A 144,179-nucleotide genomic window follows, 5' to 3' on the forward strand; every position below is an offset into this window, starting at 1 on the left:
ACAAGGGAGTTAATTCAAAAACTAAGGTAGATAGTGTTATGGTTATTAGTCACTGCACTTCTCCTACTTGCCATCTGTTTATATTTAAAGTTTCAAGTAAATCCCTTCAGTACATGTAGAGTTATGCTCCGGACAAAAGTTTACTTTGAAATTAAATAAAGGGAGATAATTCAAACACTAAGGTAGATAGAGTTATGGTTCTTAGTCACTGCACTTCTCCTACTTGCCATCTGTTTATATTTCCAGTTTGAAGTAAATCCCTTCAGTATATTAAGAGTTATGCTCCGGACAAAAAATTACTTTGAAATAAAATAAAGGGAGATAATTCAAAAACTAAGGTAGATAGAGTAATGGTTCTTAGTCACTGCACTTCTCCTACTTGCCATATGTTTATATTTCAAGTTTCAAGTAAATCCTTTCAGTAGATTTAAAGTTATGCTCCGGACAAAAAAATACTTTAAAATTATATAAAAGGGGAGATAACTCAAAAACTAAGATTGAGTTATGGTTCTTGGTCACTGCACTTCTCCTAGTTGCCATCTGTTTATATTCTACGTTTAAAGTAAATCCATTGAATAGATTTGGAGTTATGCTCTGGACAAAGTTTCGGACGGACGCACAGACGGACAGACAGGACCAATTACTATATCCCCTCCGAATTTTTTTCCGCGGGGATAAAAATAGAATGATTTCTTTTTGGTCTAAATTGGCCCATCCATTGTGTTTCAAATTTTCATATCACATTTTAAATATCTTATTCAATATACATGCACTGAAAATGCTCAATTTGACTGGATATAGTGTATCCGAAACATTTTTGTTATATGCGGAATGATGAATATTTGTCAATCTCATGATTTTCCGAATTGCACCTGCAGGCTCATAGAAAATTTGAATAAAAAACTTTCAGATCTGTTTATTTATGAATGGTGCTCAGATATACAGGACTCAGCATTAACCTTAAAACCAACTTGCCCTCCTAGGCAAGTACTTAGATAATCTATTTGCCCTGAACGTAAAGCCACTTGCCCAAACATGAAATAGCACAACTACTGTAAACCTCATATTTTTTAATTAAGATCAAAATGATACACCATTTAACAAAATGATTACAGCAATTAAAGTCTTGATTAAAATCTAAATTTAATGCTCTTTGTTCTTTTTTGCACTTGCCTGTGCGGACAACTAGATTATAAAATAACTTGCCCGGACCCAACTTTTACTTGCCAGGGGCAATAGGACAACTGTTAATGTTGAGCCCTGAATACATAATACAAGTAAATGCAGTAATTATACATTGTTTAAAGACACATTTGGGTTAAAATCCTACCTTGTTCAAACTCCATATAAGTTTGTAAAACGCATGATACAAATTCGTATAGGAAATAACAGATTACCTGTCGAAACTGGAAGTTGGCATTGCATAGAATCGACCAAAGACTGTATTATTTATGTAACTCCTATAATCATATTGGCAATGAATTCCATTATTTACTTGAATGCAAAACCATTACAGACCTAAAACAAAGTTTTATTGATAACATATACAAGACCAAAAACTATTAAATTTAAAACGTTTATGTCCAACGATTATCGTAATAACAGTATTTACAGGAAACTGCATGCTCGTTAAGGATACATTTCAACAGTTTTAATGTATATTTCCTGTATAGTTTTCAATACATTAAAATAGTATCTGTTTTCCATATGCTCAAATGTTTAAATAGTGTTCGTGTGTGTAGCTTTATTTGTAAATATTCTCTCCATTTAAATGAAAAAGTCTGCTATATACTAGTAATATGTTTCCCCTTCATCTATCTATCTACCAATGTATTTGTGTGTAACTTTTGCTCATACTGTCATTTTATGCATGAACTGAGCTGGAAATAAATAAACTTGTAAACGAGTAGCATATATATATATATATCGCTTAAAACACTCGGCCATCCGTGCTTACATGATAATTGGTTGTATTTTACCTTTATGTTAGCAATCAACATAATGTCACAAATCATTTCGATAACAATAGAACTCTCCAAATTATATCGTTAAGAGTTTGTTTATGATTTTCAGGGTTTTAAATCGTCAAAAGATGCAAACAATGGATATTTTAGCGCATGGTGAATGTTCAGTATTAGTGTTTCCTTGCACAAAAGGTAGAACGAAAATTTGCAAAACTGAAACATTTTTTTCAATTTTGTGAATTTTTAAAACATGAAAAGGTCCCTCTAATGACAGTTAAGAGATCTGCGAATTCTTCTTTTAAATTCAACAATTTATTTTATAAGTATATTGTTATCTGCCTTTGTATAAGGTAAAAATAACACCGTAACATTTTTTATCACAAAACTGAAATGTTTATTTCAGCAGCTGGTTTGTAATTAAATCAATGTGATAATGCTTAGTTACAATCATACAAATGCTTGCTTGGAAAGTGTAGTCTACAATTGCTTACTGTAACATTTGATTCGCAATTCATTTATCTGCAAGTCATTTCATTTTCATTTCCGGGACACTGTAGAAAAACATGCATGTCCTTAAACAATATAAAAAGACTCTTGGTGAACTTTCATTTCCTGTCTACAAAATTAAAGCAAAACATATATTGTATGATACTTTGTGCTATAATATATAAATGTTGTGCTGGGATTGGAACTGGAAATCTGTACATTTCATAATGAATTTTACAATACTTTCAGCTTTTGATAAAACTTCTTTTGCATATGTTTCAGAACACAAGTGCCCTGTTAATATGTATATTCTTTAATCATTATAAGAAATAAATATTTGACTAGATCTATTCGTATTGCAATTTTAACAAGGGTCAAAACTGTCACAAAACCAGGCTTTCAATTTGAAAAAAAAAATCTGATAAAGGGAACCAACTCAAACTGAACTGATTGTTCATTGTTTCAAAATAAATCTATTTTAGTCGTGGTGACCTTGACCTTGGAGATATTGACGTAATTCTTTCGTGCAACACGCAGTCCAATGATGGTGAACATATGTGCCAAATGATTTTAAAATCTCACAATGAATGACAAAGTTATGACCCGGACAAGCTCATTTATGGCCATTTTTGACCTTTGAACTCAAAGTGTGACCTTGACCTTGGAGATACCGACGCAATTCTTTTGCGCGACACACCGTCTGATGATGGTGAACAAATGTGCCAAATAATTTTAAAATCTTACAATGAACGACAAAGTTATGGCCCAGACAAGCTTGTTCCGTCCGCCTGCCGACATTCGCCAATCTAATAACCAGTATTTTCCTTTGGAAAACCTGGTTAAAAATTCAGAGTGCACTTCATGTTTTAGCCATATATAATACTTATAGCCCCTTACAGCTGTGTTTATCAGATTAGATAACAATTGCGTCTTATTGGACATTATATTTTTATCAATGACTCTGAATAATAGTATGTTATATCCGGATACTATTCGGATCGCCCTATACAATCTTATTCGCATAATCTTTTAGCAAAAGCCATTGATAAACCATTAGTTATTGTAACCATAAATGCAATATAATCGCATTCATTTATTATATCATTAAACTGTCAAAATCTACAATAAATGACTGGTAAAGTACCAGCGTTTTCGCAACATTACAATATGCAACATCAGATGAGGGCTACAATCAGCATATGCATGTATTCCATGCCACTTGTATCAAATACTTTGAAAGCTTTGAGCAAGTCCTAAATGTTGTTGTTTCAGCCAAAATGTTTTTATCGCAACTCTTTAACACTAACCTGATACTTTCTTTCTGATAGCCTGATACTTTGATATAATAAGCACTCTACAGTACATTTATACTAGAGCAGAGAAAGCTTTTAAAAAGCCATTAGTCATATGCAGGTGTTGAATAACACAAATTATGCTTTCTGCATGGCTTTATTGGTATATAAAACTAGTAAATTGTAAATGTTCTAATTGACGACAAACATTTAACAAACAAAAGTGCAAAATAACAAGTGAAGTATTTACATATGCATAATGTAAAATAAATAAACAATAAAATAATGTTATCAAAGGGCCATGCACACAAACCTATGATCAAGCAAAATATATTAAGCTGTATTAGAGTGAGCCTTTCATTGGTTTTAAATGGCCTTTATTATAGAAAAAAATAAGCCTGTACCAATTTGTTTAACAACAAGAGATGTGTTTGTCAGAAACACAATGCCCCCCTACTGCGCCGCTTTGAAGCCATATATTTGACATTTGACCTTGAAGGATGACCTTGACCTTTCACCACTCAAAATGGTCAACTCCATGAGATAAACATGCATGCCAAATATCAAGTTGCTATCTTCACTATTGCAAAAGTTATAGACAATTTTTAAGTTTTCAGACAGACGCACAGACTGACGGACAGTTCAACTGTTATATGCCACCCTACTGGGGGAATAAAAAATACAGTCGAGTTTAAAAATGTTGTAAAATAATTCCATGTAAAGAAAGGCTGAGAGTTCAGTTGTGTGTATTTGATTGTTGACATAAATAAACCAGACCCCCCAAGCCCCAATCGCAGGATTTGGTTGAATACAGATGAAATAGGCAAGGGTTAAAATAATTTGTGTCAGAATATTATATATACCGGTATTGAATAAAAACAAAATATAAAGAGGATAATAATAACTGTACTTCAACTTATCAAGTGTTTGTTGGTTCTGCATTAAAAATAGAAATAAAGGTATTATCCTTCAAAATCATTCCTTTTTTATTATAAAATTTACCTTCTAAAATGGCGAGATAAAAATGAACAAGAAACAAGCAACACAACATATCCTGGTTTTCAAAGTTGAATACAGTAATTAAAATAATTATGGAATGGCAATCCAGATCTGAATATAAGCTACATGTACTAACAAAACAAATAACACAAAACCTTCATCCAATCTCAAGTTACTGAGGGGAAAACATTTTTTTATTTTAAGGAGCATTGCCATTGACCTTGATTAGATTGGTCCCAATTGCTTTTCAAAGCTAGGTGTGCATGTAAGCTACCATCATACACAATTTCAGACCAGACAGACCCCAACTGCAATTCCACAGTAGGTATATAAGTAAGCTGCAAACACTCAAAATTTCAGTCCAATATGCAATTGAGGTTCAACTGTTTTCTATTTTTATTAACCTTTACATTTACCCAGCATGAACCAAATATGATCACAAGCAATGTCTCCACGCCAGCTTGATATACACAAAGTTTTATATATAAAGATCAGTAAATGCAAAAAAAAAATTATTTACTGTAAACCACCTGCCTTCCATAACCCAGTCTAATGATGAAAAGGACAGATAAACATTGGAATCTCTTGAAATAAGTTACAAATGAAATACAGTGATTTTAAGAATTATCCTCAAGATACCTGAAATAACATACAGGTTAACTATTCAATTATTATTATTTTGATTATTTAGCAAGATGAAGTGTCAGTATATCATAACTGTTCAGTAAAGACTGATTCTAAAGTGTTGGACTGTAAATGGAGAAAAGAGCTTTTTTTATGAAATTCTAAAGTTTATTTTACCAACACCTGAACATTAAATATTTCTGTAATGTATTTTTAAAAGACATACCACAAAAATGACAAAAATTAAAGCTTAAGAAGAAGTTCTGATTAATACAGTTAATACTGGGCATCCAATGTTAGTGAACATTGCCTCACAAATCCCCATTTTTCAGCATGGAGTCGCAGCTAAATAATTGACTGAGAGGAGTTGAAACGGCCTCACAACTAAAGCCCCTTCAGTTTCGAAAGTGGTTCAGCCAGAAAGGGTGGCTTGATTTGTTGATTGGGGAGTTAACATGGCCCCACAACTGAAGTCTCTTCACTTTCAAAAGTGGTTCAGCCAGAAGGGGGTGTCTTAATTTGTGGATGGGAGGAGTTAACATAGCCTCACAGCCGAAGTCCCTTCAGTTTCAAGAGTGGTTCAGCCAGAAGGGGTGGCTTATTTGTGGATGGGAGGAGTTAACATTGCCTCAGAGCCGAAGTCCCTTCAGTTTCAAAAGTGGCTTAGCAAGGAGGGGTGGCTTGATTCTTGGCTGGGAGGGGTATAGGTCAGGCTCACTCAGGCTACACGGGAAGCGACGTAGGTAGATATCTGGGTGCATCTTCTGGAACTGAAAACAATAGGAAAAAACGTTGATCAACAGTGCATTTTGTTCTTATGAAAAATCATGATATTTAATTTTTTATACAAAGATGTGTTAACACTACAAAGCATTTATTAGTGTAAACAGGCGAATGCTTGTCTTGTGCACTGCTGTGTAGCTAGCAATTTCAAATAATGTTTAAAAATATTTTGCTTGCTTGTAACTTTATATACGTACATTTTAAATTCATATGGAAGTTTTTATAGAAAAGTCACAGAAAAAACGGCAGCACAGCATTGAAGAACTACTGTTATATTTTTCACCAAAGTTCCCAGGCAAGCAAGAACATTTCCAGCTTTTTAAAAGGCCCAAGCCAAACCACTTTGTGACAAAACTGAAACATCCACTTTTTGAATTCAAAAAGAGTATGATTTGTGGCTATCATATGATGAAAATAGTATTAAAGTGGATGTTTCAAACTTGATAATTTATATTTGTTAAACACATAATGTTTTCTATCATCTTTTGTTGCCCCCAATAAGATATTGAAATGGCCCACTGATTTTGTGGAAATGTGTTAATTAGCTCCCCATTGTTAACACAAAACGCTGCATCACAGTGAGTATATACAACAGACAAAAACAACAACAATTCACATCAACCTATTGACCTCTTTCTGTTTTACTCCTTAAATTTTCTGTTCAGGGGAAATAGAAACATTGTTTTTAAAATCTATAGAAATCCCAAAGTACTGTACCTGTTTGAGTCGTTTCTTCTTCTCCTTGCTACTCATGCTGTTGTCCTGTATGATCTCCTCCAGTAACGTGGCCAGGGCCTGCTGGGAGGCAGTCAGACGCTGGTTCTCGTACTCATCCAGTGACACCTTCTGGCAGTAGTGCAGTGTTGCTGGGTCCTCACTCGCGTACCGGATCTGAGGGGCACACAGGCACGGTTGTGAAATTTGAACATGTGAGCTGCTCTGTGATAAATGTGTTGAGTGTTGTCTCCGATTAGCCATAGCAGTCTGAACAGGTTTATCGGGGAAAACACTTTCTGCTTTTATTGTATTTTCATTTAAAGGAAAAATCTTCTTTACAAAGGCAAAAAGTGTCGTCCCTAATTAGCTTGTGCTGACTGCACTGGTTAATCTGGGACAACACTTTATATCCATGCATTAAACGCCCTTAAAATGTGACTTCTACAGAATAAACAAAGTTTTACTAAAGCCATATAAGAAAAACTGCCAGAATCATTTTCGAAATCAGCCCAGATATTATTAGAACAAATGTTTTGACCAAGATTCATGAATATTGCACTAAAAATACGACTTCTAGAGTGTTAACAAGGTTTTACTATGTCCATATAAGGAAAACTGCCCCGCCCCTTAGCAACCATGTTTTATGACAGACCATAACCATTTTCTAACTCAGCTGAGATATTATTCTGACAAATGTTTCGACCAAGTTTCATGAGGATTGGAAAAAAAAGAGACTTCTTCAGTGTTAACAAGGTTTTAATGTTGCCACATATAAGGAAAACTTACCAGCCCCCTGGCAGCAATGATTTAAAACAGACAAGAACCATGTTCGAACTCAGCTGAGATATCATTGGGAAATATGTTCTGTCCAAGTGTCATGAAGGTTGGAAATGGTAAATGTTGATGACGCATGACCGACAATAAGTGATCAAAAAAGCCCATTATGAGCTAAAAAGAGTTGTCATTAGAAGGCGATAAAGGATTAGTGGTCGTCTTTTTTTGCAAAATAGACATTAAATTGCAACATCACACCTGTCTACAACGATCACTTTGGTCGTTGCACTTTACTGACTGTTCTCTGTTTGGACTGTGTATATTACCAAAAGAAACTGTCATGGTTGAGCGTATTAACCCTATACCAATTAGATACAGATTTTGACGCATTTGTGGTTCCTTAGAAAGTTACATTTAATCTAAGTCCTTTCTTACTAGATTCAAGTTTTTAAGGCTTCATTCCCAATCCTTATATACTGATGAGCAGCAAACAGCATAAAACCTCAACAGACTGCCATTTACTCACAGACTGTTCTGGTTTAATGCTGTTTGCACATAGCCATTTTCACTTTGCTTCTGAGTGGGAAAGGGTAATGAACTATGCTTAACTAGGTATGTGTCCATAAAACACATATGCCTCCACATACAACTCCACATACAACTTTTGTCTGGAAACTCCAGTTGCATGAAATATATCCAAACCAACATATAAAGGTGCCCAAGTTCACATGTGTACAAAGTTTCAGCGTTCTAGCATCAATTCTTTTTGACTTTGGAAGGCCATAAGTTAAACAAGAGATGTGTTTGTCAGAAAAACAATGCTCCCTATTGCACCGATTTGAAATAAAATGTCAATATATCATTTGGCAGGTTTAGAAATTATCTCCCTTATAAAGCTTATTACTTCCCTTGGATTGTATGTATTTTTTACTTTTGACCTTGAAGGATGACCTTGACCTTCACCACTCATAATGTGCAGCTTTATGAGATACACATGCATGCCAAATATCAAGTTGTTATCTTCAATATTCAAAAAGTTATGACAAAACTTTAATAATGAAGGATAAAGTTTTAGGAAAGAACAAGAGATGTGTTTGTCAGAAACACAATGCCCCCTTTTGCGCAGCTTTGAAGCCATATATTTGACCTTTGACCTTGAAGGATGACCTTGACCTTTCACCATTCAAAATGTGCAGCTCCATGAGATACACATGCATGCCAAATATCAAGTTGCTATCTTCAATAATGCAAAAGTTATTGCAAAACTTTTACCAAGGTTTAAGTTTTGGGATACACACAATGAATGAATGACAGACAGACAGGCCAAAAACAATATACCCCCGATGTTTCGATCCGGGGGCATAAAAATACAAATATATTTGACCTTGAAGGATGACCTTGACTTTTCAACATTCAAAATGTGCAGCTCCATGAGATGCACATGCATGCCAAATATGAAGTTGCTATCTTCAATATTGCAAAAGTTATCAAACTTCAACTAAGGTTTAAGTTTTGGGATAGAATGACAAGCCAAAAACAATATACCCCCTCTTCTTCGAAGAAGGTGCCATAAAAATGTAACAATTTTTTAAATGCGCAACACAAGTGAAAAATGTATTTTTTAAATAAGAAGAGGCCATAATTCCAATTGTGTAGAAAATCTGTGAACCAAAATATGGAGATGCACACTTTTACATGGTGGTTGGTATGAATCCTTAGTTTTAGACCTCTAGCAGCAATACTTGTTACTTACACACTACACAAGTTGAAAAATGTCATTTTAAGTCTACAAAATGGGCCACACCTCTGGTTATGTTGCACAAACCAAAATATGCAGGTGGACAAGTTCATAAGCTGTTTAATATTAGCAGAGTTCCTCCTTTAGCATGAATACTCATTTAGCAATCTGTTACACAAAAACAGGGTACAGATGGACAGGTTTGACCTAAATGTACATGGCCCTACCCCCCTAATAAAATGGGGGCATAATTGTAAAATATATATTAAATAACAAGAAAGCCATGATGGCCCTGAATCGCTCACCTGACTAACCAAATACAATCCCAACCCAGATTTCATCAAGATAAACATTCTGACCAATTTCATAAAGATAAGATGAAAAGTGTGACCTCTATTGTCTACACAAGGTTTTTCTATTATTTGACCAAGTGACCTAATTTTTGACCCCAGGTGACCCAAATACAATGACAACCCAGATTTTATCAAGATAAACATTCTGATTAAATTTTATAAAGATTGGATGAAAACTGTGACCTATATTGTCTACACAAGGTTTTTCTATTATTTGACCTAGATTTTGACCTAGTTTTTGACCCCAGATGACCCAAATACAATTCCAACCCAGATTTTATCAAGATAAACATTCTGACCAAATTTCATAAAGATTGAATGAAAAAAACTGTGACCTCTACTGTCTACACAAGGTTTTTCTATTATTTGACCTAGTATTTGACCTAGTGACCTAGTTTTTGACCCTAGATGACCCAAATACAATCCCAACACAGATTTTATCAAGATAAACATTCTGACCAAATTTCAGAAAGATTGGATGAAAACTGTGACCTCTACTGTCTACACAAGGTTTTTCTATTATTTGACCTATTGTGACCTAGTTTTTTACCTAGTGACCTAGTTTTTGACCCTAGATGACCCAAATACAATCCCAACCCAGATTTCATCATGATAAACATTCTGACCAAATTTCATAAAGATTGGATGAAAACTGTGCCCTCTACTGTCTACACAAACAAATTGTTGACGGATGCAAGAACGCACGCACATAGGGACAGGTGAGCTAAAAACAAAACGAGAGCTGTCCCCATAGGATGACTCATGCCCCCTATAAACGCTTGATAGAAGTTATGAGCTTTTTTCGAAACCTAAACGCAGATTTTGAAACCTTTACGCTGACCCTTAGTTCAAGGTCAAGGTCACAGGGGTAAAAATTTGTGTGTGTGTGGAAAGGACTTGTCCATATACATACGCGTGCCAAATATGAAATAGCTATCTGAAGCGACATAGAAGCTATGAGCATTTTTCGAAACCTAAATGCAAAGTGTGACGGACAGTCCGATCACTTGGTATATTCCCTCCTTCGGGGGCATGAAAATAGTGATTAGGTTATAAAAATACTTACAAACACATATATATGATGTGACCAATGTGCATTCAGTTAAATGTAATTATTTCTTATGATAAGACATGAGAAGAAATGAAAAAAATATTGTAAAAACAAGAGATGTGTTTGTAAGAAACACAATTCCCCCTACTGCGCCACTTTGAAGCCATATATTTGACCATTGACCTTGAAGGATGACCTAGACCTTTCACCACTCAATTTGTGCAGCTCCATGAGATACACATGCATGCCAAATATCAAGTTGCTATCTTCAAAATAGCAAAAGTTATGTGCAATGTTAAAGTTTTCGGAAGGACAGACAGACTAATGGACGGACGGACAGACAGACAGTTCAAAAACTATTTACCACCCTTCAGAGGCATAATAAATGTTAAATGTTTTTTTTCCCAATAATGCAACAAATGTAAGCTGATCATTATTGAGCTACAAACCTTAACCAATGACACGGGTTAGCAACCACAATTCACGACACAAATTCATAAATACCACAACCAAGTTTCTACAGCTACATTTACGGTGTTTCTACAGCTACATTCACGGTGTTTCTAGAGGGAAATTTAGGACAGTCACAGGCTACAAGGTTTTCAAACATTACAAACGCAAGAATTCAATTGCTATATTCAACAAATTGAAAATATGATTGAAGACGTTGTAAATATAGTTCTTCTAATAGATTTATATTTTGCCAGTTTGTATCAAAACATGAAATTATTTATTTTTCACTCTTAAAGATGTACATATTAAGTCTTTTATTTTTATTCAGATGCACACATAGATGGTTTAGCATGAAACTAGTGTGTCAAAAAATTAAATATGAAGGAGATACAACAGTAAGAAAATCAATCCTTGATATATGTGCGTACTCAATTATGCCAGATTTGTTTACCCTTTCCCACTTAGAAACGTTTTTTGACGCATTTGTAGTCCCTTAGTTAATTTCATTAAAGACAATAGATTCAAGTTTTTAATGCTTTTCAAACCTTTGATACTGATGAGCAGCAAACAAAACAAAACCTGAACAGACTGCGAGTTACTCGCAGGCTGTTCTGGTTTTATGCTGTTTGCACATAGCCATTTGCACTTTGCTTCTAAGTGGGAAAGGATTAAACAAACACTTTGAATGTTTTGTGATCATTTTTAAAGCCAGTGTCCTAGCCCAAGGGACATGAGCACAACATTCAGGGAATGGGGGCAATCAGTGAACTATCTTCAGACACACCTAGCACAGATAGGAAATTCACTATTCTGTATGATGTTTATATAACAAATGTGGCTTCTGAATTTGCTGATTACCCTGACCAATATTTGATCATTAGATTTAAGACCATAATGTAATATGTCGAAAAATTAAAACAAAACTCTCTAGTTAAAAATACAATGGTTTAAACTTAAATAATGCCCATTTTGACTCATACACTTTGATTAGTGACGTATATTCATGTCAAGTACTAGTTACACTGTCGAATTATTAACTGTATTTAATCCCTTATTGAAAGAAAAGAATTCTGATGAAATGTAACAATATTAAAATGTTTTTCCAGCAAACACACTTCTGGAAGTAATTCTGAAGAGTTTCACCGTCTTGCTTTAAAGGGAGACAATCTCAACATGCACAACAGGACAACAGCCACCATGGTTATATACCTTGCTACATTTACATTTAAACACCTCCGCAACCACCTGTAAAAATGGAGCACACACAATCTGATAACAAAGGGTAGATATTCCCTAGAATAACATGAGCTATCTCAATGCCCCTTTGAAAGTGTAATGTATATTTTCTGTAAATCACCTGATGTACATGTAGCTAAAGCGTCTTTGATAACCGTGCATGCTGTCAAAACACACTTCTTGACATTATAAGCTGCATACAAAAAAAAGAACATAAGAATTTTATTTATTGGAAATCTCAGTTGAATATTTAAAAAGTACTAAATAAAACATATTTTTTTATTACACAACTTTATTGGTCAAATATGAACATGATTACATAAATATCAAAATTTAATGTTAAGCATTGAAACTCATTTTCAAACAAATAACCAAGCAAGAAAGTGTTAGTAAAAGTACATCTATGGACATGAGACTTACACAGCTTTTGTTAACATTCAAACAAAATTATAACATCTCGGATAGCTATGTGTAAATAAAAGACAAACAATGACAGCATTAGTAATAAGAAGCTCTAAATCTTATCTGGCACAAAAACTTAAAGCACTAAAAGCGGTTAACACTAACTATAATAAAATTAAGCACATGATGAGTTAATCTTTTACACTATTGAAAAAGGGGCTATTTATTTAATGGTGGGGCATGGGATATGAGAGGAGAAGTATTTTACTAGAACATATTCATACAGAAAGACTATTAAACTGAATATATATTGTACACATGGAAAGTATGAATGAAATCAGCATGGCAACTAGCACCCTCACAATACCTTTTTTCATACAGCCGTTTTTTTAAACAATCAAGGAACTAAAAATAATGCTATCGTAATGATTTTATCAAAATGTTCAGAATTTAACAAAAACAGGCATATGTCTTTTTAAGGGAACTGTCTAGTATAAACTTTTTGGCACAAACAGAAGTGTTGGTGGAGTGTAACCCTAAGAGAGTATTGTGAGAGTGCCTTAGAAAGGAGAATACAGCGGTGCAATGTGTCATGCATTCAATACAAGCATATTTGTTGCTGTTCACCTACTCGAATATAAATATTTGAGTCGTGTCGAAGACGGGTGACCTAGGAAGGCATAAAGATAATCTAAATAACAGGGGAAAAGTCAAATATATCACAATTAGATTTGAATTAAGGACATTTATTCAACACTAGTATATTATTTCCGCCTTAACAACTGTTTAAGTTAATTAACAATTGTGAAATTTCTCTTCTACTATTGCTAGTAAAAATTAACATACCTATTTTAACATTTTTTCTAAATGTTCTTATCTTAAGTTTCACACGCAAGAATGTTTAAAGGATAAAACATATGGTACAAAGCAACGAAAACCAAAACAGCAATACAAGTTTGTAGCAAAAAAAACTCATGCACTAATTACAAAAAAAGTAACAAGCACACTTTCTTATATTTTAAAACAGAAGTTTGAAATTATAAAACATAAAACATCTATTAACTTTTGGCTTTTTCCTGGTTTATCTAAGGTCCCATTAAATGTATACATTCCTAAAGCAAAATATTTATACAAAATCCGAATTTGATTCCCCACCACCAATTTCCCCAAAACATATTTAAATTTTATATTTAAAGAAGTATATAATTAATATGTATATGCTTTTGTTCTAATTTGAATTAATATAAAGAGTTATGAAATAAGTATTTCCCAAATCAGTGAACTTTTCGCAAGGGAAATATTCCCAATTTTTAAATTGCAATTTCTCCAAAATTGGCAGGAAAAAGCCTGAGCTTACGTAATACAACAAGTTCCCTTATTTGATTTCAAATATAGATGCAAATTATGTGTCAGTACCAAGCACTATTTGCATGTATATTGCATGTATATTTTAAATAAAATTGAGGAAATTTGTTGCAAGAACAATGAATTTAACAATAAATGTTCATTTTCCCTTTTGAAAGGGCTAACTAGTTGTTGTTTTTTTTTCTCAAATATTCTGCCATTCCACACACTTTCCTGAAAGCGCCTACACATTGAACAAGATCATATACATTATTTAAGAAAGCAAGTAGTTTTTTTCTTAACAAAACAAAGCACCACAGTCCAAACTAAATATGCCCCCAACTTTTTCTGAAATCATGCAAACCCCAAAAGGATGTTAAACTTTACACGACGCCAAGCCAACTCCCGTTACCTTTGTTCGCTGGAGTTTTGTAATGCGAGCTTCCACCCCAGTTTTGAGGTCGATGGGCACCGCAAACACGTCAACGTAGTGGTCCATGAGGAATGCGACGAGTTGAATCACAAGCTGGTCATCCATCTCGCCCTCATCATGGCAACACAGCACGGCGCGGGAAAACGTCTCCAGTAACTGCAAGTGATAACATACCTGTTCAATGCTGATATTTAAATCTCTACAGCAGAACATGGTAAATCGTCTCGAGTTATTTTGGCAAAACAACTCCAGTAATTGCAAGTGAAAACATGCATTATAAATGCTGATAGCAATAGGGCTTCGGAAGGGAATGGTAAACCTTGATAAATCATCTATAGTGATTTTGGTACAATAGGCTTTCTAAAATTGATATTAATTTTGATTATGTCATGGTATTTTTGTCCCAAAGTTACAATAATGCATTCATGGATTTACAAAGGCACAAACAACAAGATCATCGGTACTCATTTCGTCCATTATGAAGTTTTTAGTAAGCAAATATTGCAGACATTTTGTAAGATTTATTTTTGAAATGGACATTTTATGCTTAATATTATAAATAAATGCAATAGTCTTACAAATAATCTCAATGGCTGCGTCTTGTCCAATACAAGCTTATCATTGGTAGCCATCTTGTTGATGAGTCGCAGCAGCAGATGCAGACGCCGCCTGTTTGCTGGTGGTAGCAGCAGACACACTAGCTGTAGTGCCTTCACGATACGCTCTGTGCAGTCGTCCATCGTCAGGCCTACAACAACACAAATATTTAGTTAACAAACTTTAGCATAAGAACGAATATTTTGTTAGGAACAGAATAATTTACATTATGTATATAACTTAATTAAAGAACAAAATAATGTACTCTATACAAATATGCATGTAATTATCATGTACGTTTAAATTGTATAAATCATAAAAAAATTATGTTTTGTTATTTAAGAAAACCCGTTACTAACGAATTATAAAATCATATGGTAATAAAGCATGTTAAAAGCGATTGCGTGCTTGGCTCTTGCAGGGATGCACATTTAATGCCCAAAACAAAATGGTGCAGTTTGCATATCAACAAATCAATACGTAAAGAAATAAATCTGAATCTTAGAAATCAATACGTAAAGAAATAAATCTGAATCTTAGAAATCAATACGTAAAGAAATAAATCTGAATCTTAGAAATCAATATGTAAAGAAATAAATCTGAATCTTAGAAATCAATATGTAAAGAAATAAATCTGAATCTTAGAAATCAATACGTAAAGAAATAAATCTGAATCTTAGAAATCAATACGTAAAGAAATAAATCTGAATCTTAGAAATCAATATGTAAAGAAATAAATCTGAATCTTAGAAATCAATACGTAAAGAAATAAATCTGAATCTTAGAAATCAATATGTAAAGAAATAAATCTGAATCTTAGAAATCAATACGTAAAGAAATAAATCTGAATCTTAGAAATCAATACGTAAAGAAATAAATCTGAATCTTAGAAATCAATATGTAAAGAAATAAATCTGAATCTTAGAAATCAATACGTAAAGAAATAAATCTGAATCTTAGAAATCAATACGTAAAGAAATAAATCTGAATCTTAGACTTAACATTAAGATTATGTAAGTTGCACTCCATGAAGGTACATGTAGTTCATATCTAAACTTGGCAAGAAGTAAATGATGATGATTCGATTCTTGTATTTAAGTGTACATTCATCAATAGTATAAATGCAAACTAAGGCAGTGGACTAGATCCGTGTTTAATAGATAAATGCACAAAACATTACCATACAAAAAAAACACTAGTAATTCTCCAAATATTTCATATGCAAATCAGACATTAAGTTAACCCTTTCCTTCCAAGAAGCAAAGTGAGAATGGCTAAATGCAAACAGCATAAAACCAGAACTTCCTGCTAGCAACTCAGGCTTTTCAGGTTGTATGCTGTTTGCTGCTCATCAGTATCTTTGTGTTGGAAATAAAGCCTACAAAACTTGAATCTAGTAATAAAGGTCTTTCATTTATATTAACTACAAGCGCCTCAAAATGTGTATCTGAGCAGGAAAGGGTTTATGTTTTAAGCAGTAAGCAGTACATACTATCATCACTCTCCCTTATCCGGCCCTGGCATTGTTTCTGCAGCTCGTTCTCAATTGGGGGAGCTGCCCCAACGAGATCTGACAGGCTTAAGCTCCGCCCATTCCCGACCTCTTTGCCCCCAGGCCCTCCCTTAGAGCTCCCATCTGAGACCGATGATAAGTTTTTAATCCCAGGGTCAGGACGTTCTACAACAGACTTCCTATGGGGTGCATGCAATGATGCCGTCGAGAGAGATTTTTTCCGTTTAAAAAACGATGGTCGTTTGGATGCGTCTATGACTGGCTCGTGGGTTTTGGGGTATTTGGATTCTGGGTAAAGGGCATCAAAGCTAGGTGGGCGATTATGGATGGGCGGTTTACTGCGATACTTCTCAGATCGGTCCACATATCCCGCTGTGCAAGACTCAGTACGGTTTACGGCTGGCAGGCGAGAAACAGGCGTGTCATAGGATGAACTGTCAGAGGAAGATCTTGAGTAAACACCCACTGTACATCCATAAGAACTGTCATCATTTAAACCATAACCTGTACTACACCGTCTTGCGGAATTCTTATCTTTCTTAGATTTCCTATCTCGTATTGACGGCCCTCTGTTGAACAAGTTGTGCATCGAGTGACGCAAAGAAGTCTTTCGAAAAAACGAAGAACCGGTGCTGGATGGAGATATATCTGATTCAAAATGAGTCTCAACCGGAGTGTGATGGGACTGGTTTCTGCTGTCCTCATGGTTATAGTCTGTTGCAATCCCATCGCCATAAAAAACCCGTGTCACAGTTTGATTGTCAGGCCCAAAAGCTGTCTCAAACCTCGTCAAAGGAAGACCATCTCCATTAGGACTTGTCCGACTGTTTTCGTGAACTGGATGAATGGGCGAAAGATCAAGAATGTTCGTTGCACTGGAATAGCCTTCAGAAGCATCTTGGCACTCTGTCAATGGTTTATAACGTCTCGTTAAAGTCATGAGCAAATTTTCAACAGATTTGAAGGAGATTAGCGTCTTGGGTGTGGAGTTAAAGTATTCATTGTTAGTCGGATAAGCTGAAGAAGAGCCTTTGAAATATGGCTCAACACCAGGGTGAGATTTTCCGTGATTGGTTGCTTTTACTGCACAAAGGCACACGCAGCAAATGTCAATGTCGTTATATAAAGGCGAACAGAAATAAGTCAACGTTGTTACAGCCAGGTGAATATTACGTTGTTAGAAAAATGGCGTGTCAGGATGTCCAAGATGTCAACAGGTGATGAAATGAAAGAAAACGTACAACAAATGTTAGTTAAAATTTGTGATTTAAACTCAAAAGCAATATTGGAAAGATTTATATATACATGCCGGGTTATAAAAGCAATTATAGAAAGATTAATAAATAAACATGGGTTTTTAAACATGCATGCTGTAACAATGTAAGTAAAGAACAATGTTAATAATGTGAATAGGACATATGCAAATAAAATCAGTTTTAAATTATTTTGAAAACACATATAAATTTTCATTAGATAAAATGGTGCATGGCTTAATATACACATGTTCAAAATGTCTTAATTCATTTACATATCCGCACAAAAACAGTATCACTTAGATCAACATAAACAAACAAAAAAAATTTATTGTGACAGGAAACAATAAAATGCATACCAAAAATACTTTTAAAAACAACAAAACAAAGCACTGATTAGCCTTGAGAACGGACAGTCAAAAACTTTAATTAATAATAAAAATAAGACCAAATATGAAGAACTCACCAAACACATTTGTTATCACTTCGTACATATTGTATGTCATTAAGGGTTCCTTTAGGCCGCAAAAATAGTCCTTCACTACACGAAAAACATCTTTCTCAAAACCGGGATAGTTCGGAAGATTTTCGTCTGTCTTGTCTGGCCCTAAACAGGATAGATAAGCCATGAAAAATTATCTTGACAATTGTCATCATTTGTTACTGCTGGCCATGAGTAATTACACACGCATCTTAATTTATCACTTTATATTATGCCTTGTCCTTGCAAACTAAAAGACGGTGTAACACAGGGAACCTTCATTTCTTTTCAATGTTAACAATCATAAAATTGTCTAAATAGCACAAATTTTAGAAGTGTTATTATTTAAAAATTCATTTTATTTAAATTTGATAATTGAAAATATCTGATCAATACTTACAGTAGGCCAAACATTTCATTGCTGATAATGCCCAGTGTGGTAGTTGATCTGAAAGAAAAACATTTGACCTCATTATCATTTTAATGATGTCATGAAATTGGACTGCATACAAAGATTAAATCAAAATGAGTTGACAAAAACATGAAAAATATTTATACAAATTATCACTTACTACTGGATCTATGCTAAGATCAATTAAGCATGCAGAGAAAAGTGTGAATGTGATAAATATTGAGCAATTATATGTGTAATACAGTATGAACTTTTCTTCAGAATTAAAAATGCACAAAGCTTTATATGCATATTTTAGACAATCTCAAAGCTTTCAGAATATTTTTTGGAAGTAAATTTTATGTACCAGTACCTTTCGGGTCTATATTGGTGACGACACCACTCTTGTTGATGTAGAGACAGTTGTGCATGATGTTGCGACCGCTGACATATCGCGGCTCAATGATGTCATCAAGGCCTTGAACACCAAGAATCTTCTCAAGGCTATACAAATGAATGACATTATCTATTATTAAGAAGCAATATTAATCTAATATTTCTGAGATGTCATGAAAATTCTCCTGCCCATGATCCCATTCACATGGGCTATTGATTTAACTTCTCTGTTATTGAAATTTTACTTAGACACAATTTTTTTAAGTTCATCTTCCCCTGAATAAACAGATGTAGAGATAATTTTTTTATGAAATATAAAAATATGAATAACAATGTCCTTTGAATTTGATGGACTTGAAAAAATAACTTTGCAAATGCTTTATTCTTTATTTTTAAATGAGCACTTATTTAACTGTTTCAAGGATTATTGATTCAATTTAAACAATAAATTTCAGCGTTTTCACATCCAAAAGATTACACATTAGTCAGTTGGTTTGGTAATAACCATAACAAATACAACACCTTTCAAATGTAAGCAATTTCCACTGCTCTTCAATTTCTTGCGCTGTAAGCGGCTTGGTCACAAAATGACACTCTGGCAATGTCGTCTTGTTATCATGCAATGATGGCAATGAGGACATGCGGTCGAAATCAAGCTTGACTGGTTCCGCATGACTGGTTTTCTCCTCTGTATGACGACGCAGGTTAGCAAGTTTAAGGTTGTTTCGCAGAGCGATGGGTGTGCGGATCGATTTTGACGGTGATGCAAGGGTGAGTCTGGAAAAAATGTACGGACTTCAGCTAAAAGCGTCAAATACAGACATAAAATGAAAATGTCTATTAATAAGAGCGCCAATAAGGTCATTGACACAAGTTATTTGTGAAGAAAAACTGTTTTAAACATGGTATATCCATGAATTGGCTCTGAAGAGATAGTTTCACAACTAAAATTTTGCATGTTTAGTCAGATTGAGATTGAGAAAAGGATGTTTCATTTATTTTCAGATTTCGCTGCCATGAAATTTTACAGATATGTAAAATCAGGCATATTTGTTGGATCTTAAATATGTAAAGTTCTAATTTTTTTCAAAAAACTTGAAAAGTTCTATAAGTGTTCAACAATTTAGGTTGGTTTCACAGCATACATTTTGTTCTGCTAAAAGGTCTAATCACTTAATATACATGTAAAATCGCTACCCAACAGTCATTATTCTAATGCCAAACCTGAAGAGCCTGCTGCTGTCTGTAAACTCGCCCCGGTTGTGTTTGGGTCCCCGTACATCCTCAAACAGCCGAGATTTGTGGAGCTTCTTCAGCAGTTGTACGGCCTGAGCTCTGACATGAAGGGAGACATTGATCATTAATAAGGCATAGTTTTACTTCTGGAGGGATGGGGCCGGGGTCCTTCCTGGAGAAATATTTATAAAGAACAGCAGCTTTATATTGAAAATACTTAACTTATGAATATCTAGCTGATTAAAAAAAAAATCATTATTAAGAAAGAAAACAGTGTTTGTTTTTAGCATATAACTACTTGCTTACTGAAATTAACATTAAAAAGAGCTTGTCACAGTAGTGCCAAATCCCCGCCAAAATGGGTTTGCTTGTATGACAACATTTGTTTTAGAGAGTAGAATAATATTTGTAAAAACAAATAAAGGGAGATCATTCATTATGCTCCAGACACAAATTTACTTTGAAATTAAATAAAGGATTATAATTCAAACACTTAGGTAGATAGAGTTATGGTTCTTAGTCACTGCACTTACGGACAAAATTTACTTTGAAGTTATATAAAAGAGGAGATAATTCAAAAACTAAGGTAGACAGAGTTATGGTTCTTAGTCACTGCACTTTTCCTACTTGCCATCTGTTTATATTTCAAGTTTCAAGTAAATCCCTTCAGTAGATTTAGAGTTATGCTTCGGACAAAAATTTACTTTAAAATTATATAAAAGGGGAGATAATTCAAAAACTAAGGTAGATAGAGTTATTGTTCTTGGTCACTGCTCCGGACAAAGTTTCAGCCGGCGGACAGACAGACAGGACCAATTACTATATCAGTATATCCCCTCCGAAATTTTTTTCGGCGGGGATAACAAAATATTTTTTTAATCTAAGGGCAAATATGTACTTTTTGCTGGAGTAAAGAGGAAAAATTTGACCCTAAATATATACAAAAATATGCCCTGATTATGCAACTCTGTTTATTCATTAATGAAGATTATCATTTTTACGCATTAATGAAGATTATCATTTTTACGACTTCTATTGAGAGAAGCAGTTTACATTTTAATTTAATATGGTTACAGGTACAACTTCAAGACATGATTTGAACGCAACATAGACATGCACTGAACACAAATGTGAATACTTTATATTTATACTTTACGGCTGTTAAAAAGTATATAAATTATATTTCAGTGAACCAACAAGTATTTTCTCTTTCTTTTTACCATTTTGTGATATTGATTTGTCATTGTTCCCATTTCACAATTCTAAGTACATACTTTGTGCACTTAAGAACACCATCTTAAATTTAAAGAATCATAATATTTTTTATATTAATTTTCACAAAATTAATGCTTAGAATTGCTTTAAACAGATTTCATGTAAGTGCAGTACAATCAATGAAAATGTGCATGCTTCTGAAAATAACTTTAGTAGCCCTGCTAATTATTTAAATAAATGATAAGTATCATATGCCGAGTATTCACTGACGCACTCAAAGAATTTGAATTAGCATTTGACCCACAAGCCATACCATGCCAAATTATTGAAATTGTTGACATCAGCCCAATACAAATTAGGATCTAAACTTAATAAAACATTTATATTTTCGGTAATTGAATATAAGGTCAAATATTTTATTATGTAGTAGTCAGTCAAATGTCATTAAACATTTGGCGTAGGTGTTGATGAAATAAATTTGAACCATTAAATCAAATGTGTACTGATGTGTAAAATGTAATAGTTCAACATTTGTCTTTTTCACAAGAACACAGTGTAACTATTGAATTCTCGTAATTTTGACAATCTATTATAGCACATTAATTTTAATTACTTATAGTAATAATCTATGGAAATAAAATAATTTAAATTCATCCCAAAATAGAATTGAATAAAGATCATAAATCTTTAAGTACATAATAATTTTTGGTAAATCATGGCATACTAGTATTTAATACATAATTCATAATTTTTTATATGGACTTTTATTACACATATTATCTATATTGCTGAATAGAAGAAAAGAAAAGAATCAATCAATGCTACGGCTAAAATGTAAAAACCAATGACAACATTTTGGTCATGTTTCATTGAACAAAGAAAATATAAAACAGAAGTGCTGGATCTCATGTCACATCTGACCATTTCACACATAAATAATTCAGCCAATTTTGCTACCCGTGAAACTTGTCAGCTTAAATCCCACAGTAGGAGACCACTGTCACAAATCCTAGTGTCTGACACCATCTGGTGTTAAAAATATAATAAAACACCATATGATTTGTGTGAAAACTGATTTAAAGCCCAACACTTTTCAAGTTAGACCAGGGTTTTTTTTCCTTCTTTGGGACCCGCCGAAAATCGGCCCTTTCCCTCAGATTTTTTTCCCCTCAGCTGGTAAATTTTCCCCTAGATTTCATTTTCCCATAAAAAAAAAATTTTCCCCCAAAATTCAACGTTTCGCGCGATTTTTTCCCCTCAAAAAAGACCAGGCCCTTCCCCCAAAATCAGATAAAAAAACCTGTAGACCAAGTACGATCTTTATCAGCTGAGAGTACTATAATAGTGTTTCTCCTGGCAGATATTGATGACTTAATAGAAATGTCTATCATCGCAATCATTAATCTTAAAATTACGCTATCATCTGCTTTCTATACAAATCTTGGATCTTCAGACAAAATTTGTAGAACAAACCACCCTTGAATCATGAATTATGATACAGAAAAAGACAAGAGAGTTAGACTATACATTGAAAATGAGGTATATTTTAAGTTACATACAATAATGATCAATAGTCTAACAGAGATGATTGATTTTATTATTTTCTATAAAAAATTACACTGACTTGAAGTCATCTGTATTATTACCTGTACAGATCTGAACTGAACAGCATGATTTAAACCATGATAACATTTTTAACAGAAAAGAATCTTTAGTAGGTCAATATAACCTTCAGTACATCCCCGTAGGGAATACACAATGAAGCGTTTGAACCCATATGTAAGGCAATTATCTAACGAACTTGTCAACCATAAAGGTATCACCTCAGTTTTTATGATGGTATTGTAATGTTATCAGACTAATCTTGTAATTGCATCAAGCATTTCTACATTCTAGTACAATTTACTCTCTAACAAGAGCTACTTAGTATACTTAATCCCTATATATCATGCAATTTTGCACACATTGATATAATTATTAAGATTTTAATGCTTTTAGATGTGTAAAGTATAAAATATTACTCAATTATTAGCAAGATATTTTTTTAAACTTTTATTAGCTATTAGCAACTTATTTTATTGAGAATATTTTACTCTAACCAAAGAAGCTTAAAAGGGGTCTTCTGAATCTTAAATAAAAACAATCATAGTGCATGTATGCTGCACTTGTTAACAAGGCCATTGTTGAATATAAATGTATGTATGGATAACAATGCAACAATGAACATAATTAAAGTAATCAACGCAGAAAAGAATTTCTTAAATAGAAATGTACCTTGTTTGTTTAACAAATGATGGGAAAGCAATGTACAATATCAAATTAATACAATTATTGAATGCATTTTAAAATGCTAATTTTGCCATAGAAAAACACACACACTTTACTTATATCATTATGATATTCTAATGTTTGTGAAAATATCGAAATATGATTTCAGAAACAACTTAATATATTGGTACCTTGAGACATCAGTGCCAAAGTTTGGATTTTCTGTCAAATATTGATGCATCCATTCAACTGCATCGGACGCAACAAAACATTCATCATAGGTTTTCATATATCGTCTGTGTCGCCCAAGTTCAATGCCATTCCGAAACGACCGTATAAGGCTATTCCACTGAAAATTGAAATCAATTAATTATACACATAACACAGGGTCCGAGGAATTTCAGTAGATTTTGAAAACCAGGAGTCAAAATGATCCAAGGTCTCAAAATTATGAGGGGTCAAAATAAAAATAAATATGGTCAAAATATTGAAGTAACTGAAATGTTCCCAAATGCATATATAAGGTTTTGTAATAGATTATGTATCATAGTATTGAATACAACATTTTTACAAACACTTTATTATTTCCATAAAAGATAATTTCTGTCAAAATGATGCAAGGCGTATTTTGTGCAGGAGTACAAAAATGAGAGAATTGCAACTTGCTTGCATCAAAATGCAGGATTTTGCTTCAATTGAAATCACTGTTAAACCTGTTGCAATATGGTTAACATTAACATTGTGTTCAGCAACACCGTTTCATTATTTCCCAACTGAGACCCTTGATGGGCACAGTTCTGGCAACAGTCAGACTAGACTGTCTGCTCCAGAAACAAAGTCTGAGCCAGCAATGGGCTATAAAACATACCCAGCCGTTTTTCTTCCCCAATTGGTAAAACTACCTGTACCATACCAATTGGGCAAAATTAGCGTGAAAAACTCTGAAATTGGGAAAATTCGAGTAGTGCAATCTTCCCATTGGGAATTATAGTTTTTTTCAATTGCTTGGTATAAAAGCAAAATCATCTCAAATATTGTATTACATTCATGTTGGCTTGAAATGTTCAGTGTAAGTGCTGTTTTTATTTTTAACTTGCAGATAATGCATTTTTGGAACAAATTTGTCGGAATTTGCCGTCCTTTTTTGGAAATTTAATACAGACAGCAATTGGGAATTTTGTAGTTTTTCTTCAATTGGGAAAGTACCTTTTACGGGTACTTTATAAAGAAGGGAAAAATCGCTGATACCTGCTGGACATTTATATTTAACACTATAATTAATTGTTGATCAGAAGTATCATCACTTTAAAAGTAACCTGATTAAATAAAAAGCATCATAGGAATTATACAACCATAAATTTACAAATATAACAGACCTGATTTGAGAATTTTAAAAATTTGGAACAATTTATAGTCGAAAAAATATGATGTATTTGTGTTTCCGTATACATTCATGGTATCACAACTAGCTATAAGTGTAACTCACTGTAACTTGTAAGATACTTTCAAAAGTTTCATGACAGCATATTAAACATGAACAAAAAGAAAACTCTCCTTACCAATAGTGTCGCCCTATACGGACCTGCAGTGATGTGTTCTCCCATACTTTAATCAAAAAAGACTCGACTCATATTCCGAATAATAATTATCACAGACAAATCTTCAAATTTAACATTTTAGCTCATTCAAAAAATGTCAATACTTGAGCAAGCACCTGTTCACCCAATGTTGACAATTTTGAATTGTTACAAAAGTACTGATTGGATGCTAGTTGTAATCTAAACTCCGATTGGTTGAACTAAGAGGAGTAGCACTTCCGTCAAAATGGCCGTCATGGAAGGTCCACTAAGCAAGTGGACTAATGTAGTCAAAGGATGGCAGTATCGCTGGTTCGTTTTAGATGACACCGCCGGCTTACTTTCGTATTACACAGTACGTCTCATCAAGCTATTCACTCATCCTTCGCCTATTAACAATAATTCATGATAAACCCAGTTGTGGTATTTATTGTATACCTTCCCCACCCACTTGCTTTAGCATTATGAGTAAATATTAATTAAGTCTCAGCTTTTAATCAATGTTTGGTGTGAAAATTCGGACACTTGACAAGCGAGTGAACAGATGCTCAGTTTGTTTGCCAGTCTCGATGAGTAATCAACTAGTGTGATTAGTTGATAATTAAGTCCTAGCTCAAAATGAAGTGTTATTGATTAAAATGCTAATTTTAAATTATATTGATAGATGCCAATCAGTTTGCTATTTAATTGTGTCACTTTCATTTCATCCATCCTCATTTAGATTAAATTGATTCCAATGAAAAAAACCTTATCATTTAAGTGTGTTTGTTTTTAAAAAATAATAAATTGATCATAATTGATTATATTGTTTCTGTTATAAATAATAAAAAAATAAACGAAAGCATTTTTATTTTAGTTTAATAAAAAAAAAAAAATTCTGGCTCTTAACAGACTCCACTGTCTTCTCTTGGTAGAAGTGTTGAGGAGTCTTTTCATGTAGTTACTGAACAAATGAAGTAATTGTTTAAAAAACAAACAACATATTCTTCCACAGGAGTACTGTTGTACTGGTCCCAAAACATTGTTCTCAATTTAAAAAAACAACCATTATTATATATATTTTAACAATCATTTTATTAATTGTATTTCATTAATATTATTTGTTCTTTTTTAATTGTACATGCATTAAATGTCAAAGTATATTTTGTATAAAAAAGTAACTTTATAACTTATATAAGTGATACTTAGCTTTATTTTTATGTCATTAATAACTTTTTTAACATGACAACATAAACCATCAAATATAATGTCAACGTTAATCAAACATTATGCTGCATAATTGTTACATAATTATGACATTAAACATAAAATCGCACATCCTAAAAATAAAATAAAAATCAAACATCTAAACAACAAAGATCTTAATTCAAATTAATGCTTTCATATTTACACGGTTAGAATTGGCCATACTCATAGTCAGATTTTTTGACCCTCAATATTAAAGAATTCTTTTGTTTTCTACCAGCTCTAATTATCATATTAATTATTGGTATTTGTTACTGGTATTTGCAGCACATTATACTTTTAAAGTATTATCTACTTTCAAATAATTAACCTGTTGATGTTTAAAACAATATCCTTGTTTTAATCAATTTTCTTTTTTAATGGCATGATCTTAATTTTAATAATTTAGCCAGTCTTTAGCTCTTCATTTGAGCCTCTAGAGCTAAAATCTTGTTTGTGATTGACCTTGTGTTTTCATCAGATACTGTCCAGTCATTCACTAGCAACATTGTGTCATAAACTACAGGTGGCTGACTTTATGGTCTGGTCTTGGTAGCAGTATAGTGTTCAGCAGTCTTTTCCTGTAAATGTGTTTAGCCAGATTCGCCTTGCTATGGCAAAATTCTTCTATTTTGGGCTATTTTTTTTAAGTTTTAATGAAGAGAAAGTTGTAGCCAAATATAATTTTATTTAGCCAAATAGGTCAATTTGTAGCTATTGGCAAATGTCAGAGCCCTGACTGTATTTATTGGAAAAATGTATTACTCGTTTCATCAAAATAGAAATTCTATCAAAGGAGTTGTACTGGTCCAAAAATGTTCTACTCACTTAAAAAAAAGTCTCCCTTATAATTAATAAGAATATTGTAATAAATTATATTCCATTAATGTCATTTGTTCTATTTTCATTATTCATGCATATTAATTGGATGGTATATTCAATACAAAAAGTAACTTCATAAGTCATAATAAACTTTATTTTTATATCATAAATAACTTTTTTGACTAGCAAAACAACATAAAGCATCAAATATAACGCCAACATCAAATAAGCAGTATGCTGCATAAATGTTGCATAATTATGGCATTGAACACTCAGGAGGGAAGCTCATATATTCATGTATTATATTTATATATATATATATGCTTTAATAGAGCATATATAGCATATATATATAAAAACATAGGGGCTTCCCCCCTGTGATTGAACATAGAATGACAAATCAGAAAAAGGAAATATTGAACATCTGAACAACAAAGATCTCAATTTAAATTAATACTTTCATATTTACACAGTTGCGATTGGTCATATTCACAGTCTGATTTTTGGACACTCAATATTTAAGAATTATTTTGTTTTCTACCAGCTCTAATTATCGTTTTAATTATTGGTTTTTTAACAGTTATTTGCAGTACTTCTTACTTTCAAATTAATATCTGCATGTGCTTGTTTTAGCTCTGGAGTAATGTAGAAATTTATGTTGGACACATTAAATAAAAATAACACATATCAAACCCTTTCCTGGGCTCATGATGGAAATCTGATGTTAGGGAATCTTGGAAATTCATTTCCACTGTAGATCATGCCTATGGTAATTTTCACAAGGCGGATTTTCATTCCTATGTTGTTTTGACGATCGGGACATTCCTGTCTACGTTATTTTGGCAAGCGAGACATTTGTTTCAACCTTATTTGAACAGTCCGGACATTGGTTCCTACATGTGTACATTATATGGATATCCTGGAAATTGGTTCCTTTATTATTGTTATTCCGGACATTCATGCTCAAGTAACATTTTTAAGAATTAGTGAACGGAATTCAAGAAAAGAGCCGCTTAAGAAGTTAATATGTTGTCTTCTATTTATATTGTGCTGATGATGTTTTCCACAAGAAAGAAAAGAAATAAAAAGAAGCAATATTTACATTTATAAACATATAAACACAATGAACTATGCACAAGAGAGAACAAAAAGTGTCAATACTTAGTTAAGTAATTTGTCCAAAAACCATTGAAATAAATTGGTGGGCTTATTTTAAATCTGACCCCCTTACTCTTAGGCTATCTGAGGCTAACTGTTAACAAGTATGGTACATTAAATTTTCGGCTAATTAAAGGTGATAACCTTTTACGGACGTATATAATTTGTTGAGTTTTGCATCTAATTATGAAACCTATGTCCGGGATGTCAATATTGAGTAGGAACCAATGTCTGGGCTTTCAAAACAACAAACGAGCATGTGTTATCAAATTAATTTAGGAGCAAATGTCCAGATTGTCAAAATAACTTAGGAATGAATATCCACCTTGTTAAAATAAGCATAGGGAAGATTGTTTGTGGAAGCGAACGTCTGGATACCGATGAAAAGTGTCTGTATATCTGGGCTTGGTCAATGGATATTATAGTTGGTAAGATGTCTCCTCACTAAATGTAGCACCAATGTGGGCTTTAAGTTTATTGTTTCTGCAATGGCAAAACCAAAACATACTGGTTTGATTTGGTTTTTACTTTATATCTTGTACATGTATGTATACTGTACGAAATATTTTCTTGTATGCAATATTTTATTATTTTTCAGTCAAAAGATAAAATGAAAAGAGGCTCAAGAAGAGGTTGTGTAAGACTGAAGGTAAAGTTTTATCCCCTACCGGTTTCACCGGAGGGGACTTATGGTTTGCGCTTTGTGCGTCTGTCAGTCTGTCTGTCTATCTATCTGTTTGTCTGTCTGTCTGTCTGTCTGTCTGTCTGTCTGTCTGTCTGTCTGTCTGTCTGTCTGTCTGTCTGTCTGTCTGTCTGTCTGTCTGTCTGTCTGTCTGTCTGTCTGTCTGTCTGTCTGTCTGTCTGTCTGTCTGTCTGTCTGTCTGTCTGTCTGTCTGTCTGTCTGTCTGTCTGTCTGTCTGTCTGTCTGTCTGTCTGTCTGTCTGTCTGTCTGTCTGTCTGTCTGTCTGTCTGTCTGTCTGTCTGTCTGTCTGTCTGTCTGTCTGTCTGTCACACTTTTCTGGATCCTGCAATAACTTAAAAGTTTGTATGCCCCTGGATCGAAAGATCGGGGTATATTGTTTTTGGCCTGTCTGTCATTGTATGTGTCAGTGTGTCCCAAAACTTTAACCAAAACTTTAACCTTCTAAATAATTTTTGCAATATTGAACGTAGCAACTTGATATTTGGCATGCATGTGTGTCTCATGGAGCTACACATTTTGAGTGGTGAAAGGTGAAGGTCATCCTTCAAGGTCAAAGGACAAAAAAATAATTCAAAGCGGCGCATTAGGGGGCATTGTGTTTCTGACAAACACATCTCTTGTTCATATGTTTTCATGGATAGATGGACATTATGCATGTCATTTCATTTTGTTCCTACGTCAAAAATTCAGGTGGCAACAAATAAAAAATAAATATTTAAAAATCTGACAATGGTGGAGCCGCTTGGCAATAGTCTTGTTTTTTCTTTCTTTGTATTATTTCAACAATATTTATAGCATTAAAGGTCTTCTTTTCTCTTATCTGACAAAGAGTGAACTGTCTTAAACACAACTGTTTGTGTTGACCATGGCAGGGGGCCAGTTCACATAATACCATGCTTTGCCGTCTGGACAGATTTGAGGGTGTGGGTCAAATAACAAAAGATTTAACTCGGCTTTTAGTTTGAAATAAGATTGTTAGTATGCGAATGATGTGTGTGTATGATACATTAAGTGAAGTGTTCAATTGAAGATGTGTTTGTATTTTGGTATTTTGCCTTTCAAGCAACATGCATTATAATCAAATTGAAAATAAAACATATAATTATATTATAGACAATTCATGTTAACAGTGTTTGTCTTGTTCAATGCAGGGTGCAATAATAGGAATAGATGATGAAGATGACAGTACCTTCACAATAACTGTAGACCACAAGACTTTCCATTTTCAAGGTAATTAAAAAAACACTCTTTATTGCTCTGTCATGCAGAATGCATAGTTATAAAATCCTAATCACTTGAACATGGCCCGCAGCATACAAATATTAAGATCCTGATAACTTCCTCTCATGAGTTATAGAAATAATTTGAATTAAAAAGTATTTTAGATTTGTGCACAATAATGACTCACTTAAGAATATGTCTGAATTCTTTTTTGTTTGAAATACAAATAACACATAAAAAAAATCCATGCAAGCAATGGCAGGTGTAAACTTGTTACAATATGACTTAAAGCATGAGAATTATCTTTTTTTGATTATCAATTGATTGTGTTTTCATTTTTATGCCCCCCCCCCCCTCGAAGAAGAGGGGGTTTATTGTTTTGCACATGTCGGTCCGTCCGTCTGTCGGTCTGTCATTGATCATGACTGGCAGATAACCCCTATTGATTTTCAGGTCACTAGGTCAAAGGTCAAGGTCACAGTGACTTGAAATAGTAAAATGGTTTCCGGATGATAACACAAGAATGCTTAGGCCTAGGATCATGAAACTTCATAGGTACATTGATCATGACTGGCAGATGACCCTTATTGATTTTCAGGTCACTAGTCTTTTCTTAGCCTCGCTAAGTACCGGTAAATTAACCTGTGTTGAACCCTAATCAGTTGTTATGTCTTGCTTTGGAAAACGGGGCTTAATGCATGTGCGTAAAGTGTCGTCCTAAATTAGCCTGTGCGCATCTGGAATGACTCTTTCCCCATAGAATGTTCAATTTGTGCTTAGAAGAGACTCCTTTTAACCCAAAATTCAATAAAAGGGTAAAGTGTTGTCCTTGATAAGTATGTTCATTCTTCACAGACTTATCTGGGGTGACATTTTATGCACATGCATTAAGTCCTGTTTTCCCAGAACGAGGCTAAATTATTTTCCAGCTCGGGATGCAGAGGAGAGGGAACAATGGATAGACGCTCTGGAGATCACCATAGTTCAGCACAGCAAACATTCACATCAGCTGGTAAGTATTGTGGGGGCCATGCTTATAGGGCTCGAACATGAGCAAAGACTTGTACGCTGGTTTTGCTATTCTCACAATTTAGCATTTGTGTTTCAACAAAATGGTTTTATCAGGTTGATGAATTGCAGACATGGAAAAAGCCTGCAACAATTTACAGGCCAGATCGCCCTACGAAGAGCAAAGATTTACAGGCTAGTTGTAAATTTAACCGACCTCAATTATGCATGTGCTAGTGTCAATGTGTTTTTCTGTTCAATGAGAAAATGCTCACTGTTGTTTACTGATAAATTCTGATAAATAATTCTGTTATGTATATTAACACAACAAACATATGAGATTCTTCTCTAAATTTGATTTTCTATTTTATATTCTTTAAACATCTTTTGCTTCGACATGGTTATTCAAGTCAAAACTATTGGATCTATTCTGTGGCATAGTGCATATACAGTAAATCAATGTGTTGATGTCACCCCAAAGCACTTACAAATGCAAAAACAAACTATACCAACAATGCTTTCACAAAACTGTTATTAATTACCATCAATAGAACAATTTCAAAGGTCTTTATTTATAAGCAGCAAACAGCAAAATCCTTTTGATTAAGGTAGTGCATCCGTAATGATTTCGGGCGATTTATTTTACGATCATTGCCGATCTTCAATGATCGGTAATTTCCGAGAGATGAATTTTATTTTTTTCTAACTTCGAATGTTGATATATGTTTACCTAATTCCTTTACAGTATTTTCACAATAAATATTGACTTTGATCCAAATATCATCTGAAATATACGATTTCGCGATTTCTTCAAAGATCGCAGAGACTTTTTAAGTGTTTACCTATTTATATCTAATTTAAAGGGACTGTCAACCACGACGACAAAGAAAAGAAAAGTTGTAAAATACATCTTTTTTTACAATTATTAGATGATATTGATTAAAATATCACGATTTTTATATTACATTACTTGAAAAAAGTTCATATTTTCAGTATATTAGGTAATAAAATTTCGCGCTGTGAAATGGAAAGTACATCGCGAAAATAGGTGACATGACGATATACACACTATAAATAACACAAGTAGATTGAACATTTTATATATAAAATATACAATTCACTAAGCATGCACAATATGCATTCCTGGGGTTACTATGTGATGATGATGATCAATCTACTGGCGTTATTTATAGTTAACTGGAAGTTACCTGGTAGACATACCCAGTAAAATTTATTGCCGAATATACTGAAAATATGAAAACTTAACAACTTTTTTAAAGTAATGTAATATACCAGTCGTGATTTTTTAATAAATATAAACTAATAATTGTAGAAAAATACGGTATTTTACAACTTTTCTTTTCTTCGTTGTCGTGGTTGACAGTCCCTTTAAGCTTTTACTAATGTGACGTTGTCGTGGCTGAGTGGTTAAAGCGATAAACTATAAATCTTTTGGGATCTTCCCGCGCAGGTTCAAATCCTGCCGACATCACATACTTTTTGCGGCGTATTTTATTTCTTTTCTAACGTAATTTGATTAAATATAGCATATAAGCTTTGTTTATTGTTAAATATGTTGCAATTTTTATGCACATTCTTTAATTTTTAAAATTAAAACAACGTTATGGCTAAATTGGGTCATTTACTGCTGAAAATACGAATCATGCATGTTGCATTTTTATTTTTATTTAAAAGAGTGAACGGGTTATCTCTCTATTTCTTGGTATTTTTGCTGTATATAGTGTATCTAAAAAAACTTAGTTCAAAATATTACTTAAATGATACTATTTTGAATTTTATGACACTTTGTTTTTAACCAACCCAATTTCTACTTGGCTGAAACCACTGACATACCATGGCGCTCTTCCATAGATAACAAGTTATAAAAAATAAATGTCTGTAAAAGAATACTTATTTTATATTGTTTAAACTTAAAACACCTTTACTGCATCTGTACACACCAACTGCATGCCCATATTTGGAAATCTGGATGAATTATGGAGCTTTCATATACCCCTGTGTGCAAATAAACTGGACAAAAGCTGAGCTTGGGGTGGTTTTGAAAAAAATATTTGTATGCCCTCCTTCGAAGAAGAGGGGGTATATTGTTTTGCACATGTCCCGTCGGTCGGTCAGTCCGTCCACCAGATGGTTTCCGGATTATAACTCAAGAACGCTTAGGCCTAGGATCATGAAAATTCATAGGTACATTGATCATGACTGGCAGATGTCCCCTATTGATTTTCAGGTCACGAGGTCAAGAATGCTTAGGCCTAGGATCATGAAACTTCATAGGCACATTGATCATGACTGGCAGATGACCACTATTGATTTTCAGGTCACTAGGTCAAAGGTCAAGGTCACAGTGACTCGAAATAGTAAAATGGTTTCCGGATGATAACTCAACAATACTTACGCCTAGGATCATGAAACTTCATAGGTACATTGATAATGAGTGGCAGATGACCCCTATTGATTTTCAGGTCATAAGGTCAAAGGTCAAGGTCACAGTGACTCGAAACAGTTAAATGGTTTCCGGATGATAATTCAAGAATGCTTACGCCTAGGATCATGAAACGTCATAGGTACATTGATCATGTCTGGCAGATGACCCTTATTGATTTTCAGGTCACTAGGTCAAAGGTCAAGGACACAGTGACAAAAAATATATTCACACAATGGCTGCCACTACAACTGACAGCCCATATGGGGGGCATGCATGTTTTACAAAAGCCCTTGTTTTAAAAAGCCTACCTAAAAATTTGCATGTAGTTCAGTGAAATGATGCTGATTAAGAAAATAATACATTAGATTATATTTGGAAAAGTGCCCATTACGGGTGAGCTTCCTTAATATGAAACAGAAATGGACACAAACATATTCTGTTTTAGCTTTAATTTATGAAAATTAGGTTTCTTTCATTAATTTCAATCAAAATGTTACCGTAGCAAAAGTAAAAAAAATCACATGTCATTGTTATTAAGTAGTGGTATATTATTAACATCAATTAAGTGTGATGTTTGGCATAATCTGCACAAACACAATTAGACAGTTAAAGATTACATGCAAGATCAACATTATTTTTAGAGGATGCTCATTTGCATACACTTTCTCATATGCTGACAGTTGAATTTCAATGTTAGCATAATTCTTGGAATTTATACATGTTGCAGTGTATAACACTGGCAGTGGTTTTGAATGTTTGCGAAAATGATCTGACTTTATCTGGGATTATATCAGGAACCGGCAACCACAAAATAATGTTGTTGATGGTAAAATTGCAAGATGGAACCAATCTTTAAAAGCAAACATTACTGGACACAGGTCCAGCGATAATGCATTTTACCGTCTGCCTATTGAAATTTCTGATGGCAATGTCTAATGAGCGGCAATGTCTGATGGGCAGACGATCCTTTGGTAATGTCTGCCTAGTAGCTGTATTACCAGACAGGCTAGCACTTGAATACAAATCCTAAAATATTACTAGCCCAACTATATAACTTATGAAGATATTTGATATAAAATTATTTCTTAGGCCATTCTGCTTCTAACTTTGATTTTAAGTAGGGCAGTTGTCAGCTACTGACATAAGCATGTGTGCTTAGCAACAGATAATTCAGGAAAGTGTGAGTAGCTTCACCAACTGACATGATATGAATAAAATACAGGTTCAAATGGCAGGAAAACTAAACAAAACAACAACAAAAATTACAAGGGATTCTTGAACCATTGCCCTGGAATCCGAGACATCATTTTCTATGGACAATTGTTTCTACACTATTTTTTACAGGGTCAGACAATATTTCCAAAACTATTTCTGACACAATTGCACATTGGTAACTAAATTATTTAGGCAACAGTTCCAATGATATTTTGACAATCCAGACATAGGTTTCTACACTTTTTCGACCTTGGAATTTGTTTTCTATTTATTGTTTAAATATTATTTTTTGTCGATAAAGAGGTGACTTCTTAATGGAAAGAAACATAGAAACTCAACAATAAGTCAAATTATTAATTTAATAAGAAATGTGTGTTATGCATCGGCTCATTGTTGTCAACTAGTTAAAATTGAATCCAATATTGTGTGTCAGTTTTTATGAATCGGCAGCCATCTTTGATTGGGGTATTATATTTAGTTAAGTTTTTCTCATTATTATACTGGAAATTTGTAAACCAAATTGAGTAGATTAATCATAAGATGATAGCCATATGTGATTGGTGTATATTGTTTTGTTTTGCTAATAATTGATCTGGAAAATCCAAACAAATTGTGGTTCAAATGTCAATCAAAACTATTAGAATCCATGAAATATTACATAGTAGTGAATGCCCATGTGGCTAAATTGTTGGAACCAATGAAGAGGCTGTAAATATAATGTAAGAACCAATGGTCAGGCAGTCAAAGTAATGAACCGTTGTCAGGGTTGTCAAAGTAATGTAGGAACCAATGTCGCTTGGTAAACAATAGCGTAGGAATTCATGTCAGTATACCATTCTCCTGACTGATTTCGTATAAATGTCATGTTAAGTATATTTAGAATGTTAATATATGCTTCTCTCCTGCCAATATTGCTGGGATTTCTTTTACTTAGTATCAAATATATATTTTGCTTGCCGACATTAAGGCATAAATACAGAATTTATGTTCACATGGTAAAGGATGTACTTAAGGGTAATCTTAACTTCATTTATTTTTGTGTACTTGCAAATGTTAAAAGATGCAGTCAGATAAATTGTTTAGTCATTTAAGATAAAGTGTGTTTAAAGTAAAGCTTTTTACCGAAAAAAAATCTGTCGTTCTTTGTGTATATAAATGCATGTAGAAATACTTCAATAACACACTAGTGATAAGTTCAAAAAATTGCTAAACATCAAGTTTCAAAAAGTGTTGACATTTTAGCTCACCACCAGATGTTTTTTTTTTGACATCCCATTTTAATGTCAAGAAAATTATTCAAATTCAGGGTGGTCAGTCCGGTATTGTCCCAAGCGCGGTGGACTTTGACAGAAAGCTGGCGGAGACCGACGCCTATCTGCAGCTGTTGATCAACCAAGCGGCGGGTCTGGAGGCGCGAATAGAGGCGTGTGAGGACGTTGGGGCCAGGGAGAAGTACAACGTCATCAAGGTGACCGCAGAGGCCATGATTGAGGCCATCAAGCATTCCATCGTAATGCTGCAAATATCAAAGGTGGGAGAGAGAATGTTTTAGCCGTGTTCTGGCAAAACGGGACTTATTGCATGTGTCCCTGGTATTCTCCTGTGTGTTAAGTGCCCTACCGGATTAGCTTGTGTAGTCCACCTAGGATAATCAGGGAAGACACTTTTGGCTTTCATGGCAATTTTCGTTTCAAGGAGGTACTGGTATTTTCTAAACAAAAAATCCAGTACAGACGGAAATTGTCGTCTCTGATTACCCTGTGTGTACTGCATTGGCTAATCTGGGACGACACTTAATGCACACGCATTAGGCAAAGTTATCCCATACAGAGGCTGATCTACCATAATTACTCATTAGTTTTCATGACTCTAACTTTTCGGACATACCAGTTTTTGTTCAAAATTTATGACTTAATTTTGAACAGTTTATTTTTTAATGCTTTTTTACCAGAATTTTAACTTGTCGCGGTTATCTGGTGACACTAGATCATGTGTTTTTACAACCGGGTTTAGGTCATAAAACACGACAGACGAATGCCTTAAGGCAATAGACCATTAAATTAGCGTACATGGGTAAATAAAAGTGTAGTGTAATAGACAATGGTTTCACCCAACAGCTTAAATTGAAACATATATAACGTGTTATTATTCTTTACTGCAATTGAAGCTATAAACATTGCCATACTGCAGTATCCGATCTTCAATGCAATATTTTTATTTTTTAATAGAGTTTCTCTTTATTTTAGAATCTGTCCCTTTGTCTCTTAATTTTGGGACACCTGTATTTTTAAAATATTTTTTGTAATAAAAATTTTCTTACACGAATTAAAAATTTTTTTTTTAAGTGTTGGAAAACTTAGTGTAATTACGGTAATCCTTGACTTTTGTAAGTTCTTTTTGAGGTTCAAGTAACACTTATTTGCCCCGCTCTGAAGTGGTGTGTATAACATCTTTTCCTGTTGATGTCTTGTCATTTAGTGATACATGTAGTATGATGTCGAGGATATTAGGTGATTTCAATGTAACATCAATTATCACATTCATAAGTGATGGAACTTTTTTTATGCTCCGGATAGGGTGGCATATATCAGTTGAACTGTCCGGCAGTCAGTCAATCAGTCAGTCAGTCAGTCAGTGTGTCAGTCTGTCCGTCCTTCCGAAAACTTTAATGGCCATAATTTTTTCAATATTGAACATAGCAACTTGATATTTGGCATTTATGTGCATCTCATGGAGCTGCACATTTTGAGTGGTGAAAAGTGAAGGTCAAGGTCATCCTTCAAGGTCAAATGTCAAATAAATGGCGTCTGTCCGTCCGTCCAAAAACTTTAACATTGGCCATAACTATTTCAATATTGAAGATAGCAACTTGATATTGGGGATCCATGTGTATCTCATGGAGCTGAACATTTTTAGTGGTAAAAGGTGAAGGTGAAGGTCATCCTTCAAGGTCAAATGTCAAATATATGGCGTCTGTCCGTCCGAAAACTTTAATATTGGCCATAACTTTTCCAATATTGAAGATAGCAACTTGATGTTTGGCATGCATGTGTATATCATGGCGCTGCACATTTTGAGTAGTGAAAGGTGAAGGTGAAGGTCATCCTTCAAGGTCAAATGTCAAATAGATGGCGTCTGTCCATCCGTCCAAAAAAATTAACATTTGCCATCACTTTTTCACTATTGAAGATAGCAACTTGATATTTGGCATGCATGTGTATCTCATGGATCTGCACATTTTGAGTGGTGAATGGTTAAGGTCACGGTAATCATTCAAGGTCAAAGGTCGAATTTTGCAATATTTAAGATAGTAACTTGATATTTGGCATGCATGTGTATCTCATGGAACTGCACATTTTGAGTGGTGAAAGGTCAAGGTCATCCTTCAAGGTCAAAGGTCAAATTTTGCAATATTGAAGATAGGAACTTGATATTTGGCATGCATGTGTATCTCATGGAGCTGCACATTTTGAGTGGGGAAAGGTCAAGGTCATCCTTCAAGGTCAAGGTCAAAGTAAAATTTTGCATAATTGAAGATAGCAACTCCATATTTGGCATGCATGCGTATCTCATGGAGCTGCACATTTTGAGTGGTGAAAGGTCAAGGTCATCCTTTAAGGTCAAAGGTAAAATACATGGCTTCAAAGCGGCTCAGTAGGGGGCATTGTGTTTTACAAACACAGCTCTTGTTGTTATATATGTCTTTAAATGAAATAATAATAAAATCTTACATTGTAATTCAACAATTTTCTTTCTTTTTCATGTTAATGGCTGTTTTTTTTGGAAATAGTGTTATGATTAAAAGTTAGTTTTTTTTTCTATTGTTTGACATGTGGAGTTTTACACAAGCAACAAAAACACTGGTATTCTGTCAGTCACTGCTTCACTTGAAATAAATTGAAAATTTACATATTGCCTGTGAAAATCAAGTAAAAGGATAATTATTACAATGTTGGATTTTCCATGGAGAGATAAAATGATTTAAATAAAAATCTTGGTAAAGTCATATTCATCCTATATTTTTTTTTTTGTTATGCCCCCTTTTCTTTGATATAGTGATTGGGCTGTCGGTCTGTCCGTCTGTCTGTCTGTCCATCTTTCCGTCACACTTTGTGTTTAGGTTTCGAAAAATGCTCATAACTTCTATGTCCCTTGAGATATAACCTACATATTTGGTATGCATGTGTATATGGACAAGGCCTTTCCATACGCACACAAATTTTGACCCCTGTGACTTTGACCTTGAACTTATGGTCCGCGTTTAGGTTTCGAAATCTGCGTTTAGGTTTCAAAAAATGCTCATTACTTCTATGTCCCTTGAGATATAATCTTCATATTTGGTATGCATGTGTATATAGACAAGGCCTTTCCATACGTACAAAATTTTTTACCCCTGTGACCTTGACCTTAAACTTAGAGTCCGCGTTTAGGTTTCGAAATCTGCGTTTAGGTTTCGAAAAATGCTCATAACTTCTATGTCCCTTGAGATATAACCTTCATATTTGGTATGCATGTGTATATGGACAAGGCCTTTCCATACTCACACAAATTTTGACCCCTGTGACCTTGACCTTGAACTTATGGTCCGCGTTTAGGTTTCGAAATCTGCGTTTAGGTTTCGAAAAATGCTCATAACTTCTATGTCCCTTGAGATATAACCTTCATATTTGGTATTCATGTGTATATGGACAAGGCCTTTCCATACGCACACAAATTTTGACCCCTGTGACCTTGACCTTGAACTTATGGTCCGCATTTAGGTTTCGAAATCTGCGTTTAGGTTTCAAAAAATGCTCATAACTTCTATGTCCCTTGAGATATAATCTTCATATTTGGTATGCATGTGTATATAGACAAGGCCTTTCCATACGTACAAAATTTTTTACCCCTGTGACCTTGACCTTAAACTTAGAGTCCGCGTTTAGGTTTCGAAATCTCCGTTTAGGTTTCGAAAAATGCTCATAACTTCTATGTCCCTTGAGATATAACCTTCATATTTGGTATGCATGTGTATATGGACAAGGCCTTTCCATACGCACACAAATTTTGACCCCTGTCACCTTGACCTTGAACTTATGGTCCGCGTTTAGGTTTCGAAATCTGCGTTTAGGTTTCGAAAAATGCTCATAACTTCTATGTCCCTTGAGATATAACCTTCATATTTGGTATTCATGTGTATATGGACAAGGCCTTTCCATACGCACACAAATTTTGACCCCTGTGACCTTGACCTTGAACTTATGGTCCGCGTTTAGGTTTCGAAATCTGCGTTTAGGTTTCGAGAAAAGCTCATAAGTTCTATCAAGCGTTTATAGGGGCCATAAGTCATCCTATGGTGACAGCTCTTGTTCTCTATTCTTATTCTATTTTCTCTATGACAGTAATTTCTATTCCTTTTTAGCGAAGCTACCATTACCCCAAAAGTTGAAAAACACATCAACATGCTCTTGTGACAATCTCCTTGTAAAAAGATTTCTTTATTTACTTATTTTCTGTGATTTATATGGAAATTTCAGGGACCTAAAAAAGACAAATTAGTGTTAATGAAAAATGGCAGTGAAAATTAAAGATATTATTATTATTATTGCTAAAATCTGAATTTTTAGTGCCTAAAAATCTTGTTTGAGCAGTAAAGGAGCATTCAATAAAAAGAACCTTTGTATGGTTTGGTAAAATTTTGACATTTGTTAAATTGTTATCATAGGAAACAAATAAGATTACTTTTGGCTGAGCCTCTCGTGAAAATATTTATTTCTCTAATTATACGTGAATTAACCCTTTCCCACTCAGAAAAAAGTGAAAATGGCTATGTGCAAACAGCATAAAACCAGAACAGCCTGCAAGTAAATCGCAGTCTGTTCAGGTTTTATGTTGTTTGCTGCTCATCAGTTTCTAAGGGTCGGAAATGAAGCCTTTAAAATTTAAATCTAGTAAGAAAGGTCTTTAAATAAATTTAACTACAAGCACGTCAAATTACTTTTCTAAGTGGTAAAGGGTTAAAATTGTAACCAACAAATATCCTCATACCTTTATTTGAAAAATGTGTGTAATTCAGGAGACGCTGAAAGAACCCTTGTTGAATGGCACAATGCACACATCGCATGAACCACTGGGACCTTCCCTCACGCTGGGGGCTGACTTTGACTACTTCAGCAACTCTCCCAAAAATAAAGGTACCTAGTTTGCTTTTGGTTCTATTTATTTGGTATATAACTTAAGCATAGTGGCACTTGACATCTTAACAAATGGTCTATTTAGCCGCAGTTTAAAATATTTTATGCTCCCAAAGTAGGTCATAAAATAGTCACACCAGGGCAAATGTTTACTCCTTGAAAGAAAATGGCCCAAAAAACTATAGTTTGTTAATAATAATTGTTAAACTTGGTGAGAATCCTGGTGGGCATACTATCTCAACTAATTTGGTTAACCAGCAAAATGCTGGACGCATTAATGTATTATGTCCCATTAATCATATCAAAAAAGTTTTGGCAAGAGTGGATTTGGATATTTGATACTTATCAGATAAATATTTCCTATGACTAGACAATATCTTACATACAACCCTATGCTCCTAATTTAAGGTGATATCATGAATTCTTGTTTCTCTGATAAGCATAAGATTTGGGGGCATCCAGTAACTAGCCAGGGTCATTAGTGCTGTACTAAGCTATTTATTTGAATATGTCTAAAGTATCTTAACATTTTATCGCAAGTTCTACATTATTTTTTAGCTCACCTGAGCACAACGTGCTCATGGTGAGCTTTTGTGATCGCCTTTTGTCCGTCGTGCGTTGTCCGTTGTGCGACGTCAACATTTGCCTTGTTCACTCTCTAGAGGCCACATTTATTGTCCAATCTTCATGAAATTTGGTCAGAAGATTGGTTTTAATGATATCTTGGATGAGTTCGAAAATGGTTACGATTGCTTGAAAAACATGGCTGCCAAGGGGCGGGGCATTTTTCCTTATATGACTATAGTTAAATCTTGTTAACACTCTAGAGGCCACATTTATTGCCTGATCTTCATGAAAGTTGGTCAGAAGATTCATCCCAATAATATCTTGGACGAGTTCGAAAATGATGCCGGTTGGTTGAGAAACATGACTGCCAGGGGGCGGGGCATTTTTCCTTATATGGCTATAGTAAAACCTCGTTAACACTCTAGAGGCTACATTTATTTTCCGATCTTCATGAAACTTTCTCAGAAGATTTGTCCCACTGATATCTTTAATGAGTTCAAAAAAATAACCTTTGCTTGAAAAACATGGCTGCCATGGGGGGGGGGGGGCATTTTTCCTTATATGGCTATAGTAAAATCTTGTTAACACTCTAGGGGCCTCATTTATTGTCCAATCTTCATGAACCTTGGTCAGAAGATTCATCCCAATAATATCTTGGAAAAGTTCGAAAATGATGCTGGTTGATTGAAAAACATGGCCACCAGGGGGCGGGGTATTTTTCCTTATATGGCTATAGTAAAACCTTGTTAACACTCTAGAGACCACATTTATTGTCCAATCTTGATGAAATATGGTCAGAAGATTTGTCTTAATGATATCTTGGATGAGTTCCAAAATGGTTACGTTTGCTTGAATAACATGGCCGCCAAGGGGCGGGGCATTTTTCCTTATATGGCTATATAAGGCTATAGTAAAATCTTGTTAACACTCTAGAGGCCACATTTATAGTCCGATCTTCATGAAACTCGGTCAGAAGATTAATCCCAATAATATCTTGGACGAGATCAAAAATGATGCCGGTTGGTTGAAAAACATGGCCACCACAGGGGCGGGGCTATTTTCCTTATATGGCTTTAGTAAAACCTTGTTAACACCAGAGGCCACATTTACTTTCCGATCTTCATGAAACTTGGTCAGAAGATTTGTCCCAATGATATCTTGGATGAGTTCGAAAATGGTTTTGGTTGCTTTAAAAACATGGCCACCAGGGGCGGGGCATTTTTCCTTATATGGCTATATATGGCTATAGTAAAACCTTGTTAACACTCTAGAGGCCACATTTATTGTCCAATCTTCATGAAATTTGGTCAGAAGATTGGTCTCAATGATATCTTGGATGAGTTCGAAAATAATTATGTTTGCTTGAAAAAAAAAGGCTTCCAAGGGGCGGGGCATTTTTCCTTATATGGCTATAGTAAAATCTTGTTAACACTCTAGACACCACATTTATTGTCCGATCTTTATGAAACTTGGTCAGAAGATTCATCCTGATCATATCTTGAATGAGTTTAAAAATGATGCCGGTTGGTTGAAAAACATGGCTGCCATGTGGCGGGGCATTTTTCCTTATATGGCTATAGTAAAATCTTGTTAACACTCTAGATGCCACATTTATTGTCTGATTTTCATGAAACTTGGTCAGAAGATTCATCCCAATAATATCTTGGAAGAGTTCGAAAATGATGCTGGTTGGTTGTGAAACATGACCGCCAGGGGGTGGGGCATTTTTCCTTATATGGCTTTAGTAAAACCTCGTTAACACTCTAGAGGCCACATTTATTTTCCGATCTTCATGAAACTTTCTCAGAAGATTTGTCCCACTGATATCTTTAATGAGTTCAAAAAAATAACCTTTGCTTGAAAAACATGGCTGCCAAGGGGGGGGGGGGGCATTTTTCCTTATATGGCTATAGTAAAATCTTGTTAACACTCTAGGGGCCTCATTTATTGTCCAATCTTCATGAACCTTGGACAGAAGATTCATCCCAATAATATCTTGAACGAGTTCGAAAATGATGCTGGTTGATTGAAAAACATGGCCACCAGGGGGCGGGGTATTTTTCCTTATATGGCTATAGTAAAACCTTGTTTACACTCTAGAGGCCACATTTATTGTCCAATCTTGATGAAATATGGTCAGAAGATTTGTCTTAATGATATCTTGAATGAGTTCCAAAATGGTTATGTTTGCTTGAATAACATGGCCGCCAAGGGGCGGGGCATTTTTCCTTATATGGCTATATAAGGCTATAGTAAAATCTTGTTAACACTCTAGAGGCCACATTTATAGTCCGATCTTCATGAAACTCGGTCAGAAGATTAATCCCAATAATATCTTGGACGAGATCAAAAATGATGCCGGTTGGTTGAAAAACATGGCCACCACAGGGGCGGGGCTATTTTCCTTATATGGCTTTAGTAAAACCTTGTTAACACCAGAGGCCACATTTACTTTCCGATCTTCATGAAACTTGGTCAGAAGATTTGTCCCAATGATATCTTGGATGAGTTCGAAAATGGTTTTGGTTGCTTTAAAAACATGGCCACCAGGGGCGGGGCATTTTTCCTTATATGGCTATATATGGCTATAGTAAAACCTTGTTAACACTCTAGAGGCCACATTTATTGTCCAATCTTCATGAAATTTGGTCAGAAGATTGGTCTCAATGATATCTTGGATGAGTTCGAAAATAATTATGTTTGCTTGAAAAAAAAAGGCTTCCAAGGGGCGGGGCATTTTTCCTTATATGGCTATAGTAAAATCTTGTTAACACTCTAGACACCACATTTATTGTCCGATCTTTATGAAACTTGGTCAGAAGATTCATCCTGATCATATCTTGAATGAGTTTAAAAATGATGCCGGTTGGTTGAAAAACATGGCTGCCATGTGGCGGGGCATTTTTCCTTATATGGCTATAGTAAAATCTTGTTAACACTCTAGATGCCACATTTATTGTCTGATTTTCATGAAACTTGGTCAGAAGATTCATCCCAATAATATCTTGGAAGAGTTCGAAAATGATGCTGGTTGGTTGTGAAACATGACCGCCAGGGGGTGGGGCATTTTTCCTTATATGGCTTTAGTAAAACCTCGTTAACACTCTAGAGGCCACATTTATTTTCCGATCTTCATGAAACTTTCTCAGAAGATTTGTCCCACTGATATCTTTAATGAGTTCAAAAAAATAATCTTTGCTTGAAAAACATGGCTGCCAAGGGGGGGGGGCATTTTTCCTTATATGGCTATAGTAAAATCTTGTTAACACTCTAGGGGCCTCATTTATTGTCCAATCTTCATGAACCTTGGACAGAAGATTCATCCCAATAATATCTTGAACGAGTTCGAAAATGATGCTGGTTGATTGAAAAACATGGCCACCAGGGGGCGGGGTATTTTTCCTTATATGGCTATAGTAAAACCTTGTTTACACTCTAGAGGCCACATTTATTGTCCAATCTTGATGAAATATGGTCAGAAGATTTGTCTTAATGATATCTTGAATGAGTTCCAAAATGGTTATGTTTGCTTGAATAACATGGCCGCCAAGGGGCGGGGCATTTTTCCTTATATGGCTATATAAGGCTATAGTAAAATCTTGTTAACACTCTAGAGGCCACATTTATAGTCCGATCTTCATGAAACTCGGTCAGAAGATTAATCCTAATAATATCTTGGACGAGATCAAAAATGGTGCCGGTTGTTTGAAAAACATGGCCACCACAGGGGCGGGGCTATTTTCCTTATATGGCTTTAGTAAAACCTTGTTAACACTAGAGGCCACATTAACTTTCCGATCTTCATGAAACTTGGTCAGAAGATTTGTCCCAATGATATCTTGGATGAGTTCAAAAATGGTTTTGGTTGCTTTAAAAACATGGCCACCAGGGGCGGGGCATTTTTCCTTAAATGGCTATATATGGCTATAGTAAAACCTTGTTAACACTCTAGAGGCCACATTTATTGTCCAATCTTCATGAAATTTGGTCAGGAGATTGGTCTCAATGATATCTTGGATGAGTTCGAAAATAATTATGTTTGCTTGAAAAAAATGGCTTCCAAGGAGCGGGGCATTTTTCCTTATATGGCTATAGTAAAATCTTGTTAACACTCTAGAGGCCACATTTACTGTCCGATCTTTATGAAACTTGGTCAGAAGATTCATCCCAATAATATCTTGGATGAGTTTTTAAAAAAAGATGCCGGTTGGTTGAAAAACATGGCTGCCAGGTGGCGGGGCATTTTTCCTTATATGGCTATAGTAAAACCTTGTTAACACTCTAGAGGCCACATTTATTTTCTGGTCTTTGTGAAACTTGGTCAGAAGATTTGTCCCAATAATATCTTGCAGGGGACAAAAATATTCATAAACTGCACTCGTCCTGCAGGACGAGTGCATTAAAATTTTCACTCGTCCTGCAAACACACGCACTCGTCCATCAAATATGTGTGAAATAAAGATTGCAAAGGGCTGATATGACTTATAAAATTTCCTAAAGTATATCACTGCTAAGCAGTGAAATAAGTTACTTTATTTATGAGGAACACAAAATAAAATTTTTTCTAATGCTCGCGTGCTTTCCGTTTCGGACGTTTGAACATCGCCCCCGCCCCCTTTTAAGAACGCTCGTATGGCAGACATTTTTCAAACGAAATTCAGACTGGTTTAAATCTGGTTTTAAACCGTACTTCGCGCTTAAATAATTCTTTAGAAGTCAATACTAACAGTGACTGCAGACTGCAGTCGCATGGTTCCCTGTCAACATGTACGGGCAAAGCTTACACCAAAAAGCCAATATTTACTCGGGACACAAGTCTCGCATAACAACACGCACCTGCTGTATAAAATTTACAATTACAATTTCCGGTTCATTCGCATTCTACTTTCTGAATAGATATGCTTTTAGAAAATGATTTTATTAAATGAAAAATAGTCTTACTGGTCAGAAAATTAATTTTTAACATCAGCTTTTTTTCACTCGTCCTGTAGGACGAGAGCTTTAGGAAAATTCACTCGTCCTTTCAAGATTTCACTCGTCAATACGAGCGGACGAGTGGAATTTTTGTCCCCTGTCTTGTTATATCAGGTGAGCGTCTTTGGGCCTTTCAGGCCCTGTTGTTGTAATGACCCTGTGGGTGATATTGATTGCCTGAAAATTTTCAAAGCAGAGTCTTTATAATTTTTGAAGGTGACAAATTTCTAGGCAAGGGAGATGACCCATCTGTAGGGGCTTCTTATGGAATGAATGGAGCATCTGGTGGTTTACCTTCCTTGGGTCAGACACAATGTGGTGAGTGACACAATTATCTTATTAGTCAGTTTGGTTGATTCATTTTGAAATGTGCTTTTTAAAAGTGAACATTTAAACGCTTAGTAAATAGGTAGAAGCCGTATTCCGAAAGCATATGGAGGAAATTTAATGGCTGTTACCACTGAATTTATACGGCAATTATTACTAATTCTCTGAACAGCGTCTCTGTTGCATTTAAAAAAAAAACTTATTTTGAAACTGAGTTTGTATTGTTTTGCTTTTTTGGATTGTGTGAACAAGTGTCCACTGTACATTAGGCATACTAGCATTACATACTTAGATGATTAGCCAAATATTCTTATAGTTTAACTGTTTCCAAGTAACCAATTTTCCTGTTTCCTCTCGTTTATTAGTTTTTCAACTTCGCATTGCGAGATTTGACTAAATTATATCAATGGCACACCCTCCAATGTTTTCTCTACATTTTCTGAACATGTATCACAGTTAATGCCATCTAGTTGAACTCTCAAATTTGATACTTTTTCAAAAAAGAACATCTGAAAATCAATTGCTTATTGCATATCATTGCATTGAGGCCGGAGCGTGTTGTCCTTCTTACGACCAAGCAATAAGAAGTTACACATTAAAGTTTTTAGCTCACCTGAGCACAACATGCTCATGGTGAGTTTTTGGGATCACTTTTTGTCCGTCATCAGTAGTCTGTCATCAAAATTTTGGCTTTTTTACACTCTAGAGACAACATTTATTGTCTGATCTTCATGAAACTTGGTCCAAAGATTTGTCCCAATGATATTTTGGTCAAGTTCTTAACTGGGTCATGTGTAGTCAAAAACTAGGTCACTAGGTCAAATTAAAGAAAAAGCTTGTTAACACTCTAGATGTCACATTTATTATCCAACCTTCAGGATACTGGGCCATAACATTTGTCTTAATGATGTCTCAGCTGAGTTCGAAAATGGTTTTGGAAGGTTGAAAAACATGACCGCCAAGGGACGGGGAAGTTTCCCTTTTATGGCAATAGTAAGACCTTGTTAACACTGTAGAAGTCACATTTATGGTCCAATCTGCATGTAAATTGGTCAGAACATTGGTTTTTATGACAGCTCGGCTGAGTTCGAAAATAAAATGGTTCTGGTCCATTTTAAATCATAGCCGCCAGGGGGTGGGGAAGTTTTCCTTATATAGCTACAGTAAAACCTTGTTAACACTCTAGAAGTCACATTTATGGTCCAACCTTCATGAAACTTGGTCATTTTTTCTTTTGTAAGCTCTGCTGAGTTCGAAAATGGTTCTGGTCTGTTTAAAAACATAGAGTCCAGGGGGCGGGAAAGTTTTTTTATATGGGTATAGTAAAATCCTGCTAACACTTAAGGAGTCACATTTATATTCTAATCTTCATGAAACTTGGTCAGAATAGTCTTTCTTATGATAACTCATATAAGTTCTAAAATGGTTACAGTTCATTGAAAAACATGGCCACCAGGGGGGCGGGGCAGTTTTCCTTACATGGCTTTATTAAAACCATGCTATCTCTCTAGTTGTAATGAGTATGTTGGGGCACAATGATGATGATGATAATTATGATTTTATTGTGCAGAAATTCAACATAGTGGTACAACCAGTAAAAGAACAAAACGGTTACACATGAATCATATTTGACCTTTCATTCACTTATCCTACTCTCTATAAAACTCATTTATACCTGTGCTTGCATTGTTGCAGTACAATAGTGTTGATTGATGCCTACTTGAATAGCCATGTTATGATTGTATGACATGTTTACAGTTTCCAGATTATAACAGGTTTCATTGTTGTTTCAATACGAATAATAATTGCAAGGTGAGTTTGAAATTTTGTTCTGGTAAAATTAAAAACAAAAAAATGTAAACAATTGGGAAATATAAAAACCAACAATTAATCACAATTTTAAGAAGCACAAATACTGTTTGGTTAAATAAACCAGATAAGTAGTTTTGGAAGTTGTGCAAAATTAATTTATCCCATTTTCACCGCGACATTGACGGTATAACACGTTGTGGGATATACTTGCTTGTATTCAACACTGTGGAATATACCTGTCGCGTGCACGGACTACTTTTTAAATGACGTCATGCGATATGCGCTAAAATTAGGTCGATATTGTTTGGTTAATTGATCGAATTTTAAGGTCACCCATTAGAAGAAAATGTGCATATTTTGCAAAAAAACATATATCTGACATATTCACCAAAAGAAATGTTGAAATAGAATATGAAATTACACGATTTTTGTTTTGTTATTTTTTTATTTATAACAAAGTCGACAAAACTTAAGCTTCAAAATTATACGACCTTCAACCTTTAAAACTAGTCATATGACACAATTTTTCGCCATCCGTATAATGAATCAGCTGATTGATGGCGTCATAAAATGACATACTTATTGCGTCATTTTCCCCATTTTTTTTGACGATTTATTATAAACGCGACTTATTTCACATTTTTTCTACATGTACTGTATGTCGACATATCTGAATTGTCAATTGATCACATTTTCCTTATTTCGTGTAATGTGCATTGTTTATAACCAAAGCATATACTTTTGACATTTAACTTAAATATTAAGAATGTACAACAAGCCATACACATATCGCACAGTTCATGAATAATCTGCTATGTTTGCTTTCCTATTTAATTCACGTTAGGCATAGAGCTGTGTAAAGTATAAGATGGTAAAAATAGCACCACACTGGAATTGGGAACGTCCCATTTTGTACACGGGTATTTTCTACTTATTTATCTGTTGTGTACTGGAATGTTTTCCATTCTTTGTGTATTTATATATTAAATTATTTTCTCGTACAATAAGGGCATTTACCACAGATAAATAAAACATTGTGCAAGTTTAAACATAATTATGTTTGTATGCAGAAATCTGCAAATGCAACCGAGTTTACTAACGGCTATTATTAGATGAACTGCTCCGGTTCATTTGAACAGCAGTAATGTAGAGTACATGACGTAGCGTGTGACGAAGAAGAAAGTTTATCCCATTTTCACCGCGACATTGACGGTATAACACGTTGTGGAATATACTTGCTTGTATTCAACACTGTGGAATATACCTGTCGCGTGCACGGACTACTTTTTAAATGACGTCATGCGATATGCGCTAAAATTAGGTCGATATTGTTTGGTTCATTGATCGAATTTTAAGGTAACCCATTAGAAGAAAATGTGCATATTTTGCAGAAAAAAATATATATGACATATTCGCCAAAAGAAATGTTGAAATAAAATATAAAATTACACGATTTTTGTTTTGTTATTTTTTATTTATATTTACTTTGCCACTGAATGATTTTTCATAAGAAACAAAGTCGACAAAACTTAAGCTTCAAAATTATACGACCTTCAACCTTTAAATCTAGTCATATGACATAATTTTTCGCCATCCGTATAATGAATCAGCTGATTGATGGCGTCATAAAATGACATACTTATTGCGTCATTTTCCCCATTTTTTTGACGATTTATTATACACGCGACTTATTTCACATGTTTTTTACATGTACTGTATGTCGACATATCTGAATTGTCAATTGATCACATTTTCCTTATTTCGTGTAATGTGCATTGTTTATAACCAAAGCATATACTTTTGACATTTAACTTAAATATTAAGAATGTACAACAAGCCATACACATATCGCACAGTTCATGAATAATCTGCTATGTTTGCTTTCCTATTTAATTCACGTTAGGCATAGAGCTGTGTAAAGTATAAGATGGTAAAAATAGCACCACACTGGAATTGGGAACGTCCCATTTTGTACACGGGTATTTTCTACTCATTTATCTGTTGTGTACTGGAATGTTTTCCATTCTTTGTGTATTTATATATTAAATTATTTTCTCGTACAATAAGGACATTTACCATAGATAAATAAAACATTGTGCAAGTTTAAACATAATTATGTTTGTATGCAGAAATCTGCAAATGCAACCGAGTTTACCAACGGCTATTATTAGATAAACTGCTCCGGTTCATTTGAACAGCAGTAATGTAGAGTACATGACGTAGCGTGTGACGAAGAAGAAAGTTTATCGCGTTCATAAACTCATTTGAATAAAGTGATAGAGTGGCATAAGGGTCTTTCTTTAACTATGCTTAAATAATTATTAAAGACCCAAGATGCAAAATCGTCAATTATTGAGTGAAATGGATTATTAGATGGATTTTAAAGGATAATTAAAGGTAAGATACTAGTTCTTAAATGTTTTGATTTTTGTTTGTACTTTTGTCGTTCCATGTTCTCGGGGAAATGATTTTAACATGGGCGCCATTGATGCATCGGATCACACACGGCATACCCATAACATTAAATAAAAAACACGTTCTGCGCGTCCTTAAATTCGTCGTCCGAAGTCGGAAAATGTATTGCCCTGTATATTTTGTCAAATAAAGTGTCAGTCGCTGCAATTGTCTGTTTACTCGTCAAAATTGTCAAGGTCTTCGATAGCTAAAGAAACTTCAGCGTACAGTTTATTTAGTATTGACAGACCTGTACAAAGTCGCGCCAGTCAAAAATCATAAAAAGCGACATTTAAAGTTATGGTAGCCAGAACTAGGTCGTCGATGGTTTACATGTATGTTGACATCGACAGCATTTTGTCAGGAGCAATCGCCGCCATATTGGATTTTGATCATTTTCTTTCGAAAATAAAATAAATTATAGTACAGTAAAATCTTCTTTTCGCGGTCGTAATGTGTTAAAATTCGCATACTGCGTAAAATTGAATGTAGGCATATTGTGATATTTTTACTTGTTTTACAGTTTGTGTGTGAATTTTTTAAAGACTATTTTGCGTACCAGAACAAATACATGTATATCACTACGCATGGTTACATTTGTTAAATTTTAAGTGCTTTTATGACTGAATTAAAATTATTGTTAAGGTTATTAGATCTATTTATGTTAAATGTCACGTTGAAAAAATCAAATGGGATAAATAGAATACTAGGATTAGCGTTGAATACAGAGAAGTTTATGTTGCTCGGCTCGAACACCGAAAGCGCTCGCCAAGGCTCGCGCTTCCGGCGTTCTAAGCCTCGCAACATAAACTTCTCTGTATTCAACGCTAACCTAGTATTCTCTATGTATTTATGCTTCAGATTTGTTGTGCATTTAAAGTCCAAAAAGTTTGACTTGGCATGTCATTTTTCTGACGTGTTTTTGTGTAAAATTCCTGGATTGGTGGACCCAGGAAATTAAGGAAAATTAATGTCCTGCTATTAATGATGATTTTACAGAATTTAGTAACACTAATTTTAGAATTTATAGCTCATAACAATTTGAAATGCTATGTTTAACATCATGTAAGCTAATATGTAAGTTTGTTGACTTGAAGACTCAGACGCAGAACTAGCTGAGGAGGCGACGACAGTTCCTGCCACGTCATACTCGAGCAGCGAAGACGAGGACTTCTATGATGCAGAGGAAGAACATCAGCGAGGGGCCAAGTTCAGCCCTGTGTATGGGATATGAAAAATATGAAAAAATGATTATATGAGCCAAAATTTGGGAAAAAATTGCTAAATGCATGTGCGTAGTGTCTTCACAGATTTGCCTGTGCAGTCCACACAGGTTAATAAGGGACGACACTTTTTATTTGATGGAATTATTCATTTAAAGAGAGTCTTTTTTTTAATTAAAAACCAGACAAGGCAAAAAGTGTTGTATCTCATGAGCCTGTGCAGAGTGTACAGGCTAACCTGGGACTTCACTTTACGCACTTAAGTGAAGCACAGTTTTCTCAGAATGAGGCATATATAATCAACTTGTTCACAGAACTATTGTACATAGCATTTGGTTAATTTTTATGCACCGGGATCGAATGATGTGGGGTATATTGCTTTTTGCCTATCTGTCTGTCTCTCATTGTATCTGTCTGTCTGTCTGTCTGTCTGTCTCTGTCTGTCTGTCTGTCTGTCTGTCTGTCTGTCTGTCTGTCTGTCTGTCTGTCTGTCTGTCTGTCTGTCTGTCATTGTATGTGTATGTCCCAAAACTTTAACCTTGGTCATAACTTTTGCAATATTGAAGATAGCAACTTGATAATTGGCCTGTGTGTGTATCTCATGGAGCTGCACGTTTTGAGTGGTTAAATGGTCAAGGTCATCCCTCAAGGTCAAAGGTCAAATATATGGCTTCAAAGTGGCGCAGTAGGGGGCATTGTGTTTCTGACAAACACATCTCTTGTTCACTTTTAAAATGCAGGATTGTAAATAAGTGTATAGCAAGAATCTGCTGCAGTAATTATTATCCTGCCCAATCATTGAAATACGTTATTTTGCCAAGCAAGCAAGTAAGATTTCTTCTTCAATTGTTAAGAGCAAGAATATTATACATTAGTCAATAGATTGCAGAGCACATGTACATGTAGTTGAACTCTCTCAAAACAAATGCAAGGACTTCATCACTTACCGTGAGATTGTACATGCTTAAAATTATGTATTGCCCCAATCTTTTGTCTTTTTAAAGGAAGAAAAGTCGGGCCTTTAAATCTGATGACTATGAGCGTGATGATGAGAACCCAAGGGATGAGCCCCACAACGAGGCCTTGCAGGGGGTGGGGCCACATGAAGATGCAACACCCTCTTACGCAACTGGGGTGACATCTGTACAAAAGGATGACTTTTATGATCGTAAGATTAGATTTTCTTTATGGTTTAACTTCTCTTATAAATGACATTTTTGATGAGAATTGAATGATACTTTTAAATGTTGCTTACTTTTCTGCAACAGGACACAATTTTGCCATGTACAAAAAAGAAACTTCTTTTTCTCTACCAGAGCCCAATTAGTTGAGCATGAGTTTGTAAACATTAGGATGCTGTCGTTATATATATTAAAGACACAAGGTTTAATTTAAATATTGTAAAAGTAATTGAATTCACTTGGCATTCATAGTTATTTAATATAAAGTACCATATTAAAGTATGATTTGTCCAAATTCAACTTCAGAGGCTTTAGAATTTTGTGAAAGACAATACCAAAATGTTTTATCCGTATTTGGTTTCAGCTCTCTACGATGCTACTGAGGAGGAGGAATGTAAGTTATGACCCTATTTTCAAATTTCAAACAAATAAATTTGACAAACAAATTAATTTGACAAACCAATTAAAAATTTTAAACAGATTTTAAGCAGATATCAATATCCCCCTGCCGATGCTTACTACTAATTTTTATGCCCCCCATCATTTGTTTTTGGCCTGTCATTCTGTCATTGTGTCACTCTGTCATTCTGTCCCAAAACTTTAACCTCGGTCATAACTTTAACAATATTGAAGATGGCAACTTGATGTTTGGCATGCATGTGTATCTCATGAAGCTGTACATTTTGAGTGGTAAAAGGTCAAGGTCATCCGTCAAGGTCAAATATATGGCTTCAAAGCAGCGCAGTAGGGGGCATTGTTTTTCTGACAAACACATCTCTTGTTTACACTAGAAGCTCAATAAAGTTTTGCAGCGTCTTAATCAGTAAAAAAAATTGCCGTTTTTGTACCCAAGTTCTGTCCCTTTTGAAGTGGGCTCCCTGGAGAAACATGGCAGTGTGATCACCCACCTGCTGTCCCAGGTGCGTATCGGCATGGACCTCACCAAGGTGGTGCTGCCTACGTTTATCCTGGAGAAGAAATCCCTACTGGAGATGTACGCCGACTACTTCGCTCACGCGGATCTCTTCTTGAAGTGAGCATGGTTACCCTCCCTTGTTCTTTCAACCTTTTGCACCGATAACATGTTGTGTTTTTTTTCTTCAAAACATCAAGGGTCAAACATAAGTTTTGGATGCAGTTGTCTTTTAGGGCCCCAACTACTTTGCACCATATTTTGCATTAATCAGAATGCTATATCTTTTAACATCAAATAATTGTTTTAAGTTCTTCAAAATATTAAAAAATAAGTACATACTATTTAAAAGATATTTGTTTGCATCTGAGCTTCTTTCTGAAGGTTCTTGTATATAAAAGGTTGTTTGTCACTCTAAGGCTTCAGTGAAACTTTTTTTCATTTAGCAGCGATCTGAGAAAACTGGTCTTAATGCATGTGCGTAAAGTGTCGTCCCAGATTAGCCTGTGCAGTTCGCACAGGCTAATCAGGGACAACACTTTCCGCTTTTATGATATTTTCTGTTTAAAGAAAGTCTCTTCTTAGCAAAAATCTAGTTTAAGCGAAAAGTGTCATCCCAGTTTACCCTGTGCGGACTGCACAGTTTTCTCAGAACGCGACTCGATTGTTGTTCAGAATAGCAGATCTTCCCACCCCAAAGGAACGCCTTGTCCAGCTCTGTAGGTGGTATCTGTCAGCCTACCACGCCATTCGCAACTCAGACATCGCCAAGAAACCTTACAATCCCATCCTTGGGGAGAGCTTCAAGTGTTACTGGAATGTGCCCGGATTTGAACGCTTACAGGTATGGTGTAGCCTAGTTTTCAGTGTATGATACACCACAGGTGTTGGTTGCCTGGCCAAGTCACTAAAACACTATCAATATGTCATGAAACAACATTTTTCATATATATTATATCAGAATTATTTTTTTTGTCAAAGTGATGAACAAATGTTGTTTGACAGTGTTTAAGTGACTTGGCCAGGCAACCAACACCTGTGGTGTATCATCACCTGTGTGATATACAACTTTTTCTCAACATATCTGATTTAAGAAGTACAACTGTTCCAATATGTCTTGTATGTGATTGAAGATACAAAATATTGAAACAGGACGTTTGTCTGAACTACTGATATACTGTATGGTTTGGTTGGAAAAGTATTGCAAACCGTAAAAGATTAAGTCTTATCACATATTGAAAGCTTTTTGAAGAGGTCTGGACCTTTTAGAGGTTTTAAAGTCTACCTGAAGTGGAAAATATATACAGATGGTAGATTTTAAATTCTAAGTCATAGTGATTAAGAAAGTTAATAGCAGATGTTTCATGTTTTGAAAAGTTTCATTTTAAACCCATAGAGGTATTCCAATTGGAAGATGAACATTACCTTAAAGTTTTTTTTTTAATTTGTATCACATGGTTTGGGAAAATTTTGTTTGAATGGGAAAAAAAGCAAAATTTTCATTGGGAATTGAGCAATTATTCAAATAAGCATTTAACGGCATAAAAATGATTGAAGTTGAATAATTTTTGTTCCATAATCCTTCTTGTTTTGAAATAATTTGAGTTCACGTATATTAAGGGATTTTAGCACATTTGAAGCAAGTAGAAAAGGTCCTTATGGGAAGTAAAAATTAGCCTCCCTTTGGGAAAACAGGGCTTAATGCACGTGCATGAAGTGTTTCCCCAGATTAATGTGTGAAGTCTGCACAGGCTTATCAGGGACAACATTGTCCGCTTTTATGGATTTATTTTGTTTAAAGGAAGTCCGTAGGCGGAAAGTGTCCTCGCTTATTAGCTAACTGTGCAGGCTAATCTGGGATGACACTTGATGTTAGCCAGGTTTTCCCACACTTAGGCTTATATGTGAAATGTATAGATTATTATTCTGTGAAGGCAGGCAGAAGAGGTGTGGTTTAAACAATAAAACAAAAATATCTGTGAGGCCTGTCAGTATGAATGACTTACCTTTCAGGACCAGGTGGAAGATGGCCCAGTGCCCTGGGCGTCCAGCAATCAGCTCAGCTTCATTGCAGAGCAGGTCTCTCACCACCCACCCAGTATGTTCAGACTTAATAAGTCTTAATTAAATATGAGCCTCTTTCTGGGCCAATGAATGCATGTGTGTAAATTGTTGTCCAACATGAGCTTGTGCAGTCCAGACAGGCTAAACTGGGGCGACACATGAGCCTGTGCAGTCCTGACAGGCTAAACAGGGGCCACACTCTCTGCTTTTATGGAATTTGTTGTTTAAAGGAAGACTCTTCTCAGCGAAAATCCAGTCTGGGCAGAAAGTGTTGTTCCCGGTCTGCACAGGCTAATCTGGGACGACACTAAACGCACATACATTAAGTCTCATAATCCCAGAGTAAGACATTACTAGGTTTCATCACAGTTTAATTAGCGAGGCTACGAAAAAATATCTCACAAATCTTTTGCTCTCTCTAAACAGAAAGTCCAGTGTAGACAGAAAGTGTTGTTCCTTATTTGCCTGTATGGACTGCACAAGATAATCTATTATGAAACTTCCTTATTTGCCTGTATGGACTGCACAAGATAATCTATTATGACACTTCCTTATTTGCCTGTATGGACTAAACAAGATAATCTATTATGACACTTCCTTATTTGCCTGTATGGACTGCACAAGATAATCTATTATGACACTTTCTTATTTGCCTGTATGGACTGCGCAAGATAATTTATTATGACACTTCCTGATTTGCCTGTATGGACTGCGCAAGATAATCTATTATGAAACTTCCTTATTTGCCTGTATGGACTGCACAAGATAATCTATTATGACACTTCCTTATTTGCCTGTATGGACTGCACAAGATAATCTATTATGAAACTTCCTTATTTGCCTGTATGGACTGCACAAGATAATCTATTATGAAACTTCCTTATTTGCCTGTATGGACTGCACAAGATAATCTATTATGACACTTCCTTATTTGCCTGTATGGACTGCGCAAGATAATCTTTTATGACACTTTCTTATTTGCCTGTATGGACTGCGCAAGATAATTTATTATGACACTTCCTGATTTGCCTGTATGGACTGCGCGAGATAATCTATTATGAAACTTCCTGATTTGCCTGTATGGACTGCGCAAGATAATCTATTATGAAACTTCCTTATTTGCCTGTATGGACTGCGCAAGATAATCTATTATGAAACTTCCTTATTTGCCTGTATGGACTGCGCAAGATAATCTATTATGAAACTTCCTTATTTGCCTGTATGGACTGCGCAAGATAATCTATTATGACACTTCCTTATTTACCTGTATGGACTGAGCAAGATAATCTATTATGAAACTTCCTTATTTGCCTGTATGGACTGCGCAAGATAATATATTATGACACTTCCTTATTTGCCTGTATGGACTGCGCAAGATAATCTATTATGAAACTTCCTTATTTGCCTGTATGGACTGCGCAAGATAATCTATTATGAAACTTCCTTATTTGCCTGTATGGACTGCACAAGATAATCTATTATGACACTTCCTTATTTGCCTGTATGGACTGCGCAAGATAATCTTTTATGACACTTCCTTATTTGCCTGTATGGACTGCACAAGATAATCTATTATGACACTTCCTTATTTGCCTGTATGGACTGCACAAGATAATCTATTATGAAACTTCCTTATTTGCCTGTATGGACTGCACAAGATAATCTATTATGACACTTCCTTATTTGCCTGTATGGACTGCACAAGATAATCTATTATGAAACTTCCTTATTTGCCTGTATGGACTGCGCAAGATAATCTAATATGAAACTTCCTTATTTGCCTGTATGGACTGCACAAGATAATCTATTATGACACTTCCTTATTTGCCTGTATGGACTGCGCAAGATAATCTATTATGACACTTCCTTATTTGCCTGTATGGACTGCGCAAGATAATCTATTATGAAACTTCCTGATTTGCCTGTATGGACTGCGCAAGATAATCTATTATGACACTTCCTTATTTGCCTGTATGGACTGCGCAGGCTAATCTATTGTGACCCTTTTCACACATGCATTAACCCACAATGAGCCCTATATGTGAAATGAAAGATTATCTAGTGTAGGCATGCAAAGGATGTTCTTACATCACCAAGGTTCATACAACCCACCCACTACTGCTATATTTGATTCTTAATATCTAGTATACTTATCGCATGACATAATAAGTATACATACGATGTTCTGACATTACTGAGCAAGTTTCATACAACCCACCCACTATGCTATATTTGTTTATTAATATCTAGTATACTTATCACATGACACAATAGGCATACAGATGATGTTCTGACATTACCAGGCAAGTTTCTAAACACCCACATACAGAGAACACGAGGCTGTGGCCCAACTAAAAATAGATTGGTACATATGTGTGCTTAAAAATGGGAATAAGAAATCTCTACTTGAAAACATGATTGTGTTCTGAGCTGTTGTATAAAGTGTTTGCCAAAATGTAATTGGTGAGTAGCGAATGACATCGTGTTTGTTTTTTTCAGTCTCGGCATTTTATGCAGAGCACGTCGGCAAGCGTATAGCCCTGGATGGCTACATCTGGACCAAGTCCAAGTTTCTAGGCCTCTCTATAGGAGTTCACATGATCGGGAAGGCTGTCGTGTCACTGCTGGATCTGGATGAGGAATACGTGATCACCTTCCCCAACGGATATGGACGGTTGGTACTAGGTTTGCAAACAGAGCAAAATCATACTGAGATGTAATTTTGAAGTTGTTCAAAAAATGTATATTCTGACAAGCCAATATGTTTGTTAATTGCAAATTTAAGCCAAAGCATCACAATTGTCAAATGAATTAGCATGTTTGTGTGTCCAAGCATGCCGGGACTATAAGTCTGTCATTCATGATCCATTTAAAAATAATAACTTACTACAAACCTTCATAGTTATAATACAAAATTTCGCTTTGAACATCCGCAATCTGTCTCAAATTCAAGCTCACCCTTTGAGGTAAATGCGTAAATAACGAGCATTATTGACAATGGGCTGGGCATGGTACTGACATGCATTTGATAGCTTATATTGCGCATTCCTCAAAAAGTATTGCTGCTAGACGAATGAAATTTTGCATACATTTTAACCAACTTGTAAACTTAAGCAACTACATATTTTTGTTTTCATTTTTCGGACGTAACTGAAGTTATCTGTATTTTTAAGTTAAAAAACAACAACTTGTCCCTGGCATATTTCAAAGAATATTGCTGCTAATGTGATTAAACTTTTCAAACCTATAACTCAGCCTTTAAATGTGGGCACCTCTATTTTATGTTGTTTTTTTATACATGGAATTTTCCTTTTTAAGTTGTCAATGACTTTTTAAACTTGTGTCACATGTAACTTCGTCAATTTTGCTGCTACCGTGATGAACATTTATAAACATATTAAGCAGCATGTGAAGTATTGCACAGAAGTGGAGTTTTGAGAAAAAAGAGGAATGTTGGAACTTATAGTCCTATGCACACATCAGATTTGACGATTTTGACCATAAGTCTTCTTTAAAATGCTGCAGTCTCGTAAAAATGGAGTAGAATGTTCTTAATTTCAAGTTTTATAATTAATTTGATTATGCAGTTTTTCTTGTCTTATATTTTATTAAGTACATGTAATTAAGAAAACGTTGTGTTTTATACATTGATGTATATGTAAAGTTGTCTTTTATGTGACATATATGCTATTTAATGAAGAAGAAAAAATTTGAAAACTATCAAATACTATTTTACCAACCTTTTTTTCTGTGCAGATCTATACCAACTGTGCCATCAGTTGAACTCGGTGGAAACGTGACACTACCCACTATATCAAATACTATTGTACAAACTTTTTTGCTGTGCAGATCTATACTAACTGTGCCATGGGTTGAACTCGGTGGAAACGTGACAGTATCCTGCCCTAAAACAGGCTACAACGCCACTATAGACTTTCTCACTAAGCCCTTCTACGGTGGCAAGAAGCATCGAGTTACTGGCAGCATGTTTGCTCCCAATGATAAGAAGCCTTTTTGTACCTTGGAGGGCGAATGGAATACAACTATATGGGCCAAACATAGCACAGGGGTGAGTAGTGACTAAATGAGCCCCGATCTGAGAAAACTGGGCATAATTCAGGTGCATGAAGTGTCGTCCCAGATTGGCCTTTGCAGTCCGCACAGGCTATTCAGGTAAGACATGTACTAGATTTTTGCCAAGAAGAGACTTTCTTGAAACAAAAATATCGATAAAGCGGAAAGTGTCGTCCCTGATTAGCCTGAGTGGATTGCACAGGCTAATCTGGGACGACACTTTATGCACATGCATTATGCCCAGTTTTCTCAAAACACGACTCAAATGATCCGCACTCTTGGAAAATTGGGCTCTATGCCTCTGCGTAAAGAGTCGTCCTAAATTAGCTTGCGCAGTCTGCCTAGGCTAATCAGGGATGACACTTTGTGCTTTTGTGGCATTTTTCATTGAAAGGGGTCTGCACAGGCTAATTTTTGACAACACTTTATGCACATGCATTAAGGCCAGTCGGTCCAGAGCAAGGTTCAAATGCATGCATGATTTTGGTATCAATTCATCTTCTTTAGACAATTATCATGGATTGATTGTGTTGAACAATTGGAATAATAATTGATGCAATTAGTAGGATCAAACCAAAATTAATTAATTGAAATCAAGTGGTTATTACACCTTCTTCAACTGTCTTTGTTTCAGAACTTTTCACAAAAATCAATAAAATCATCATTTTGCATTAAGGGACCTGATTAATGAAAAGAAATTTGGGAAATATGGAATAAAACACTATTAGGGCTATTATATCAGCAAAGAAAGTTATGGAAAGGTGCAATTAATATGGCATTTGGTGAGGTGTTAAAGTTTGTGTTCAAGTCATATTTAGGTAATGTTCTCATATTTTCCTACCATAGTCAAGTTAATAAGATTTAAATGGTTTAATTAGCCTGAGTCTTTGGATGTGTTATCATAAATTAAAACATGAATGTACATAAAATATGATGAATACATACGGAATGTTACGCTAGTCAATTGTTCCAAGAGTTTGTATCACTCGAGTGGCTTGTGTGATGACGTATCACACGAGAGGCGGAGCCTCGAGTGTGATGCAAAATAGCACAAGCCACGAGAGTGATATTCCTTTTATTATATACAACAACTAACGAAAACAGGTAGCAATTGTATTTTTTACTTTAACAAAACTGACAAAACAATGTCTAAAACGGTACGCCATAGTTTATTTAAGACGCGTATGAATACAGTTTATGTAAATTAACGCGTAAACATTCCAAATGGGAAAACACAGGTTTCCGACACGCTTACCTTAATGCCATCGTTAATTCAATGTTTATAACAATTAAGTTGACAACTTTAATCCGCTGTTTATAACAAAAAATTGAAACAATATGCACTTCCACTTCTATCTTCCATGTCTTTATCGAAACTTAGTTTAAACCACACTATTTTATTGTATTCCTATGAAATATACATTTATGCACGATAAACACACACGTAAAAATATGTTTTGAATTCGTTCGATGTTTTTAACAAATAGTTTACTGTTAAAAAACACCACATCCAACAGCAGGTCCTTAAGTTCCATAGAGTTTAGATAAAACTATTGTGTTTCGGAAATGACCTCACACGATGTTCTACGTAATATATTTCGTAATATAAAAAATATCTATTTTCGGTGCGCGTAATGTGACGTCATTAAATGGGTCGAAGTAGTCCGGCTAGTATGGTAATACGGAATCGGAAACAGCGAGTAGCGTAATACGGGATTTTTTATTTCAATGATTGATACAACCTGTATTTTGTTTAAAGCATTAAACAGGTATATAATAAAGAATTGTATGAACTGGACTTAGGAGCAATCAATTTCACTTTTACAATGTAGATGAGGGGATAGTATACTGGATTCACTGTTGACATCTGTCCAGCTATATCTCTCTCAGAGACACAAAAACTTGTCAGACAGATTTCACCTACTATTTGCAACCCTTAACATTTAAGTTGCTTGCATTTATTCTTTTGATATATAGTTGTGCAATCAATTTTTACGTACACATGTTAAACACTGCTTAAGCTCCTTTTTTACTTTAATTATCTAATCCTGTTTATATAACAACATGCAGCATCAGGTTTTTATCACTCACGTGACAGGCTCTAGTTATGGACTGTGAATACATGTGACAGACTCTAGTTATGGACTGTGAATACATGTGACAGGCTCTAGTTATGGACTGTGAATACATGTGACAGGCTCTAGTTATGGACTGTGAATACACGTGACAGGCTCTAGTTATGGACTGTGAATACATTGTAATCATTTCTTTTACAGATGAATGAAGCATTCATTGACACAAAGAAAATGCCAATCATTCGAAAGCAAGTGAGACCTAGGGAAACACAGGGCCCTTTTGAGTCAAGAAAGTATGTGTTTTGTTATACGTGCATCAACCAAATATCACTTGAGAAATATCAGTATGTTGTGCATAATGATGTGGTTTCTGTGTGGTTAAGTGAGAAAACAAAACCCAAAATAAATTATCTTTCTGTCCAATTCATAAAAATAATCTGTTATAACTAAAGTAAACTATTATTATCTAATTTATTATCTGGTCAAAGACTAAAAATAATCACTTTACTGTTCGTTTGGCAATGTTTGCAGAAAATGTGTTTGTGCTGCTTAACTTCAAGATATTTCTCTTTTTAGCTCACCTGAGCGCAATGTGCTCATGGGGAGCTTTTTTGATCGCCTTTTGTCCGTTGTCCGTTGTTCGGCATCAATATTTGCCTTGTTAACACTCTAGAGGCCACATTTATTATCCAATCTTCATGAAATTTGGTCAGAAAATTGATCTCAATAATATCTTGGATGAGTTCAAAAATGGTAATGTTTGCTTGAAAAACATGGCTGCCAAGGGGCAGGGCATTTTTCCTTATATGGCTATAGTAAAATCTTGTTAACACTCGAGAGGCCACATTTATTGTCCGATCTTCATTAAACTTGGTCAGAAGATTTATCCCAAAAATATCTTGGATGAGTTCGAAAATTGTTTTGGTTGCTTGAAAAACATGGCCACAAGGGGGCGGGGCATTTTTCCGTATATGGCTATATATGGCTTTAGTAAAACCTTGTTAACACTCTAGAGGCAACATTTATTTCCAATCTTCATGAAATTTGGTCAGAAGATTGATCTCAATGATATCTTGGATGAGTTTGAAAATGATAAAGTTTGCTTGAAAAACATGGCTGCAAAGGGGCGGGGCATTTTTCCTAATATGGCTATAGTAAAATCTTGTTAACACTCTAGAGTCCACATTTATAGTCCGATCTTCATTAAACTTAAGGCTTGGCGAAATTGCTTGTCCGCCGGTCCTGACTGGCAGATTTCCATTTGGTCCGGTAGGTTCAACAAGAATATCAGTCCTGGTGACCGGCAAAATGTGAAATGAATGCAAACAAATAATATTTTTTTCAATGTTAAAAATTTGAAGAGCAAACCCCTTACTACATCATGAAAATGAAATCGCTCATTGTTTTGATGTTTTCAATAAGTTTGTTGCGTACAATTAGCAAATCCAACTGGTTACACAACACCTACTTCAAACTCAGTCGCAAAATCGGCAACTGCGTTCTAACAAAAAAGATCTTGGTAGCTTTGACATATTTTTCGAGTTGATAAGGACAAGAAAATATGAATTTCTGTATGAAGCATGACTTTAAAAAGGTTGTTTATTAAATATAAACAATGTTCTAGTGATATCTTTATAACATGCACTCGTCATAGGTCTCAAACAAGTTATCATTTAAAATTGTACAAGTTAATGTCCGTTAACAGCAATTTTATTTTCCATACTTCCTCCTTTCTTTAGTTTACATTGTTATAATGCCTAAATGGATATCATTGGTCAGTTAAATAAAGTTTGACCAATAAGATGCCCTGTTACATATTTCGTTGGATGATCATCATTATTTATGTTAATGTACATAGTTGTGTTGGTTTTATATGGCTTCATGAATCTTCATGAAACTTTGTCAGAATATTCGTTTAAATGATATCTTGGATGTGAATGAAAATGATTCTGGTCTGTTCAAAAACATGGCTGCCAGGGTGTTCACTCATCATGAAAGTTGGTAAGAACATTTTGTTCTAATGACATCTTGGGCTGCACAGAACAGGTCAGTTCCTTTGAATCTCAGGTGAGCGACTTTGGGCCTTTCAGGCCCTCTTGTTGTCAAGTAAGATTTGAGATTTCTATGTAAGATGTTTTAACTGTTTTGTGCACTGTAGATTATGGGAGAATGTGACACATAATCTCAAGATTGATAACGTGGAGAAGGCCACAGAACACAAGCAGGCATTAGAGCACAGGCAACGGGAGGAGGCCAAAGAAAGGAAAGAAAAGGGACTCAAAGTTGAGACCAAGGTACAAGAGTAGGTAGTGCTTAGGGAAGGAAACCAAGAAATATGTGCATGAATACTGGAAGATTTTTGCAAAGAGACGGTTTAAATGTATGTTAAAACTTCATTTAAAAAATATAATTATTACATACTTGTTTCATTAGAGAATTTATTAAACTTTATCACATTTTAAAATAGACAAATAATTAGTCACAGAACACTGGCTTCTTTAAATACATATTACACAATAGTAAAGAAAACAAAAAGTACTACTTAACAAGAAGACATACAATATAATCACTTTTATAACCAAAATGACACCAGTGTAGCTCCAATCCAGCCTGCGCATTCAGGCAGATTGGTCAGAAGTTACCATGTCCGCTATAAAGTCCTGTAGTAGGCACATGACTCAACATTTGGGTATATGGCTGGAGAGAAATAGTTGGAGCTACACTGTTAGGATGTGTCATAAGGCCAATTATTGCATGATGCAGCTCATATATGAGCCTTGCTGTGGTAAAACGTGGCTTAATGCATGTGTGTGAAGTGTTGTCTCCAATTAGCCTGTACAATATTCACAGGCTAATCTGGGACATAACTTTTACTTAAACTGGATTATCTCTAACAAGAGACTTCCTTTAAAAAAATAACAAAATAAAAGTGTCATCCCTGATTTGCCTGCGGACTGCACAGGCTAATCTGGGACGACACTTTACGCACATGAATTAAGCCCAGTTTTCTCAGAACAAGACATATATATTCTTTTTTTTCAGCACTTCCACGAGGAAGGTGAACACTGGGTGTGCGATAGGCCTCTCATATATATATTGTTTGTTTTCAGCACTTCCACAAGGAAGGTGAACACTGGGTGTACGATAGGCCTCTCATATATATATTGTTTGTTTTCAGCACTTCCTTGAGGAAGGTGAACACTGGGTGTACTATAGGCCTCTCATATATATATTGTTTGTTTTCAGCACTTCCACAAGGAAGGTGAACACTGGGTGTACGATAGCCCTCTCATATATATATTGTTTGTTTTCAGCACTTCCACAAGGAAGGTGAACACTGGGTGTACGATAGCCCTCTCATATATATATTGTTTGTTTTCAGCACTTCCACGAGGAAGGTGAACACTGGGTGTATGATAGGCCTCTCATATATATATTGTTTGTTTTCAGCACTTCCACAAGGAAGGTGAACACTGGGTGTACGATAGGCCTCTCATATATATATTGTTTGTTTTCAGCAATTACACAAGGAAGGTAAACACTGGGTGTACGATAGGCCTCTCATATATATATTGTTTGTTTTCAGCACTTCCACGAGGAAGGTGAACACTGGGTGTACGATAGACCTCTCATATATGTATTGTTTGTTTTCAGCACTTCCACGAGGAAGGTGAACACTGGATGTACGATAGACCTCTCATATATGTATTGTTTGTTTTCAGCACTTCCACGAGGAAGGTGAACACTGGGTGTACGATAGACCTCTCATTAAACGTCTCAAAGTCACAAACTCTGGCACCTCCGTTAGCTGAGATGCACTGCCTCATAGCTGTGATACACCTACCTGCGTCTGTGTTCATGAACTTGTATTCATAATTGTTCACTTGGGAAAGATATTTCATTGTTTTAAACTACTGCAATCGGCACTTGTTGTTTAACATCATACAAAATACAAAAGTTCTTCCTATTTTTGCCAAAAGTAACTTTTTAATTATCAAGCTATTGTTAAAGAATTTGCCTATTAGTTTAAACCTATTTATGTCAGTTAGCTTGCATCAACAGCCTGAGGCTTATTGAAATGCTCTCCTATCAGTTTTGACCTGTTAATTCATGCTCGTCAAAGATGGGCTTATATTTCAGTTGCAAATATAAATTGTTATGTCTCAGTGATCATGAGCTGTAGGAAGCAAAGGAAGTTGTATAGTTAGTTCATATTATGCATTTGTGCAGGTACAATAGTGTTTAATCTAGAAGGGCAGAGGTGCATGGCGCATGACTTAAAAAAGGCATTTGGCACGGCGATTCTCTTACAAAGGGCACATTGGGTGTTTCCAACTTGTTGAAACTTTTAATCACAGCTCAAAACTTGGATTTATACATTTTAAATGTCATTTTTGTGAAAAATTCACGCGAACTGTATTCTTAAAATACACATCTATTGTGTTGACATGTGCATTTATTATTATATTTTTTGGAAAACATTCAAATTGAATGCATAACACGAAAATGTAACTGATCATGGCAGCTCTAAACTTAAACTTTCCAGATGTTTATGACTAGTGTGCATCAGATTTGCACAATGACGTCACATTCATATTGAATGCTCTCGTCTTTTTCAGATGAAAAGGTTAAATGAACCAGGGACGTATACAAACACACGTGTTTGTATACGTCCCTGAATGAACTAAATAACATGTGTTTCGTAATGCCTTTAATAAATGCCACTTTTTAACTATAAATCATGTCTGTATTCATAAATTAATGATACATTGAACAAAGAAAGTTTGAAACAGCCTGAAATATCCACGTGTTCCTCATGACGATGAGAGTCAAACGAACGGCGGTACATGTTTGAATAACAATACGTAACGTCATTGATTTAGGTAAATTTTATTTGTACCTCATGTAAGTGAGCGAAAAAAACATAAGCGAGAACTGAATAACAACTATTGCTGGTTTATTTTAGATAAATAGTCATGCGCCAGAAGTTTGGGTCGTCGTTGTTTGTCATTTAGAAACCTGACTATCATTAATTCGTCGACACAAAACCCACGCCGTTTTCTTAAGAACACACTCCTTTTTCTGATTGGCTTCCATTGAAAATGCCGCTTTGGTAATCAAAATGACGTATGCATCACAAAAATGCCTGGCGGAGATAAAATGTCGTATTTGGAGCTTATACCAACTCGCGCAATTAACTGCTATGGGATGATAATTGATTTTTACAGCTTTTTTGGGGTAATAGGCCCTCTTTTATTGCATCATACGCAGTCATGCATTAATATGCACGTCTTGGGGACACCGAGATAACACGCAATTGCAAAAGCAGATAAGACTTGATACATATTGATCTAGATAAAAGGGCACATGGCGCTAATTGACTTTGAAAGGGGCAGTGTGGCGCTCCGAACAAAGAGGCATGGCGGGGCGCCACTCTGATTTGGCCTGGATAAAACACTATACAAAGAGATAATTTAACTCTTTTGCCCTATATGCCTTGAAGCTTCTGTGAAGGAGTTAAATGTGAGAATAATAACCTGTATATAATTACTGAATGGACAACTGTAATACGAGATTTTACAGACTCGGGTGTGTTTTTTAATGATTAAAAGGAATTTATTCAAGGTCTAAAAACTTGTAAATGCTGTTGGCTTTCATGCAAAACGATCATAACTATGAATGCAATAAAATACTCTTAAATTTTATGCTTACAACACTTAGAGTTTACAGTGTTTGATTGATTATTTTTTAAGTAAAAAAAATACCACTGCCTCATTATTGATGGTTAGCTGTGGGGACTATTTCAACAAATGCAAATAACAAAAATATTGTATTGTCTTTTTGCAACACTGCTCTAGACGAAAACAACATTTATCATACCCCCACAAACAAAGTTTAGGGGGGTATATATGAGTGGGCTTGTCGGTCGGTCTGTCAGTTGGTCTGTCGGTCCGTATTTAGTGTCTGCTCTCTAATTTAAGTTGTTTTCATCAGATCTTAACCAAACTTGGTCAGATGTTGTATCAAGATGATGTCAATGTCAAGTTCGAATATGGGTACATGCCGGATTAAAAACTAGGTCACAGGGTCACTTAGTGCTTTTTAAACATTGAGCATGGTGTCCACTCTCTAATTCAAGTAGTTTATATCTGAGCTTCACCAAACTTGGTCAGAAGTTGTATCTAGATGATGTCTAGGCCAAGTTTGAACATGGGTCATTGCAAGTCAAAAACTAGGTCACGGGGTCACTTAGTGCGTTTTAAATATTGATCATGGTGTCCGCTGTTTTTTGTGAAGACAACATGCAAAATATTCTGTGTCTGACTGTTAATGCAGCATCTATGGCAAAGCTCTAGTTTTTTTGCATTTGTTGTCCTGTGTTAAATACTTTAAGACTAGGCTTGGATAGCAGCAACGTTCACCGTTTAGTGTTACAATTAATAGCCTCAAATAGGCAGTGCAAGTTCTTGATTACTTATCAAACGTTTTATTGTTTGCAATGTCTGGAATGCTTGTAGGTGCTTTATATAATATAATTGTTACATTTTGGTTAGTGTTTGTGTTTGATTGTTCATGTTGAAAAGCAATAGATATTACTGAGTGAAATCTCATATTTGTCTGTACCCGTGTTTCAAGTTTGTTGAACGTGAATTATATGTGAAATTTTGCAAGCATAAAAGTAACATGGGCATTTTCAATATCATAAACAATTCAAAAACTCAAGGTCATTGAAACCTTACCTAAGGAACACACTATTGCCAGAACACAATGCAGATGTTATCCTATACACCTCTGCAACTCTCAATCGATGTTTGCTTTGTACAACCATTCACTTTTGTCTGATTCATCATAGTATTTATATGATTTGTTGGTAGTAATATCATGGAAACAAATAATCAAATTTACATTAATTTGGTCTAAAACTACCATGTGATTGAGATGAAAAATACAATTAAACCATGCAGAAGCTTTCACTTATGCAGGAAGTCCAAATTCTTGGTTTACAAAAATTGACATGTTTTGTCTTAATATAAGTACCTCTTCTTACAAAGTCTTGATACTTGCATGGATAGTACCTCTTCTTACAAAGTCTTGATACTTGCATGGATAGTACCTCTTCTTACAGAGTATTGATACTTGCATGGATAGTACCTCTTCTTACAAAGTCTTGATACTTGCATGGATAGTACCTCTTCTTACAGAGTATTGATACTTGCATGGATAGTACCTCTTCTTACAAAGTCTTGATACTTGCATGGATAGTACCTCTTCTTACAAAGTCTTGATACTTGCATGGATAGTACCTCTTCTTACAAAATCTTGATACTTGCATGGATAGTACCTCTTCTTACAAAGTATTGATACTTGCATGGATAGTACCTCTTCTTACAAAGTATTGATACTTGCATGGATAGTACCTCTTCTTACAAAGTATTGATACTTGCATGGATAGTACCTCTTCTTACAAAGTATTGATACTTGCATGGATAGTACCTCTTTTTACAGAGTATTGATACTTGCATGATGATATTGATGACAACAATCAACACAACCTCATCATTTGACCTCATCTGAACATTATCCTACTTTTTTACTCGGGGGGGGGGACCATTTCATAAGGTCCAAATCCTTGGTTAACCTTGAAATGCCACTTTTCATTCAACATCAATTTTGTTTCCTAAAAATCTTTGATATTTGCAGGGATGATTCTTTTGAACACTATCAACACACCCACATCACATGACCTCATCATGACCTTGACATTGACCTTCTATTGGACTGAGACTTGCTAACGGGCCAATGACTCAATACTGTAAGGCTTCCACTAAGGGCACATGTGTTTATCTAACACAGCATTAGTTTAATCTAGTCACAATCATAAATGTGCCGTAAACAAGTGTTTATTCTCTACCAACTATATAAATAACAATATAAACTTCTTGTCATTCGTTGCATAAGCCAAACGTTTTTTCCTAGGCTTACCTCGTTCAATTGACGTGTGTTCAAGTTATTTTTAATTTTCACTGAATACTTTGCCTGTCTCATACTGTATTAACAGATATTGCTTTATAAAATATTATTACATACATGTATTGACATAATTTGTGTTCTGTGAAAACATTTATAAAAGTTCACTTTGTTGTATAAAATAAGTGGTATGTAAATAATTGACGAAAAAGAAATCAAGTAGCTTAAATACTCAGTTTTTACCAGTTTCCCATATTGTTTTAAATGTTTGACTTTGTTGGTTGATTTTTTTACACTATTAACTGCCTCCTGTTTAAAGGGTATTATGTTTTCTGTTATAAGCCCCAGTTAATATAAAAGAAACTACAGAGATTGCTTCTTGTGTACATCTAACCAAACAATATGAAAAATGCGTCGTGATAAATTGAAATATTTTTGCTCACTGTTATTTATCATTGTATTTTATGTACAACTGATAGCTGGTGATTCGAAGGCAGAAAATCAAAAAGATAAAAAATATTGTTTAGCATCCCTTGAAAGTTAAGTAAGATCTGTTTTCTCAGTCTTTATGATAATGTATTTGTTTCTTGACTGATTAATGTGAATAGCAAAATTATTCTACACATGACTGTCGGTAATTTAATGAAGTCTTCATTGCCCTACAGTTCTGTGCATTTTTAATTATGTAAAACAAATGTTTCAACATGCATTTTCTTTAATAAATTAATTTTCCCGTATTTTATCTCTTGAAACTGTTATTATTTATGAATTCACATGCTGTTTCACTTTTCAAGTATGTGTTTGGAACCTTGATGCATAAGTCGTTAAATTATATCCACTGTTGACATGTTAAATACACATTTGTTTGTTTATACTTATCTTTTACATGGCTGAACATACAGGTTTATTTCACACATAAAGTAACATTCAGATAATAAACCATGGTTTTACGTTTGGTTAATATTGTTGCTGGATTGAACTAAGTTTTCACAATAAACAAATTATATCTTTAATTTAGCATTTAGAATGTGTGACAATAGTGTATACTATATCTGCAAGTTGTTTTGTTCCTAGTTATGTCTCGAACATTGTCTTAGAAGTTTGAAGTTGAGTACCAAGTAAAATGTTACTTTAAGATCAATGAAATTGAATAAAGTCTTTGTTCTCGGATTTGATAGTGCTAAATTATATTTAAAATGTGTATATACTGTAAATATCTTTGTATTATTTGTACATGTGTTTGTGATCTTCGTAATGACTGTTACTACAAAGTGATATCCCGAAAAAGTTACAATACCTCCTTGTTCGTAAGAATATTATTTTGGTATAGACGAATGAATTTTGTTACAGTTAATCATGTGATACGCACTTATTACTAGAAATTAATATATTAAATAAATGGAAATATAAGCAAGCTTCTACACTCTTGAATATTTTCGGCATTTGAGACAGGGAGTTTTACTATTTTGGCGCTCATATTTACCGGTACATCGATCAGTATGTGCAGTATTTGTGCATTACAGTTGTGAAGACTGATGTGTTATGAGCATTTAGCTCGATTGGTCATTGTCAGCTCAGGTACAACTGACATGTACCCCGGGTACGGTAAATATACTTAAACGTATCCAGGTCGATATTAGACTGTATCCGAGTTGTATTCCCGCCCAAAATCCGATGTCTTAAAACACGCTTCCGATTACCGTAAAATGATATTGTTTATCTTAAACAAACTTCTCTTTAAAAAAACTGCATCATCATGCTTTTTGAGTGTGAGTTTCAATAATTATGATGCCAGGGGTATATAGGAGTGAGCTTGTCTGTCTGTCTGTCGGTCGGTCTGTCGGTCCGTATGAAGTGTCCGCTCTCTATTTCAAGTTGTTTTCATCCAATCTTCACCAAACTTGGTCAGATGGAGCACAACTCTTAATCTACTGAAGGGATTTACCTGAAACTAGAAATATAAACAGATGGCAACTAAGAGAGGTGCAGTGAACATGAACCATAACTCTTTCGGCCGTAGTTTTTTTTATAATCTCCCTTTATTTTTTAGCTCACCTGAGCACAACGTGCTCATGGTGAGCTTTTGTGATCCCTTTTTGTCAGTCGTGCGTCGTCCGTCGTCAACATTTTGCCTTGTGAACACTCTAGAGGCCACATTTATTGTCTGATTTTCATGAAATTTGGTCAGAACATTTGTCCCATTGATACCTCGACTGAGTTCGAAACTGGGTCATGCTTGCTCAAAAACTAGGTCACAAGGTCGTAAAGAAAAACCTTGTGAACACTGTAGAAGTCACATTTGATGCTCTATCTTCATGTTACTTTGTCAAAATGTTTGTCTAAATGATATGTTGGTTGAGTTCAAAAATGGTTCCGGTCCGTTGAAAAAAATGGCCGCCAGGGGGCGGGGCAGTATTCCTTATATGGTTATACAGAAACCTTGTGAACACTCTAGAAGTCACAATTTTAGCCCAATCATCATGAAACTTGATCAAAACATTGGTTTTATTGATATCTCGGACGAGTTCGAAAATGGTCCAGATCGGTGAAAAAACATGGCCGTCAGGGGGTGGGGCAGTTTTCTCTATATGTATATACTGAAAACATTTGAACACTCTAGAAGTCACATTTTTGGTCCAATCTTCATGAAATTTGGTCAGAAGATTTGTTTTCTGGATACAACGGTTTAGTTTAAAAATGGTTCGGATCGGTAAAAAAACATGGTCGCAAGGGGGGGGGGGGGTAATTTTCCTTATATTTATATAGTTAAAAAAGCTTTTGAACACTAGAAGTCACATTTTTTGCCTAATCATCATGAAATTTTGTTTAAAGATCGGTTTTTATAGATATCTCGGACGAGTTCAAAAATGGTCATGATGGGTGGAAAAACATGGCCGCCAGGAGGTGGGGCAGTTTTCTCTATATGTATATAGTGAAAACATATGAACAGTATGTTAAAGAAAGATAACCTGTACATACTTTCTAATACCAGTTGTTAACTCCCTTGTTAAAACCTAGTTAACACTCTAGAGGCCACATTTATTTCCAATCTTCATGAAATTTGGTCAGAATATTGGTCTCAATGATATCTTTGATGAGTTCGAAAATGGTTACGTTTGCTTGAAAAACATGGCTGTCAAGGGGCGGGACATTTCCTTATATGGCTATAGTAAAATCTTGTTAACACTCTAGAGGCCACATTTATTGTCCTATCTTCATGAAACTTGGTCAGAAGATTCATCCAAATAATATCTTGGAAGAGTTAAAAAATGATGCTGGTATGTTGAACATGGCCGCCAGGGGGCGGGGCATTTTTCCTTCTATGGCTATAGTAAAACCTTGTTAACACTCTAGAGGCCACATTTATTTTCCGATCTTCATGAAACTTGGTCAGAAGATTTGTTCCAATGATATCTTAGATGTGTTCGAAAATAGTTTTGGTTGCTTTAAAAACATGGCCACCAGGGGGTGGGGCAGTTTTCCTTATATGGCTATATATGGCTTTAGTAAAACATTGTTAACACTCTAGAGGACACATTTATTGTCCAATCTTCATGAAATTAAGTCAGAAGATTGGTCTCAATGATATCTTGGATGAGTTCGAAAATGGTTACGGGGCATTTTTCCTGATATGGCTATAGTAAATCCTTGTACTGTTGAAAAATGTGGCTGCCAGGGTGTTCACTAGTCATGAAAGTTGGTAAGAACATTTTGTTCTTATGACATCTTGGGCTGCACAGAACAGGTCAGTTCCTTTGAATCTCAGGTGAGCGACTTTAGGCCTTTCATGCCCTCTTGTTTATTTTTTTATTTATATTTTATTTATAATTTTAAATTATATTTAATTTAATTTCATAGTAAATATTTGAGCTTTTCCATTTTTAATATCTCCCTTTATCTAATTTTACAATAATATTTTTAATTGAAAACTTCAGTATTCACTGTAAAATGAATAGATGAGTTAAGGAAAAGTACAGTGATAAAAAACAGTATCTGTTTATAGTCTTCTTTTTATGTCCCCCACTATAGTAGTGGGGGACATATTGTTTTTGCCCTGTCTGTCTGTTGGTCTGTTTGCGCCAACTTTAACATTTTGCAATAACTTTTGCTATATTGAAGATAGCAACTTCATATCTGGCATGCATGTGTATCTCATGAAGCTGCACATTTTGAGTGGTGAAAGGTCAAGGTCATCCTTCAAGGTCAGAGGTCAAATATATGTGGCCAAAATCGCTCATTTTATGAATACTTTTGCAATATTGAAGATAGCAACTTGATATGTGGCATGCATGTGTATCTCATGGAGCTGCACATTTTGAGTGGTGAAAGGTCAAGGTCATCCTTCAAGGTCAGAGGTCAAATATATGTGGCCCAAATCGCTTATTTTATAAATACTTTTGCAATATTGAAGATAGCAACTTGATATTTGGCATGCATGTGCATCTCATGGAGCTGCACATTTTGAGTTGTGAAAGGTCAAGGTCATCCTTCAAGGTTAGAGGTCAAATATATGTGGCCCAAATCGCTTATTTTATGAATACTTTTGCAATATTGAAGATAGCAACTTGATATTTGGCATGCATGTGTATCTCATGGAGCTGCACATTTTGAGTGGTGAAAGGTCAAGGTCATCCATCACAAGGTCAAGGTCATCCTTCAAGGTCAAACGTCATATAGGGGGACATTGTGTTTCACAAACACATCTTGTTTAGTTACCTCCCTTTCTTTCATTTCCATATATTTTTTTTCTCTACAGCATAACTCCAACACTATATCAAAGCGCTGAAGGTACTGAATTTGTTCGCTGTTGTATAATCTTTGATGCAACTCAGTTTTCAAAATTATGTTATAGCTTTTTATATCGCAAGTTTGAAATGACCACAACCCATTCAAATGTTATAAAGAGTGTGTCTTAAAACACAGGTCGATAAGTGTTGTTTTTTCCAAATCATTGATACAGCTTATCAGTGTGCACAGGCTAATCTTATTTGACATGCATTAAGCCCCGTTTTCCCTGAAAGCAGCTAATATGTACAGATTTCAATGATAAACACTGGACTGTCCAACGTTGTCTTACAAGCTGTTAAATACACACTATGTACTGTACCAGTGAGAACAGGCAGATGCGGTGGTTAGAGCAGACGCTTTTAGAATTCGTCGTCTGCTAAATTTTACTGGAGTTATCCACACAGGCAGTCACGAGTTACGGTTCCTAGCGTAGCTTAGCCAATACTGATTTGCAAAATTGCGTTTGCATTATTTGTGTGCTATCTAATTGATCATTGAAATATAAATAGATGAAACAGGTGCCATGCTTTACAAATATAATTCTACTGTCTAAAACAAATGTTGTCATACAAACAAACACATTTCGGCGGGGATTTGGCACTACTGTGACAATCTCTTGTTACATCTGAAAATATTGACATAGAATATAAAATGCCACCTAAAATACGCGTTTTCATAATCAGATTCTTGAAATTAAATCCAGTCTCATGTAAAGATATTTCGTAGTAATCGGGCGAAGTATTATGCCCATAATCTTCCATTTGACATCGGTAACCCATCGCCTTTTCCCCTGCAATCTTCGTACTTTGCCAGAGCTAATAAACTGTTCGTATATCAACGATGTTAATGTCAACCCCCAGGGTCCACTCGTCGTGCAGACAATCGATTGGGAAATCTCGACACATTGCGTTGCAAAGCCAGACATAATAATAGAGTGGTCAGAGACACTTCATATAAGTTCAAAACAAAACTTGGCATTTGAATATGCCTGCTTTTGGTGGCACGGGGTGTTATACTGACGTTTGTTTTGACGAGACTAAGGATATCCGAGAGAACGGCGCGAAAAGCTATTGAGAACCTAGGTTCTTGTGAAAACCTTGGATATCAAACGAGAACTTTGGTTCTCGCAAATTGTTTTGGCTTTATAAATTTATCTGATAAATTAAGTTCTAGATTTGAAAACCTAGGTTTTCATGAAAATGCGTGTTTTTTTTATAGATATTCGGTAAATGTCTGACTGAAAACCTAGGTTCTGAAATGATAACTTAGGTTCTCATGAGAACCCAAGTTCTATGTGTCTATGTGCGTCGTCTCGCCGAGAACATGGGTTCTCGAGCGTAAACTAAGGTTTTCAAATGAGATCACAGGTTTCTGAATTTATGTTTAGCATTAAGGCTATAAAAAGTTCACTAGGGGTTAGTCACATTGAAACAAAAGTGATATTGTGTTATAATTGGTCAATATTGAAAACCACATTTCTCACATGAGAGACTAAGTTTACGCCGTCCGACACGTAATTCTGGGAACCTAGGTTCTCATAAGAACTATGGTTCCAAAAGAAAACCACGGATTTAGTATTAAAGATGAGAACTTAGTTCTCGTTATGAGAACTAGTTTTCACAGATTAATTAACGTCTGTCGAAACCTTGGTTTTCAAATAAGAACCTAGGCTATCGCCGTTTGATGTACATTTTATGATAGCTTGGGTTCTGGTGAAAACCTACGATATCGAATAAAAACTTGGGTTCTGGAAGCCATGTGCAATCTTCAAGCGAGAACCTAGGTTCTCAGAATGAGAACCTAGGTTATCAGTAAAAACCTAGTTTCTTTGGATTACGCGTCGAACCGCTTGCCATACAGTATCACGACCAAGTTCGATAACCAGCAAGATTTCTTAATTATAGCCATTGACATATACCATGATGGTCTAATAAACTGCTCCATTTTATAACTCAAACAGTTCCGGAGGCCCTTTCACGTTTTGGTAAATTGACATAAAAAAAGTAAAAGTTTCAGATTCGCAAATGCTCGTTGTAGTTATGATATTTGTGAGGAAACAGTAATACTGAACATTTACCATGCTCTACCATAGCCATTATAATAATCTTTTGACGATTTAAAAAACCTGAAAATTATAAAGCGTTGCAACGCGAAACGATTGAATAATTTGGAGAGTTCTGTTGTTGTCGTTATATTTTGTGATACTACGAGAATTGCTTTTATAAAATTAAAAATACATCACTAGTTGTGTGAGCACAGATAGCTACGGAATCCGGATAGTGCCATCTATAATCTCGCCCTTCTTTCATCAAGGGAGACACTAGACAAACGAAGCGATATTTAACACGATATATCGCCCTTGTGTAGGTAGCCCAAATGGCGATATATCGTGTTAAATATATCGTGCGTCGTCGCGTTTGTCGCGCAAACTATCGTGCCTCGCCGCGACTGTCGCGAAAAATATCGTGCGTTGCCGCGACTGTCGCGAAAAATGTGTCGTGTCTCGCGTTCAAAGGCCGACACTAGACACACGAAGCGACGCACGATATTGCGACTGTCGCACAAAATATCGAGTATCGCTTCGTGTGTCTAGTGTCGCGGTCTGAAATTAGATCGCGATACACGAGATTCAGATAATATGGGTGATATTTGAATAGTAAAAGATCGTGCGTCGCCGCGACTGTCGTGTAAAATATCGTGCGTCGCGTCGTGCTTCTATTGTCGCCCTTTGACCGCGAGACACGACACACGAAGCGATACACGATATTTTTCGCGACAGTCGCGGCTTCCTACACAAGGGCGATATATCGTGTTAAATATATCGTACGTCGCCGCGACTGTCGCGAAAAATATCGTGCGTCGCCGCGACTGTCGCGAAAAATATCGTGTATCGCTTCGTGTGTCTAGTGTCGCCCTTGATGAAAGAAGGGCGAATTATAGATGGCACTATCCGGATTCCGTAGATAGCCGAGTGATGTAAGCGATAGACTTTTATTCCAGGAGTCAGTGGTTCTAGTCCTGTTGAGGGTTACTTTTTTCTTTCTTTTATTTTATCATTGTTTTTACTGAAGCCTTTTAGATCCAAACTTTACATTTATCAATAGGCTTTTAATGACAAACTTCAATACATGCCGAAATCTGTGACAAGGCCCCTTTAAAATTCGATAATAATGACGTTTTGCACTGAAGTTGTGTGTGCATGTGGCAATTATGCAGTCCTAGAACGAGTTTGAATTCTGGTAAGTCGGGCCAAGGTCAAAGTCACTGTTACTGAAATTAGAAAACGGTTACCGCTCAATAACTTAAGTTTTGATAGTTGTTATTGCACTGAACTTGTGTTTCTTGGTACACAATCTTACCCAGCTTGCTTTCCAATCAGGGCGCAGTTGATCTAGGTCACTGGTACAGTTAAAAAGACCAACGGTTTCCACTCAATAACTTTTGGCGAGGGAATAGCCCTGAAAATAAATTAATTGGTATCTTAAATTCAGGCCTAGCTTAGGATCGCTATTTGGGGCCAGTCACGGGCGGATCTTTTAATAAGTCGTCACTACTGTTTGAATATTTACTTTTATTCATACAGAGTAAACAGTCTGTGCTCTATCAACGCTGACTTACACATGGGGTCCCATCGTACAGGGCACATTTTTCTTGTATCGATACTGATAATCTCGACAAAGTGCACGGCGAGAGAAGATGTAATGGACAAATCAACACCAGAAGCCAATAAGAAAATGAACTTTATTTGAGAGATTGCTGTCAGGAGGCTCTTCATTATAATGTTTGATGAATATTGTTTACGCAAAGCACAGATATTAACCCATTTATGCCTAGTGGACTCTCCCATCCTCTAAATTGGATCAATTTATTTCCAAAATTAGGGATGTCTAGTATTTATTTTTATATTTAGAATATTTCTTACAGAAATTCATTCATCATGCGGCGTCTCATCTGGGTCTGCGCTGTTTGCCAAGGCTTTTTTTCTAGACGCTAGGCATAAATGGGTTAAATGAGATATGTTCCTCGTCAGTTGTTCAATACTTGTAGTCATACGTTCATTGTGTGGTGATGTCACCCGTCAATATGATTATGAATTGGTATTGTTTTACTTGGCTCTTCCTTTGTTACTGATTTGATTTCCTTGTATACTTGTTTTTTTTATGACATTTTATGACTTTAGATTCATAGTACAACGGACATTGAAGCCCCGAGTTGATTTGAAAGCTGAAGTTTATTTCCAGGCCAAGAGAATTGCGATTGTGTTGTGTTTTTTTACAGAAAATTCTTCACGAGATATTAGTGCATTTGCAGCAAAACTGGGTTACGAGAAATTGGCAAACATGTTGTAATGGTTCATGAGACTAGAAAAACGTAATCCATCGCTAGGACACAAGGACGCTACTTTAAGTAAACTACACACCAAACCCTATTTTATACACTTCGTGACATTCCTTGAACCGATCGACAATGCAATTGCATATTTACTGTGTGTACCTCTTTCACTTATCCACGCTACAGACGTTTCAATTACACGAGTTAGACAAGTCAACATCCACAGCAGTCGTTATATAATGTCAGGGTTGTAACATAGATTAGGTGATTGCATCCTTTCCATAAAGATAATGTATAGGTTTAATATATCGGTTGATAGCTGCTCATTTAGAACATTTTTCATGTGCTAATCAGAACTCACTGTATAAGTGATTACTATTCGATGACCAACACCTATTTTGGCATTGGCACATTTTGTGAGCCATAACACTAATCCTTACATTTGATGTCCATACTGTGTTTTATTGCGTGATGGCTTGTAATGCTTTTTCCAAAACTGTTTGACAAATAAACAGTGTAGAATATTGTTGCATTCTTTTCGTGTCAATGACAACTTCGAGAAAAATAACTACATAAGCAGAGGTATTGATCTGAATTTAGCTGTTATTGATTACTGTAGATATTTAAGCCTCAAAACTTCTAGCAGTTTGTGATGATATTTGTTTTAATTATTCTAGAGCGGCGACTCTATCTATCATTAATCAGGCTTAAAGTTTTTGTTCGTTTTCTGCTGCTTGCGTTATGCTGTATTGGATCAGAGAATTTGCCACGCGTATTTAAGTATACGAGAAACAAAGTCTTAGAGAAAAGATGGTTGGTGCCGAGATGTAAAATGTTATGCCATCGAGGCTGAGACAAGAACAATAGGACCAGCTTTAGATATACCGCGCATTGGAATACACAATTTACAAATATTATCACTTTACGTTGATAAAAACATATATCCGGACATGCCTTATTTAAGTTCACTTTTACATTAATAAAACATATTTAGCCTTTATCTCTGGTTGTTTCATCACACCTGTCTTTTATTTCTATCAATTTTATTTACTTATTTATACAACGCTTATCGGCATATGCGCCTCGCTCTGTAAAAAAGGGTTTAATGCATGTGCGTAAAGTGTCGTCCCAGATAAGCCTGTGCAGTCCGCACGGGCTTATCCGGGACGACACTTTCCGCTTTTAAATTTTCCGTTTAAAGAAAGTGTCTACCTAACAAAAATCTAGTTTAAACGGAAAGTGTCGTCCGTGGTTAGCCTGTGCGGACTGCACAGGCTAATCTGGAACGACACTTTACGCACATGAACAACCCCCCCCCCCATGGCTCATATAAATTATATATTTACACATTCGTCAGCGTTTGTGTCTTTAAATTGGACATTTCTGGAATAGAGGAATCCACGTTTTCAAGTATTTGGTATTCACCATATTATAATCTCTGAAAACATAGAACACCATAACATTGTCCGCATGTAGGATAACTCAAACTGCATGCCGATTGTGGCCGTTAAGTTATTTTGTCAAAAACAAAAACGGTTTCGTTGAAAAAAATACGTCTTGAATCTTACTGAGTTCATCCCCCCCCCCCACCCCCCTCCCGAAGATATATCGCGTTGAATCAATACTTGAAAGATGGACGCAATATGAGGCGTCGAAAACAGTTAACAGCGTCTCGACTTCGACCTAATGTCGGATTTTCAATTAGGAAACAAACAGAGAATTGGCACGCTATGAATCGGATTTGTCCGAGCAAAGTCCCACTTTGGCGTTCACATATTCTCAGTATGGTCCCTCGTGACCGTTGTGCGCAAAGTGTCTCTGGTCGGAGATTCTTTCTTAATTCTCTGAACGCGAGCTATTGTATAGGGCGTGAATGGATATATATTTTTTTCAAAATAAAGACTTAATACAAAGCATTTGATTCCTTTGATTTTAAAGTGTTAATCATTTTATCATATTTTTATTTTTATGCAGCAACATTCTTAAGCACAATTTAGTTTCAGTCAGCCAATTTGTAAATTGTAAGTTTAATTAGAAATTCCCTACAACTCTGTATTGTTTTATATCTACCGATGAATTGACATTTCAGATAAAATGCGCTTACCAACAACTTGGATCTGGAATATGCGCATCGCATATCAAATGTAAACAGCACGTTACTTACATGCCAAGGTAGAATATCCAGATCTGAATTACTGAAATAATAAAGTGATGCGCTAATTTAACAGTGTTTTAATAATAATTATTATTATAACTTTTTGCCATACTCGCAACTAATTTCCACCGATAAAACATAGTATTAAATAGTCAGAAATTATGTTTGTGTAAGTAGACGCATACTATAAAAGGCTCTTTAGTACCCATCCACCTTAATGTTCCTACTTGTTTGTCATTTTGTTTTCTTCAAGGTATTTTTATCAAATTTACAGGATTTCCCCCGTGTTTCATATTGTATAAATTTGTAAAGTAATGTTTCTAATCAATAGGTTAAACACTCTTTTAAGTCAATAAAACAAACGTTAACGTCTTAATTGAAAAACTAGACTAAGTGTATATTTATATGTATACATTTGTCATCCGCACGGAATTGCCATCCATCAATTAAAACCTGCCTGAGGGTAAGTACAGTTTATAAATACTTCGATGACAACTCTACGTGTTAAACCTGTGACTGTTCAGTCTCACTATACTGATACTGTCAGCGATAATTTCGCCAATTAACGCGCTCACGTCGATGTCAATTAACAATTATTGGTCAATACTGTATAATTTATGGTTATGCACAAATACTAAATTTATGGTTATGCACAAATACTAGCGTGTTTTAATACGATTTATTATCGGTCCCTCAAACTCGGTTTTCGATCTCATTGGTATTGCTGCCCAGAAAGCGATATACAAAGTGAAACAACATAATTATTTGTGAATAGGTGCTAAATGTGCAGTTTTTCAAAAAGATGCTCCACTAACTGCAAGATTTACAAGATATATTTGTAGAAAGTTCAAACAAAATACACAAAACATTGTATCTATGTCCACCAGTTTTAGGATGCTCGCTTTCCTTGAAGGCACACACAGCGGATCATACTATCATATTTATTCAAATTTTAAGTACATGTTACATTGTATACTGTATTAGTGGTTATTAAGTATAATGTATATGTTTGTTGGATAAAATAAACGATTTGTTAAAAAATACATAAAGCTCACTGTATTTTGATGTATGCCCTTAGGACCAAAGTACAAAAATCGATGTGTTATTGGCAAATTCTGACTGGACAACTGACAATATTTAAATAGCGATGTGAACAGTTTTTAACAAAATAATGTTCGATGCATTTTAACTTGCAATACAGAGGAATGTTTCACTAAATTTTTAATTCTCATGTAAATCATTTAAATGGTTTGACAGGAAAATGTCAAACAAGTTTGATTCCGCAGTTAATATATTTTTGTTTTTCAATGTATTTACATCGTACGCTGTCAAACAATTGTCATATGATTGACATTACTTTCTGTTTTAGCCATGTCTAGCACCATTTTAATTTTTACATTGAAATACCCTATATTCCTACGACATCATATTATTCATTTCAATCGCCGTTTTAACTCTGGTGGGAATATTTCAGGTTAGCTAACAGCAACGCCTAAGTATAAAGCTAAAGTTAATTATTCAAACTACACACGTTTTCTTCCCTAACTCGAGTTTTCATTTTCGTCTGTTTCTACGGCGTCTTTCAGTGCTATCTGGCTCAGTTTGACGTGCTGCTCTATTCCGAACCGACATTTACATCTCCCTTGGGATACGTAGTAAATTCCAGTCTTATCGACCCTGAAGCCTTGGTCGGAACGGAATATGTGTCTTACGTCACCAGTTATTGTGGTGATAGGCGTGTTGTCCTTTTTGCTCCGCAGAGTCACGTGGATTTTCCCCTCAAATTTAGTTTCGCATTTGAAGTGACTTGTGTACTCGTCCTCTTTCAGCACTAGGTCAGCCTTAGTTTTGTATTTTGGCGGAACAGTTATCTGATTATCCACTGACCAGACGAGTTGTTCCTCGAACGACTCCTCGTCGGCTTTTTTCACGGACATTTCACCTTTGAACCCAGCGTTCGCCTGTATGACCGGATTCGGCGGGCACAGCTTAATTTCTAGGTTAAATCCAATCGTGTAGCACTTTTCCATCATTATGTTGCACGTTGATTTCGTCGTTCGCTCCGTCTTCAACGTGTACACCTGCTCCTGATCGGTGTCGTTCGTGAAATGCGCGGTAAAGAGCACGTGCGTCTTCGGAGTGGACTGCTTCACCTGATCGTAATACTCGGTGTTTCCGTGGTGAATGCGCACGTGTTTCCAGTTGATATCAGTGGACACGATGTCGTCCGCATCTTTGCGCTGGCTCTTGTCGAGCGGGAAGTCGTTGACCCATACTCGAACCAGCTCCTCCAGATCTAGAAGCTCCTGCGACATACCGTGGTAGGTCCCTGAAATCAGACGGCAACATTTGTAATCGCTAATATTCGCACTCTGAGAAAACGGTTAATGCATGTGCGTAAAGTGACGTCCCAGATTAGCCTGTGTAGTCCGAACAGGCTTATCAGGAACGACGCTTTCCGCCTCGACTGTATATGCGTCAAGAACATTCATCCTTTAAACGAAAAATTCAATAAAATAAAAGCGGAAAGTGTCGTCCCGATTAGCCTATGCACAAGCTAATCTGAGACAACAATGAACGCACATGCATTAAACTCCATTTTCACAAAGCGATGCTCAATCGTACACACGTTCGATAAGTGTTCCAGAACTAGGCGTTCGTTGTGACTTTATGCATTTGACATAAAAAAGACCAGCACTTACAGCGGTTTTTCATCGAGCCCGTCAAATATGTTTAATTCATTCTGATACCTCAAGTTTCTCAAGCGCATTGTTATCATTTTTTTGTTTGTTTTTCTTCCGTTGGCAAAAGAGAGTTTAAAGGTGTGATACTGATTTCATTTAACAACTAAATCCATGTTCATACATGATGGTTGAAACGTTATTATATTTTAGGCCTTCAAAAATCAAATTGTGTTTCATCGCGCAAATTGTTTAACTATTATTATGGCTAATTTTACAACCACTCTTTGTACGAGTTAGAACTTGCCATCTTCTTAAGTCATGAATTACTGTTTTGAGGTGTGTTAAAATCGGTTCAGACTGTTAAACTAAACTACATGTAAACCCCTTTAAAATCACATCACAACATATCACGAGTAAAGTATTCTTTCAAAATAAACAATGCATGTCGCATCGTTTTACCAGTAAAACTCGATATCTCTTAGCCCTTCATAGGTTTACAACTTGCGGTTTTTAATATTGATCAACGTATTTATAAGGTTCAAATCAAAATTTAGTTGATTTCAATTTTGTCTGAATGACTATGATATTTTTATTACTGTTTTTGCATTATCCTCATGGCAGCGAAATTCTACTAGAGGCAATCCTGACTAAAAACAAACTGATTGCATGTATGTTTTACTTTAGATTTAAGAGAACACGCATTTACATGACAATTGAATATACTTCTTATCAATAAAAAACAAAAAAACATAAACTGATTATTTTTGTACCTCTTCGAAACATCCCTATTCCGGGAAAAAGTTGGTATTAACCAATTAGTAGACCATATTCAAGCTGCGTTGCAACGCAGAAATCTGCATACGTCATGCATATTTATGTCAATAAAAACGATCCAATTTTAATACATCACAGTTCGCGTTAAAACAAGTGCAAACCAATCACCCTGTTACAGTACAGAAGACGCATTATGAACTTTTAATCGCTGTATGATTGACGGTTGTGCGACGAGTAAAAACGTGAGCATATGCATTTTCGGCGTTTGATGCGTATTGAAAATAATAATAATATAATAATAATAATACATGATAATAATAATAAGATAATAATAATAGTAACAGTTAAAGTAATAATGATAATAATAATTATAAATAATAATAATAATAATAATAATAATAATAATCAGGAAAAGAAGAAGAATTATTATAATTATTATTATTATTATTATTATTATTATTATTACAATTTATTGAATCCCATTAAAGTAAATATTATGATTTATAACAGCAATAATACAGTTTTCATTATTTGAATTTTATTTTGTTAGCTAAACTTATACACATTTTTCTGTCAAATATTGAATACAAATACAGAACTATGTCTTACCCTGTCCTTAGTATACAATGCATTTCGATATTGCACAAGACGGTAACTCGAAAGCGTTGCCAAGGAAATGCAACTGAGGAAAATGAAACGCATTCAGGTTCAGCAGTTTGTTTATGATACATGTATTGTTCTGTATAAAAGCATGTAAACCATCATTTTAAAAATGCAACATATTTAAATGATATTAAATCAACAGTTCAGCATCCTTTGACTGAATTTACTAAATATTATATTGTGAACATCAGCAATTTCTGATTGTATCAATAAATTGTGTCTTGTTCTGTGAAAATTGAGCAAAATTCATGTGCGTAAAGTGTCGTCCCAGATTAGCCTGTGCAGTCCGCACAGGCTAATCAGGGACGACACTTTCCGCTTAAACTAGATTTTCTGTAAAAAGGGACTTTCTTTAAATGAAAAATACCATTAAAGCGGAAAGTGTCGTCCCGTACGATGTGCGGACTGGACAGGCTAATCTGGGACGACACTTTACGCACATGCATTTTGCCCAATTTTCACAGAACAAGACACAATTGCATCCACGTTGATTGCATCAATATTTCGTACCAATCTTCAATGCTGACCACACAGTGAAAGTGACTTTTTCATTAACCATATTAGGGTCCATTCGTATTGCATTTGTTCGGGACACCCAGTATTCTATGTAAAACTAACAATACTGCATTACTACTTTTAACACAAAAACATTGTCTAAAATCGTTTGTACAAAACACTGAATATTTAAATATTAAGATCGATAAAGGAATACTTAAGAACTAAAATGGATTTCACACAAGCGTATCAATATCCCATTCATGAAACCTATTCGTTTTATTTAAGCATCGTCGTGTTACATATCAATAGAACGGGACGAGTCTTTTTTTGATGATTTACCTCGACGTTGCTTTGTTCAAATCGAAATTGGATACTAGTTGACTTTTCATACATATGTATCGATCGCATAAAAATTCTTTCTTTCTTTTGAAATTTACAGCGCTTAAGAAACTATCCGGTTTGCTTAATCAATATCGGAAACAGATACATTTTAATTGGTAGAAAGTAATTTTTCATTTGATCAAAGACACAATATAAATAAAATAATTATAAAGTAATCGTAAATATTTTTAATTTTGAGAAAGAAATATCGGAGATAAGTAAGATCATCACGTTGGTATTACATTTTTGTACTTATAAAAATCACATTTGTTTAAGGTTTATGATTAGCATTATAAACATCTCGAACATATAAAAAATACACGATTATGACGCGTGTGCAAACATTAATTTCTACCATACACAATGTTTCTAAGCACATTGTGAGACACTGCTTAAAAACCAATCGCACTCAGTTAACTTGCTCTCACCTAAGTACAGTGTGAGGCATGGGTTCCAGTAAAGCATCACTCTCACTTAACTCGCTCTCGCATAAGCACAGTGTGAGACATGGCTTCCAGTAAAACATCACTCTCACTTAACTTGCTCTCACCTAAGCACAGTGTGAGACATGGCTTTTAGTAAAACATCGCACTCACTTAACTCGCTCTCGCCTAAGCACAGTGTGAGACATGGCTTCCAGTAAAACATCACTCTCACTTAACTCGCTCTCGCCTAAGCACAGTGTGAGACATGGCTTCCAGTAAAACATCACTCTCACTTAACTCGCTCTCGCCTAAGCACAGTGTGAGACATGGCTTCTAGTAAAACATCACTCTCACTTAACTCGCTCTCGCCTAAGCACAGTGTGAGACATGGCTTCCAGTAAAACATCACTCTCACTTAACTCGCTCTCGCCTAAGCACAGTGTGAGACATGGCTTCCAGTAAAACATCACTCTCACTTAACTCGCTCTCGCCTAAGCACAGTTTGAGGCATGGCTTCCAGTAAAACATCACTCTCACTTAACTCGCTCTCGCCTAAGCACAGTGTGAGACATGGCTTCCAGTAAAACATCACTCTCACTTAACTCGCTCTCGCCTAAGCACAGTGTGAGACATGGCTTCCAGTAAAATATCACTCTCACTTAACTCGCTCTCGCCTAAGCACAGTTTGAGGCATGGCTTCCAGTAAAACATCACTCTCACTTAACTTGCTCTCGCCTAAGCACAGTGTGAGACATGGCTTCCAGTAAAACATCACTCTCACTTAACTCGCTCTCGCCTAAGCACAGTGTGAGACATGGCTTCCAGTAAAACATCACTCTCACTTAACTCGCTCTCGCCTAAGCACAGTGTGAGACATGGCTTCCAGTAAAACATCACTCTCACTTAACTTGCTCTCGCCTAAGCACAGTGTGAGACATGGCTTCCAGTAAAACATCACTCTCACTTAACTTGCTCTCGCCTAAGCACAGTGTGAGACATGGCTTCCAGTAAAACATCACTCTCACTTAACTCGCTCTCGCCTAAACACAGTGTGAGACATGGCTTCCAGTAAAACATCGCACGCAGTTAACTTGCTCTCGATCACAATAGAGTCAACTATATGTCATAAGATTTGTTTCCTAAGCGGTAAGATATTAGTTTTTTTTAAATCATATTTGATATGTTATTTAATTACTTTTACTTATACATGTGTTCTAAGGAATATTATTTTTACACAAATAAAATGCTGGCCGTACATTTTTTTGTGGAGATCAGTTTCAATATTATAAAGAAAGCGCGTGGTCAATGAATACTACTGATTTATCAAACAACATATACTGCTAGTATTATAATCATATCCAAGTTAACAGAAAGTAAGTCACATTTACGCTTGTTGTTATGTATTATTTTTATTACCCAAACGCAGCCGCTCAAACGACTGAACGAATATCGTATTAAGAAACTGTCTCCGTCGCAAGGGAAAGCGGCATACTGTTTTGTTTATTCGGTCCAATCATCTATGCAATGTTTACTTTGAGAATTGCCTTTTCTTGGATGTCAATAAAATATTTAACCCATGTCTTCACTGATTACAGGCATACAACCGGATTTCCCCTAAACACGTATATACTGTGTTCGTCTGACTACAAACTATACGAAAAAAAACGTGTGTCTGGAAAAGATATTAAATATTCTAGTTATCTTTTCAAATAGTTTCATGTGTTATCTTTAGCGGAAAGGTTTACACCTGTGCGCGCTTGACTTAAGGTACCTGAATTGAAGGGGTGAGCACTGAGCGTTTCACAATCAAAACGAAAATAACAGTTGAACCGCGCTGTATGAAAACCACACTTATACTCATGTGCGTAAAGTGTCGTCCCATACTAGCCTGTGCAGCCCGCACTTTTATTAAAACACACAGGCACTTAGGTTATTTTCGCACCAATGTCCTTTTCATTTATGCAGTCCGAACTTGTCCGACGAATTGTACGGTTTGGTGAATTGTAAAGTTATCATTTTGTTTGTATCAACGACTAGAGTAGTAAATGTGTTTTTTTTCAAACTAACTCCTTTACATCTTTAACGGTAACGCGTACGTGTATTGTGCAATAGTATTGGTACGATCAAATAACATTATTTGTGTTCGATAATTAACTCATGATGCGGCGTCTCGTCAGGGTCTGCGCTGTTTGCTTAAAGGAATTTCTGTAAGAAATATTCTAAATTTATAAATAAATATCCTCCAATTACATTGAGTCGAGCGGTTAAGGAAACAGCTAAAATATTTCTGAATTAATTCAAACAATGCCGCAATAAACGATGTACCTTTAAAGATTTATTTTATTCCCGTTCAACCAATGTCAAAATTGTTTATTTGCAGCCTGTTTAACCACGCAAAGACGATAGTTCCATACACACCCGCAAATGACATACACTACGCGCGTTGTTTACCTTGAGTCGAGAGGTCACATCCGAAAAGCGAGAGTACTCGATTGCAATAGGCAGGAGGTCAACAAAACTTTGAAAATTCTATTAACTGAACAAATTTAGAGAAAATGAAAGATTAATTTAACTTTTTTCATATCTTCTATTTACCATTTAAAAAGTTTCTGTTTTATCTGTCGATCTTCTTTTGAGCAACATTGACACGAAAATGTGCTCAAGAGTTGAAAAAGAAATAACGCTCGCAATTTGTTTAAATAAAATTTTGGCAAATATATGTTACTATTAAAAGATTTGATAAAATTATCATCCAATCGGGACAGTGCTTACCCACTGAACGTGTGTATATTGTCATGTAACCTATTTTCGCGATGTACGTTCACAGATTGTTCCATGCAACATTTTCTGGGAATCGTGAAAAAAAATCATTTAAATAAATCAAATACATGAATTTGTTGGGTTTAAACTAGGGCAGTGGTCTGCAATTTGTGTGCAAGTTTAATGAAGAGTACCGAATTTGGATTATTTTAGTTGAAGTAAGATTTTTAAATACAATTAATCTGGTTTTTCTCCTTATATTAGTCGTGTCTAAAATTATTTTCAAGCGTAGTAATATAAGTAAAACAAAATACTCGGAGCGCATGCGTGTGACATCATCACGAGAGCCGCATTCTTAATGTAAACAAAGTGATCGAAATTAGGTTATGCTCGAAATAAGGGAATCGTACCGTATTCTAGAGATCCCTAATTTTGGAAATAAATTGATCAAATTTAGAAGGGTAGGAGAGTCCACTAGGCATTAATTGGTTAAATGTCGAGAACAAACCTCCTATCGATGAGATAACTCAAAACGGAAACCACTGACATACAGACAGCTTCATCTCAAACCCCATCTTTCAGCACCGTAAATAAACGAGCTCCAAAACCACTAAATTGCTAGAAATCAAGAAGATCCATTTGGTAGATAAGGACTCATCACCGACCCGAGGAGAAAGATATCAAAGATATACTTAGCACGTGCACTGCACGTGATGACTGATAAGCCCTGCACTTCGCCTGTGTCGTTAATATACAGGTAAGCTTTAATACTTTGAAACTTTACACTTAGACTCGATTCACGATTTTTTTTAGCGGTGTAGCTGGCTTCACTTTGTTGTTCTCGAAGAAATGAAAAATACGATCATATCAATTTAGTTATTAGACACAAAAATAAAAAAATGGACCGTGCTCTGTGAAAAGGGGGTTTAATGCATGTGTGTAAAGTGTCGTGCCAGATTAGCCTGTGCAATCTGCACAGCCTAATCAAGACGACACTTTCCGCTTTTATGGTAGTTTTCGTTTACAGAACGTCTCTTCTCAGCAAAGATCTAGTTAAGGCGGAAAGTGTCGTCCCTGATTAGCCACTGCGTCTGCACAGGCTAATCTGGGACGACACTTTACGCTCATGCATTAAACCCACTTTTTACAAAGCACAGCTCATATATATATATATATATATATATATATATATATATATATATATATATATATCACAGACTGTGGTGATAATCATGATGCGTTCGTATATGCAAATTTACAAGTACAGCACATAATTACAACATGGCCCATACATTTGAAATATTAATGTTTATTAAATTATAATAATTAATCATGTCTCGATTTATAATAAAACTGGGTGTTCATTCATTTGTTTGATTATTTCTGTAGTTTCGTTATTTAGGAAGCGTAGTTTGAAGTGAATCTTTTCTACAGCGCAAAAAAACATAACATGTTTAGAGATGTTTTCCAAAGAATAAGAAACGGCAAGAGAATGTCTCATCTCTTGTCTGAATAAAGCCTGTAACAACCAATAAACAGTCAATGTTCCTAAGTGCGATCCATAAGAAGTACTTTGAAAATGACAATGCAGTAAACCTTTATTACTGAATAATGGAGGTTTTATTTCGCCTTAGCATTTGCAATAAGATCTGACAAATTACATGCGTCCATGAGGACATGCATGTACACCATGTGAAACACATGAACAAGGGCTACATGTTTCTATAGTAGAATACGTTTGCATTTAGAAACGCATGTTCCACTCAGTTGTTACTAATTTTATTTTCTAAGTTTTTATTCAGATCGACGCGACGAGTTTAATTTCGTATTGATGATCATCAAATCTGTATTATCGCATCTGTCAAAGTGTTATGTTCAATACGAGAGCATATTAAAAACCATTAAACAGTTATTTCTGTTATTTTATTGTATCATGAAATTCCAGCTACGATTTGTACATATTTTGTGTTTCCTTTAAAGGGACTGTCAACCACGACGACGAAGAAAAGAAAAGTTGTAAAATACCGTATTTTTTACAATTATAAGTTTATATTGATTAAAATATCACGACTTGGTATATTACATTACTTGAAAAAAGCTCATATTTTCAGTATATTCGGTAATAAAATTTCGCGATGTGAAATCGAAAGTACATCGCGAAAATAGGTGACATGACGATATACACACTATAAATAACGCAAGTAGATTGATCATTTTATATACAAAATATATACAGTTCACTACGCATGCACAATTTGCATTCCTAGGTTTACCACGTGACGATGATGATCAATCTACTGGCGTTATTTATAGTTGACTGGTATAATTACCTGGTAGACATACCCAGTAAATTTATTACCGAATATACTGAAAATATGAAAACTTAACAACTTTTTCCAAGTAATGTAATATACCAATCTTGATATTTTAATCAATATAAACTAATAATTGTAAAAAAAAGGTATTTTACAACTTTTCTTTTCATCGTCGTCGTGGTTGACAGTCCCTTTGAGTACTAACTGATTACATTATACTTATTTGTTTCTATGATATTTAGTAAACATGCATTACAGTTATTTGCACTCTTCATTAATGAAGTGAAAATACGCACATGGAACAATAAAAAAGACCAATTATATATGTGCTCCGCAAACATCAGACAGCATCTGAAAGTCTCTCAACACATACATATATTGTTCACACCTTAAATTTCATTAACGCCGTTCATTCCACGAAATACATACATTTTATTTGATATTACGAATATTCTTTGCAAAATGTTCGACTGAACTCAATTAATTCTTCTCGGTCGAGACTCATACAATTAAGATAATACGCTTGTTAATAGAGCCACATTCAGTTACGTGCTTTATGTGACGCACACCAACATCAGTGAGCGGAGACATTTTCCCGTGCTAATTGTTTATGCGCGACACATTTGCACGTTTAATAATTCATGGACAATTGACATGGGTCCCTGGAGTGATTAGTAATGAATGTCAGGTCCAATATGGATCAAAAGGCGTCGTATAATGCGCATAAATGTCATGGCAACGAGGGACAAAGCCGTCTAATGAGATACAATCTGCTAAATAGACTTTATATTAATCGCGATATATGAATGCAAGTCACCATATAGAACTACGTTTTTATTCAGGTTACTAGACAAAACATAATAGGGTAGCTAGGTACTTGGTACGTCATGTGAACATTCTAAGATAAGTGAATAATCGAAACATATAGATCCGTAAACATGAATATTATTCAAACTGTCCCAATTTACTTTAACTGGCAAAGATTCCAAAAGCGTTAATAGAAATTATTAAGATTCAGAATTGTTAGGAGCTGAAGGTATGCAGTGACGCACACGCTCGCCACCGGCTATTTGTATACACCGAAAGAAGCGTTTGCAACACTTTACCGGTAGAACATTTACATTTGAGGCTCGCTCTGTGAAAAGGGGGGGGGGGGGTTATCATGTGCGTTAAATGTCGTCCCAGATTAGCCTGCGCAGTCCGCACAGGCCAAACACGGGACAGCACTTTCCGCCTACACTGCATTTTTGTTAGAATATACTTTCTTTAAACAAAAATATCATAAAAGCGGAAAATGTCATCCCTGATTACCCTGTGAAGGCTTCACAGGCTAATCTAGGGACGTCACTTTACGCACATGCATTAAATCCCCTTTTCACAGAGAACGGCCCATTTACATTTGAGACGCGCCATGCCATATACGCAAGCGTAGCGCATGGCCAGCATAAAATAATTATGCATAAGCTAAGTCTGGTCAGGAGCTTCTCCGGTCCGCTTATCAACAAATGAGACCACGAACAATTGCGCTACTTTCATGTACACATGGTTGCTCTTGACAAGACTGTGCGGATGCGCAGGCTTGTCTTGAACTATGCTGGCTACATATGGCATAGAACCAATGTTCACACGTCGTGGCGCAGTTAATCCATTCACATTCAAAAACATGCGCACATTTAATATAAACAAAACTGCTTTTAAACTGCTACTTGATGAGACTAAAAATTAAAAACGCTACATTCAGACATTCGCATCGATACATTTTTGTTCTTGGACTTGGTACACTAATAGCAAATATAGCATCGCGCAACGGATATACCATAAAGTCGAGCTGCATTATATGCCTAGAATAAACTTAGCGTACTATAAAATACGATATGGTGTTAGGCATTTTATTTCCCCAAATACCGCTTTTACTTTTTATACTACATGTATACTTTTTTGCTTTCACCAGTAACGTACAATTAAATAGCATTACATATGTTTTAAAGGTAAACATCGCAAATAAGTTTAAAGGAAAGTTTCTCGTAAAATAATATATAGAAATAATGTCATGACATGAATATAAAGTAATCCTAGCATTAGAGAAAACAATAAGTAATTGAATGTGTTATACGGAAGATAGCTAGCATCGCGAACTAGACCATTAAACGGAGTATTTTGACCTAAATATTTGCAATTGACATTTTAATATAGCGAAATCAAAATTAAAATTATTGGAAGTTGATCAATCTGAGATTGTTTAAACAAACCATTACACGAGATACGAAACAAAATTATTCCAGACTTACTTGATTTTGTCGACATTGACGGCTTGACTTTTGCTGACCACGATTATATCTCACATAAGTTATCTTACATATAAGGAAAAATGTAAACAGGAAATTAAACATTAAAGCGATAGTGTCGTTTTCGTATTAAATGCTGGTTATTGAGTAAAAATGAAATATGATTTAAGATTATTAAACATTTGTTCTGCTCATATAAATTCATCCAGCGTTTGACCTGGCCTTCACTGGGTATTTAAGCGAATGTATGTTGTATTTTCAACAATTTTGTTGGTTATTGCTAATTATGTTTATATGGTGTTTTTTTTTGCTGAAGCAACCTTTTTTGTTTCATGATTTTTACTTTCAACATTTATAAAATATCCTGTACTCACACGTACAACGAATAAACGAACCTCTTTAAAAAAATTTTTTTTTCAAAACTTTAATGAGATTCCTACGCAAAACGACATAGTAACAAATAATAACAAAGTCATTAAAAACTTCGACCAGAGTCGAATTGGCCTGTTGTATACTCGAGATGCTTGCATAAATGCTGGTTTGTTTTCATTTTATCAAACAATGCCCGAATAAGAAATCAGTCAGGGCCAGGGATTGAACTCACGATCCTCATGATGGAAGTCATGTGCTATACTGTTTGTTCGGAGGCGCACTTTATGTTGATCTAGATAACGTGTGTTTTAATCCTTTCCCACTCAGAGTCAAAGTGGAAATGGCTATGTGCAAACAGCATAAAACATGAAAAGCCTGCGAGTATCTCGCAGTCTGTTCAGGTTCTATGCTGTTTGCTGCTCATCAGTATCTAAGGTTTGGAGATGAAGCCTTCAAAACTTGAATCAAGTAAGAAAGGTCTTAAATTTAATACAACTTTCTAAGGGACTACACGTGCATGAAAATACGTATCTAAGTGGTAAAGGGTTATAAATGGTGTTGAGTCTTGAGCCGCTGATTGGTTTTAGCCGGCATAGTTGTTTTTGCTCTGTGGTTGATAAAGATCATCTATCTTTCGATTTAGTCTACCTGGCAGCTTTAAAACAGCGTGAACGGTTGACATGCCTGTTGTAGATAGCCGCACCGGCTACGTAAGAATTCAACGACCGCTTGATTATCAAAATGTAAATTTCACAGGAAAGTAATCAGTATGACCTCAATTGAATGCTAATTTAGATACATTCCATTCCCACAATGGAACACGTTCGGTATTCTTTGGTGCACCAAATAGACGTAAAATGGTCAATGTAGTTAAGAAAATGTAAATTTGTCATACCATTTAACGCATAATAATATATTCACAATAGATACTCGGCTATCGACTATAAATACTTACGATACTTTGCATATTGTGTATATGTAACGGAAGTATCCGATTTCAGTTATTTATATTAATCATCATAGCAACTTATTATGCAAATTTATACATACATTTAATATAATCTTAACTATACACAAACGTTAACGGTGGCCTATACTATATAACATGAAAATGCTTATGACTGTTTAGGCATTGTTTTAACCAGCATGCTATATAGTATACACTTAGGTTACGCGTAATATTGTGTGACGTATTTATATTACCCACGTCATGCGAAAATAGGCATTATGCCATATAGACCAGCATAGCTTGAGACCAGCCTGCGCATTCGCGGTAAAGAGCAACGTTGACCGCTATAAAAAAAAAATACGCAAGGTTTCGTGGCCTCATTAGCGGACAGTGTAGCTTTTGACCAGCCTGTGCGAATGGCTAGTCTGGAGCTACGCTGGCCGCATAAACCGTAAGACCCATTTCCGCACGACGAGAGTCATTTAGAAAAAATCATATTTAAATAATTTTGAGGTTGAGTCTTAAAGAAGAAAGAATCACAATATTTGATAGCGGAAACCGGAAAACATGTAATATAAGATCGCACATATTTTGACTTGAATTAAATTCTTGTAAACAAAATTAAACTTGACGCCCTACTTGCTTGTTTTCTATTATATCGATGTATGTAATTATTTGTTTAAATTAGTCATCAGCCACATGCTGCATTATGCGAAGGCCCATGGTATGTCAAAGAACATCTGAATTATTCACCTTTTTGCTCAACTTAAGCGAAGAATATTGAAGAATATTGAATACTATCTACTATATCCAGCTATTTATTGTTTACTGAATCTGAAACGTAATGGTCTTTTGCTGTAAGCTGAAACCATATTACACATAGAAAACTCTAGATGTCCGATATAATGACCACTAACCACACTCATGTGCGCCGAAGTCAGGCGAACCCGGGCCGAATAGGAGAGGCAAGTGTATAAACCACTTCGCTAAGTAGGACGGCCTATAAGTGTAATATATGCAATCGGGCGCAGTCTAATTAAGATATCCGCTAAAGTGAGTAGAACGAGCTTTATAATCTCTAATTATCAGGGTGACCATCAAGATCATTGATGTTCGGATAGCAATTTTCGGATAGCATTGACACATGCGTCATGGGTTAGCGGCCACTTGCTTTGCACGATCCATACGAGAACCGCAAATTCATTCGAGAAATCAGCTTTATTATTAAGACAAAAACTTACACACGTTCAGCAGTTAACATTCAGGAACGGAAATTTAATTTAAGTGTATACAAGAATTTAGAAACCTAAAACCCGCAAAATTGCAGAGCAAATCATACTACCGGTATTCATATTGTTAACTTGTAATCCATTCCATCTCAGTCGCAAAATTAAACAACTTATCTGAAATATGAACTATATCTTCATGCATAGAAATACGAACTATGTAAACATGTATACAAATGTACGAACTATAACATGTGCAAAATGACTTTACATGGAATAGGCAGCAAACTCACATAGATTGTTGTTTATGTACAGTTATCACTGATTATTTTATTTTCTGTTGTTCGCAATCCATCTTTATTACAATAAAGCAAAAGTTAATATATGGTACATACTTACTAAATAGATCTTGGTAATTGTAATGATAGTTTCGTATCTCGTATGGATATTCATAAACAATCAATAGAAAACAATCACACATTTGTTGCTGGTACTATCGCTTAAAAATGTTGTAAACAAACACGGAGAATCAAAAGCGTTGTATATATCAGTAAAAAAAATATTTGTGTGACATTAAGAAACATGTTTCTAAGATCTTGTGTGCTAATGACTTATATGTGTATACGTCTATGATGGATAATGTGATTATTAGTGCTTCGAATGACATATTCATTAAATACACTTGTATGCGATGCTTTAATGATACACTCCGAACAAACCCGTGTGAGTGAGCGTTCATTTCCGATGCATCAAGTGCCTCTTTAAGACAACTCGGAGTTGTTTCGTTTTTGTTATATTGCTCGTTTTAGCAACAATTTTCCGCTTAAACTATAACAACATTTTGTTTGCAATTCTATACATCCTTGTGTAAAATCTAAATGGGGATATAGGTTTCTTATGATTTAAAATTTTGCATTGAAAATAATGAAGATTTTATATTGTTTCACACACGAACGCTGTTAAGAAATCTGTAACAATGGATTTTCGTGTTGAACTACCATTTTTAATCCAAAAGTACAATATATTTCTGTGGTTCATTTCATTTGCTTGAAAGTCGCTCATTCGAACAAGCAGTTTTATAACAGTCAACCATTTTGGATAAATTAACCGCTAAGATAAAGCAATAATACACCTAGGTTTTCAATCTCTTCAAACTTTCAAATTTCATATCAAATTTAGTGTCTACCCATCGATTATCTACCTATAAAAGGTACGTAAACGTCTATCGATCACAGAGTTTGAGTATTTACCTAGTTAAGTTTGCGGCATTAACAAAACTAACATAGACCGTCTTAAAGTAAACCCACACCAAATATAAAGAAATGTACATGTCTTGATATAAAACTGACTTAATATTGTTTTTCATTTATCGTGAAGAAATATGTCTAAATGTATATTTTATTGTTTTTAAATTTTGATAAAAGGAAGTAGAGCACATGCCGAATATATTTAGACACCTGTAATTGTACAATTTTTATTTAAGAAACTCACACAGATTACAAGCAAAAACTACGATAAAAAATGTCTGTGACGTAATCCATGAAAACGTTCTAATAAATACTCACTTATTAAATTCCAACAAAAGTGTATGTGATGCTACTATCCAATCGTGATCGACAATCTTATAATCCTCTTAATACACTGTGGTAAAGTCAAGTAGTGCACTAGTCTCTTCACGCCTCGTTTTCAATATCGGACATGCGCACAGCACGGGAAAATAATGCGATATGCGCGCGCGTTAACGAAAGCTATTTCATCAGGATTATTTCCAGTATGGACGTCGCCTATAGAACTATTTTATTTCCTGGTTCATAAAGGTAGTGCAAGACGTTTCCGAATGAATCGCTGGGCCTTTAACCTATTTCTGCCTAGCGTCTAGGATAAAGGCCTTGGCAAACAGCGTAGACCCAGATGAGACGCCGCATGATGCGGAGTCTCATCAGGGTCTGCGCTGTTTGCTTAAAGGATTTTTTTGTAAGATATATTCTAAATATAGAAATAAATATACTAGACATCCTTAATTTTGGAAATAAATTGATCCAATTTAGAAGGATGGGAGCGTCCACTAGGCTTAAATGGGTTAAGGATGCGATGAGTAGCTCACAGTACATCACTATATTTTTTTAGAAAGGCCCATTTCAAGTTGGTAGTTAGTAAGGTGTTACGAGGACGCAAACCTGAGACGACACATGGACTTGAAGTGAATTAAATAGAATTTTAAAACTTTGAATTCGAAAACTAAAGAAGTATTAAACTATAAACTATGCATGAGAGGTATGGAATATACAACCTTACGCGAGGAACATTTTTTTTTCGTAATAGTGAAGAACAGTATGTTAAAGGTAGTATACACGTTTTGCTATATACATTGTATATGTATTTTCCTCCAGTAAATAATATTGAATTCTTCCATTGTTAATGTACATTAACAATTGAGGAATACAGTATTATTTATTAAAGGAAAACAAATATTTATGAATGATGACTATCGATGGGATATATAGACGTATACATGTAAGAACAATATAAGATCGTGGCAAATCAGGAACGACAACTAAATTGTGGCGTAAAACGTTGGGCACGGGTTGTTTACTCCCCTGTCGAAAAAGATCACTTTTTAAAACTTATGGTTTCTTAGATTCCATGCAGCGCACTGACGATTATTATAAGCATGCGTGATTGAAAGGCGAGTTTAATGTATACTCAAAACAGGGAATTGAAGTACATGTGTTTAAAAGTAAATTTTATACAATTATCATTACAATAAGAGCTGAACGAGTCAGGCATGTAACGAAATTAACATATTGCATCGAATTTTCCATTTTGGAAAAGCATAACGAGGGAATTCAAATCAATTTGTTTTCCTTTTGGATGAATGAGTCCAAATCTTTCTTCCGGCATGGGCTATCCGAATACGATCTGTTGTAAACATCATAAAGTGTGGATTAAAAAATATGACGCATTTTCACATATCAGCGGAGTCGAAACAACTTTTACAACAAGGAATTAGATATTGTTATGAAACTATGATTGTGACAGATTAAGTGAAACGTTATTTAATACACTTTTTTTACAGTATGTAAACAGTATCGGTCCGACTTTAAATGGACTTATAAATTTATACCAACACCTACAGTCAATGCATGTGCACATTTGTGTCTTGTTCTGAGAAAACTGGGCATAATGCATGTGCGTAAAGTGTCCTCCCAGGTTACCCTATGCAGTCCGCAGGGACGACACTTTCCGCTTTAATTGTATTTTTCGTTTAAAGGAAGTTCCTTTTTACCGAAAATCTAGTTTAAGCGGAAAGTGTCGTCCCTGATTAGCCTGTGCGGACTGCACAGGCTAATCTGGGACTACACTTGACGCACATGTATTATGCATAGTTTTCGCAGAACGCGACTCATTTATTAATCCAGATTGTTTGATTTTATGTCGGTCCGGGTGCCATGTACAAATACTAAATTATGTAAACGATGCTCTTAATGAGCCGCGTTCTGAGAAAACTGGGCTTTTATGGTATTTTAAGTTTGAAGGAAGTCCCTGCCTACCGAAAATCACTCAATAATGTTTCAGGGCGACTTAAGGAAATAAAAAAATATATGGTATTATCGTATACATCATTACGAAGATATTATTAAAACGCAACGAAAGTTACCGAGCGCGTTTTTGACCTGGTAATTAATGTCGAAGACATTGACCAATATTATAACCCCTATCATAACCTACTAAAATGGTACCTCGTTTAGCGACAAACCTCAATCAGAACCTACTGATATGATACCTCGTTTAGCGACAAACCCCAATCACAACCCTAATGATAGCAGCACGATATAATCAAACTTGTATCTCTTTTCAGATAAAACCTTTCATTGTCTGTCATTGCCTCGTTTGATCATTACACTATACAATGATTTGGGAGTCCCAAATTTTGCTACTATATATGAAGCTTATGTCATCGCAGGTCAAACTGTTTTAAAATTAATATTATCACACTTCACGAGGTTCGTAAAGAGGAGGGAAATGATGTAGCGTTACCCGGGTCTATTAGTAATACACAGGCTCTAGCGGTCGCAGGCTTTATCCACGGCTTAACCCTACGTTTCTAACCTGTGTTTCGCATGAGACGTGAAACCGATGTGCCGTGCATCTGGAACGGGGCGTCTCTCCTATCTCACTCGCACTATAACCCTGATTGCAAGACTGGCAGAGATGATTGTATGGAAAAATACCGGTGCACTAGGTTAACATTTACTACTATGACTTGGATCATATTGAATACATTATAAATTTAAACGCTGACAAAAATCAGACCGATTGAACAACATCTTAGTTCTTTTATTATGTTATAAATTCAGCTAACTTAGATCAAAATATTTGCGATATCACATTATGAAAAAACAAATAGGTAAAAACCTACGAGCGTTACTTTTAAAAAAATGAGAAAATCATGAAATATAAAGAACTCTAATGGCATAACGTTAAGAAGAATTTAACATATTCATATGCATAGTAAGTCAGTCAGAGTTAGGGAATAAAAGTCAGTTGAACTTTGGCTCGAATCACACATCGATGTATACAAAATGTGCTTCCTATACGCTATATTAATTTTACCCTTCATTTTAAGATAAGTAGCGGGTAATACTACAGTTTTTGGACTAGCTGATATCAGTTAATGACCTGATAGATTCAGATAGTGTCCATCAGTTATTGAACGTATAGATAAAACTTATTAATACCTCGATAAATACGATATGCACTTGTTGCGGCGGACAGTTATTATATTTTGTGAAAATACTTACTTGTCAATTTACTATATACCGAGGTTATTTACCATTCGTCATTTTTAAAATTCTTTCATAAGTATAATATAATGCTTTGTTAATATAAAATAATCCATTATTTCGAACAAATGACCAAATCAGCATTAAACGGCACAAAACACATGGAGCAAATCTAAAATTTGGGTACACTGCGTTGATACCGCCTAGTTTAATCCAGAATCGTCTCGTACGTTCGCCATGGTAATGAACTGATGAACAACAATAACACTTACTCTGCTAGAACACGGCCTTTAATCACGCGCGCCATCTCTTTTTTGTGATGCATTAATAAATGAGCCAATGATTCTTCCAAAGTGTCGCTCAGGCCCGGATGTTTGAAATTTAACGGATAATTTTACAGAATGATTAGGTTTAATATGTGTTTCAACACATTTCGCATTATTTAAAAAAATCGCCCAAAGTTGTGCGATTCAGCGATTATCTAAAAATGCACAGAAACATACAATCACAACCCATTGGGAAACGTGAGGACCTTTATAAGTTGTGGCAAGGTAGGGTTCGTAAAAGGAAATCGATGTATTTGGCATGTGTGACGAGCGAATTCCCAGCAAATTAAATCGAGCTTTACATAAAACGATTGCTTTGAACCTGTAAAAATTAATGCGTGCACAAAAACATCGGCTTCTAGCCGATCTAATAGATAAATTTGCATTTTAAAAAAGAAATGGAGCTAATGCCAAGGAGGTGGCGCTCAGATTAGGAGGTGGCGCAAATGCACTTTTAAAGCTTTTTTTTTAAAGATAAATAGTTTATGTTATTGTTTCTATTATGTTTACAGGACTAACATTATTGTTTGTAAGTTAACTACTTCAACACATTTGAGTCGCGTGCGTTTTTAATTACACAAAGTAGTTTTCTAATAATGTCTTGACGGATTTAAACGTTCATCTTTGTAAGAAAAATAACAATTGACATGTATTTTACAAGAAAGGTTAACGGAAAAAGACCGAGGTATCTTCATTTTTTTGGAGTTGATAGTGGGAAAAGTAACATATATGAGCTTAGTGAAGATTCGTTGACCTTGGCATTTTAGTAAATTAAGCATTTGGATTAAGGGCCACAACTAATCGTTTCGTGAAGTATCTCACATACTGTATACAAATATTGCTGTTGATGAATTATTTTGATAATCTTGAACATTAAGTTATTGGTTTTATTTAGTATTACAAGTTTTGGTATATATCTTACAATATGTTCTATTCATGTTGATACTTCGTGATTGAGTTAATCACTGATATATTTAAAAAAACCCACTACATCTTATTTATTATAGAACGTGTGTATGTTCTTTAAATATTTGGGCCTTCGTATGTACGTTGAAAAATAAATTAAATATAACTAATAACATTATCTATCAAATGAACGTCATAAGATAATGTCATTGCGATACGACTGTTAATTGATACATCCTGCATTGGCGCCACCTCATATCATTAGCGCCATCTCCTAAGCATAGGGTCCATCTGTTTTGGAAAAATGCAAAATTATCTACTACGTCGGCAAGAAGCCAATATTTTATGCATGCATCATCTAATGTATGTTGTACGCAATCGTTTGATGCCGATAACGATTTAATTGGGGGGAATTTTCTCGTCACACAGAAAAATCTCATCGAAATGCTTTTTATCCACCATGCCACAACTTATAAAGGTTCTCACGTTTTTTGAATGGGTTGAGAATGTAAGTTTCTGTACATTTTGGGATATATATATATCTTCGCTGAATCGCACTACATTTCCCGATTTAAAAAATATTGCGAAATATGTTGAAAAAAAAACCCTAATCGCCCTATAAAATTATCCATGAAATTTCAAAACATCCGGGCCTGAGCGCCACCTCGGAAGTTGCATTGGCTCATTTATTAATGCATCTCAAAAAAGAGGTTGCGCGCGTGATAAACGGCCGTGAAATAGTATTATTTACTATTATTAACGTCCATTTGCCGTAGATAGTGTAAATAACATTGGAAACGTTCGAAAGTGGCCAATTAATATAATGCAACTATAACTGTAGAGCAGGGAGATTTAATGCCCGAGAATTTCATTATTTGGTAAACTCCGGACAAACGCTTAAAGTTAGTCCTTCGTCATGAAGGAACCACACGTTGAAATTTTAAATAAGTATTTGAAATCAGGAATTGATGAATGAATTGGTGAAAAAATTCAAAAAAGCTGATAAAATAGATATGATGTTAGTACAAAATCGTTCATAATAATGTACAGTTACACCAAAACTGAAACAGAAAAAAACTGACCCTCTAACTATTATTTCACCACTAACTCGCAATGTGACTGCTGAATCAGATAAACGTATATCGTGCGGACTTTGAGATGGTTTTCGATTGCGCACGAGTCATGATGATATAAAGCGATCGCCCTCCGCCTACCTATCAACAGTGCGTTTTCGGGAGTGAAACAATTGCTAGGTTTGACAATATTTTAGTAAGAACAATTCGCACGGAGGCTGAATACTAATTATTCCCATTGGTGGAGTAGGACCACCACAATGAGGAGGCTTTTCCTAGCGTTGGTTCCGTTGCTGGCTTCGGCCATTGCAGGTTAGATTTATGATTGTAGTATACGTGTGTGTCATGAGCTGTATTCATTTTACGCTGCTGTGGGATTAACAAAACATACCCACGACGTTTTTGAATCGTGTCTACATGTTGTTTTTTTCATATATATTTATTTTATTGAATAGTATTGTTAATAAGTCATATAAGTCATATAAATCATATCATGCGATTATTAACTACTTATGCGTTTTAAGAAAAGCGATGTTACGATAATGTAGTAACCCTTTACCACTTATATACATGTACGTATTATGACGCATTTGGGGTCACTTAGAAAGTTACATTTAATTAAATACATTTGTTACAAGATTCAAGTTTTAAAGGCTTCATTTTCAACCCTTAGTTACTGATGAGCAGCAAACAGCATAAAACCTGAACAGACTGCGAGTTACGAGTAGGCTGTTCTGGTTTTATGTTGGGTGCAAAAGCCATTTTTACGTTGCTTCTAATGGGGGAAAGGGTTTATAGATTTATTTGATCTATTAGATTTATGGTCGGTTAATAATCTCTGGTCGATTAATAATCTCCACTACGCTATTTACACATTGAGTTGCATGTCTTATTAGAGAACTATGGCGAAATACATATAAAAGAAAAAAATGCAAACATGAAATGATGTATAGTTTTATATGTCAATTGTAATGTGTTTGTCATGTATCTTTTTGTGGATCATGATGTATGTATGAGAAGGTATTCTACCGTATTCGAGTTTTCGACTTGTGTTTCTTATTTGGTGTCTATCGCTTATGCAATTAAAAACTCTGTATCGTCTGATCTGTAAATGGTATTAACTCTTTCAGTGCTGGATCCGAATTCTGAAGGCCTTTGCAAACAGTTTGGATCCAGATGAGACGCCACAGAACGTGGCGTCTCATCAGGATACAAACTGTTTGCTATTCTTATAGTATTGTTTGAAAAAAATCGAAGAAAATGCTAATTTTAGAAATTCAGCAGACGACATTTTAGCAGACGACAAATTTCCCAGCATGCAAAGGGTTAAGCAAGCCTTCGAGCGTAAAGCTGCGGTAAAGATACATATTATTTAAAAAATAGATTAAAGAACTATGACTTTCAAGAAAAAATATCCACATCAACAGAATTGTATAGTAAAATAATATTGACTACAATAGGAATCAAATGCATCAATTAAGAACATACAATATGCCTTTATAACGCATGGTATAATATTGACATTTTATAACGAAGCTATTAACCGTACAGATAATTATAATCTCAATGGGACCGTAATATGATCATTCAATGAACAGTGAATGAATCGCATATCATTATACAAAACATCACAATTTGGTCGGTCATGCAAACATGGATTTGAAGCTATATGCGGCGAGCAGAGCTCTAGAAGCTAAAATGTCCGCTAACAAACCAAGTGCCTTGCATGACTTAAAGCAGAACTGGTAGCCCACTGACTAGGCTGAGCGAATGAGCAGGCTGTTTTGACATACTCTTTGCCTCATATAACATACGATCCGTTATCGCATGACGCGACTCAATCGATGCTTGCGTTTGTAATATATTTCTTTGCAAACAATACGCATCCGTTGTTTGGAGACATTAAATATGTATGATTTCGGTTTCTTTTATTCATCCACACAGAAACAACTTTACAATTCAATAATATTATATTAAGCGCCTAAACTGTGTTTCTGATCGTAATGAAAACACATACACAATTCAATCACATGTTACATTTTAGATGTTAAAGAATAACTAGTCTAATTTCAATGTATCCAGTGATATCTCTGGTGTGGAGATTATATGCGATGCAATATTGGATAACTGATCTTATTAACAATTAGAAAATGATTACTTAAATCGTAAATAAGATAAAAACAGTTCACTTCGCGATAGCCTTCAACAAAGTCAATTAAGTACAATAAACATAATGTAACACGCGATTGCTGTATGAATTTATACAAAGTCTTTCAACAAAAAAGCTCCACGAGATTCAACAATTCAACTACCTAATAACGTTATCTTTTCGCCTCAAATAGGGAAATTCAGCTTACCAACTAACAACAATTATTTTAAAATATGTAGACTTTGTCAACAATTATTTGTCGATAAACATTTAATAGTTTAAGACATTGAACAAAAACCATTTCGTAAGCATATTGTACACCATGCAATTAAATGTATTTATTCAACTTTAAGTATAAAAACATTATTACTGAGGTTCTCTTCTATATTTTGATGAAGTCATGGAATCAAACGTCAAACGATATCTCTAAAAGGTTATCTCCCAAGATCATCCAATTGAATTGAATTATTTTGACCTTAATTATCGAAATCAATGAAACGAGATAAATATTATCACCAACATCGTCCAGAGCAAACAATGTTATCACATGTTTTACTTGTAGTTTATCGTTATAATTTATGATTTCTGATAGTTTCTAATATTCCACGTGACCATGCACTTAAGTGTCTTGTCCATTAACCAGTCCGTGCATGTGCCTGACGTAGTCACAAGCTTGGTAATTAAATATGCTGAACTAACAATTTTTTTTCCAATTTAAATTTGTTGAATCATTTGAAAGTTTTAACAGCGACGGATATTTTCTGTAACGGATAATGTTTTTTTGTGTGTGTGACACAAATAGAGAATTGACAGGAAATGTACAATTGCGTGTATTTTCCAAGTATCTTTTTATGTAGCATTGTGTATTTTAAAAATACTTATTATTATATAATTATTATTTATCCATGTAAGCAAATATACTAATATGAACAGGCTCATTTAGATCAAGCTCATTATCTTATATCTTATATTATAATCTGAAAAGAAATGAAAAAACTTCATGTGTGCTGTTTATTTTAAAGCTTTTAAAGGGGCCTTTTCACGTTTTGGTAAATTGACAAAATTACAAAAAGTTGTTTCAAATTCGCAAATCTTCGTTAAAGTTATGATATTTGTGAGGAAATTGTAATATTGAACATTTACCATGCTCATAATATCCATTATATGCATCTTTTGACGATTTAAAAACCTGAAAGTTAAAAAGCGTTGCAACGCGAAACGATTTAATAATTTGGAGAGTTCTGTTATTGTCGTTATATTTTGGGAAACTACGAGGATTGCTTATATAAAGCATAAAATACTTTCTAAATTGCTTGAGCGTGGATTCGAACCCAGTTGTGTGTTATTTTTTTTTAAATTTTATTCTCGATCTTTCACTAGAGCTTTTTATTTCCAATGTTTACAATTATCATTTAAAAGCATTTAACCTTTAAAAGTCATGATTTTATTATTTCAATACCAAATAATTTTGAATAAGAATGCACTTCGCCTGAATATCTCATCGGACTTTTGATGACAATATTGCTATTATTACAACACATACATTATGATTACCATCTTTGATGCTCAACTTCGTTCGTGCGACTTTGAACTTAACAGTACAAGGTTCAAAGTGAATGTTATATAATTACAGAGTCCGTTCTCGTGATCGTAAATAACCTTATTGACATTTAAACATAAAGAGTACAGTTTTTTCAGTCAAGAAGTAAGTCAGTAAACAATCACTTAGTTGGACTTAAGCACGCGCTGTTAGATAACACAGTGTTAGAGTACAATTGATAAATAACAACTGAGCGTATTTTTGTTCACAACAGTTTAGGTTATTTCTAAATAGCAGAGCATTCCCCCGCATTCGTTTGCAAATTCAATGTAGACTAGATTTTGTTTTAATAGTCAAAAGTAAAACCCCATTTTTAATTGAATAGTGTAAAATAGTGTCTGTGTAAACACATATATAACTCTGTTACATACTAATCTTCAGCTCACCAGTGCATACGTATAGTTCTAAACATGTTAATACCATACGAAACAAGTTGTTATTCAATATTTTTATGTTACTGTAACCCGATGGTAAAAATAACGATGGTCCATTTTATCCATTAATGATAGTTACATGCAAATTATAACGGCTTATTCGCTATGATTTTAAAATGGTTTTCAATGTGTCTATTTTGTTTGTACCCGCAGATTGTTTTACAATTTTATTCATTCCGAAGGACGTCTCGATACATCAAATATTGTTCAACAGTTATTTCTGTATCATGTGATCTCATAGATTAAAACATCGATGTCGACACAGTTGGTAACGTTACTAAGGCCATATATTAATATAATCAGCGGGGTTACAAAAATGAAGTGGAATTAGTGTTGAGCGTGTATTTTATATCCAATTTCAGGGCCCATCGTTTACTCGGACCAGGACACATGCTCATCGACTTGTACAGGTAATTTGATCAAAGTTACTAAAAGGTAACTTTTTATCGACAGACTCGATATCAGTTACATTTCAGTTATGCATTCATTACTTAACTCAAATGTATGTTCTACTTTTTAGTTAGTTGCCTCTTAATTTTTTTTATATAAACTCATTGTTGCTACAATGCTTCTGGATAACGTCGAGTACCAGATTCAAAATGCAGAAAAAATAAATGAAGTAAACTATTTTATGAATCGTTTTGTAGAGGTTTAGCTATTCTGTACTAGTCAAATATTCCAGCGTCATTCTTAACAATTCCATTCAATCTTATTTATTTAAAACACATTTTAATATATTCCTTAGATATAAGTGTCAATGATTACACTTATTTAAACCTTTGATTATTGATCTTAATATTTTAAGCCGGCGTCATTTTGACTCATTTGTCGTTTCAGCGTCAATGTTATACACTGTCAACTTATGTTCGTACTTAGTTTTGATTGACAGATGTATGCTTCTATTCATTATGTGCTTTTTTGCAAAATCACAGAGAACACGAATTTTGCTTATGTGCGCGGCCAGACGTACGAGTACAACTACGTGTCTGATATCCGCACGTCCATACAGGGCGCCTCGGAGGACCATGCGACGATTCATCTGACCGCGACCGCTCTACTGGAGATACACTCCAAATGCGAGCTATCACTCAGGGTATATACGAATAATTGACCAGTATCAAAGAAATGATTGATTGTAAAATTCGCCGTCGTTTTTCTTCTATAAAAGTAAAAAATGGCGACCGTCTCGGAAGTCGTATATTTGTGGAGTGTCATAATGTATTTCAAGTTCACACAATTGATGATATGTCTTGCACAATATTTCTTCAATACACGTAAAATTGGCCCACTTGCGACTGCCTTGTAATCGTTCAATCTTATTTTAACTTTAGATAAGTAGTTTGAAACTATATACATATTATGAACTTTATGAGCGTGGTTATATTTTCGAAATATATGTTGCTTTTTCGATACACTTAAAAAGCCGACTGGTCGCCATCTTGGACTTTATTTGAGGGACTGTCGGCCATTTTGTAAAACGCAATGTCTTTATGATTGTCAACCCTCAATACAAACGTCCTCCTTTGCTATTGAATGGAAAATACATCTCTTGACGGTCAAACTACTTTTGAGTCAGAATACATCACTTTTAGGTCAAAATAAATCTCTTGTAGGTCAAAATACATCTCTTGTAGGTCCAAATACATATCTTGTAGGCCAAAATACATCTTCAGTATGTCCAAATACATCATTTGTAGAACAAAATACATTACTTGTTGGTCAAATTATATCTATTGTAAGTCAAAATATCACTTGCAAGTCAAAATACATCTTTTGTTGGTCAAAATACATCACTTGCAGGTCAAAATACATCACGTGTAGGTCAAAATACATAATTTGCAGGTCAAAATACATGCCTTGTAGGTCAAACTACATCACTTATGGGTCAAAATACATCATTTGTAGGTCAAATTACATAAATTGTAGGCAAAATTTACATCTCTTGTAGGCAAAAGTACCTCTCTTGTGGGTCAAAATACATCACCATAAGATCAAAATACGTCACTTCTTGTAAAAACCTATACATCTGTGTCTCGGGAATATTTAAGAATCACCTTCAGCGATGTCACTATGTTTGCAGTTGAAGAATGTCAGACTGACCGAGTACGATCCAAACAGGAAGGCAATGGTCGATGTCTCACCAGAATTCGCAGCTGGTCTAGAGCAAAACTCCGTCCGACTGTCGTACCAAGATGGAGCCATCGAGAATGTCTGCCTGACAAACAGCGAGCCGACGTGGGTCATGAACGTGAAGCGGGGTATCATCTCTATGCTGCAGAATCGCATGAAGGACTTACAGAAGAATGAAACTGTTTCGGAGGTATACCATTCGTTTATTTTTATGTATATTTTTCTCAATATGGTGTAAACATTATGAGGAACATGTAAACATGTTATGCTAACATCGTTACTATTGACATAATAATGATAATAATAATAATGCCTATACAAACTCGATATATGGACATTAGCATATATTTACCAAATTTACCATCCGTAATACAACCACAATGAATATTCGTATCCTAAACATGTTCAATATAACATTTTGAGCGTTATCATTGGCCAAAGTTTGACCAATGTCATGTTCTTATTTTGGCGAAATAACGTCGTCAGTATTACAGCAGTCATTTACTGACCAATTGGACGTTTACAAGCTATGGTATATACTATGCGTCTGTCGTTGTTTTTAAGAATTAAATGTTATAAAGTTGATTATCAATCTGACTTGCGATTCGAAAAATACATCAATATTAAAAAAGCATTCTTGTGATGAAGATGTTCAAAATTTCAGCTTAATATTTATAGTAAATAGACGGATGCACATGGATATAAAAATGCGCTTAACGAATAAAGTAACTTCTTAGATGTATATGTAAACCGTAAAAAGCTCATGCGTAGAATACACGAATGTTGTTGCGTGATATCTATCACATGTTCTAACAAAGTTTCATTGGAGTTAAACATGGTACAAAGGAAATGTTAACTTGTTATAATCCTATTCCCTTGTCACGGCATTAAAGTTTGATTATTGATACTAAAATTTAAAGCGAAATAATACGATTCTTTCAAATATATTTTTTGATATAAAATGTGTAAAAAACTTAGTAAACAAATATTTCAATATAAATTAAAATAAAGGTAAAGAAGAACATGTGTCGATAAATGCGAAATAAGCCAGATATTTAATTCTGAAATCGAAAATGTCTGTACAGTCAAATTCGCCAGCATGTAAATATGCATGTACAATGCGAATCTAATTTTTTTTAACGGTTCATTTTAAATTCCTGCAACGATATCTATTCATACGACACACGAACATTAATTAAAAAGACGAATGCTTTGGGTATTGTAGGAATATTTGTACGAAATATCTTCGTCACAATCGGCTCGGGGCGCTAATTTGTCGTTGTTGGATTTTATGAAATTTGTCTTCAATGTTAAAATTTTCTTGCAAATTGTGTGGTTTTGTAACATATTTTATCAATATATTACAATTTAACACATATACAAAATCGTTATATCTCGCTTTAAACTCGTCCAGGAAATAAATAAGAAAGCTTGCCAAAAGTTTGCTTAAAGGGGCCATCCAACGGTTTGGTTATTTGACCAAAAAAAAATTGTTTTAGATTCGCAAATTTTCGTTTTAGTTATGATATTTTTGAGGCAATAGTAATACTGACCATTTACCATCTCTTAAATATCTATTATATGCATCTGTTGATGATTTGAACACCTGAAAATTATAAAGCGTCGTGCGACGCGAAACGATTGAATAATTTGGAAAGTTCTGTTGTTGTCGTTTTATTTTGGGATACTACGAGGATTGCTTTTATAGGTTAACAAATTAAAAGACATCCGCTCTAAGCCTGAGAATGGATGGTCGAGTGGTATAGGCGGGAGACTTTTTACTCCAAGACTCCAGGAGTCAGTGGTTCGAGCCCTGTTGAGGGTTATTTTTCTTCCATTTTTTAAATTGTATTATTGTTTTTGTTTTTTTACTGGAGATTTAAGTTCAAATGATTAAATTTATCAATATAAAGCATTTAATGACAAGCTTCAATACATGCCAAAATCTGTTGGGCGGCCCCTTTAAAATAAGAATGCCTGACCTCGTTTGATACGTGAGTTATGAAATGACTTCGAAGGTCAGATTCCATATTTATTTTGAATTCTTTGTACTCTTACTCGTCTGTTACATTATGTATTGCATATTAATGTGCGTTGTTTTTGTTTTTAAGATTATACCAATACAGTCGTTGACAAGCAAATATTTACTGGCGAACAATCTTTTTTTTGACATTTCGTCACGAAAACACGCGTATCAAAAATGATAAATATGCATTTCGTTCATATAACGTTTGGATAATTGATGGTTATCTATAGGTCAAAATGTTAATATTTAAATAAACGTTTGTTTTTGTCAAAGTATTAAACAATGTTCATGATGCTCTATACGGATTATTCATCATATCAAGATAGCCTTATATGAAGACTGTTAAAATTGTTGTCAGGAAATTTGAGTTCGATGCGTTCAACACAAGTATACGTTTTGGAATTTATTGCTTTTGATACCTCCCCTTTTGTACGCACGATTGTGCCTTAACGGTGGTATATTTTTCATATAAAGACGGATGTTTCCGGCCTGTGTGACACCAAGTACAGTTTTGATAAATCCGGCAGGAACTCTATCATCGTCTCTAAAACCAAGGACCTCTTGGCATGCACGGACAGACATGGCTACAACTCGGCCATTCAGGGTGTACCCTTCACCGCTGACTCTGTACGTATAGTGCTGTTTTACTATTTGAATTGACATGCTAAATGATGGCAGGTCAAAACATTGACGTTTGCATTCGTTTGATAATTTGAAAAGTGCGTTTTTCATATTTATTGATATAAGTATATAAAGTGTCACTTTCCACCCTCAGGACATCCAGTCAATGCCTCTACTGAGGAGTGATCACAACTGCAAGCACGAGATCGACACGCGCAATGGACACATGAAGACCGCTAGTTGCCAAGAGACGCACATTTTCCGTCCGTTTTCCAACTCGGATAGTGGCGTTGTTACCATCACCACACAGACATTGTCTTACGTCGGCAGAACCACGGGCACAAAGTCTCCATGTAAGAGGCGTATCTAAATAAAATGATAACAGTCTAACATGGATATGGCTATTACGTTTTTGATGAATCAAATACTGATTGTTGATCAAAGTATGTTTCAAATTATGCATGATTTATTTGAAATAGCCATACATAAATAATGAGGATCAAAAATATAAATAACACAAAAGTATTACTTTATATTAACACTAAAAAGTTAATTTTATATTACAGCTCCAATAACTGACAGAGTTACATTGAAATTTGAACACGCTAACGGCATCGACACTGAAAACCAAATACGCAAGGACATCACCCGAAAGCTGGTGGAGACTTGCGAGCAGACGAAGTCAGGTTTGAGACCGGAGTCTCCGCGTCTGTTCACAGACCTTGTGTACATGATGAGATCGGCGGACAAAAACACGCTGTCTGACGTCTACCGTACACTGAACGAGGGATCACTCTGCTTGGATAACAAAAACATAACAATGTGAGGAATTGTCATCGGGCATGAATTTTCTATTCTGAAAAACAAAATCAACTAATGTGTAGTTGTTGTTTCACTAAGTTCGTTAACAGCTGGGCGTAATTATTTAAATAGCAAATACCAGCAAACTTTATTTAAAACGAAGTTAACGTATGCATATGTTGAAATCCAGCAGATCACGGTTTCGAAAGAATTTATTACAATATGTTGGAAGATTCATCCCTAAACATTATTTATCTTAATTGTTCTTATGTGTTAACGCCACATTGAACACGCACAGAGCATCAAGTTCGTCGTGTATTTGTTTTTTTTTAAACTGGATATTATGTATCATCATGTTAAAGGATGCCCCGATTGATACTTGCATTTATTCAATTTAGCAAATTCTTCCTGGATGCTCTTCCAATGGCTGGCACCCCAGCGACTGTTGAACTGATGACTGAACTAATAAAACAGAGAGTTGTCACAGGAAGCGAGGCGATCATGTGGATCGCTAGCCTTAACTTCATAAAGAAACCCTCCCAAGATATGCTTCGAGATGTAAAGGTAATCATCTTGTGTGGTTCTGTGACGAGTATTTTAATTGACGTATTTGCCAATACTTGTGCCATATAAATGAGTTCCATTGAAAACTAAAGGGCTGCACCATTTTGTTTGTAAAATTGCATCAACTTACACAACATGTGGTTACTAGGTCTAAATGTTTATCACGTACACCAAATATATTTCTTCTAGGCTATTTCCGGCATCATTCACAAACTTATTTACGCGTAGTTTTGTACATTTTGGAATTTGATGTTACATTGTTATGCTTAATGTAGTGAAAAGCAATCATTTAAACCGGTTCGTCTTGAGACAGATACTATGCAATCAATTTCCTGATTATTTAGCTGCTTATCGCGTTTGTTTATCTTTTGTCTTGTTCCGGGGCTGTTAGAAATGTTTGTTTAGAATATCCAGCATTTATCGTATACTTAAGAATGACCAGCAGATGGGTTGCCACTAAAAGCCCAGTAAAGCGTTTGCAATGAACGGGCTTCTGCTGAACGCCCAGTAAAGTGCTTGTACCGATGTTTATTTGTCACAATTCTTTCTTCCCAGCCACTAATAAACATTCCCGAGCTAGAAGACAAAGCTCTTCTGTCCGTCGGAACCCTCGTGTACAGGTACTGCATTCACCGTAGTAACTGCGAAAGTGACGAAGTGGCCCGCGCAGTTGTCTCTGCTATCGTAAACAAGATGGCTAAAGGATGCAAAGTCAATGATGCCAACATGAAATCGGTAAGTTTCGAAATAATTTTTATATAGATGGGTTTTTTAAAAGAACTTGCGAGTAATTCCAATAATTGTTTGCATATTATGTTTATAGATTCTTGTTCAATTGAATGCTAGATCTTAGACCTATAGAAACTAGTGTTATGTGAACGACACGATTAAGAACGCATGTAATAAAATTGTACTGTAGTCACCTTATATAATTTTTCATTAACATATTCCCATTTCATAACTTCAATTAAACTGTCTCAGACTCTGATGGCCCTGCGTGCTATTGGGAATGCCGGATACGTCGGTAACGGTATGCGTGACCTTGAGACCTGTGTGAGGAATCTTGATGGTCCAGTGGAAATCAGACTGTCTGCCATTGAGGCCTATCGCAGAATGCCATGCTCTGCAAGCGTATGTAACACACACATCACAATACAATTTATTTTGGTTTAATGTTAAATTGCGCTTAATATGTTTTTGTTTTATTATAAAAGATAAAGCCTTTAACTCAGCAGTCAACATTTGAACCGCGATTTGTTCAAAATACTGTAAGCGACATCATCATTGTTTATTTTTCTAATAATCCTTTTTTTATAATGATTTATCGTGTTATTTGTTACGTTGAAATTAGGAACGTAAAATGATGATGCAAATGATATACATTCAATAATTAAGAACATGCTTAAACTCTGTTGGAATTCACAGAGGTCCGCACTCATGGATGTGTTGAGCAAGCCAGACGAAGATTCCGAACTTCGTATCGCCGCCTACCGGATGCTAATGGAGTGTCCATCCGACAAGATATTGGCAATCGTCAAGAATACTCTTGCCAAAGAAACCGTGAATCAGGTGAGACTTGGTTACCGATAGGGATATGATGTTTTGGGTCGTATTCACCAAACAATTCTTAGACTTAAGTCTATGAATAAAGAATATTATTAAAATTTGAATATTAAGGAATTGATTTAATTTTTTGTCAAACTTGGCATTTACCACCTCAATATACGTCATTCTAAATGTGGACCGTTTAATTAAGGACAAACTTACAAGTTGAAACGATAATATATTCAAATACTTGACATATTTTTATTTTCGATATTCTCAAGTCTTAGAATGGTTTGATGAATATGGGCTCTATTCTGTTTGAAGCTGTCTTTTTACTGAACTGGTATTGGTATTAACTGTTATTGTCTAAGATTGTTTAGTTCAACGGCAGTTAACAATAATTAAATAGTTAATGCTTAGCTATTGTTTTAAAATATTGAACTTCGATGTCTAAAGCATATTTCAAATTTTATCAAATAGTTAAAACAAAACTATAAACTATTGAAAATCGATATTATAAAACATATTCAACATGAAAAGAAACACTTACAATATGAATTCAATTGTTTGTATACTACGCAGGTCGGCTCTTATATCTGGACTCACTTAACAAACTTGATGGAGACATCCGACCCACACAAACAGGAAATCAAGGCCTTACTTGAGAATGAAGATCTGATGAAAGAATTTGACCTAGACAAGCGCAAGTTCTCGCGTAACTACGAAGGATCAATCTTTGTAGACAAATTCAACACCGGCGCTAAATTTGAAGGTGATTTAATCTGGTCACAAAAGTCCTTCATCCCTCGATCTGCCGCCGTGAATTTGACCATCGACCTGTTTGGACATTCCGTAAATTTGCTGGAGTTAGGCGGGAGAGCTGAAGGTCTCGAAATTTTCATGGAAACGCTTTTCGGCCCAAATGGCTATTTCAAAAGGCCAGAAAACAAGAACGAGCCACAGAAAACAGACTTAGTTTTGAAAAATGTTGACTTGAAAAAGATTGAAAAAATCGACAAGAAGGTACGTTCAGTTAACGATTCAGGATTCCATTTGCACATACCGTCTGAATTCAAATCTATTTTTGTCAATTGCTTGCATATTTAAATTATTAGGTTTCAATACAAAATATCTTTCAATCAATTAAATATGCAGTAATTTTCAACATTTAGTGCAATCAAGAAGCCAAATGGGAAGTTGTTTTTTTCTGCAAGCTTTTTAAAGCTTGTTAAAAAAAATGATATTTTTAACGATACGAAGTAAAAAACATTGTGTTATTATATTGAAACTGTAGCAAATCTTTGTGTACACATTGTTTTAAGATGGGAGTCTCAATGGCTGACTTGAGAGGCTCAATATACATGAGGGTGTTTGGTAATGAAATGAGGTACACTAACTTCCACGGCCTCTCAGATCTGCTGAGCGGACCCCAGATCAACATTCCTGAACTAATTATCAAGCTAGCGGAGGAGAGTGATTACAGTTACAGGTAAACGAAATTCTTACGTACAAACGCAAAACTAAATTCGGTAAGTATTTTGGCCAAAACTCTTTACAGTTTATATACAACTATTATTTTTAAACGATGTAACTTGTTCGAGCAAGTGTATATAGTTTGTGGAAGATCTGTCAACGAGATTTTACTTTTCACGATAAGCGCACACTAGAGGCATTTTATTTTTGAACTTTTAGTGAAACAAGAAATCCTATAAGTGGACGGCGTGCAAACATAGTAACATGTCAGTACTGCAATTGTTTTATACAACGATAAGTTGTGTTAATTTGTTTCGAAACTAAAAGCCTCGCTTTAAAGATAAGTACAAATACATGTCTGTATGAGTTTGTCTATTGTTTTCAGTCAATCGACAATGTTCTTAGACAGTAGTTTCATCATTCCAACGGCGTCAGGGTTCCCACTCAACCTAACAGTGAACGGTACCGCGATGATCAACCTAAATATTCATGGAAAGATGGACATTAAGAGACCACCAAGTCTTGATATCTCTGGACGGATTGCTCCTAGGTAAGACGGATATAAACGCATCTTTTTTTTATACACATAACATTGTTCATTAAATGTCTAATCAGAAGACATTTAAATCATTATACATGTGTATTATACATTATACAAGTATGTATAATGTACATGTATGCACACGTGCATGGGTTGCTACTGGTAACAATTCTCTGGAACCAGTATGTAATAATGCAGGCTTTGAATACAACCATGTATCAATTCTGCTTTTCGAGTCAACCTTGTAAATGCTCTTTGTATGTGTAACTTTATTTGAAATATGTCCTGTTTATATTGCATGTAGCGCCGCTGTTGACATATCCTCCATGATGAGTGTTGACGCACACGTGACCAAGACCGGTGTTAAGATGGTATCCACATTGCACACGAGCACTGCTATACAGGGGAAATTGACCGTTGACAAAAGTGGGGCAATTAGTGCTAAATATGACTTCCCTGGAGACAGAATGGAGATTATTGACTTCAAGTATGTATTTTTTAATTTCATTCTGTACATACATGGTGAATGTGTTGACCGCATATTATTTAAATCAATTCTGAGAATAAACGCACGAGTTTGTATCCGTTTTACTTCACAGTTACCACTAATGTGCTGTTGCTGATGGGCTTCAGAGAATTGTCATTTTTAAATAACAACAGTAATTCGTCCAAGCGTCCAACAAAGTTATCATTTCATTAATAAAGGAATATTTTGTTTTCAGGTCCTCATTTTTCACAGTCCACAATAACGTGCAGCGTGAACAGAGCATGATAACTGACAACAAACAGACCAAGGCCTATTGTTCTCCAGACAAACTTTCCAAAGTACTTGGACTGGAATTGTGCGCTGAGGTCTCATACCCTAACGCCACAAGTAAACTCAACGCCCCATATTTCCCACTGACGGGGCCTGTTTCAGCCGGTGTGTACGTGAACAAAAGGGACACTCATACATACTACGAGATGTCCGCAAAATCTAAGCACGTAAGTTGATTATTTTTTTCCGTTTGTATATACAAAATTGACCTTAAATGCATGTGGTTTTATATTTGAATATCTTGCAACCGACGAAAATATGTATAGCGGTTAACCGTATATAATACTCTCATATTAATGGCATGATGTTAATAAATTGTAAAGACGATTGGAATTCTAAAATTCTTAAGTTAAATATATTTGTTTATTTATATCACACAAATACTTATCACCAGACAACACTTGTTTTGCACAGATGTGTACTGTTTCGATGAAAAAACCATGCTGTTATCCATTTTTTGTGGTCTCCAGGATAGTCAACAGAACATTTTCCATGTCGTGTTCAATACTCCTGGTTCCAAGTTGGATAGACACATGGAAGTGGACTTTAACCTCGACAAACAAGCACTTAGCATTGGTCTTGTGCTTCGATCGCCTTGGAAACAAGCCATTTTACAAGGTAAGACGCAGAAATCTAGGATTGTTTTATTGTATTTCGATACAATTACAGTATTATTTAATCTGAATGCTTAGAAAAGCACACTTTTTGGTAAATATTTTCCCTAGAAACGCAAGTCGAATGATACTAAGCGTTTGTATTTAACACATTAGATGTACATTGTACAATTTTGATCGAGCAACGCGATATTAATATTTTCTTATTCTAAGATAATCTAAAGAACAAAACAGTACTCGATTTTTAGCAAAATCACATACGTGAATAATCAAAAGAATAATTTCTTTCGCTGATGCCAAAATAATGAATTTTAGCACGTATTGTAAAGGGGTTATTCAAACAATGTATTATTTTATGTTACTACACTTGCCGATTGACAAATTACCTTTCTAAATTGTCATGTACAGGAGATGTTTTCCGCAAAATCGGCGATTATGGCATCAGTGGAAAACTTAACATCGACAGGAACGCCGCTTATTCTATTGTCGCTCGTCTGAAAATAGATAATGAAGGCAATACATTGACATACACACCAACATTTGAGCTTGAGGCACCGAGCATAAAGCCGATAAGTATAAAGGGAATATTAAGCACAAAGGGTTTTAAACAAAGTGACATTGAAGTAGATGTTAAAGGGCTGACAGATCAACCCGTCATTGCAAAAAGTAAGTTGGTCATGTTCATTACAGTTTGTATGTTTATATGTCAAAGTCTAGAAAGTATGAGAATTATGAACAATCATATCAACTATCCCATATTTTAAAGAGTAATTTATAGTAAAGAAAAAAAAACTGTAATTTAAATGAAGATTGATATAATGTTTGCGTTTAATGTTCGCAAAAATCTAATTTGAACTATGCACATACATCCGCTAACCTTGATATATTATATATATATATATATATATATATATATATATATATATATATATATATATATATATATATATATATTATTCATTTATAAAGAATTTGCTGCTACTGTATATACTTCTGTAAATCTTACTTACAGTGACGATACACAACAAAGATAAACTGTATGGCATGCAGGCTACTTTTGAAATGGCCAAAGACAAACAGTATGCAATTGACACGACTATGGCTATCTCCACGTTGAAGAAGAAGACTGTATATAATACTCAAGTGTCAGTCCGCACACCAACACAAGAGGTATTGGCATTTGGAGGCGATCTTGGCATAACGTATGGAGAGAAGCTTGACTTCAACATTGCCTTGGATAAGATTGTTGATAAAAAAGTAACTCTCAAAGGTGAGATGTGTATTTATATTTAAATTTCAGTACTGATAAACTATGGCAGCATAAAAAAAACATTAAAAATATCATGTTTTCCTGAATGTTTGTGATGTCTTAAAAATAGTTTGACAGTTGTTTGAAGTTAGAAGACAACGGTCGTTGTGATGTGATATCAATAATTAGCTTGTAGATTTAAAAATAAATTGCACAAATTGTTGTTATGTGACGTCATATTTATAATTAGTGTATATATTTTGTAATGTATTTGCATGAAACGTTTCGGCGTGTGTATGCTATACTTAAATTAATTATGTTTAACTTGTATTCTAGGAGTGGTCCTAAGCCAAGAGAAAAAAAGAGGTCAAGTTCTTTATCGCACTGACTTAAACATAGACTCTGAGCCCGCTGACGTGAGATTAATATGGAAAATTGACAACAAAAATTTCAGAGTAATAACAAATGATTTCGATTTGACCTATGTAATAAAAAGCGTTGCCCGCAACAACGTAAAGCTCGTATCAAAGATTATAAATCAAAGCGGGAAAACACTCAGCAAAGGAAAACTGTCACTGTGAGTACCCAATTGCATGCGAAAACAAAATCAACATTTGTATTGATACATTTTATTAATGTTATATATTTATAATTGTTTGAGCTATTTGTTAACATGAATTTACTTCCACAGGAATCTTGGTGTAAAAAAGAACCCAGAATACAACTTGAAACTAGGTTGCGATTTAGAACACAATTTAAAACTCAGTAAACTGGATCTTGATGTAGCATACGGAAAGGACTTTAAGGACACGTCGAAGTTAATTGATGTCAGTATTGAGACAAATAGGAATATGGGAAATATTTGGAAATCGTCTGCCGATCTAAAAGGGAAAATCAAGATACCCGCCTTAGTACGTATTCCCACTAAATTATTTGTATTATATATGTTAAATTGCATAATCATATTAAAATATATGTTTTGAATGTTCATACGGACACGCAGATACATATTAACAAATTATAACAAGATTATTGCATACAGGATAAACATTTTCCGCAACATTTATGTAAGTCCTATATCAAACGATGTATAGTGCGTGACCAACAACTGACAAACGGATATGGTGAACAAAGACGTTTTTTGTACAAATGTTCAATCTTGTCAAAAATGATGCTTTTGTTTTGCTAACCGAACACCTTTTATATAAAATCTTATGCAAATATAACACTTAACTTAAGTTACTAAATGCCATATGCTACGTATGTATATAAAATTCGGTTTTCACTATACGCAGATCTATCCACACAAGACAAGTGTATGCAGACACATGTTGTTGTAAAAATAGGATATGTATATGTGCACGGTAATATTTGATTTTAGGATATTGCTACACAAATTGAAGCTGATCACTCACATGACTTCCCGAAACACTTCAACAGCAGCTTGTCAATCAAGAACAAGGGCAAACCCTATTCTGCAAGTATATCATTGTTAGACAAAAGTGCGACAAGTCTAGTTATGTACAGTAGCATTCGTTTTGCAACACCAAAACAAGACATGGAGATTGAAAATGAAATAAAACAGGTGACAGATCAAAATGACAAATATATAAGTACATTAAGCATTCAAATGCAAAAAGACGAAAAAAGTGTTATAACAACTACTTACGAAGATAAACCATCCAGTCATAAAATAGATTCCGTTATTAATGTAAATGGGTGGTCACCAATAACAGTTCACGGTGAATTTGGAGGCTCCCCGCAATTGATTGCTGAACTTTCATATGAAAAGGATTCCAAAACATATAGAGGTATGCTGAAAAGTTTTGATGACTCTATAACTTACGAGGTTCATATGGAAATGGAAAAGCCAGACTACAAAGGAAGCATTGGGCTTATAGGTAAAGTTCCTGGCAATATGATCTCCGTTCAGGCTGATTTGAAGTGGGGTAACCCAGTTGAAGAATTGCAAAAGACGAACATTTATGCCTGGGTGGATATTCCATCATCTGATCAAATGAACGGATCAATTGCTTTGAAAACGTCACATAGAGCAATTATCTTCAATGTTAACCATCAAACGCGAGGGGACAGATTCGTCAGCCATGCAGATTTCGAATGGGAAAACAACGCGAAGGTTGAAGTGGACACGTCATTGCAACTGGCCGGTGCTAATGTTTTAGGTAGGTTTCATTTACAAACACCTTTTGCAGAGATTCCAATTCTGTCAGTTGATGTCGACCATGTGAGTGACTCTGAAGAATACAATACTAAAGTTAACATTCAATTGGACAAAAAGATATCTGTTGCAACAGTTTTGAAAAAACCTATAAATTTGAGAACGTTTGTCGCCACATTAGACTTAGAGACATCATTTAAGGATATAAAAAAAGTGAACATATTCATTAATCACAAAATGGGAGACTCCTTGGCCTCTGCAGCAAAGCTGTCGTGGAACAAACAGTTTGTAAATATGGATGTCGTTCTACAAAATGCAACAAAAGGCATGAAGGTGTCGTACGAAGGAATGATCGATCTTAAGACCTCTTGGAATGCATTGAAAAAAGGATTGATTAAGTTTTCACACGATAACAATGGAAAAAAATTTAACACACTGGCAAGTTTACTTCATAATCGCCAAGAGTACAAAATTAATTCTTCCGTGACACATTTGCCCTACGCAAAATACGTCGATAATGAAGGAGAACTCACAATAAGCATTCCTTTGGGAAAAGTGGAAACCAGGTGGAACCATCGCCATGCAGAAAACACCGTAGCAACAACGTTAGCCGCAAATATAGGTAGCAATCGCATCAGCGTTAAACTTCGTGGCACCTTGCAGAAAGATATATCTATGACTTTGCTTATGGAAACATACCGTGAACAAATCGGGTATTCTGTACTGAACAGTAGTCTTATTGTTAAATCTGACGATCCGTCTATGCATGCCCATTTTAATTTGGTATCTAATGGAGTTATATTGGCTTCAGCAAATGCCAGCTACAATAAGTATCCTGAAATCTTCAAAACTGGTCTTAGTATTACCATTCCAGACTTAAACATAAATTCAATAATATCACTAGAAGCAGATGTGCTCGACCTACAAAACCCTAATGCTAGATTGGTATTTGATATAAACCCCGATTTAAATATGAATATTGTCGCTTCAACAATATTATTGAATAGTAGTCATTGGGCAAAGTCATCAATTCTCTGGAAAACAACAATGCCTGGGTACAATCAAGTTAAATATACTTACGAGCTATTGGAATTGCCAGATTCACGAGGCTTGAAAACAATAAGTACATTGAATTATCAGGTCGACAAAGAAATAAAACTGGAAACAACTTTATACGAACTTCATAACTTATTAAATGTATCAGTTGTTTTGACTACGACTAACCCACATCTTCCAAGGATCGAAGGAGGGGTATTCTTCTCTGGACAATTGGAAACATTCCAAAGTGGAGCACACGTAGAGGTCGTTCCTTACCTGGATAGGAATGCGATTTCTTTGAACTATGACGCGACTTCGGGAATTTTAAGTAGTTTAAATCTAACTTTGCCTTCATTAAAATATCCAGTTATTCAAATGGCAATAGAAGGCAATTTTGCAGATGATTTTAAAACCTCGCAGTTCCGAACGAAATGCATTTACGGAGAAAGCGAATCAATCATATTTTCATTTAATCACTACACTGATAAGGTGATATTAGTTGCCACAGCCGATGCCGTCACTCCAATCGGCTCTTTATCAGCTTCAGTGGAAGGGAAATTGTCAAGCTTCAATTCCAAAATAGCAATTGTCGATAAGTTCGAACGAAATTACAGCATGGATTTCAAGTTACATAATACAGACAAATTTGAGATAACAACCATCGTGTCAACGTTTGGCAGACGTGACATTATTGGCAAATTTACGCATACAGGATCACCAACTAAGTTTAACTGTAGTGCGGAACTGTCACATGACCGAAAAAATAACTTTTTGTCAACAATTTCATTCCGTGTAACTGATGTTTTGACTTTGTCTGTTGCCGGTTCTTTGAGAACAGAACTCATTTCAAATGCAGACAAATTTGACACCTCTCTTTATATTCATGGATCAAAATCAAAGATCATTATCAATGGCGAAATTTCAAGAAATAATGAAAAAACATCATCGGTGGATTTCAGTGTTAATGCAGACAGTGATGTCGATGTTAGTCTCAGTATTCGATCGCCATTTCTCAAGAGTATCAAGTCTAGTCTTAGACATATTTATAAGAACAATTTTGTAGAGACTCAGGCTGCTTTGATTTACGGTGGTGAAACAAAGTTAAGCGCTTTTGTACAGTTAAGCGATGGAAAAACGAAAGTCGGAGAAATAAAGATAAGCACATTCTTGACTGAAGACTTTGTCAGCAGGACAAGGATTGACGGCACGTGGACAAACTTCAACTTAAATTCTGAGGCTTTATATGGCAACAAAATGTGCATGATTGATTGGACACAAAGGGTCGATAGGAATTTATTGGATCAACGAATCACCTTTTCGGCCACAGGAATTGATGATATTTCCTCCACACTCAGCTTCGTTGGCGACTACAAACAATTGAAATCCTTTGCTGAGCTGAACAAAGGTACACAGATTCACAGAATAGACGTAAGTTTTAACAACGATGTGGATATCGAAGGAAGTGTTTTAATTTCTTCTCCAATAGTTAAACCCGTCTCGGCTGTTTTCTACATTAAAGGACCTTTAACTGCACTGACCTCTCACGCAGAAATCAATATCGAAAACAAAAAATCCGAAATGGATATTCGGTTAAACACTAAACCGTTTGACGTTTTACTTTCGCTAAAATCTCCGTACACAAGAGATGTGAGCGTCACAGCTAGCCAGAAGGGTTCTTTCCCATCATATTTAGCAACTACAAAGTTATCTATACAAGGTATTGAAGAAATTGAAGCAAAGGTTACCATTGTTAAAACGGACAAAATTACAACCACGCTTGAAATATCGCCTATGAATATAAAGAAAATTGTTATGGCTGTGTATTTACCCGACTTTACAAGAAACGTTACACAAAAAGGCGGCAAGCAAACATTAGGAGCTAGCTTCATGAACGGAAATGAGAAATCCAGCATCGACATGTCTTGTCAGTTTGACAAAGTATACTTCCTCCGCGTCAGCCTGAACAGTCCATTTACGGAACCAATGTCGGTATATTTAAAGCATGACGGAGGTATTAATTCTTTTAAGAGTCATGCTGACTTAAGTATTGGAGCAAAAACATCTGATTTTGACATTCGCTTCAGTAGCGTTGGGAAAACGGAAGGAGCACTTAAAATAAATTCATTCCTCATTCCAAAACTAACGCTCGAGTTTGGACACAGTGGAACACAAAGCAGCTTTAATGCATACGCTTTGTACAAGTATGGAGAAAACAAAACGGCAGCTAATATGACAGTTAATATTGATAATAAATATCAGGCGTCTCTTGAAATTTCTCTGCCAAAGCGTTCTCCAATCATAATACATTTCACTTATAGCAGCGACATAGATGCCCTAACTTGTAACGGCGAAGTGACTTACGGACAGAAATGGGAAGCCGAGTTTCGGTTACAAAGGACTAATCGATATCAATTTAACCTTTTCTTTAATCCTCCCACTAGTTTCATGGAACCTGTCAAATTGAACTTTTCTCTTGTAAGATTCGCTGGTGGTTTGATTCTGAATGTTGAATATGCGTTTGGGTCAGCCAAAAGTAATGCTGATTTAGCTGTTTCCTTCCTAGATAGCAACATGGAAATCAAGACCAATATTTCTTGTGAGGAATTTCTTGCAATATTTAATGTGTCCGCTCGCTCCATTGAAAATTCGATTGATATTAGCTCCCATGCTGAATTTATAATTTCTTTGGAGAAAACTGATGTTGATTTCAAGTATCAATTATCAGAGGAACGTTATTACGTTTCAATAATTTCGGATTCCCCATTTTTACCCGAAATAGATGCAAATCTATTGATCAACGGGATGCCAAGACAATTCAATGTTGAAGGAACTCTTGCAATTGATGGTGATCTAAGTTCTGTCAAGTTAACTTCTGATCTTAAATCAAAGACAAACGTTGAAATTAGCATTAACACTCCATATTCCGACGAAATTTATATGAGTCTTAGACACACTTATGCCTACCCTAAATATATGGTATTGATCGTTAACTCAAAAGTTAACGGTGTTGTCAGAGATGCGGTGTTTTCGATGAACTTAAACTCTATGGATTTTTTAAAATTGTATCTGACAATTAATAATCCCCATTTCTCTATTAACTTTTCCAATAATAGAACAATGGACGGTCGTGATGGCTTTGTTCATAAAGGCTTTTGGGAGGTGTATGTTGGCGACAAATTTATTCGAGTTCTGAGTTCTATTCGGTCCTTAGACGATTTTGGATTTAGATATTATCTTCCATTAAAAAACGGGTGGTATGTTGGTAATATGGAATATACGCATAACGAAATGACAACTCGCGTCATAATTCTCGATGATATTCTAAAACATAAGATTGAACTTATATACAACGTTTCACCAGAATTGAAATTATTGATTGACGTCGATTGGCCTTCAATTCCGACTCTGCAAAGTAACATATATTTAAAAAGAACGCAAACTGATGTCACAGGAGGGTCCTCGATTATTATTGACGGCGAAAATAAGGGCTCTTTGGAATTAAATTTTAATGGGGACAAAAGAATTGCATCGTTTAAACTGGACTTGCCTACATATAATGGATTTGAAAAGCTTTCAGGATCACTGATTAAAAAATCTGAGAAATCACTGGAAATGCTATCGGGGTCTATTTTAAGAAAAGGTGAACGACTTGTTGAATTTGATATTAAATATGACTTGAAGAACAGTTTCGTTGATATAGATATTTCCAGTACCGAACCACAACAATCATCACTAAAATTTAAAGCTTCAGCGGAAAAGGATATGTTTAAGACAAACTGGGTTTTGAATTTTATCGATGTACATAAAGGTCATATTGAATTTAAAAAAGGCAAAGATCAATACTTGCTAAATTTTGACGTTGAGGATTACACATTGAAGATAGATTTTCACAATCAACAAGGAGTAGTCGAAAGTGAAATTGTTGTCAATATACCTAATAGGGATATAATTAGTTGTCAAGTGAGGTATACCGATAACCTTCCCTCTGTTGTCACAGGTAATGTACATTTTACCTGGAACTCAACAATGGCATTTGAATTTGATTTGCAATTGAAAACGTCATCGGGTTTGGAAGGAAGTGCTATTTTAAAAACACCCTTTCCTAAATATAAATACACGGAGTTAAAAGGCTTTCACCAAGGAACGTGGGCACAATATAGAACATCTGCACAATGTACTTTTGTTGGGAAATCTATTTCGATTGCTGCTGACATCACTCCAATCAAAGTCAGAGTGATCATCCAGACACCATTTAAATATACGGAAAATGTAGAGTTCGATTTTTTCCAAAGCACTGGTGATTCTGAATACAAGGCTGGTATGAATGTCATTTATGCAACTGGAAAAGAATTGACGTTGACAGTTGGACACGCGAGCAAGAAAATGAGTATGGCTTCATTTGTGGCGTTTGAGTCACCATTCACAAGTCCCCTTGCAATAATTGCAAACCATACAGGAACCTTGTCTTCAGATTTTACCACCATTTACCAAGTGAAAAATGGGGCGGACAGCGTTACAATTGAAGTGACAATGAAATATGGTCTTCAGTCTATTGTTTGTTTGTCGTCATTGACAACAGTATTTGAAGGTGAAATATCAGAGCAGTCGTTTAAAGTTACACATATTGGCCGTTTAGACAGATTCAAGACTGAAGCTTCAGTGAAAGTCTTTGGCCAGGAAATCAGTTTAGATACTTCGTTTCAACTTGATCCTGTTATGGAAGCTTCCATCACCTTGCTGACGCCTTACACAAATATACGCAATCTACACGCTGCCTTTACTAACAATTACAATCCAAATAGCATTTTATCAACGGGCATCGTACAGTGGGCTGAAAACAGAAAATTCACTGGAAGAATTGATGTTGTGAAGAATGTATTGAACCATATGACGGCCAACATGGAGACAAGTATGTCATTGACGACGCCATTCGAGGCATTAAAGCAGACAGCTTTAAGTGTATCCCATAAAATGTCCCCAAAAGGTCTTCAAGAGGGTTTGAAATTGGTATACAATAATAAAGTTATACTTGATGCTGATTTGGAGCATAATATTCTGGGAGAACACAAATCGGCTCTGGTCTTTGTACGTGCTCCACGGCCAATGAAGTTCGAGATCGATGGCGATTTCACTCTTAAATGTGTTGATTTTGAAATGGTACTCGATTGGAACCCGCTGAACATATCACAAAACATCAACTTAAACGCCGGGTATGACATTCGTAGCAACAAGGTGGCTAAATTTAATATCACCGGCTTTGGAAAAGTGTTGTCATTAGATACCATATACAGCGCACGGACAAGCAAAGCTAATGTTGCATGGGGATTACGATCTTCACAGAAGGTCGGTTATGAAGTTTCATTGAGAGATAACACTAGAGACTTCAAACTTATTTTACCGACTCGAAGTATAGCTCTATTGTCGAAACACTCGAATGGTAAAATTGATGTTGACTTCATGTGGAATGCTGATGTCAATCCTACAGAGAAGGTTTTCATGAGGTCATCTGTGGTCCAAAACGGAAATTATATCAAAACCGACATGACATTGGGAGTGCCACAGCTCAAAAAGGTAAACCAATCCCTTTTGTCGAGTAATCTTTTTATTTTCTTAATGTTTACATATTATAAGTATTCATGTTTAGTATTATCTTTATCACAGACAACACTATATTTTCTTTCTATTGTATGCGTATGTACACAATTAATAGCAAAACTACGCGAAGACAGCTTTAACAGCATACGGTTTGTGTCTAATGACGTCATAAACTTATGTGCTTATGAATGTTTTAACTAAATGTGCTTAGAAAAGTTGACCAAATATGTGCTTCGTTAAAGACTAATTATAGTTTTATTGATTAGTGGATATATTTAGAGAAAACACATGCTGGTGAATATTTTAGACGTACTTTCATTTGTAAGGAAAAGTAAGTTACATTGGAAGATGGGTGTAAAGATGGAAAAATATTGAGATTATTAAAATATTTTAACAGAATATCGCTGCAGAAAAAAACAACAAAACTTCACATTCGTCACATTTACGTTTACCAATAAAAGCAATAGTTCACTCCAAAGCGTATAATAATGATTATATAATAAATTGTGAAAACTTACGTTCACGTTATGATAGAATTGATAAATTAGGTTACATATCAGTGTCAGTATACATGCACGTGTACACTGATTTCAGCTTTTTAAGTTCGGAACGGAATTCATTGTAAATCGAGGACGAACAATATTTGATGGACGCACGGAAATATCATATTCTGCCGACTCAAATAAAACATTTGCCATATCTTGTAAATTAGAGGACGTATCATCAGATGGTGGCAAAAACTACAGGTAAGCATTATAAGTTGTATCTTGACGACTTTAATTGCAATTTAGACGTGTTTTTGAAGAATTTGAATCAAGTGAAAACTATTGGTTACGAATGTTTGATGTGATAAGCAATCATGTATTTTCACATCTATATGCTCTTGTTTTGTATGGTATTGTTTACGATTATTTATTGTAGTTTGATTTTCGACCTAAGTCACCCACACACAACTGTCGGGATTAATTTAAAGTCTCACATTGGGCGGTCGTCCACTGGCTATTCTTCTGGCTTAACACTCATATACATGACTGCCCGGAGACAGATGCAACCTTTCTCTATTGGAGGGGTTGTTGATAAACGGAAGCAATCCATCAGTTTAGAGGTAATCCTTTTTTAAGAGTACTAATATAGCACATACGTGTGTCGTTAATTCAATTCAAATTAAATTGTTTGTCAATGTTTCAAGTGTGTTCTTATTATTAAAAAGTGACATTTCGCACACATTTGGATTGAGAAGCTGATTAAGCAATGCCTGTTAAACTCCGTAATTAAATAACAATATTAATTCGGTTAGAATCACATTAAAAGTTATTATATTTTCATATATGATATTATATTTCAAAATGTTAATTATATTCTTTTATTTACTCGCACACAACCGTTGATAATTTGCAGATAAAAACGCCGGTGAAATTGATCAGCATTTCTGGAAGCGCTCAGACGGACGACAAATTCCGATTATCACTTCTTAACGTGTATGACAATAAGGACCCCCTTGTCACAGTTTTTACAATCGATCGTGCCTCACGTTCTATTGACTTCATGATCAACTACGACATTGGTGCGAATTAATTTTGTTTATCTGTATCTATATGAAAAGAAAATTCAAAATTGAACACAAGAAGAGCTTTGTCTTCATTGTAATGAAATATTTAAAATCAAACAATTAGTTTTTAATGTAAGATCAAGAAGTACAAACCGCATATTTAATAAGAAGAATGGTTGTGTTTTCTGTTTGATTGTTCGCGGTTTTCTCTTGTTGTTGTCATTTTCATCAATTTGAAAAATGATTTTTTCTATGCGTGTATCATTTAGAATTGTGATGGTGTCTTTGTATAAAATAGATTACATAGTAATGGTTGATTATAACGTAAAATGGTAATTTGCTAGTTTTAAAATCATCATTTCACTATTGTTTCAAGCAAAATATATCGGTAGTAATATTTACACAGCACCCTGTAAACGAGTTGAATAAACAATCAAACTCTTTAAACGAATCTTTTTTAGTCAAATTCTAGTTGTTATGATAACATTTCAGATCGTCCTCAAAACGAGTTCCATATTCGTGCAAACTATGTGAACAGCTCTGCCTTGCAAGCGGAAGTGTACCATCTAGTCGATACAAATCATATTCAAGACGTTCTTGTAACCGTCCGGCTGAATACCTCGCACCTCATACACTCGAGAATTCACTGGCAACCAGAGATGATCAAAGATCTTGAGGTAAAGATGCAATGTTACAATGTGATCAGTACGGGGAATCCAATCGTGTGGATAAATATGTATTATATATTATTTACAAGATTACATTCTCGTTTACCCCCAAATACAGCTTTTGATTTGATTGTATTGGGTATGCTTATATCCTAGTAATAGGTAAGCGCGATGGTAAGTTTGTTTATATCGCTATCGATTACGCTTTAAATGGATATTTATTATTAAACAAAAACCTATAATATATATTGGTATATTTATCAACAACACATTTTTCAGCGATTAAAAAAATACGAAGAAAGCGATGATACAAGTATTTCTGGCTTAGTTTTCAAACTATCAATCTAATACGGTATCAACATTCATTTCCAGGCTTTCAGATCCAAAAAATCTGACGAGTACAATAACCGCATTGAAAGATTTGTTCAGAAAATGATGATCAGCTTTACTGAAGAGCTTCTCAACAAAAAGCGCATTATTTGGGGTGCTGTAGGAGAAGAGATTGGTCCAGAAAACGCAGCCAAATTCGAAGCCGTTGTAATGCCTTACTTTGACCAAGGCCGGAGTATGATAATAACCTTAACTGATCCCATGGTTCAACGCGTCAAGACTGTATTGACACAATCAAGGTATTGTATTACCTCGTTCAATGGAATGAATGCAACTACAATTGATACATATTAGCGTTCACCGTCGTTCTTACCTTCACATAATATGTTTTCTTCCAAATTTGTTGAAAGCCGCATTACATGTTTTGTTATGGCATCTAGGTAAATTTATATCCATGTAAGTTATCTGGTGATGAGACGAGATAATTTAACAGTGTTCGAGAACGTCTGTACAATTTAAAGGTTGTGTACAATTTCAGATCCAAATACAGCGCGACCATGGTTTCCTACAAGACATTCGTGAACAAACCGTTACTAGAGAACATAGCAGTGGTGAGTGAAATGGATCTGATTGAGTAGTTCTTTGAGATGTACAATATTGTCTTGATAACTATAATTAATTGCTTTAGGTTTTAAAGAAGCTACCATAATGGAATATTGACAAAGATGATACTTCAATTAGTACATAAATGAATATAATTTTCTTATGAAGTTTTTCCCAAAAATTATTGAAGGTAGAGTAGTAACCAAATTAACGTCAACTGGAAGCTAGCTTGATTTTTTATAACTCTTGGTGTTTAATTCGGTTATATATAAATATATAAGTTCGTGATGCTTTATTATAAAGTAAACATTTGCTTAAAATTTAAAACTACTTTTCAAACGCGTATCGAATGTTTAGAAACTAATATCGTATCTAACATGATTAAATTAAATAATGGATCATTTAACACGTGTTTTAGGGGGATGTTATGAAAGCAGACCTGTTTGCAGGAATTCGGAAGAATGTATCCGACAAGTTCAACGTGTTATCTGGTAGTTATAACCTTTAGTTTGGGACATTTTTTATAAGTTAACACAAACCGCAACGCAAAGAAAAAGTAAATGAAACCATTGAAAATTATAAACATTTGGACTTATTTCGATAAGTAATTTTGTTTGTAGTGCTTTCACGACTGAACAAGTTGATACGGTGTTTATAATACTGGCATCATTTTGTAAATATTTTTTCTAGAGAAACTGTCTGTACAAAGGCGGCTTCTGCAAGCTGTTGCTTCGAATGGTATCGTCTGGTCAGGCGAAAAAGGCACGCAAGTGCTCCCAAAAATGGTAGCCCAGAAGGTACACATCGTATTTCGAATTTTAAAACCATGAACTATTACAAAGTGACTTTACTTGTACAAAACTTGGTCATTTATCTGGAATAAGTTCGATGGTAGTATCATTAAAAAAAATGCATAAATGTCGTATTTCTTTGAGAAAAAGTATTTGAACCAAGATATTATATAAATGTTATACGACCAACATTCATCATGGTTACATTAAATATTCTATACGGTACTTACACACAAAGCAGTAATCACACAGAATAAACTAGTTTACAACGCATAACGTCACATTTGACTTGTTTTTACACTCAAAGCTCGGATACCTCAAGGTCGGTACCTACTTAGAGTCACACATCCACACTCTTCTTCTGGACATTGAGCAGGACATTCAAAAGTCTCTTAAAGGGATGGAGGACTTTTTGTTGACCCACATTCGGTCCCCGATCACTATCTGGGACCCAGCAAATGGTGAAATTCAGCTGGAGCAATATTTGCCAATACCCTTGCAATCGCTTGATGCTATGCCGATACTTGAGTACGGGCAAAAAGTAGAACGGCTCAGAAACATGATACCAGACACCTTACCATCTGTACGCTTGCCAGAAGTACCATCTGAGTGGCTCCCACCTTTCTCAGGTAACGTAGTGTGAAGAGGGTTGAGTCTTTCGTATTTGTGTGTATAGTTTAGTGCATTTGTTTTGGGTAATACAGTTAAGCATTGGTTCTTTGCCACGAATAAAGGACCGCATGCTATAATGAGGTTACACTTCTTCTGGTGCAGTTTAAGTTTCACTTTGTTTATATTTATATTATGGAAACGAATGTTAAAATAGTGACCTCTAATATACAACATACACAATTAAAAATTTATCTTCGATTTGGTGTTAATTTACTACAAAAATGCTTCGTAAATGTTGTAATGGACAAACATGTTTTTCATAACACCTCCCTTTTTCAAATATAATAGATCTTGCTTTAAGTGAAATAACATGTTTATCTGTTGAACATGGCTTGACGGAAAAATGGTTATATGTATAATAAGTCTGACTTGTTATTTAGGTGTGGCCACGATCTCAAAAGGTCAACGCATTACGACTTTTGATGGATTCATTTACGACCTGGAAGATAAGTGCACGTTTGTTTTGGCTCGTGATTTCAACAACAACAACTTCACCATTGTCCTAAGCAACGAGGGAGACACAACTCTAAATCTGATAACCAGAACTCATTCAATATCAGTAAATGTGCTTGGCCAGGTGTGTTCTCAACTATTTTCATATTATTGCTATTTGAAATGCAAACACAGAAACAAAATCTGACCCATTAATTTAAATATAAATTTCACACTAACCAAACACGCGGACACTGTATCTTATTTGATATTTTTACAGAAAACACTCACTTTAACCTTGATAATATAAACAGACTAAATAAACAATTATTTGATTTATAATGTGTGATCATAATTACAGTATAAACGTATTGACTCATACTTGTTTAACAAGTGTTTTCGATTGCGTCTTATAAGTTCCTGCAATGTTGTGTATCAGTTTCTATATGCAATTAACAAAGTGCTATTACTTCCAATTAGGTGAGGTTCTATGTAACTGTATGTACTATTGACCAACTCAAAAGGTAAACATTTACTACAAATCATTAACTTGATACATGTGTAAACTCTTCTGATTAAGGTTGTTGATGGCGATCAAAAAGTCACGATTCCTGCGACGATCGGTGACCTAAGCATTCAGGAATTAAACGGCATCATCAACATCGTCAACGGGGAGCACTTTAACATTGTCTACGACACGTCTGTGGACCATATCACGGTCAAGATAAGTGGCTGGTATTTCGGAAAGGTCGCAGGATTACTTGGTATCTATGACAACGAGCCCTCTAACGAGCTGGTGACATCTTTTAACAAGATAATTGACAACAGTTCTCGATTTGCGAAGACATGGACTGTGTCTGCTGCATCTTGTTAAGCTTATAACAAGTATTGACATTAAAGTGTTGCTTAAAGAAACGGTATATGAACATTCAGACCTGCAAGAATAAAAAACCCAGATATATGAGTGCTTTAAAAAGAACAATCAAATCTGTTTGATCTTATATAATTATGTTATTATGATTCTAATCTTTTGAAATACATGCGCACTATGATATAAATAACGTTTGTATGATTTATTTAAATTGTGTATATTGTTTATTTATATAAAACTTATGTTTTACTATTGTCTTATATATATTTTATTTCTCGTACTTCAATTCTATAATAATAAATATGTTAAATCATGATTATTCAATGTGCCAAAATGAAATTATTTAACAGTGTGATAATTTATGATATTAAAATGCACTTTACAATAAATTTATATGTACCTTTAAATTAGGTTTGGCTTATTTTCTCCTACGTGGAGCTTGGCAAATATCCGCCATCTTACGGGAAGTATATGTACATTAGCAGTTTGCTTAAATACAACAAAATCACATTGCATCAACTCAGTGAAGATAAATTATAAACATATATCAATTATCCATAGTCGATACAAATTGTCCGGTGTTGTATGCCCCTACGTTAGAGGGGTGAGGCTTTGAATTGGTCTTATTCGTCCTTCCGTATTGCTGCTAGAGTGATGAACAATATAAATCATCATGTGAAGTTATGCACCTTGCTATGTGGTGCACTTTTTTATCTAAACGGATATATGTCACTTTATGAAGGCATTGTTGGTGTCGAAATGGAACGTCAAAGTGTACTTCTTTATTAAAATGTAAGCCTCAAACACCAAATTTAACGTGTTGACCGCTGGACCGTTCGACTGATTGAAATTAGCATTTATTAAGGCGCTCAAGCATTCAGTTTTACAATTTTAAGTGAACATAAAATATGATTGCTATACTCGGATTAATGTCCTCACGTTGTACTAGCCATCATTTGTTTTATATTGTTGACATAATGTTTTGAATAAAGACCTATTATTTGGTATCAAAAATGTATGAAGACTGATTAACTTATTGCGATACGACACAGTTGATATATAGGGCAGACATATTCATGAGTGAATGCAAATCAGCGTATTTGCATAATAAATAAAAAAATTAGTGTTCTGCATGTTTATATTCTGAAAAGCAACTGCACATTGTCATAACTGTCCTCTTTCATCTGTGGCACAGAATGCTCGCTTACTTGAAACACGTTGTATGATTATGATTATTTAGGGATGCAAGAGGTTAAACGGTTAACCTACCGAAATGACCAGTGAACCGGTTATATTTTCGGGAAAAGGTTAACCTGGAAATAATATTTGATTATGTTTATTTTTCATTGAATAAATCGAAAGATTTACTTTTGCGCGTGACATACTGCCAACTTGCGCTGGCTACTAGTTAGAACAACAATTAAAGTAATACAGCAATAAATCAATACCTTTGTGACAACAAATAGGGGGTACGTTTTGATAACTGACACTATTGTTTTGTTTGACTCGCGAAAATTTAACTAGCGAACTGCGGGAAGTCGGAGCAATTAGCAAAGACGTAATTGACACGTTTATTGAAACTCGCGATAAAAAACAGTTGAAACATTGGACGGCTTATTTTGGTGTTTTGTTAACCAATATCCAACACTGATTGCTTGTTAATAAGTTAATAAGTAACAATTTTATCAAGAATTGCATTCGTAGTTAACATTTTGTCGAGTTAACGTCGTTTTTGTTAATAAGAAATTAATATTATTACTATAATTTATGTCCAACGATTCCCCCATTACCATCCGATGCAAGTGTTATTTAAGACAGCAAATTATTAACTAATAAAATAATTTAACATCAATTAAAAAAAAATAAAACCGTGAAATTTAGTATTTGTGTAATTGCTTAAAATTTGCGCGTTATGGTACATTAACATACATACGTAACTCGCAGTATTTGAGATCATAATACTTAGTTACTTCGCTATTAAATAAATGTACTGATTAAATTATTAAACTTACATTTCGTTCAAAATTAATTTATTTTGTCCCTTAATTTTATCCACATTTTTAATTGTATATATATAATGAACATCAAACGACAATACTTCGGCTACAGACGCTAAAATGCAAACAACAAGATATGCAATTATCGAATAAAAAGAGATGCGGATCGTTGAACACACATGACCCACTTTACGTCGAATTGAAAGGGCAAAGCACATTTCTATATTGAGCCAATTTGAGTTTCAAACATTAAACAGAATGAACAAAGGAACACACCATTTTTGTGAGCGATACGACGCGAACGTAATATAAGCGGCCTAACCAAAAACAGTTAATAACACCTGAAAATGAACATGGTGTAGTTCTTTATTTTTTTTTACTTCTTTGCATTTACGCAGGAAAAATAAATCAATTATATAGCATACATTTACAAATTTTTTAAACAAATTTTATGATACGAAACTTGCACGCCGGGTATGTGGATACTTTGATTACAGATGCCACTTCGATAACAGAGAACAACAAAAGCCACGCGCGAGCGGCGCGAGTTCTTAAGTTTTTTTGTTCTGCTCATTTGGTTTACAGACACGAAACATTGTTTGGTCGATTAATTGCATAGTACTTGAATTGCAAAGAAAGAAATTCGTGGAAAAACGGTGGATTTTATACAAAAATGATAAAATTCCATCGATAATCATCATGATTTAGATGATCAGTACGTATTTCCACAAAATAAAAATACTTGGAAATAAATCAAGAGCGTGCCAACTATTCCAAATAAAAGATCAATATGTTCATTAATGTTACAACATGTTACATTTTAGTTTATTAACGTATTTGAGGAAATTCAAATGTTTAAAGAGTCGGATGCCAAATTTTCATGGACACTTCTTTTACCGATCACCTCAATTACAATGACACTTGTATTCCAGATCACTCGACCCTTTTTACCAGATATAAGACACTCTATTTAGTGAATCAGAAATGCGGAATTCGCTGTGGAATACTGTTCATTCTCTTTAATGTTTGAAACTCAAATTGGCTCAATATAGAAATGTGCTTTGCCCTTTCAATTCGACGTAAAGTGGGTCATGTGTGTTCAACGATCCGCATCTCTTCTTATTCGATAATTGCATATCTTGTTGTTTGCATTTTAGCGTCTGTAGCCGAAGTATTGTCGTTTGATGTTCATTATATATATACAAATAAAAAATGTGGATAAAATTAAGGGACAAAATAAATTAATTTTGAACGAAATGTAAGTTTAATAATTTAATCAGTACATTTATTTAAAAGCGAAGTAACTAAGTATTATGATCTCAAATACTGCGAGTTACGTATGTATGTTAATGTACCATAGCGCGCAAATTTTAAGCAATTACACAAATACTAAATTTCACGGTTTTATTTTTTTTAATTGATGTTAAATTATTTAATAAGTTAATAATTTGCTTTCTTAAATAACACTTGCATCGGATGGTAATGGGGGAATCGTTGGACATAAATTATAGTAATAATATTAATTTCTTATTAACAAAAACGACGTTAACTCGACAAAATGTTAACTACGAATGCAATTCTTGATAAAATTGTTACTTATTAACTTATTAACAAGCAATCAGTGTTGGATATTGGTTAACAAAACACCAAAAAAACACCGTCCAATGTTTCAACTGTTTTTTATCGCGAGTTCAATAAACGTGTCAATTACGCCTTTGCTAATTGCTCCGACTTCCCGCAGTTCGCTAGTTAAATTTTCGCGAGTCAAACAAAACAATAGTGTCAGTTATCAAAACGTACCCCCTATTTGTTGTCACAAAGGTATTGATTTATTGCTGTATTACTTTAATTGTTGTTCTAACTAGTAGCCAGCGCAAGTTGGCAGTATGTCACGCGCAAAAGTAAATCTTTCGATTTATTCAATGAAAAATAAACATAATCAAATATTTTTTCCAGGTTAACCTTTTCCCGAAAATATAACCGGTTCACTGGTCGTTTCGGTAGGTTAACCGTTTAACCTTTTGCATCCAACGGCCACCGGAAAAACTTTGCGAAACCGAAATTTCGCAAACTTAAGTACCCTTTTTCTTAAAGATTTGCTACTTTGAGACATGGTATTTGATAAAAGTCTTATCGTTGATTAATAATTGGTTATTTTCACTCAAAAAACGCGTTTTCATCACTATGAAATTTATGAGCAAAGTTGGGGTTCCCATGGGATTTTTGCATTTTCCCATGGGATTTTCGATTTTCCCATGGGATTTTTTTTTCTCCCATGGGATTTTGAACATTTTAAAAAACGTGTTTTATTTGCGTTTGCAAGTATTTTAACGTTATTTAAGGACTGTATATTGGTTTTATGCCAATTATATATAAAAAGATATAGTAATAAAAAAATCCCATTTTAAAATGAGAGAAAAAAAGCCCATGGGATTTTTTCTTATTTTGAGAGATTTATTCATGAAACTTTCATAAACATCATATTTTATGAAATGATGAACAACTACGATATTTTTGATATTTGTAAGATGCAATTGGCACTCAAGAAATTATACATGTATTTTATTCAGAACATAACGGGGCTGATGTGTTGGAATTGTGGCCCTTCCCTAGTCCAAATAATTACAGTAGACGTAATCTACCGATGTGCATTGCATATCGACCTCATATTTATAAAGTAGCCCAAACCCCCATTGCCACAGACCTGTGCGTGAAACTTTCAGATTTCTTAAGTCTGTTTACCATGCTATAATTACAATGTCTATAAACACATATTTATCATTTTATGACTATATAATGTCTGTGGTATAAAGAGAAACCTGAAAGTTACAAGTACTCGTGTCTAGTACTGTACAACTATTGTACTCCTAGTTGAGAAAACAACTATTTTATCTACATGTATTAAAATATCATAAAACATAATTTTCAATCAAGTTGGAAAAAATCAATAAATAAATGTCATATAAACAGGTTTGTCATGAACGTTGACGTCGCTCTTGGTTACCAGAAAAATTCCCACGCACGGATTTCAACCGTCATTGTTTACAATCAATTAAGTGCATAAGTACTTGAATTTGTATAGTGTTTTTTAAAAGTGTCCAGCTACAGGTGGTTAGCGTGTGGCTATAATACTAATTAGTGAAAACATATTTTGGAATGATAAGTAATCATATTATAACGAAAAATCAACTTTTCTTAAAAAAAATAAGTTAAATATATATTCAACAAGGTATCCAACTCGAAATCATCCGAAAACGGGATGCATCGTTTTAAACAGCCATTACTTCATCAATTTTGCAGCGATTTTCACGATCTTGGTCTTATTCAACGCAGAAATAAATTTCCTTTCTGGAAATGTATATGTCTTGCAATATTTTTACAAACACTGGGTCAACTTTTAAGAAATAACACGATACACAACTCGCGTGACCCAGCTGTGATCGATCAGACAGTATTCATGACTGAAATCTTCACGGGGAAAAGGGCATTTTCCCTGCAAAGTTCACGAACCTCGATACCATAATTCAATAAAACGTATGAAAAAAAAACATTCTTACCGTGCTTGCCGTAGAATTATGCATCAAAACTAACTGTCCAGCGCATTTTCAACCCTTTGTTTACATACATTTCAACCAACTGACATTTTAAACACAAGAGTGATTTCATTGCTCCAATGCGGAGTTGTGTCTTTACAACTGGGGATTTCATTCATAAATACGGTCTGATCGATCACAACTGGGTCAAGCGAAGTATGTATAGCTTTATTTCTTAAAATTTGACCCATCATGTGTAGAAATATAACAATATATATACATTTCCTAAAAGGAAATTCATTTCTGCGTTGAATAAGACCGGGTCATGAAAATCGCTGCAAAAATAATTTAGTAATGGCTGCTCAAAACGATGCACCCCGTTTTCGGATGATTTCGAGTTGGATACCTTGTTATATATAAAACGATAGTGATTTTTTTTTATAGAAAATTTGATTTTTCGTTTTAATATGATTATTTATCATTCAAAAAGATGTTTTCACTAATTATTATCATAGCCACACGCTAACCACCTGTGTGTCCAGCACGTGTGCCGGGAGAACAGGGCTTAATGTATTTTTTGTTAAGCTCTATAATATTTATATCCAATCTGTTTGAAAAAATGTCGGTGAACATTATTCCGGTGTTAATTTTTGAAAATATTGAGGCATTCGTTAATTATGGATCTAAAACGGAACATTAATCCGCAAAAAAAAACACCGGGCATATTGCATATTAGATCGGACACATGAAATTATTTCGAAAGAAAGCAATAAGAGTTTCAATTCTACATGAGTAAGTCTCGCTGTGCACGATTACGCTCTTACTGCTCGTATATATTTGACTCTTGGCAAATACCTAGTGTTTTATTTTGCTTAATCTAAATTGTGTCATGCATCTATATGTACTTAAAGCAGCATGACCAACAGCTCTTTCATATGTGAAAGAGATTGACACGAAATACCTACCCATCTATAATAAAGTTTATATGTGCACTTCAATATTATAGTTTTATAGCATTTTATGTGGTGCAATATAAAAGTACTCTAGTAAATTTGAAATAATGTAATCGATTTCCTCTCAACATACATGCAAAGTTCCAGATAACTTTTTCAGCAAAATCTTGGTTTACACTCTATAATAATCCAGGCTTAAAGTCTATTATTAATTTTTTTTTTCAGGTAAATATAATTTTTGGCACATCCGCATTTAGGTTTATAGTCTTAGAAGAGCTCATGACAATTGCCGGGTTACAGCAGATTTTTTGCGATAAAAGGACCAGATAATGGAAAACGTTCGGCTTTTCGACTGTTGTAAAGATGGTCTGTTATTCATAATAACGTTAAAGTGCTGTTGATTTCATAATTGTAATGAGGGCCTAGACGAGTGGGAACTCATTGATAAAATGTTTACATTATATGCATTGATATTGAGTTTTACGCATGATCACACATTTTGAATTCTTATTTTATTTTTCCAATGTGTTACCGTACGCACAGAATTTAAGTCTACTTTTTTACTAAATTTAATTCAATTTTTTACGACTTTAAGCGTCTAATCTGGAGCTCTGCATACATGCATTAGTAGCATATATTGAAATATATCCATAGACTTTCTTTGGTTATTGAAGGTAAATTACTGTACAAAAATTATGGTTAGTCATTAACCAAAAAAAAGTTAAGTCTACAAACACGCGGTAAATTTCGGTTCAGTAGCAAATATCTTACAAAGGTGCGCAACTTCTCCTATAACATAAAATTTCCGTTATACGCCGTAAATTTCCGTAGTCCTCCGTAGCATTTCGGAATGACTGTCAATTGACATCATTGTATCATGCATGATAGTATGTTGCTTTGTGCTTGGGTGAAACTCACATCTTACCATCGCGTTAATTTATTAAACGCATTAATATTTGATTCCATTATGCACTGCGCCTATTGCACAAGTCTCTCTGCACAAACCAACATACACATATGCAGCATGCAATTAACGAACAAGAATGTTGCATCTGTACACATGCATGATACCATTAAGCAGAATGTAAATAGACATTGGACATCAGGCAAGATGTAAGTGCCATCAAGCATGAAAAGGTGTCTACATACTAATTGAAAGTACCATCAAGAATCATGACACAGTCACAAAGAAGGATGTAATTTTTACCTAAATACCCTTCCATATTTGTCGGCACTGTGTGTTTGCTTAATTTCACTGACGAACGTCTACTGGTAAATCTTACAAAAAAAAGTGATAAATAAGACTGAGTAGCAATTTTTTCGGCATTACTGTTTAACGTCAAATTTGGCCTTTCAACGAACTTCTTAAAAGCCCATTGAATTTTAATGAAGAAGTTTCCCGCTTGTAGGTCCGAATGAATTAAATCAAATTTTGCAATTGGCAATTTGATAGAAATCCCCATAAAACATTGCACATAGCTTTCTGAAATAAACAGGCCACATTGAACGCATTCACGATATCCAACAGCT

General features: G+C 35.0%; 4 protein-coding genes and 1 non-coding gene across 13 annotated transcripts; 3 read left to right on the plus strand and 2 right to left on the minus strand.

The window, feature by feature from the left end:
- Positions 1-3,880: 3,880 nt before the first annotated feature.
- LOC127853343 (DEP domain-containing protein 1A-like) lies at positions 3,881-25,747 on the minus strand. Of its 5 annotated transcripts, none has more exons than XM_052387793.1 (13): positions 25,559-25,747; positions 24,191-24,348; positions 20,505-20,615; positions 19,803-20,057; positions 19,258-19,388; positions 18,894-18,941; positions 18,479-18,619; positions 16,739-17,665; positions 15,228-15,397; positions 14,629-14,805; positions 13,504-13,542; positions 6,866-7,039; positions 3,881-6,135 (listed from the first exon to the last, which is right to left on the minus strand). In XM_052387793.1, the coding sequence occupies exons 1-13, from the start codon at positions 25,601-25,603 to the stop codon at positions 5,995-5,997; spliced, it is 2,517 nt and encodes an 838-aa protein (XP_052243753.1). In that variant the 5' UTR covers positions 25,604-25,747; the 3' UTR covers positions 3,881-5,994. The 5 variants fall into 5 exon arrangements, with proteins under 5 accessions (XP_052243753.1, XP_052243751.1, XP_052243750.1 ...); XM_052387791.1 differs by lacking the exon at positions 13,504-13,542 and adding an exon at positions 12,444-12,479 and having other exon boundaries at positions 16,739-17,842; XM_052387790.1 differs by having other exon boundaries at positions 16,739-17,842.
- Positions 25,748-25,814: 67 nt separating this feature from the next.
- Positions 25,815-72,592, plus strand: LOC127853344 (oxysterol-binding protein-related protein 9-like). 4 transcript variants are annotated; one of them, XM_052387799.1, is made up of 18 exons: positions 25,815-25,931; positions 29,379-29,429; positions 30,635-30,713; positions 31,634-31,716; positions 36,680-36,904; positions 41,429-41,546; positions 47,304-47,405; positions 52,778-52,901; positions 53,908-54,071; positions 54,449-54,478; positions 54,955-55,117; positions 55,673-55,841; positions 57,011-57,095; positions 59,561-59,735; positions 60,911-61,130; positions 63,412-63,503; positions 65,369-65,504; positions 66,933-72,592. In XM_052387799.1, the coding sequence occupies exons 1-18, from the start codon at positions 25,824-25,826 to the stop codon at positions 67,020-67,022; spliced, it is 2,214 nt and encodes a 737-aa protein (XP_052243759.1). In that variant the 5' UTR covers positions 25,815-25,823; the 3' UTR covers positions 67,023-72,592. The 4 variants fall into 4 exon arrangements, with proteins under 4 accessions (XP_052243759.1, XP_052243756.1, XP_052243758.1 ...); XM_052387796.1 differs by lacking the exon at positions 66,933-72,592 and adding an exon at positions 66,593-66,777; XM_052387798.1 differs by lacking the exon at positions 66,933-72,592 and adding an exon at positions 66,593-66,777 and having other exon boundaries at positions 47,319-47,405.
- On the plus strand, positions 33,123-33,204 carry Trnay-aua (transfer RNA tyrosine (anticodon AUA)). The gene has a single exon. It is a non-coding gene; the product is annotated as a tRNA-Tyr (tRNA).
- Positions 72,593-83,380: 10,788 nt separating the features above from the next.
- On the minus strand, positions 83,381-99,514 carry LOC127853347 (uncharacterized). 2 transcript variants are annotated; one of them, XM_052387804.1, is made up of 2 exons: positions 99,351-99,514; positions 83,381-84,782 (listed from the first exon to the last, which is right to left on the minus strand). In XM_052387804.1, the coding sequence occupies exon 2, from the start codon at positions 84,766-84,768 to the stop codon at positions 83,995-83,997; it is 774 nt and encodes a 257-aa protein (XP_052243764.1). In that variant the 5' UTR covers positions 84,769-84,782; positions 99,351-99,514; the 3' UTR covers positions 83,381-83,994. The 2 variants fall into 2 exon arrangements, with proteins under 2 accessions (XP_052243764.1, XP_052243762.1); XM_052387802.1 differs by lacking the exon at positions 99,351-99,514 and adding an exon at positions 95,242-95,369.
- A 5,504-nt stretch (positions 99,515-105,018) lies between these two features.
- On the plus strand, positions 105,019-136,573 carry LOC127853341 (uncharacterized). The gene is made up of 33 exons (XM_052387789.1): positions 105,019-105,186; positions 109,420-109,467; positions 109,990-110,150; positions 111,138-111,377; positions 113,688-113,840; positions 113,989-114,187; positions 114,401-114,656; positions 115,034-115,199; positions 115,755-115,934; positions 116,181-116,330; positions 116,625-116,768; positions 117,327-117,767; positions 118,067-118,233; positions 118,603-118,767; positions 119,063-119,245; positions 119,481-119,742; positions 120,046-120,193; positions 120,598-120,855; positions 121,202-121,459; positions 121,775-122,015; positions 122,130-122,349; positions 122,820-130,226; positions 130,845-130,996; positions 131,172-131,355; positions 131,649-131,814; positions 132,292-132,476; positions 132,840-133,096; positions 133,336-133,408; positions 133,819-133,891; positions 134,091-134,197; positions 134,499-134,820; positions 135,244-135,440; positions 135,876-136,573. Exons 1-33 carry the CDS (start codon positions 105,135-105,137, stop codon positions 136,167-136,169), a joined length of 13,509 nt encoding a protein of 4,502 aa, XP_052243749.1. The 5' UTR covers positions 105,019-105,134; the 3' UTR covers positions 136,170-136,573.
- Positions 136,574-144,179: the final 7,606 nt, after the last annotated feature.

Source organism: Dreissena polymorpha, chromosome 12 (assembly GCF_020536995.1).
Source record: "Dreissena polymorpha isolate Duluth1 chromosome 12, UMN_Dpol_1.0, whole genome shotgun sequence".
In the NCBI taxonomy this organism is placed as follows: domain Eukaryota; kingdom Metazoa; phylum Mollusca; class Bivalvia; order Myida; family Dreissenidae; genus Dreissena; species Dreissena polymorpha.

What these genes read in the sequence shown, in the direction of transcription:
- LOC127853343 (XM_052387790.1), bottom strand. Translation starts at nt 25,603, where the DNA reads ATGGGAGAACACATCACTGCAGGTCCGTATAGGGCGACACTATTG. An exon ending in AAATTGCTTACATTTGAAAG is followed by an intron (nt 19,389 to 19,802) that starts GTGTTGTATTTG and finishes TCATTTGTATAG; the next exon opens with CCTTGAGAAGATTCTTGGTG. An exon ending in GATAAGGGAGAGTGATGATA is followed by an intron (nt 15,398 to 16,738) that starts GTATGTACTGCT and finishes GTGTTGTTGTAG; the next exon opens with GCCTGACGATGGACGACTGC.
- LOC127853344 (XM_052387796.1), top strand. Translation starts at nt 25,824, where the DNA reads ATGGCCGTCATGGAAGGTCCACTAAGCAAGTGGACTAATGTAGTCAAA. An exon ending in GGGGCCAAGTTCAGCCCTGT is followed by an intron (nt 52,902 to 53,907) that starts GTATGGGATATG and finishes GTCTTTTTAAAG; the next exon opens with GAAGAAAAGTCGGGCCTTTA. An exon ending in CACGCGGATCTCTTCTTGAA is followed by an intron (nt 55,118 to 55,672) that starts GTGAGCATGGTT and finishes ATTGTTGTTCAG; the next exon opens with AATAGCAGATCTTCCCACCC.
- LOC127853341 (XM_052387789.1), top strand. Translation starts at nt 105,135, where the DNA reads ATGAGGAGGCTTTTCCTAGCGTTGGTTCCGTTGCTGGCTTCGGCCATT. An exon ending in ATGGAGATTATTGACTTCAA is followed by an intron (nt 119,246 to 119,480) that starts GTATGTATTTTT and finishes TTTTGTTTTCAG; the next exon opens with GTCCTCATTTTTCACAGTCC. An exon ending in AGATGATCAAAGATCTTGAG is followed by an intron (nt 132,477 to 132,839) that starts GTAAAGATGCAA and finishes ATTCATTTCCAG; the next exon opens with GCTTTCAGATCCAAAAAATC.